The 143,154-nt window shown below is 37.8% G+C and overlaps 9 protein-coding genes, 2 long non-coding RNA genes and 1 pseudogene across 18 annotated transcripts; 3 read left to right on the forward strand and 9 right to left on the reverse strand.

The window, feature by feature from the left end:
• Positions 1-1,568: 1,568 nt before the first annotated feature.
• Positions 1,569-13,175, reverse strand: LOC307159539. The gene is made up of 3 exons (XR_013821401.1): positions 13,102-13,175; positions 11,258-11,347; positions 1,569-1,857 (listed from the first exon to the last, which is right to left on the reverse strand). It is a non-coding gene; the product is annotated as an uncharacterized lncRNA (long non-coding RNA).
• A 93-nt stretch (positions 13,176-13,268) lies between these two features.
• Positions 13,269-18,663, reverse strand: LOC307159533. Its single transcript, XR_013821398.1, has 3 exons — positions 18,595-18,663; positions 15,236-15,325; positions 13,269-13,334 (listed from the first exon to the last, which is right to left on the reverse strand). It is a non-coding gene; the product is annotated as an uncharacterized lncRNA (long non-coding RNA).
• Positions 18,664-18,702: 39 nt separating this feature from the next.
• Positions 18,703-21,086, forward strand: b9d1 (B9 protein domain 1). The gene is made up of 7 exons (XM_079872864.1): positions 18,703-18,899; positions 18,988-19,056; positions 19,331-19,439; positions 20,066-20,162; positions 20,266-20,328; positions 20,619-20,686; positions 20,833-21,086. Exons 1-7 carry the CDS (start codon positions 18,837-18,839, stop codon positions 20,958-20,960), a joined length of 597 nt encoding a protein of 198 aa, XP_079728990.1. The 5' UTR covers positions 18,703-18,836; the 3' UTR covers positions 20,961-21,086.
• Positions 21,087-22,710: 1,624 nt separating this feature from the next.
• On the reverse strand, positions 22,711-51,583 carry epn2 (epsin 2). The gene is made up of 9 exons (XM_079872462.1): positions 51,387-51,583; positions 45,930-46,708; positions 37,652-37,764; positions 34,442-34,543; positions 32,799-32,925; positions 29,637-29,804; positions 29,390-29,479; positions 27,247-27,444; positions 22,711-24,931 (listed from the first exon to the last, which is right to left on the reverse strand). The coding sequence occupies exons 2-9, from the start codon at positions 46,522-46,524 to the stop codon at positions 24,555-24,557; spliced, it is 1,770 nt and encodes a 589-aa protein (XP_079728588.1). The 5' UTR covers positions 46,525-46,708; positions 51,387-51,583; the 3' UTR covers positions 22,711-24,554.
• Positions 51,584-54,861: 3,278 nt separating this feature from the next.
• grapa (GRB2 related adaptor protein a) lies at positions 54,862-64,152 on the forward strand. 2 transcript variants are annotated; one of them, XR_013821379.1, is made up of 6 exons: positions 54,862-55,267; positions 55,363-55,460; positions 56,036-56,155; positions 59,784-59,952; positions 60,577-61,007; positions 61,195-64,152. XR_013821379.1 is itself a non-coding variant. In XM_079872845.1 (5 exons), exons 1-5 carry the CDS (start codon positions 55,190-55,192, stop codon positions 60,754-60,756), a joined length of 645 nt encoding a protein of 214 aa, XP_079728971.1. In that variant the 5' UTR covers positions 54,862-55,189; the 3' UTR covers positions 60,757-64,152. The 2 variants fall into 2 exon arrangements, 1 of the variants encoding a protein (XP_079728971.1); XM_079872845.1 differs by having other exon boundaries at positions 60,577-64,152.
• A 1,610-nt stretch (positions 64,153-65,762) lies between these two features.
• On the forward strand, positions 65,763-73,553 carry fam83ga (family with sequence similarity 83 member Ga). Its single transcript, XM_079872292.1, has 5 exons — positions 65,763-66,412; positions 67,121-67,288; positions 68,847-68,971; positions 69,089-72,044; positions 72,159-73,553. The coding sequence occupies exons 1-5, from the start codon at positions 65,954-65,956 to the stop codon at positions 72,618-72,620; spliced, it is 4,170 nt and encodes a 1,389-aa protein (XP_079728418.1). The 5' UTR covers positions 65,763-65,953; the 3' UTR covers positions 72,621-73,553.
• A 1,803-nt stretch (positions 73,554-75,356) lies between these two features.
• On the reverse strand, positions 75,357-81,843 carry prpsap2 (phosphoribosyl pyrophosphate synthetase-associated protein 2). Of its 4 annotated transcripts, none has more exons than XM_079872673.1 (11): positions 81,750-81,843; positions 81,090-81,250; positions 80,250-80,302; positions 79,811-79,877; positions 78,489-78,661; positions 78,274-78,389; positions 77,843-77,898; positions 76,939-77,087; positions 76,780-76,850; positions 76,552-76,698; positions 75,357-76,468 (listed from the first exon to the last, which is right to left on the reverse strand). In XM_079872673.1, exons 2-11 carry the CDS (start codon positions 81,170-81,172, stop codon positions 76,310-76,312), a joined length of 1,074 nt encoding a protein of 357 aa, XP_079728799.1. In that variant the 5' UTR covers positions 81,173-81,250; positions 81,750-81,843; the 3' UTR covers positions 75,357-76,309. The 4 variants fall into 4 exon arrangements, with proteins under 4 accessions (XP_079728799.1, XP_079728801.1, XP_079728798.1 ...); XM_079872675.1 differs by having other exon boundaries at positions 80,964-81,250; positions 81,750-81,829; XM_079872672.1 differs by having other exon boundaries at positions 81,090-81,298; positions 81,750-81,829.
• Positions 81,844-82,154: 311 nt separating this feature from the next.
• On the reverse strand, positions 82,155-88,705 carry cln3 (CLN3 lysosomal/endosomal transmembrane protein, battenin). The gene is made up of 15 exons (XM_079872539.1): positions 88,397-88,705; positions 88,278-88,314; positions 88,107-88,203; positions 87,203-87,280; positions 86,989-87,068; positions 86,600-86,685; positions 86,448-86,520; positions 85,414-85,557; positions 85,161-85,321; positions 85,004-85,056; positions 84,411-84,479; positions 84,247-84,302; positions 83,232-83,325; positions 82,967-83,107; positions 82,155-82,875 (listed from the first exon to the last, which is right to left on the reverse strand). The coding sequence occupies exons 1-15, from the start codon at positions 88,449-88,451 to the stop codon at positions 82,759-82,761; spliced, it is 1,341 nt and encodes a 446-aa protein (XP_079728665.1). The 5' UTR covers positions 88,452-88,705; the 3' UTR covers positions 82,155-82,758.
• A 3,531-nt stretch (positions 88,706-92,236) lies between these two features.
• Positions 92,237-96,597, reverse strand: aldoaa (aldolase a, fructose-bisphosphate, a). 2 transcript variants are annotated; one of them, XM_079872624.1, is made up of 8 exons: positions 96,384-96,597; positions 95,353-95,415; positions 94,816-94,934; positions 94,460-94,726; positions 94,115-94,275; positions 93,309-93,567; positions 92,956-93,155; positions 92,237-92,768 (listed from the first exon to the last, which is right to left on the reverse strand). In XM_079872624.1, the coding sequence occupies exons 3-8, from the start codon at positions 94,925-94,927 to the stop codon at positions 92,673-92,675; spliced, it is 1,095 nt and encodes a 364-aa protein (XP_079728750.1). In that variant the 5' UTR covers positions 94,928-94,934; positions 95,353-95,415; positions 96,384-96,597; the 3' UTR covers positions 92,237-92,672. The 2 variants fall into 2 exon arrangements, with proteins under 2 accessions (XP_079728750.1, XP_079728749.1); XM_079872623.1 differs by lacking the exon at positions 95,353-95,415 and having other exon boundaries at positions 94,816-94,932; positions 96,384-96,478.
• Positions 96,598-97,057: 460 nt separating this feature from the next.
• LOC307159505 (uncharacterized protein) lies at positions 97,058-105,402 on the reverse strand. Of its 2 annotated transcripts, none has more exons than XM_079872913.1 (4): positions 105,247-105,402; positions 102,648-102,758; positions 102,272-102,409; positions 97,058-98,355 (listed from the first exon to the last, which is right to left on the reverse strand). In XM_079872913.1, exons 1-4 carry the CDS (start codon positions 105,247-105,249, stop codon positions 98,269-98,271), a joined length of 339 nt encoding a protein of 112 aa, XP_079729039.1. In that variant the 5' UTR covers positions 105,250-105,402; the 3' UTR covers positions 97,058-98,268. The 2 variants fall into 2 exon arrangements, with proteins under 2 accessions (XP_079729039.1, XP_079729038.1); XM_079872912.1 differs by having other exon boundaries at positions 105,152-105,402.
• Positions 105,403-120,686: 15,284 nt separating this feature from the next.
• LOC307159427 (tryptase gamma) lies at positions 120,687-121,873 on the reverse strand. The gene is made up of 4 exons (XM_079872810.1): positions 121,744-121,873; positions 121,407-121,642; positions 121,199-121,305; positions 120,687-121,052 (listed from the first exon to the last, which is right to left on the reverse strand). The coding sequence occupies exons 1-4, from the start codon at positions 121,833-121,835 to the stop codon at positions 120,789-120,791; spliced, it is 699 nt and encodes a 232-aa protein (XP_079728936.1). The 5' UTR covers positions 121,836-121,873; the 3' UTR covers positions 120,687-120,788.
• A 4,927-nt stretch (positions 121,874-126,800) lies between these two features.
• LOC307166210 (chymotrypsin-like protease CTRL-1) lies at positions 126,801-131,621 on the reverse strand (annotated as a pseudogene). The gene is made up of 7 exons (XR_013824034.1): positions 131,559-131,621; positions 131,376-131,396; positions 131,118-131,280; positions 130,742-131,012; positions 130,502-130,647; positions 129,181-129,454; positions 126,801-126,940 (listed from the first exon to the last, which is right to left on the reverse strand). The product of XR_013824034.1 is annotated as a chymotrypsin-like protease CTRL-1 (transcript).
• Positions 131,622-143,154: the final 11,533 nt, after the last annotated feature.

Genomic DNA, 143,154 nt, shown 5'->3' on the forward strand with positions numbered 1-143,154 from the left:
CTGGACTACGCTGGTGGCCCGCGTGTTCTGCCCAGGGGGAGGAAGGACCTTCGGAGAGTCAAAATGAAATTCAGTATGTCCTGGACCTGAGAAAAAAACTCCACACATTGGGGCGGCTCTCGAGCGAGAATTTGTTACAGGCTCAGGACAGACAGACCAGGCTATACAACAGGGGGACCAAACTGAGAGAATTTTCACCAGGAGATAATGTCCTTGTATTGCTCCCTAAATCAAGTTCCAAATTACTTGCGAAATGGCAAGGGCCCTTTGAGGTCACACAGCGAGTTGGGGATCTCAGTTATGAGGTAGTTCGAATGGATAGGAATGGGGCACGTCAAATTTACCACCTCAACCTCCTTAAAAAATGGTGTGAGGTGGAGTCAGTGATGCTGGCAACGGTAATTAGTGCGGAAGAAGATCTCGTGCCAGAATTGAATACGAAAAATCAATCTCCCGCTCTGGCTCTGGGAGGAGATCATCTGTCGCCGTCCCAGATCACAGATGTAGCCAGGTTGCAAGCAGAATTTGCTGACGTGTTCTCGCCCCTACCGGTCGAACAAATCTCCTTCAGCACCATATTGAGACAGAGGCGGGCATGGTGGTGCACAGCCGGCTGTATAGGTTACCGGAACCCACCAAAAAAGTGGTTCAGACTGAATTAGAGGCGATGTTTGAGATGGAGGTAATAGAAGAATCCAACAGTGATTGGGCCAGCCCGATAGTTTTAGTACCTAAAACCGACGGCTCGGTTCGCTTCTGTGTGGATTACCACAAAGTTAATGCTGTGTCAAAATTCGACGCGTATCCAATGCCGCTGGTTGACGAACTGCTTGTCGGGCGGTGGGGGAATTTGGCATGGTGGGCGTGGTTCAGCGAGGTCTGTGACGGGAGAGAGAGAAAGGAGACGAGTGGCGCGTAAGTGGGTCAAGTGCAAATGACAAACACCTGAGTCTCGTTTCAGTAATTGGCATGAAGAGACAGGATAAAGCCACCTGGGAGATGTGAAGTGGCAGAGAGGGACTGGCTGAGACTCGTGGACCAAACAAGTGGGAAGAGTTGGACCGTTTGTAAAGCTCGGAAGAGCGCTGGTCGAAAGAGTTAAAGACTGAGTTATGAGAAGCACACGCATCGCGGATTTATAGTATTGTGTGATCTACTGTTTCTGAAATAAAGTCACGAGTCCCAGACAAGCCGACCCCATCTTCTTCTTCTTCTTCAACGTGTTTCTGTATTTGGTTGCTTTGCGAGTATTTGCAACGTGTTTCTGTATTTGGTTGCATTGCGAGTATTAGGAGCGTGTTTCAGTATTTGGTTGTGTTGCGAGTATTTGCAGCGCGTTTTTGTATTTGGTTATGTTGTGAGTTTTTGCAGCATGTGTTGTCAAAAAGATCTTTTCTTAATTTGCTGGTGTTTTTTATTTGCATGTGTTTTCTTCAGTTGCAGTGCATTGAGCTTTGTGCTGTTTGCAGTGCGTTTCTGTATTTGGTTGCATTGTGAGTATTTGTAGCACTTGACTTCTGAGTGACGTGAAAACCTCAGGTGATCTGTAAATCTTTTTGGCTCTGTGCTTAATGTGTGAAAGCATCACACAAGGTGTAAGTTGCACATGAATACTTACTCGAGCGACTGATGCAATACGTTTGCAATGGTGACACACACTTGCTCTGAGATGATTAGATGTTGGATGAATGGATGCTAGCACAGTGAAGCTACCACAGCATGATTGGTAGAACTATGTAGACATTGGGACGTTTACCAGTATTTATTAATGTGGTTATGCTTGTGTGTTATTCATACTCAAAACATACGGGCATCCAGGTTTTGAGTCTGGCCTGGTGGGGTCATGTGATCCCATTCCTAACAAGCACAAAAAGAAAAAGAAAAAATGATGCCAGAATTAAAATCAACCATCTAAAATGTATGCATCCAGCCAAAGTGCTTGTTCTAAAGGCCATTCCAAAGTGCCACATTCACTGCGAGGCAACGACAATGATCATATGTACTAAACGCATCTGTTATGTTGGCAGAGTTAAGCAGGCATCTGGTCTTGCGGTTGGTGTATCAGCTGTTGACTCAGTGGACTGCCCCTGTTTGTGGGATATTTGCCCAAGAGTGTCCAACAATCGTCATTACAGAGAGATCAAGCATGGCCTAGTTGTGCCTCCTTGGAGGATGATCACCAAGGTTACCGCAGAATACAGCAGCCGAGAGATCTCTCGTCTTTCCAACGTGCAATAAAACCTCAGGTTTCCTGTTTGTGCGTGTGCGCCGTGTCCACTCCGGGTGATTTGAGAGAGGGACATACAACGAACTCTGATCTGTTTTGCCTTCCTGAGCTGTCAGGGTTTGGAGATTTCACAGACATTGAGATGTCTGCGCATAGAGGAAAAAAAACACGCATTTCTTTATGTAAACATGCCGTTTGGCTTGAGCGTGTGGAGGAGGGGAGTGTTCAAGCTGTTCTTTGAGTGACAGCTTTTATCTTACTGCATTATCTGCAAGAACAGTTTTGACAAGTTCAACAAATGGATCGCTTAAGATATGTTATTGAAATCTCTGATAAAGCAGAGTGCTGTCAAAACAATATGGTACGCATTTCTGTTTACACACTTTCCCTGATGCATTTTGATGAATCGTTCCATTGCACACACCATGACCCATCTCATATGAGCTATCATTATGCTTAGTGTCAATTTCACAAATTCATATCAAGCTGAAATGCAAGAACCATCTGAGCCATCGATCTAGGTTGAATGTTATCCAGCCCTTAGACCTCTCATAACGCATTATTGGAAAAGAAAGAGGTCAGCCCTCAATAACACACAAGCAGAGTCAACCAGTCTCTTTAAAGGCCAGCACAAAGCACTTTATGACCCTGAATGCAATTAGCAAACATAGTTTATTGGCCTGTCAATAATGTGATCGTCAGTATGCTGTTTCTCATGAGTAGTTACTTGTCACTGCACCACAACTGAAGTGAAATATCCTTCACTTTGCTTTAAATAGTATTCACTGATGTACGTGTCTGCATATCTCCAGCGTGCATCATGGGAAAACTACATCACCATAGAGACTCCTTTCAGCCGATGCTTTCTGTTCAAAAGTGGCCAATATAACTATTTTAACTATCCTGCATTAAAGTACAGACTGGTGCTGGAAGTGTGTCCTCGACAGAGTGGCGTCTGATCTGCTGTGGGCATGAGTGAGCGTGGAGTGGTGTGGAGAACGGCGCTCTAATGTTTAACAGTTACAGGGAGAAAAGGTGCTGTAATACACCAGGCTGCCTGCTGGATTGTGACTGTTCTACATCAAAGCAGGACAGGTAAAAGCAAAGTTGCTAAGCAACCTTTGTCCTTGATATATCTTTCCTTTTTGCTAATGTTATTATGTTTAGGAATATACAAGCGTAGGTATGTTATACTTTCATGAATGGTGTGTTGTGTGTGTTTACTGGGGTCCCATGCAGTAGTGTGTTAGATAAGCATGTTGGATGTAACTGACAAGGGAAATCAATGTTTATTAGGATTGCTGTATCTAGGATACAAACGAACAGATAAAGTGCTACAACATGAGCTTGGATATCTTTTAATTCCACACCATTCATTCATACACTACAACAGGAACATTAGGGGCAACATGAAGGACATTGCTGAAAAAAATTCTTTCTCAAATTTAGTGTTGTAAAGTTGTAAAATATGTTTAAATATATTAAGTATTAATACCAAATAAATTGTAATATATAAATGTTTAAACATACTTAATGTATTATGTTTGTATGTTTGATGTATAAATATATGCAATATTTAATATTTAATATAATATTTAAATTATATATTTAATGATATATATATATATATATATATATATATATATATATATATATATAAAATACATTTATAAATTTACATTTACCATATATATTTAAATATATTTTACAACTTTAAAACACTAAGTTTTAGATATATAGATATATAGATATATAAATATAAATCCCCCAAAAGTATATGTTAGATAAAATTATATGTTAGATTCAATAGTTACATAATTATTTATGTTAAAAACATATTGGGGATTTAATATATTAAACATTAATTTCAACAATACAATTGGTCATATTCAGAAAAAAAAAATGGGGGGGGGATTTATATGTAATATATTAAAGAATATTAAATTTAAATAATTAGTATATTTAAATACTATATATATAAAATATTTTTATGTCATTTATATTCAATATATTTCAATATTAAATAATGTAATATTAAATATACCACACTAAATATTTTAAATATTATATTTAATACGTTAAGTTGGATTTGCATATGTTGTGCAACAATAATGATCATGTGATGCATAACAAAAAATCAGTACAGAATCTCTGTGGACAGGTTACAATTGCAACTGTCATCTTTTCTTTAAGTTTGTACTTGGATAAAACATCACTGTGACATATAGGAAGTACAGAGAAATGTCACAGGCAATACAAAGCCCATCAGTCACCAATCCACCTACACATTTAAACACGTGATATCTTCTGCTAACCTTCCTCTAGCAAACAGCTAATGCGCAAACTGGGAAACGTTAGGATGCAACCAAATGCTGTGTTGTGCAGAAAATGTCATAGGTTAAATATTTAATCAGATTGTGATGACACATTGCACGAGAGGCAGCAATAAGCATGAGTTAGCGCATTTCCACAGGAAAATATTCCTCTCTTCTGAGCACAATGCTGCCCCGGACTTTTTGTTTTGTTTTACACCAATCAGACCCAATATGGGTCAGGCAGCCCCCTCCTCGCTCATTCCCACCCCTGCAGTTCCAGCGGCACGTGAGCGTTTGCCATGTGAAGATTCATCTTTTATTTAAACTCCAACTGAAAATGAATATGTGAATACATTTAGCCTGCTCGCTCATCATTAGTGCAACTATTTACATAAGCGTTGAGAAACTCCTCTGCACGCACCCCATGCTTTAACAGGAATGCTTCGAAATGTACATGAAAAAAGATTGATTCCTGATTTCATGGAGAATACAATGGCTCCGTTTATTCACAGGGTTTTCATGGTTTGTGCTTGCAGCAGGAGAGAGCGATGGAGCAGGATTCTTATCACAGTGAGAGAAGCCATTGCCTGTCAGATATGAGAAGACAGTGCGTGGGTGTGCTGGGGTTAGAGGCTTGTGAAGCACAGGGCCCTGTTAACACCACCTCTCCCTCCCTTATTTATGCCACACTGGAGGATCTCTGCTGCTATAACATCACCGAATGGAGCTCAGAAGAGCAGATGGTGTTCAAAAGACCTTAATTCAATTTCCCCATCACCACAGATGATAAGAGACAGCAGACACATTGTTATCCACCTCCCTATGGAACATTAACGGTAACATGTTTGCAATCTCTTCAGGGATCAAACATCAATATCACTCCATTTCCAGTAACTACTTTTCTAGATAACGTATTGACTAGATGTGTATCAACTATTAACTATGACTTCCTTTCTTTTGTGGAACACAAAAGGAGAATTTTGAAGAATGTAGTTGGTCAGCCGTATATCAATGCTGTTATATAAATGGGGACTAAGGTTTTCTAAGCATCACAAAGGACACAAGCGCACCATAAAAGAATCATAAAAGTATGATTATTCTGCGCTATATTGCAAGTCTCCTAAAGTTGTACAGTAGATTTGTGTAAGGAACAGAGTGTTGTTGTTCAATGAAAAGCCTCATCTCCTCCAATGAGCCGTGAACTGAACTCATGAACGAATTTGTGTTGTTATTGTTAATTAACAGTTGAGTGCCATAAAAACATTAGATGAAAAAACATGGAAAATTGGTGCCTTGGCAATTAAATTGTAAAAAATGTTTAAGCTGAACTGCTGAAGCACTAACATTACTCTAAAACTAAAACGGACATAAATAGAATTTTTGTCAAAACTAAATAGAAATATATAAAACAAATTGATTTCACTTTATTTTGATGGTCCCTTTAACACATTCTGCTGACTATAAGTAAAGTTGCACCTTCATGTATACTAACTCTTACTAGAGTGTTTGTAGAGTATAAGTAGACTGGTAGGGTTAGGGTTAGAAAAAGTTGACATGTATTTACTTATAGTCAGTAGAATGTCTGTTGGTGCATCATCACAATAAGGAGTTAGCAAGTATTTAAAGGGGACATATCATGCTAAATCCACTTTTTTAGCCCTTAAATGCATTTTGTTGTATATTTGGAGTGTTTAGAAGTACAGAAAAGTTTAAATTATTCTCTTCAGGTGCTTCGTTGATATCTTTATATTCTGTTTTGGCCTTATTTTTCAACCTGTTCCGATTTTTCTGTTATCTATGACGTTTTTTTTAACTATTACGTCACAGTATTTGCAGTGGAACTCAACAATTGACTTCCAGCCATTTTTATTTCTCGCTGGAATTTTGTAGTCCAAGCTAAAAGATGCAGAAGTTACGAGAGGGTAAGTTAAAATGTTCGGTTGTTGGATGTAGTAACCCACACGCTTCATTACACCGTCTAATGTAGATGAACTGCCGCGCTTGTGACAGGGCGCATGTTTAACTGAAAGAACGAGCAGAGAGAGAGAGACCCGGTCGCGCGCACGCACTCTCTCTCTCTTCGGAGCCAGGCGAAAATGTAAACAAAACACCGTCTTCAAACTAAACGCTGTCTTGCTCTCTCTCCCTCGCACATATTAATCAAAATAAATCGACACGGTGGTAAAAGGTCGGAAGACCAAAGTTTCATGTGTAAATACAGTAACACACCATTGCGATACATCCATATGAAGACGTTGTTCTGCAGGTTCGTCGTCTTCATTTTCATCTCGCTCCGGCTCCGACTCTGGCTCGAACATGTAAGGCTGGCTGGACAAGTCTTCCGTTGTTGACATTTTGTTAATAACGTGTGAATAAAAAGTTTCTGTGCCGCTAGATAATCGTATCTCTGCTATCAAACTACAAAAATGGCCGAACGGGGTGGAGTTGAATCGAGTGTCACCGCTGCAACCTGGAGAGGGGGCGGGGTATGAAGTGTCTCAGTTGTATTTAAAGAGACCGCACCAAAACGAGTTGCTCTCAGACGCACATCAGAAAAGGGGTAGAAAAGGGGCCTGTGGAGCTATAATAATGAGGAATTCAGACCCAAGCATTGCAGTTCCGCTTTATATAGACTACAAATGTATGATTTATATGTAAAAAGGAACGATTTAAAAGCATGATATGTCTCCTTTAAGCAGATTACTAATATTCTAATGAGCATTAATTGACATGTAGTTGCAAAGTTACTTATAGTCAACAGAATGTTCAAAAGGGACCATCACAATAAAGTGTTTTCCAATTATTATTATTTTTTAGAAAAACTCTAATTAATAATTAATTCTCAAAACAGTTATATCTAAGCAATGGCAATGTACAGTGAGAGATTTACTAAATTATTTACAAGTCATTACTTTTACAATTAATTGGAACAGCATTTCGAAAATATTTTGATGTGGAAATTTGAATATTTTTCTATTCATCTATTAGTCTGTATTTGCATTGGTTAATGCAGTCAAATCTTAATGCATTCAATCTATTTTGACATTGACCATATTTTTATTCCGTCCATTGCTATGGTTAGGATGTCAATCATTGCAAATTCGAGAGCCTAGGTTGATCAAGATTTCCAGTGAATTATGATTTAAATTGCTGTCTGTTTGCCACACATAACTATACAAAGACTTGGTCGTATGGACCACTTTTTTGATACATTTACTTGCTCTTTTTGTTTGTTTCTGAAGCGTGAATGAGTCTTCAAAATCATTCCTTTTGTGTTTCACAGAAAAAAAGAATGGCAAATGCTAAAGATGAGTGACTAATTAAATAATTTTCCTTTTGGGGTGAATTATTCCTTTAAATCCCCTCCACAAGCTCCCCAAATCATCATCATCATCACAGGAAATAACAGTTGACTGACACATCGTAATCCACTTCCCTATATGAAACATTACATCATGTTGTCAATATCTTGAGTGACCAATCAATATAACTTCATTTCCATTACCGAGATGAATAAATTACCGGTATGTGTTGATATCAAAAGGTATGGGAGGGCAGTTAGAGGATTTTCTGCTTTTAACAGTGTTAGTTAAGGTCACGTACAAACCCTGGGTTAGTATCCCATCAACAAACCGTCTTTTATTCATGAGACTGTAAGCACTCAAGGTGAAACTGCCACTCTGAGTATATGTTTAAGTAACTGTTGGTACTGCATGCATAAATCATACGTACAGAAGACCTGTCAGACAGTAGAGCATGCTGGGCACATTTGGATTAGGTCAAAATTTTATTTACTTACAGACGTGTTAAAAAGCCGACCGTAAAATGGAGCCAGTGTCAATGCGCTTACTGTTCTATGCTGTGACCTTACATAATATGACACGCACAGTCAGTGGTGCTTGGAACAAGCCAAAGGCTGGAAGCCAGACGGTGAGGATCCTGGGCACGGCACACCGAAACTAGAGGCGCTGTTGGAGTGGTAGTACACTGCTATCACACATCTCGCTTATTCGGAAATAAATTATGCAAATCAATGGAATCACATGCACAAAATACATTAGACAAAATCACTTCCATGTGGATTAGAGGATCATTTATCTGACAGGGAAGAAGGGAATGACGACACCTGCATATTTACACCCAAGGCTTAAGAATAACTGATAGCGTGAGAGGATCAGATTCACTGGCACTGCTATGTACTTGTCATGCTCAGTTAAAGCTGTGCTGTGGAGGATGTGTGCACTGCTGAGGGAGGGTAGGATTGGGTAGAAAATGTCCATTTTTGCTCTGAGGTGTGACCTTGCACTGAGTACACCATAATTAATTCTATTACCAAAACTAGCACTTAAGCCATTTACAGACCTAATGCTGTACTAATTACTAATTTATCATTCAGCTCAAGCTTTTATTGTTGCACTTCGAAAAGTGAGCGTTACTGTTGAACTAAGGACTGTATATTTTCCACAGCACACACTTTAAACACTATGTATTTCTACAGTTTGCATTTACCTTATTTTTGTAGGTTTATAATAAAATACCATGTATTAAAGCCAAGTCACATTAAAGTTTAAATGTAATTACAATAATAATGTAACAAGTAAGTGTATTTTTTGTTTGGTGTTCTGATGGTCATTCCGCCTTCACATTCATGCCATGCTTAAAGGTGGCATGAAGTGGAAGTTGCAATAGTAATTTCTAACAATAAGCGGCTTCTCGAACATTAATCGACCAGTAAACGTCATCAGAGAAGAGAAGAGATGTCAGTACAAGAGGGAGGGGAAGTTATTTAGATCAAAGATTACGAGGGCACATGAATTTAAAAAAAAGATGAGCTTGTATAAATCATTTATAATAAATCCTGCAATATTCCATAAAAAACAAGACCTGTCAGTTTTGATTTCATGGTGACTAAAGATTTAAGTGTGTTTCCTTGCACTCATTTTAGTCAATCCGAATTGATCCAATCCAATTTCAGATTCAGAAAATTGATTAAATGAGCCTTAAATGTTGCAATCCGATTCACAGATTGGTTTACATGTCCGAACAAATCCTGAGTCCAGTTGCCGCGTTCAGAATGAATATATAAACGTATCTGTCAGAAGATCTTTTAAGCAATTTTTTAATAAACATTCAGTCCCCTCCAATGACCATTTCTTAAGACGTAAATAAACATACACCTTTTAATAAGACGCAAAACATAGGTAAACGTTGGAAATTTCATTTGGATCGATTGAGGTGTTCACTTGAAGGATTTTCAGTCTGAAAACAGAATTTCATAGGATTTTCTTCTTTTTTTTTTTTTTGTTCAGTTAATTATTTTCTCATCCGTATCTTCAAGGATGCACTGCCAAATTCCTGATATGTTGCTCACATTCAGCTATACTGTATATTTTGTCCTTCCATTTATCTTCTGTGCTTTTTTATACGTTTCTATATATGACTTTCCAGTCTGGGAAGAACTGCACTGTGCAGTGAACCAGTGAACCTGAACAATGAAGAACTTGATTTGACAAATTATCCCTAGTCACAAGGACAGTCGCCCTGGAGCAACCTGGGTGTCTTGCTCGATGGCACATGATGATAATTTCATGGATTGTCCCTTGCGGGTTTTAAACCCAGAACTTTAACCACTAAACTACACCATGCCCTTGAAGTAATACACAACTCTAGGAAAGCACTCCGTCTTTACTACACTTCCGAATTGTACTTGGGAGGTTAAAACTAAAAGCAAGCCGTACATTGGATCACACTGCTGTATTTCACTAGGCAGAGAGGAATTTTTATTCATTCCATTCCTGAACATACTGGACTGAGTAACAAACCCGGTTTGCCAAAAGGAGGTGAACGGTACAAATGCCTCGTCTGATTTAAAACAGCAATTAGAGTGGTGCAGAGTTGCAGTACGCTACACAAACACGAGGAGCGTAACCCCTGTAGACCTGAAGCTTAACGCGAACCGTATTTACATACGATGTGCTGGTGTACTGCAGTTGCTTAGAAAATGAAGGTAGAGTGCAGAGGATATTTTTCCAAATTAGGCCATGGAGGGGGAGGAAAGGAGTATGACAGAGCAATGCTGATTATCCCAACATGCAGAATTCATAGCGCTGATGTTCCACTGAGAATCTCAGCAAATGCAAAGTGAATTAATATCTGGAAGGGTTTTTTTTTTATATCGGTTTAGCGCTGGGTCACGGCAAAAAGAGAAGCATTGTTTATTATCAGCTACAATTTGAAATGGGTGATTTCCTCTTTTTTCTGCTCTCTCTGTCTTTCTGTACTGCAGAGGTATCCTGCGCAGACGCTTATTGGCATTTCTTGTGAAATGCTTTGAAGTGGGCTCTGATGGATTCAGTGGGGGAAAAGCCATTGCCAAGGTCAACCAACATTTTTTTTCCCCCCACTGAAATTTGTGTAGCAAATGCCATTGAATTCTTTTCTTTAAAGAAAATCTCTTGGTAAAGATTTTTTTTCAGGTTGTAGTTGAACTAGCATGGGAGGGGGAGGTTGGGGGTAGTCTGATAAGTTAGTTGCTATGCAACAAGACGGTTCTGTATGAAAGCATTAACATCCTCTCTGTAATGGAACCTGGTGCTATGAAAACACTGGCGCTCTAGATCAGCGATCACACACAGGCGTTTTAAATCTCTCTACCCTTAAGATTAGCCTCTATTTATATGAATCTCGAATATTGGAAGTGTTGCTTAAATCCCACCTGAAATACGCATCAGAGAAAGTGGCGAAGACAGCAGGCAAGTATGGTTCGTCACAGTTGTTCGCTCTTCCCATGAGAGGACCTTAAGATCTAACAAAGACATGTACACATCAGGCACGTTTTTCTCCCAAACCACAACATTAACAGATGTGAATATATGGCATTCGCTTCACTTCCTGTTATGATGCAAAAAGACAAGAAAAAGCCTTGGGGGCAAATTCACTGAACTGTTAGGGAAAGTTAAAAAAAAAAAAAGATCTGAAAGGTGACATTACATACTTTATTAGCTTAGCTCATGAATACTAATTAGGTCATGAATCTTAATTAGGTAGTTCTAATAGGATTACAAACTTGTTCGGTGCAACTTCAACATGATCCTAAAGGTTTCTTAAATGCTTTTCTTTGCGCTATAACAAAATTACACTCAAACATAAAACAAAATAATAATTAAATGATGAGCTGGAGGGGGACTTTGATACGTCTAAAAGTAAAGCATTGCATCTTATTCTATAACCACCCACAATTCAGTTTAACGAAAAGCTTGTGTGTAGAAATAGTGCTGCGCAATTAATATTTAAATTAAGTAATTGTCATTTTTTTTCTACACAAACATGCCTCCCTTATATGCCAATTTAGCTCATTATAGTTGAGCTATAGTTTCTTACATCACCTGATTTGCATAATTCCTTCAGTGAGTGGGCTGTTAAGCAGAGATATTAAAGGGATAGTTCACTCACAAAAACAGACATCTGTTCATCTCTTGAGAGATTTCTGTCTCTCTATTGAAAGTATGGAGCAAGGTTTAGTGCACTTTGAGTTTGTATGTCCAAAACAAATTTCCCTAGGGACAAATAAATTAATCTTGAATCTTGAATCTTCCCGAAAAATTTGGAACATGGCACAACGCCCAATACTCATATTCTAAATCTCAATTCAGAGGCTGCATCCTTTGAAGGACGCAGACTTCAAAGGCCACTCTTTCGAAGGCCACAAAGGTCGGAATGAGTTAAATGTTGTTAAATGGGACGGTCTAGCCTCTGGACGGTCTAACAGCTGTCGCTGACGAGCGGCTGTAAAGTTTGCACTGGACTTTTTTAAAAGTTATATTTTTATAACTGTTTGAAAACAAAACAGGGTTCACAACCTGTCTAAATCTGTTCACCTTGGTCCATTTATGTACATAATAAAATAATATAGTATAAACTATAAATAATCAAATCTTAGTAGAGTGAACATTTTCATTTTTACATTTGTATCATTAGATATTTAAGTAAGCTGGAACCCAATACTTATATTTAAAAGTGTAATTTGGCAATGTCTCTCAAAAAAATCCTGTCGTCACTGGAAGAATAAATTCTGGGGTAGACAAGGCCACGAAGGACCAATCTGTCGTATCCTTCATTTCACGGGAAACGAAGGATGCATTTGGAGGAGCCTTCGAATTGGGCACCCTTCATCGCGCCGCGGTGACGCAATCGGCCTTTGAATTCACCCTCACATACAACATAATTTCCCTCAAATGGAAAACCATAATTTAAACAGTGTATTGAAACAGTTAAACAGAAAATTGTTGAAACAATTGAAGTCATTGGGGTCCAATGTTGTATTAACATTGTACAGGCAAAATAAAGAAAGGTTTCAGCTTATATTAGTGTTAAATAGAAGGAAGGAAGTCATTCAGGTTTGCAATGAGGGTGAATTTTCATTTTTGGGTGAACTATCCCTTTAACAGATTACCAAGGTCACCAGGTTTTACTGGAAGAACTGAAGAAAAAAGGCATTTCATGTGAGAGTTATGACATATACAAGGCACAGAGATTGATTTCCTTTGTCAACTGCAATACCTTTTCACACGGCCCAGACACTGCTGCTTGGCAGCCTCCAACTCTCTTCATCACACGCAGCGAATATACAACTGTGAATGAAATCTTTGAAATAAGTCACATGAGTCATACGGCAGTCTTCAATCAAAACTCTCTGGCATTAAAACTCCCACCCCTTCCTCTAGACTCACCTGCTTCCATGTTCTTTTCTGCCGGGATCTGGACGTGTCAAAGCTTTGACCCTGTTATACTCGCTGTATGAAATAGACCTGTTATGTAACCATTTCACTAGCAAATGACATTTTTCAAAAGATTTCCGATCACTTTCATTTCAGGGCCAAAGAGATTGCCCCCCTTTAGAAGCGATTGTTGTATTTGGAACGGCGTGTGTCTTGGATTTAGTTCTGTAAAATTGAGATGCAATCATTTATGTGGATACATGTAGCTTCGTTTCATTGGATTTTCACAAAGATATTTACTCTCAAAGTAAAAGCTCCCCGCGTTGTTTAATTTTCATCTTTATTCAATGCTGTTTTCATGCTGCTTTTAGGCTGATAGCTACACAACCTTTTTCGTGGATCTTCTATATGATTGTTTAACTCGTGCTTCAACAATAAAAGAAATACACATTAAAGCCGCTGTTGTAAACAACACCGCAAAATGAATGAACCGCATCTGAGTCCAGGTACTATAGAGGAGATAAACACTGAGGGAGAGATGGATTTGTTTGCGGTGGCTTTTCAGTAACAGCGTGAGGTGTGGAGGAGAAGAGAGGGGTAGATGCTGACAGTGTTTGTTTTCACCAGGGACTCTGCTGAATGCATTATTGCTGTGAGACACACACAAAAACAATGCACGCTGCCGCCATGGTAAAGTAAATGGTCCGGTTCTTTACCAAACCAGTAAAGAACGCAATTCAGATTAGGGTTGCAGTGATTTGTTTTCTTTTTCAGATCTTGTTTTCTTTTCTCAGAGATCTTATCTAACAGAGGTAAAATGCTGCAGAGAGGTCTGTTTGTGAGTCTCATGCCAGCACTTCACTGTAGAATGCTTAATAGCGGCTAGCGCAGTGTACACAGTGTTCAGAACTGGAATAAGTAGAGACCTGTCTGAGAGCAGAGAAAAATCCAGCCTCAAAGCGGACTTTCCCTCTATGAAACCAGGCTTCAAAGTAGGCAGGCCATGTTCGGTGCAGGCTCTGCAGTTCCTGAAATATAGATTTCATCGCCTATGGGATTCTGCCTACCATTTCTTATTATACACTTCTTCTTTAGAGTTAAAAATCTTCTGCAGTAATGTTTATTCTTCAGCAGGCTTTCAAAATGTACAAATGTTTATCGATACACCTCCAACTACTTTTTATCATAATTGAAATATACAAAACAACAACAAAAACAACAATAATAATAATTATTAAAACACATACTGTATGTTAAATAAATATGATATAATTGTAATATTATTATACTGTGTATATAACAAAATAATGTACACTATATGCATATTATTTATTTAATATTAATACTAATAATGTAATGATTAAGTAATTATAATTATATGTAATTATATATTATACTTAGCTGCCTATATGCATATATAATAATAATATACTTATCTGTCATAATTGCTTCTAATTTCATTTTTATTTTTGTTATAAATATGAATAATAATATTTATTATATAAATATGAATAAATGTTTTTAATGAAATAATATATAATAAAATAATTTTGTAAAGTTATATTGCAGCCCTATAAGGATTACAAGGAGAGCAAGCCTGCCCATTATATTGCAAATAACATATTTTTAACATGGCTTTTGAAGTGAAAATTCCACTTAAAATTAAATTATAATCCTCACACATAACTATGATGTCTGATCAGTGATCAGTGACCTGAGGTTAAGCTCAGATACTAATCAATACTGAGAACATATGTCATCACTTTTTACTGCCCATAAATAATTCAAGTAACTCTAAGGTAATATGCGCTTCTGGGCAGTGGCACAGTAGGCCAAACATAAATTAAATGTCATAAGGGATGGGACATAATTTAAACGGACATAGGTTAAACGAGGTCATGACTACTCAGAAATGTGTAGTTAAATTTGATCTGTAGAGTCAGAGGCCTCACCCTCAGCAAATGAACTTCCCTTACCTTCAAATCGCTCAACATCTTTCTTCATACTGTTAAATGGCAGACAGGTTATATTCATGATCAGTCCGCTTTTCTTGTTGCAGACAGTTCCTACAAAGCAAACAAAATAATTACAGAATTTATCTGCAAGTTTAGCAATGATTGAAAATGTCGTCCTTATCGTCACAAAAATGTCCCTGTTGTCTTGGATCTTCTACTTAGTGGGTGAGAGCTTGAAAAGTCTGAAAGTGTGTAAATTAAACAAAATGGCATAAATCAAGTGATCATATCACATCAATAATACAACTATACACTAGTGTACCGTTTAGGCACATTCACTTAAAACTATAGCAGAAAAAAGCACAAAACATTTTTTTTTTTACTGTTGAAGTGGTCTATAACCTTTCCGAACTACTGAATGAAGCAAACATACACAAAGTCACTTATGCTCACCAAAGCTACATTAACTTGCTAAAAATACAGAAGAAATAGTAATATTGTGATAGATTATTACAGTTTAAAATAACAGTTTTTTATTTTAATATATTTTGAAATGTTATTTTTTTTCCTGATGTTAAAGCTGAATTTTCAGCATCATTACTCCAGTCTTCAGTGTCACATGATCCTTCAGAAATCATTCTGATATGATGATTCGCTGCTCAAGAAACATTTATGATTATTATCAACGTTGAAAACAGGATTCTTTTGATGAATAAAACATATAAATCTTTTGTAACATTATAAATGTCTTAACTGTCACTTCTGATCAACTTAACTAAATTAAATAAAACTACATTTACTTTAAAAAACCTTAATGACCTCAAACTTTTTTTATATAAGTTCTAATCCTTCCTGTGTTATATTTCCTGTCTAATTTCAGATCAATCCGAGAAAATCAGTAAACATCAGTTACGGTAATGCCCGAGACAAAACCATTTATGTGCTCCTAAAATAAAATTCATTCTTTTATTATTTATCAAATGGAAAACCTCTAAAAGCCTGGGTGGGGAAGATTTATTCTGCACGCAAAATTAGGGCGTGGTCACAATGAAAGAGCCCTGATCCCTGCCACAAGAGTGGGCTGCTGTAATTTGACACGAGCATATCCACGGTGACCCCCCCATCTGTCTGACACGGGCCATTATGCTGTCACAGAGCTGCACTCCAGCTAATGGAGAGGCAATATTAATGATCAGACCTCATAATAAATGGCACTCTGCTTTCTGACCATGATTGGAGTTTGGAGGAAAGGACATGAATCGATAACAATTTTACATGACATACACTGAGGTTGTGTCTCAGCTGAGCATTTCAAAGACACTGGTATTTTCAGATGCAGGTCAGGGACTGCACTAATATCTTGAATACCTTGAATCTGAATCATCCTAATTTTCAAAGAAAGTTTTTATTTTGCAAGTAAATAAGTTCTAACAAAGAACAAAAAGAAATGTTTTTTACAACATTACAAAAGTACCATGTCACTGACCCATAAACTGGATGAACCAATGCTATTATAAGCTCTTTCAAGACTAAACAATGGAGATCACTTGTCTTTAAGAAAACACAAGATCATCTTTCGGACCACCAACCAAAGCCGCCCAGGGCTCATGACATTTTAATGACATTTGCTATGGTGTGGACAGTTGGTGCATGTTTGGGTGACACTAGCAAAGGTCAACCAAACAATCAGATGGACACAGCTATTCACATAATGTTGAGATCTGAGGAACAAAAATTTCACAACTAAGCATTTGTGCTATGCTATTAATGGAGGACAAGAACAATACGCTCAACCTAAAAGCCAGATGGGTTGGGATTGAAAAAAAAAAAAACATGCCCCACGGAAATGACTGAATGACTCTTTATTTCAGTCCTAAAAAAGAGAGACACAGGTCCCGTAGAGGACTTCTAAGTAGTACAGAAGTCTATTGCTATAAATTGTGACTGTGTGTCAAAGACCTGGTCCCAGAGAGGGAAAAATTGGCAACAGACGAGGACAGCTCAAACTGGGACACTGTAGGGCCAAAAAGTGACAGGCAGGTCTTCATCTAGGTTAAAAAAAGAGTTTACTGGGGTGTAGAACTAAAACAAAGGACTGAGCACTAAATTCAATCCATGGATTTCTCTGCGTAACATGTCGTCTCACTGTGACTTTTCCATTTTTGCTTTATTCAATGGATGTCTCTCTTTGTTTTTCCAGTGTCAAAGTCTCGGTGTCTGTAATGCGGCCTCACCTCAGCTTCCCTAAAGCTGAGAGCTTTGCACAAGGAAAAATGCATCCAGAACAAACAAAGTGCAGAGTGATTTTCAATCAACAGAGAGGGTGAGAGAGCAATTTAGTAGCCTACTTGCTTAGATCATGTAAGGGCAGAGGGGTTTATTGCTTGAGGTGGTTATCCATTTTGCTCAGGTGAGAAAACAGTGATTTGCCATTGGTTGGTTGGTTTATTATTTTAGCTGCTGTTGGAATTTATACTAGATATATTAGCAGACACAGACAGATCTGGCAACCAAAAAAATGAGGTGGTTAGAAATCTCTTGACCTCATGCTGTAATTATACACTATTTCTTTCTTATTCACTGCAAATTGTTTCCTGTGCAAACCATAGAGTTACATTTAACATCAAATATGCCCAAACATGCCAGATCCAGCAAGTGCTAAAAAAAATTATGAGGTTTGTAAATTATTTCCATAAGAAAAGGGGAACCAGTAGGACAAAAACCACACTTGCACATACATATAAACAATGGTCTACATGGACATGTCTATGAGAAACCAGTTATTTAAATTATTTAAAAGTTTTGTCTTTATCGGCCTATGCATTATTTGTGTGGAAAACAATCAAATTAAGTTGTGTGTGCCCAACATTTTGACTTGTAGTGTATCTATGAATGTGGAATGTTTATTTTTGCTCTGGAATTACAAACCCATGTTTATCATGCAAATAAATTATTCTCTTGAGAGAATATGAAACTGCGTAGTTTCAACGCAGGAAACCGGAAATCTTTATCCATAAAACCGGAAATTGCATTTTGCATTAGAAATTACTCCTAAATAGGCCCTAGCTGCATCCGAAACCACAAACTTGACAAAGGAAGTAGCCTATATGTCCAAATTCATAGTACTCATAAAAGAGTATGCAAAAAGTACCCAGATGACCTACTACTTCTGCCGAGATTCTGAAGTGTGCATATGATGGACATTTGCTATCCATGAGGCCACGGGAGAGGATTTGTGAATGACCGTGAAGCGACGTAACATGGAAATGACAAAATGTCGAATACTTAGGCTACTTCTGGATTAGGCTACATTCATACTATAACTGCTTTTTTTGTTGTTGCTGTCGTGAAGTAATGACTTATTCAAAATAAGTACCTACTTATTTCGGACGCGGCCCCAATTTCATGTCCACGACAACCACCTAGTGGAAAAGCAATTTACAATTGCGTTTTGTCTAGCAATTTTGGACCTTATTGCCTGCCGTACTGAAAGCGTCCATAGCAGCCAGAGATCTGTTGACAACAACGGGAATCCATTAAGTTACAGCTAATCTGATATTTTAATGCAGAGAGGGTCGTTTGGTGTGATTTAAATGTTTTCCAGGGTGTTAATGGTGTAAAAATGACCTCAAACAACCCAGCTGTTTTTCTTCTCATGATCAACGGGCAAATCGAAGAAGCTGATGTAAGTTAACAGTGATTTATAGAGGCCGAGTTTGATGCAGTAAACTGCGTGTTCATTTGATTAATTACATGTCGTGTTTTGTCCAAAGTTCCCAGAATGTGATGATCTGTACTGCAAGTATTGTTTCGTTTATGGACACGACTGGGCGCCCACATCAGTGAGTGACATCATCAACTCAATCACCTTTTGTCTATTACAGTAACGGAAATCAGGGCTATAACATTTATATATTAACATGTAATATATTCAGCATTTAATAACTTGAATGATATTGATATGTCATATATTATTAAGTAATTGTCATCTTAATAAAGTAGTGATTCTTTTACAGTTTTATTCGCAACTACTCTTCTTTAGTGACGTGATATATATATAAACTTTTGTATTATTCTCATAATATGTTCAACAACAGTGAGTTTGTCTTTTCCCAGGGCTTGGAAGAGGGCATTTCTCAAATAACATCAAAAGGTAGAGGATCTCAGAGTTTGGTGTGGAATTTCCCATTGGACATCACATTCAAAAGCACGAACCCATTTGGCTGTAAGTGCACCTTGTTTTGGTTGAGTCAGAATAATATGCTTGCATTGTATAGAGAGGAACATTAGTCTGAAGATCGGCACAAAATCTGCTGTGTCATATATTGTAATGCAGCTTAATTGCGATCATATGCGACCCTGGACCACAAAACCAGTCTTATGGGTCTTTTATTTTATTTTATACATCTGAAAGCTGAATAAGTAAGATTTCCATTGATGTAGGTTTGTTTGGATAGGACAATATTTGGCCAAGATACGACTATTTGACAATCTGGAATCTGAGGGTGCAGAAAAAATCTAAATATTGAGAAAATTGCGTTTAAAGTTGTCCATTTCTGTTGGCGATTGTGCTGCATCCACTCACAAAAATAAATGTTTGATATATTTAAGGTAGGAAATTTACAAAATATCTTCATGGATTGTGATTTTTACTTAATATCCTAATGATTTTTGGCATAAAAGAAAAATCTATAATTTTGACCCATACAATGTTTTGTTGGCTATTGCCACAAATACACCCGTGCGACTTGTGACTGGTTTTGAGGTCCAGGGTCACATATGCATTGAAATATCAGGTTAGCTGTAATATATATATCTCCATTCATCTTTTCACGTTTTCTTTTTCTCCAGGGCCCCAGATTGTAGTTAGTGTGTATGGCCCCGACACCTTTGGAAATGATATTGTGAGAGGTTATGGAGCCGTGCACATCCCGTTTACACCTGGAAAGTGAGTCACTCTGAGATTGTGGTGTCGTAATGTAACAAAAGCAGCCAGCATGCTTGAGATGTGTCTGAAATGTGCAATTACATGTGAATGCTCTCTGTTCCAGACACACCAGGACCATTCCTATGTTTGTTCCGGAGTCTACGTCAAGACTGCAGAAGTTAACAAGGTTATAACTCATTTCTCACATATTCTAAATTATTTACTGCTCAGTGTTTTACATGCAGACGTATGGCAACATTTTAAATTTACCCAATTTATTATGCACCATCTTAGGGTTGTGATCTGAATTTCATTTCTTGTTGCCCTTCCCTTTTGTCCTCAAGAATTGATATGAACTCAAGTTGTTTTAGTTAAACGTGCAACTTGTATGAGAGTTTCAAATGAGCAAGTACATTGTAACTTGAAAACATTTTGCATGATAGGCCCTGTATCTAACATGTTTTATCTTGTACTCAGTTGGCTGATGGGAAGGCGTCCAGAGTTCACAGATCCCAAGGTTGTCGCTCAAGGAGAGGGAAGAGAAGGTAAACTTTCAATTTAACCTTTGACTTAAAATGAAACCTTGCAGTAGATGCTGACCATCTCTTATCATAGTGAGTCTTCAAAGATTGTTCTTCTGCAAACAAGTGTAATTATGAGCCATAACTGATGCAGTTTTATCTATTTGCAGTCACAAGGGTGCGCTCACAAGGTTTTGTCACGCTACAGTTCAACATTGTGACTAAGGACATGAAGAAGCTGGGTTATGACACCACATCAATAGAACATTCACCTGCAAGAACACCGCAACAGCTTTGATAACCTTAAGGATCTTTTTTGTATCTTAGTTGCTTTATTCAGTTAGTTTTGTAGCTGCTTTATAACTACACGTTATATTGTTTAATCAGCTTTGTATGTTTTTAAATAAACTGATCTCGTTTTGTTTGTCTAGAAGAGTCAACCATTTCTGACTGAAATAACTCGGCTTGTCCTTAATTTACACGCCCGATTCATTCCAATCTGCAGATTTCATCTTAGGGATGGCCATTTTTCAAAAATATTGCATTCTAATATTCAGGCTCATAAAAATTGAATATTCGTTTATTTAAATGATGTTTAACAAGAAAGACCTTATTTTTTAAGTTTAGTTGTTGTTTTTGTTACCATTTCTTAAAGGAGAAGTTCACTTTTAAAATGAAAATTCTGTCATCATATACTCACCCTCATGTTGTTTCAAACCTGTATGAATTTCTTTATGCTGAACAGAAAGGAAGATATTTAGAAGAATATCAGTAACCAGACAGTTTTTGGGTCCCATTGACTTCCATAGTAGGAAAAAAATATACTATGGAAGTCATTGGGACCCAAAAACTGTCTGGTTACTGATATTCTTCTAAATATCTTCCTTTCTGTTCAGCATAAAAAAGAAATTCATACAGCTTTGAAACAACATGAGGGTGAGTATATGATGACAGAATTTTCATTTTAAAAGTGAACTTCTCCTTTAAGCTTACGATTAGGCAATGTGCACAACAAGCTTACGGTTTTCTTTTAGTTGAAAATATTAAACAATGTGTAAACACAAAATATAAAGAACAAAAGCATTTAAGCTCAAGAACCCTAACCCTAAGCATGAAAACATTCAAGTACACCCCAAAAACAAAATCAATACTTCAAAAAAGGGTATAATAGGACCCCTTTACCTTTAACATTTTTGTTACTTGGAAAACAAACATTACCTGAGATAAAAAAAAAAAAAAAAAGTAAACTTATTTTATTTCAGTCAGTCCTCATTTTCATTTTGCTAACTTGATGTACTAAAATAAATAAAACTGAAAAACTATTACATTAATAAGAAATATACTAGTTCAAAATACAAAAAAAAAAAATGTTTTTGTAGTATGTCAATACTAAAATAACACTGCGTCCGGCGCCATAACGGGATGTGATATTGGCGTGTTTACTAACAGCATGAAGAGACGGATCAAAAGTCATTGATACAATTTATTTGTTTTACCACTGCAGCTACAGGTCCTTTATCACTTGCTGTGGTTTAGATGGCAATAAAACAATCACTCTTCCTGTGACTTTCCTACAAAACCATTACACAGAAATAAGGTACACAACAATATGTTACAATAGAACAGATGATAAATTATATTATACAGTTATAATGCCAACAAGTTGAGCACATATCCATAAAAAGCAGCCTGCTCCCAGTAATATGAGACAGTTTGGTAAATACACAGACACAACAACATGGAAAAATAAAATGTTATGCATGTTCACAAGGTTAGTCCTCCACAATAAATGCATAATGAGTACATAACAGAAGAACGAATGATACACGGCAACGGCAACAGCAAAACAAAATGGCCGAGACTAAATGAGCAAGATATCGTATGGATTCAAAAGTCAAACTAGTCTGCATAATCGAGTACAGTGATGTTCACTAGCAGGGAGTCTTGTTTAGCAGGATTAGAGCCTGCTTAAACCATCGTGTCCATCAAAAGCGCATTACATACATCTTAAAGCTCTCTTAGCCACAACCATCCCCTAAAATGCCTGAGTATGCCTGCAGATTATTTACCATAACACACCCAGGCTCTGCTACAAGGCTGCACATGGTCAGTACTACCACAATATTTCCAGCAGAGGTCGCTAGCTCACAGATGAGAGAAACCGTAGAGTCCATACTCTAGTAATCAAGAAAACAAAAGCAGTAATATTGATGATAATAATATGGGAACAATTGAAGATAGATAAATGTGTAGTCAGTTCGAAAACGGCCGCAGCTCTGCATTTAAAAAGGACAAGCAATGTCATTTTGGTAACTACTATTAATCTTGTGCTTAACTCGTTGAATTAAAAAGTGTAGACATAGCAAGCCACACGACACACCTAAGTCTAGGCGTTCTTGCTTTAAATCGACCGCTAATTGTGATATCAAACGATTCGTAGTCTAGTTTAAGTCTCATTTAATGACAAAACCGTGGCCAAAATAAACTCATTGGAATACAGAATAATGCAATTGAACCACAGGGGTCTAGCTGCAGAAAGATGCATATGACCCCTAACATACATTTACACCACATATTCAACAACAAAAACAACCCTAGAAAATAGATCATACAATCTATTACGGGACCCCTCCCACACTATGACCTGTCTCAGCATCTCCGCTCATTCATGTAACACAATAAGGAAGTTAAGTTTTCCATACAGAACAGAGGATTTTGTTAACAACAAGCTTTGATATACTTTTCTGCAACGGAAGCAGTGATTAGTGATACAGCTGTTGGTTATAACAGTAAGATGCATTAGGACCTGATGAAGATAAACAAACACAAAATTACCTCCCGTTTCCCTTTTCTCCATCCACGCGCGCGCACATAAATTAAAAAAACGTAACTGAAATGATCACATTTCAGGTTGTTGGATACTCACAGAGAAGCTAAGCGGATGAACTCAAATCATTAGTATCGATTAGCTGTGGAAATATGGAGCTGTGCAAATAGTGAGCTGTACTGAATTGAAAGAACCCATTCGCCCAATAAACAACGTCTTGGGATTGTAAAGCAGTAAAAAACAGGCTTCGGTATAAAAGTTGAGCCGTATTATGATATGCAAACCAACTCCCTGTCATGCATTAAAAAAAGAAAAGGAAGAACGAACAACTCTCCACTTCAGTATGAAGTTCATCTTTCAATGCATCAGGTTTAAAACCATTCACACATGCAGTTCACAGACTCTCTCTCTCTCCTAGTCCTCAGATTTGCTCGTGTCTTAGTGAACGGTTTCCCATCTCGCGCTAAGGACTAACGGTGGGCAAACAGTCAAAGGAAGATAGATCAGAGCATGTGCAAAATCCCTGCTTGGAACATCAAAATCATTTCCATGTAAACTGATAGAGAGTCCTCTAAACTGTCTACTTAAGCGTACTGTAAATACACATAGTGTATATGCACTGCGTAGAACGTACAGGCTGCTTGGATTAAAAGGGTTAGAGCTTTATCTAGCACGCTGCTCGAAAGATTAGAAATTAGAAAAATTAAGACAAACCAGTACTCCTAGTTTTAAGCCTCTGATAAAAAAAGTAAGCCATCAATAAGAAGTTAAAAACAGGACCCCTTTGAACGGGAGAGGAAAATCTCCTAGACTCTGTATCGCTGATGGTTTCTTTCGAGGAAATTTAGAAAAGAATACCAAATTGCTGTATGGTACCAATCTCTGACAGGAGAGGAAGGGAATCGCCTGCCAGTGTAAAACCTGTAAACACCACTGCTACTCCCAAAAGTCTCAAAATAGCACACCGGTTTTGGGGGAACACAACCAACTATGTTGTCTATACCATAGAAACGGGGATGGGAGAGAGATTTGCGTGGGTTTCGGGGAGGCAGCCTATGTTGTTCCTCACAATAAGAAGGGGTTGGTTGTGCCGCCGGCTTGTGTTGCTGCGCCTGTGGGCGGCAGCCCTCCGCTCATGAGCGGCTGGGGCATGGACATGGATGCTGGGATCCCCATGCTTGGCATCATCTGGCCCACAGGCCCAAGAGGAGCCATGCCGGTCATGGGTACCATGGAGACGGAGCCGGCTGGGGGCAATGAGGAGAGAGGCAAGGGCTCGTTGCTCCTCTGGGCAATGCTGTTGAAGGCCTGCCCACTCAGGCCCATCATGGGACTGACTCTCATCTGGTTGAGGGTGGGCGGCTGTGGCTGGTTCACCTGGAAGGGGTTGACTTGAGCTGCAGTTGCAGGTGCCGGAGCCGAAGCTGCTCCTGAGGCTGAAACTAAACCAGTGGGAGATACAGGTGAGCTCGTTGCTAAACAAGGGCTTTTAAAATCCAAATTTAAGGCTCAAGACCTGCACAAGTAAAATGTCTATTTAGGAAAAAAATCGATACGGTCTCAAAATAAATCATGCATATCAAAAACTTTTACTTTGTTAAACAGGCTGCTCAACAAGGACTTTATACTTCTTATTAGCAAAAAAAACAGGTAGTTTAAAAGCTATTTTAAAATATGCAAGTCATGTTTTATCCAATATGTATTGAATTTGGTTTATGTACCAATATATCAATACTTACAGGAATTAGAGGTCGAGCATTATTAGATTTTGCTGATACAATAATAATGTGTTTAAAGATAGACAGATTATTGCAAAACTAGTAAAACCTATATACTGAATGTTTGTTTAAGCAAAATATCTATAATAAACAGAAAAAAAAAATATGCATAAAGCGGAAAAATAAAAAAATTATAAAATAAATTTGTAACTAGAAATAAGACTTAAACTGGGACTCTTATTTTGAAATATATACATACAGTATCACAATTACTGATATAAATGTAAGACCTCAAAACAATAAAGGAACACGCCGACTTTTTGGGACTTTAGCTTATTCACTGTATCCCCCAGAGTTAGATAAGTGCAAACATACCCTTTTCATCTCCGTGCGTGCTGTAACTCTGTGTGACGCACCCACCGCTAGCCTAGCTTAGCACAAATACTGGAGGTAAACGGCTCCAGCTAGCATACTGCTCCCAATTAGGGTTGTTACGGTATACCGGTATGGCGGTTTATTGCGATATTGACATGTACGATTATCATATCGTGCACATTTGCTTATCCGCGGTTTTTAAAAAAAAAAAAAAAAAAAAAATGAAACCAGATTTCACCCGCGCTGCCGCATATAGGCCTATGCAACTTCTTTCAGCTTGACTGCTTACACTCCACCCATACCTGTACAGCGCTGAAAATGTCCGAGACGCTGCGAATCTCTATCCTCCGCCGAAAAAAAAACAATTAAAATCTGCAGTATGGGAATATTTTCCGAAAAACGATCGTGGGGTTGTCCTTTAAGATGGATATCCAGTTTGCAAGAGATGTGGACGAAGAGTGGCGGCAAAAGGAGGAAACACGTCGAACATGTTCTCCCATATTCGGGAACACCATCCCTCCGTGAAGATAAAGGTAATTCCATTTATAAGTTAAGGCCATATTTCTGTCATGCAGAGGGAATCCCGGAATCCAGTATTGTAATTGTAAACAATTACAGTACAATACAGATGCCACGTAAAATGTGCGATTTGATAGATGGATGAATAAATAAAAATATAGCTGTGCAGTAAATCAAATCGCGATGTGCGTGTCTGTGAATATATAGCGCAAAAAGACTGGTGTGCGACCCCCTTAATTCTATATTTAGCGTGTCTCTGTATGAATGAGCAGCGCCGTTTCGTCTAGTAGATCTAGTACACACTCAAGTACGCATGATGCTCATCATGGTTTTTAAAGCGTCTGCTGTCTCACTCACTATGTATGTGAAGACGTGAACACATGAACATATCCAGAGCTACTCTGAGAGAACACTTAATGAGCATTTTATATTTTTTTCTAAAAGAATAATCATCAAATACACTGACTGAAACTCATAGGTGTTCAGTACAACCTGTCAAAAAAAGTTTGGTTTAGTCTGAAGAAATAATGACTGAAATATATTACTATCGTGTATAGTTTTTTGTCCATGTTTTAATTTAGTAAACCTCTCAAACAAAAGTTGTTACATTTTATCTGATTGCATTTTCATAAACCATGTTCAACCAAAAACCATATCTGTTTACATTCATTTAAGGGTCATTGTAGCTGATGATTTTTGATGATTGAGAGTTTAATATCGTATACCGTGAAACCGTGGTATTTTCTGAGACGATTATCATACCGTGAAAATCTCATACCGTTACAACCCTACTCCCAATAAGAGACAAAATAACGGCAACATTTTCCTATTTACATGTTGTGATCTGTATAGTCACAGCGTGTACAAATAACAAGGTCACATGAGACATTGACATCTTCTAACCGTATACATACTGGGAACTGGGAATGCTAGCTGGAGCTGTTTACCTCCAGTCTTTGTGCTAAGCTAGGCTAGCGGTGGGTGTGTCACACAGAGTTACGGCACGCACGGAGATGAAAAGGGGTATGTATGTACTTATCTTACTCTGGGGGATACGGTGAATAAGCTAAAGTCCCAAAAATTCGGCGTGTTCCTTTAAGACTTTTCTTAAACCATTAAGAAAACATGTTATTGGTGAAGGGTACCTCCAGCAAGGAAGGGGTTGGAGACTGGAGCCTGCTGGAGAGGCTTGCTGACCAGAGAGTCTAGGTTGACAAGAGCGGCGTTGGGACCCAGGAAAGACTCTGGAGTTTTTCTGGTTGGGCCGCTCGGTAAGTCAAACAGATCAGAGCCTACAGACAAGCTGGTCTGTGATGGCAAGGCAGAGCTTCCTCGACCATCACCTGCAAAAAACATCACATCCTCATGTCATTCCCAACAAGAGACAACCCTTCTTTTAATCCAAAACTTCAGAAATGCTCTTCTCTAGAGTCATTTTTTCTAGCTATCTAATGAGTTTATGGACATTGAATAGCTTTCTTGAAGTAAATGTAAAATTAAGTGACATTGTAAAGCCTACAAGCTGTTTTATTGACATCTTTCTCTATTGAAATACTGATTGAGCGAATACATGAGACAGGATTCATTTCTGTAAGCTGTAATGTATCTTTCAACATTCCTTCTGGTGTTCACCCATATTTATTTTGTGCTGTAACTAGTAGTAAAGAGGAGATGAGATGATCGGTTCATGTGCACTTGATCAGTGCTGCCGCTTGAACTGAGGCACTACAGTGATCCTTCACGGAGTATTAAACAGTGGCAAAACCACATTTATTGTTTGAATTTCATAATAAAATCGACAGAATTTTAAAGTTGAAACTTTTCTTCATATTAAAAGTAGCAAAGCATTTAGCGATTATTGAATGGCAGGTGCGGTACAAATATTTTGTTAAGTTTTGTTCATGCTGCACATCAACAGAAAAAAAGCTTAAATAAAGTCATCAACAGACTAGGGCTGGACCCGAATATTCGAATATTCGTTCGGTGTTTTTGTATTCGATTTTAAAATTTGACATTCGAATATTCGTTTTTTTTTTTTGCACACCTGGGATCCCCCGCGAAACGGTTCTCATTCGCGCTTGAATCGGCGACACACTGGCTGCGTGGCGTGAGCGTCTCAGCTGCGTGGCTCTCCATTTTTATTTCGGCTCCCATGTTAACAGGTTTGCAGAGTTTGCACACAGCCTGCGTGAGACACGCGTCTCAGGTGCGGCTCGAGCAACGCGGAAAAGCGTGTGTTCTCTGGCTAGAGCACAGAACAGCGGAGTTTGTATGGACCGAAGTGCATGTCTGAGCTTGAGTTTTGGGTTAAGCTGCATTGCTTTGACATTGTGGAAAATAAAATAATAGAAACAAAATGTATTAGCCTTTTTACCCGTTATTATCAATCTAAATTAATCTCGTTTTTAATTTAACTTAATTTCGTTTTTCTTTATTTAAATTTTGTTTTGTCTTTATTTAAATTTCATTTTTCTTTATTTTAAATTTCGTTTTTCTTTATTTAAATTTCGTTTTTTCTTTATTTTAAATTTCGTTTTTCTTTATTTAAATTTCGTTTTTTCTTTATTTAAATTTCGTTTTTTCTTTATTTTAAATTTTGTTTTTTCTTTATTTAAATTTCGTTTTCTTTATTTAAATTTCGTTTTTTCTTTATTTTAAATTTCGTTTTTCTTTATTTAAATTTCGCTTTTTATTTATTTAAATCTACCCTTTACTGTGTCAGTAATTTGTTAGTCAGAAAAATATTAGACTTACCTTAAAAATAGCCTATTGCTTAAGTTAACAGACCTGTGTGTGCGCGTTTTATATCTCTAGTGTCCGTTCTCAGAGCATATAAGCCCTGCCCGCGTGAGGCGAGCCGCTTCCCGCTCGCGCTGTTCTGTATTTTACTAAAAGTTTATTAATTCTGAACGTGTGGCGTATTGCGTGTCCATCTATATTGCACCAAATGCGACAATGCACTCCCTTGTGAAGTCAATTGGATGAACGGTTCTCGAAATAATAAAAAAATGCAAACAGATGGACAGACACATACTGCCTTTATTAGAGTGAAGAATATTTTCAGCACCCTCTCTACGAAGCTTCGAATATTCGATGTTCATTACTACCGAAGCTTCGAAGCTCAAAAAATGGAATTCGGACCAGCCCTACAACAGACTAAAGATTTTAGATTTGAGAAACCATATCATTACCAATTAAAATAATAGCTATTTCAACCAAAAACTTTTGGTAACCGAAATTTCGGTGCATCCCTAGTAAACCGTAGTAGAAGAAGTGGTCAGCATTTACCTGTCAGTGCTGAGGAGCGAAGACTATCAAACTCAGAGAGGTCCTCCCCGGAAGTACCATTTGGTGCGGAAAAAAGATCAAAGCTACCGACTGAGGGAAATGAGAGATGGTTGGGATTAAAAATAAAGAAAGAAAGCCTTTAACTTATAAAATACAAGACATTAAAAAGATCTATGAATTCAAAATAAAGAGAGTGGCCTTACTTCCTAATGTAACAAATATATTTTGAATTTGAGTTTGAGCTCACCTGTGGTAGGAGCTTTGGGGCGGGTGGCAGGAATTGGGCCCCAGGGATCCGCAGCTGCAGGAGCTGGGGTCGACCCCCAGGGGTCACTGCTCTTCAGAGGAGTGGCTGAGGAAGAGGCACCGGGAAGACCCCAGGGATCCACAGGAGCAGCTGGCTTAGGGGTGGCACCTGGAAGATACACACAGATGTGTTAGGTAACTGACAACTTAAGTAAAAACTACGATGAAAAATCACTGCCACTATCCTAGTAGAACACTTTTAACAATAAATGAAGAAAAAAAAAAAAACCCTGTTGAGACTTCCAAGTCGCAATATAACTGAAGTAGCGTCAGATCTTTTCTTCCATATTGTGACGTACATCTGAGTGAAATGGATTATGGAGAAAAATAAAATAAAAGTAGGGCAGTTACTTCTTATCCATCACTTGTTGATTAGTTTGATCTAAATGCTAGCTTATAGTTGATTTTAAGATGGCGACTGGGTTTAAGTGGACTTAATGATTGGAGAAGTTCAGCATAAGTTACCAGAGAGAAGTCTGTCGTTTCACTGGAAGGTCAAGCTGACATTTTGATTAAAAAGAATTACATTTAAAAATTAAAAAAAGTTACAAACAAAAATTTACAATAAGATACATTTAGAAAATAAGGTGAATTTCAATAAGGAGAAATTCTATTTTATAAATGGGTGTGACAGGTGATGCAAGTTAAATGGGAGTGAAGGTGACCCAATTATGAAATATGCAGTCACAGTTTTTGCCGTTTCCTCTTCCAGAAGACACGTACACCTGCCTCAGACCTTCTCTCCATTCGCTTTCATGACTTCAGTCTGGCTTAATTTTCAGAACATTTGCAAGAGATTAAGAGAACTGGGCTGTTCGAAGAGGAACCCCTTTACAGACTCTGTGCTCACTCTACCAGTGCAGATCTGAATACTGAGTCTCTTTTGTTTTGAGCACACTGGAATGCACAACTACCGGCCTAGCTACATTACTGAGCTGCCACGAAGAGCTACAGGCACAAACAACATTATGAAATAGAGCCTGTGGGGGGGAGGGGGCCCCTAAAAGAAAAGGGAACTTTTGGTTAACAGGTGGTCTTCACATCCTGAGCATTGAGGGTTATTTTTTTTATGTGTGACAAAATTAGATGCAAATCTGCCTTAACTTAGTATCATATCTATTATGCAAATGATTCTGGTGAGAAAGTAAAAAAAATACAAATAATTCACAGCAGGAAGCTGATACAAGCTATAGTCAATGTGATATTATTAGCCACAGACAAATGTGATCTTGAACGTGAAGGGTGTTTGAAACTAGCTATTGTTCAAGACTTCAAGATGATAAAACTAAAAATAGTGTTCGTGTTAGGGCTGGGCGATATTTTCCTCATATCTCAATATTCATATATTTGCACCAAATTGGTTTAAAACTTTGATTTCTGATGTTAAGCAGATGTTTGAACTAAAACGTAGATATAAATGGTGACAAAACCAGGAAGGATAGTATAACAAGTCTAATGGCCAACCAAAAGTGCATTATAATATTTACATTGCTATGATATTTACAATCTTATTTATATTGTCCAGCCCTACAGTCATGGTCAAAATTGATGGCACCCCTGGTAAATATGATAAAAAATGGCTGTAAAAAATAAATCTGCATTGTTTATCCTTTTGATCCTTCCTTCAAAAATATGAAATAAATGTTTTTCTCCAAAACACGCTGGCCATAATTGTTGGCACCCCTAGAATTTTTTATGAGAAAAATATCTCTGAAGTATTTTCCCATTAATATTTACATTTTTAAGCACACCAGGGTAAATAGGAACATGAAACTGTCCAGCTATGACTTCTTGTTTCACAGGAGTTTAAATATGAGGAAACACAAAGGCCAAATCCCCTGAATCATCAATCACAATGAGGAAAACCAAAGAATATAGTTCTGATGTGCAGCAAAAGATTGTTGAGCTTCACAAAATAGAAAGTGGCTGTAAGAAAATATCTAAAGAATTGAAAATCCCCATTTTGACCATCAGGGCAATAATTAAGAAGTCATAATCAACTAAAGATGTTACGAATCTGCCAGGAAGAGGACGTGTGTCTATATTGTATTAATGGACGGTGAGGAGGATAGTTTGAGTGGCCAAAGACTCTCCAAGGATCATAGATGGAGAATTGCAGGGATTAGTTGAGTCTTGGGGGTCAGAAAGCCTAAAAAATTTTATCAAACAACCCCTACATCACCACATGTTGTTTGGGAGGGTTTCAAGAAAAATCCTCCTCGCTCCTCCAAAAATAAACTCCAGCATATTCAGTTGTCAGACACGGCTGGATCTTCAAAAGGGACCGGATTCTATGGTCAGATGAAACAAAAAAAGGGCTTTTTGGCAGCAAACCCACCAGATGTGTTTGGTGCAAACAGGGATAAAGAGTACCCCATGCCTACGGTTAAATATACTGCTGAATCTTATATGTTGTAGGCCTATTTTTTTGATTGAGGTCCTGGACATCTTGTTCAGATACATGGTATTATGGATTCTAGCAAATACCAACAGATAAAAAATCAAAACCTGACGGCCTCTGCTAGAAATCTTATAATGGGCCGTGGTTGGATCTTCCTTCAGGACAACGATCCAAAACAAACATCAAAATCAACACAAAAATGGGTAACTGAGCACAAAATGAAGCTTCTGCCATGACCGTCCCAGTCCCCTAAACTGAACCATATAGAAAATGAGTGGGGTGAACTGAAGAGAAGAAGCACCAACATGAACTTGTGAATCTGAAGGATCTGGAGAGATTCTGTATGGAGGAATGGTCTCTGATCTCTTGTCAGGTGTTCTCCAAACTCATCAGGCATTATAGAAGAAAACTCAGATCTGTTATCTTGGCAAAAGGAAGTTACAAAAAGTATTTAATAACAGGGTGCCAACAATTATGGCGAGCGTGTTTTGGAGAAAAGCATTTATTTTATAATGTGATTTCCCCCCCCCACTTTCAATTCTTTTACTTCAATGAAAGGTTAGATTTTTGTGAATTTTTTGAATGAAAGATCAAAAGGATAAACAATGCAGATTTATTTTTTACAGCCATTTTTTATCATATTTATCAGGGGTGCCATCAATTTTGACCACCACTGTAGTTTGTGCACGTTTCTGTAATTACCGTAGGACTGCCAGGGGTCTGAGGCAGGGCCTGCGGCTGCAGCACCTGCTCCCCAAGGGTCCGCAGCTTGATCGGCAGGTCCCTTGAGAACCGGGTCAATCAGATCCATCAGAGAAGACTGTGGAGGCTGAACACACAGTGAAAGAGATAAGTGCCCACAATTACATCCTACTGACCAAAACAATCACACCAGCTACAGTCAATGTGAACTTGGTAGCCAATCGGAAGATAAATACTCACATTGAGTAAACAAGTCCGCAAGGAAAGAAAGGGAAGATTATGTTAATTGAAGAGATTTAAAAAAAAATGTTTTCTGATGGCATTAGCTAAAAGTAGTTTTGTGGTAAACATTAAAGTCAGACCATAGAACTTATAAAAGAAAAACAACAACAAAAAAACGAATGAAGGCAAAAAAGTGATTAAAACAAATTCAGTATTTTTATTCAGCAAGGATGCATTAAATTTATCAAACAAATGTATTTAGTTTCAACAAAAATATTGAGCAGCACAACGGTTTTCAACATTGATAATAATAATAATAATAACAACAATAAGAGTGTCTATTGTATTTACACTAAGTGCAAATATCCCACCTTGTTGGTAGAGGCTATTTACACTAACTCTGCCCACCAATGTCTGGTTTGGCCAGACAAAAGTACAAAAAACACCTGTGACTTACTGGGAGTAAGGCGGGTAGCAGACACTATTGAAGCGATCAACCTGAGTTTGAATCTGGCTTTTGCCAGACGTTCCTCTACGTTTTCCCATCACATTTCAGATTGGAAAGGCATTTACTTTCAATAATCAAAGAAAATATGTAAAAAGTGGAATTAAAGTGCCTAACGGTTATTTAATAATAAAGTGTTTGTCGGGTAGGGTTAAGGGTAGGTGTAGTGTGGGATTTATTGACCCTATAAGGCGGCATTTATTTAATAAATATACAATTTACACTCAATGTGTCATTATTGCATTCTGTTTTATAATTAACTAAAATACTGAGGTGCAAATAGTATCCAACTACTATCTACACTTATTGCAAAGAAAATACTGCTATTTTCACTAAGTGTAAATAGGAACAATGAAGCTGAAAATTCAGCTTTGACATCAGGAATAAATTACATTTCAAAAAATGCTCAAATAGAAAATTATTTTAAATAGTAAAAATATTTTTGATCAAATAAATGTTCATAAGAGACAAAACAATCTTCTGAACTGTAGTGTACATTTATATATTCATAAATTCTAACCTAAAATCAAACCAAATGATGACAAAAAAGAAAAAAAAGGTATTTTCTTCTACTTTACAGAATTTTCTCCCAAACAGGAAGGGAAAATAGCAGAATTCTGCTCAACTCCTCTGTAATATAGCACTATCAAATTAGGCCTTCGGCTTCTGAAAAATGTGAATATGGAGAATAACTTTATTCTTGTTTTACGGTACTTTCTACACAAGTAAGAAAATTATTTAAGTTTGGAACAACATGAGGTTGAGTAAATTATGAGAGAATTTACATTTTTTGGGTGAACTCTCTCTTAATAAATGAACATGCAGGAGGTGAGGGATGTTTAAACTAGAGTTTTGTGTGGCCACAGATTCATTTCAGGCCTACTGATGAGTTAAAGCGCTCAGAGCCTGCACCTACCTCTTTCTTCTTCTTGGCCACTTTCCCTCCGCTGGAGTCTTTACGGCTTTCTTCCAGAGCCATCTGGAGCCGTAGGTCATCCCCACGACGCATCCTCTCCTCCTGAACAACCACACACAGACACACAAAAGAATACATTATAGCACACGTATTATGGAGCGCGTGCCTTCTGCTGAATCTCAGCATGAACCTGCTGCCCTGTTGTTGTGATTCATGGTGATTCAGCATCAAAAATCAGTTACTTAAGCTTGTAAAAATTTTAAGATTATACAATTACACACTGAACTCAATTGTGTTAGAAAACCAAGAGACACACCCGGTACTTTGTTTCCTCATCGGGTTGCTTTCAAAGGGCAGAGGAGACAGGAAGGAAGTGAGAAATGTAAAGTATGTTAGTGGGAAGCAACTGAAAGATAGGCTGTGATCTAGTCCCTTAGCTAATTTGGTGGCAGTAAATAACTTAGCATTTGGTTAGTCAAATTCAAGATGAATTAAACCTTCCAAGCAGAAGGGGACCAAGAACAGAGATCTGCTGTAGGGTTCGACTGATATAAAAATCAACACCAATATAATCACTTTTTTTGTCTGATAACCGATATTATACGATTATAAAACTTAAAAATAACAGCAGCTGCAGTGAGACTTCAAATAAATGGCAATAGGCTCTTATGTAGAAGATGGGAATTATTTTACTAAAGTAGTCATATTGTGTCTGGTAATATACAGTCTTTGGAATTTCACTTTCATTTGCAATTAAAATAAATAAATAATAATAAATCAAAATCACTCAAAACTATCAGATATTCATAAGGTGATCAAATCAAGTGCTACCAAAGGTTGGGTTAACTGAAAATATCAAATGTTTATTGGTGAACGTTTCTAATATTTTTGCGTATTTTAGTGTAGAGTTGTAATATGGAGCATGTCGGTACAGAATGATTAATGCAGAAGGCAAATACAACAGAGAAAGGACATTGTTTACACAGCAGAAAAGCTAGAGATGAGTGATGCTCTTTCAACATTTCACTAGAAGCCTCATTTTATCTACAGTTAAAACACTACGGTTCCCTTCACCTCATAATGATCACAAATCTGGGACATTTGACTGTCTCATACAATTATGACCATTTATGAAATGACCCCTAATTGTAGTTTGCCTGACAGGGAAGAAGCTCACAGAGTGAATTACCCTTTACCCTTTAACAGGTACAGTGACAGTGAGATTCAAGCGTGCCAGTAGTGCTACACAGAAATGAGACGAGCCCCTCCTCACCAGTTCCAACATGCCCGTTTTTCATTTGGAAATTTATCCCAGATGTCCAAACACACACAGAATTCCTTCACATTATTCCTTGAGCAGCTGATACGAGTCCCAAGCATAATCAGAGCTTCCAGGAAAATTATATTTCCTAAAGTATCAGCTGCCCCACTTCATCACTTTTATAAGACGTGCAAGATGTGGTTTTAAATACCAGTGAGACAATTGTGTGGTTGTATGGCTTCCAAACTAATTTGTACGTTTCCTAAACAATATCTTCTGGCTAGACTGGCCCGACTTTGCAAAAAAAAAGGACAAGTGGGCGGATTTGTGTAACTTGCAATAGGGAAGAAAGACAGCCAGTATAAGCTCATATTTCCCATTTCTTGACGCTGCACACTTAGATTTGAAATGCAAGTGTAGTGAAAGCGGCTTTCATGTGATGCAAAAATCCCAGAAATAGAGTTATCCCATTGCCTAATAATACAGTGACCTGGTTAGTGTGTGTAAATGGTACAGATGCCTGGGAGGCACAGTAAGGTTAATATGTATCTGATAAGACCACATACAAAATATTATGGTGACAAATACTGGCCTAAACATTATAAAAAATGACACTGCCAATTTAAACTCCAGTGTCACAAATACTTTTCCACATTTAAAGCAGTAAATGACTATTTGATTATGTTCACAGTGTGGCGAGACCTTTGCTAATAGTGGACCATTAGAGCAAGTCATTCTCTGAAATTGCGTGCTGCTTGTCTGGGTGGTGAAAATACGGTTTTAACTGTGGAGTGTTGTTCATAAATATTGGAGCAAATTAAAATAACCAGAATCAAAAACTGAAATAAGTTATTTCGAGCTCAAAATGTGGAGGAGTTCATAGGGATGCATTGTTTTATTTTAAAATCTATTTTCTAAATCTTTAAACGTAAAAAATGTATTCCGTGAATAAGCCTCACACCATGTCCAAAGCAGGTGCAGCTCAATAGAGTGCTTCAGGCATGATGTATTTTTGGAGGCCAAAACTCAGAAACAAGTTAGCATTTTGACACTCCTGGTTCCATCTTCTTGAGGTCAATGGGTTTTTTGAATAGGTTTTTGGTTAAATGTCTGAAATTGGGTTTGTGGTTAACAAGCTCAAGATATAAAACACATTAGTAATACCCCAATTGTGATTTTACTAAAGTTTTTACCTTGAAAAAGGCAGTTGTGAAAAAGTGGCTGAACAGAACTACAGAGGTTGTCAGGGACATTAAATGCCACACAACAGGTAAAGTCATCTACTTGCTAGACTGCTTTTGTTTATAATTGTGCTCTTGTAAAAATACATAAGAACTAATTGATGGAACCCAGGGTGATGCTAACTTTCAGGTTGGCCAACAAAAATATGAAATCACTGCAGCATATAAAAGCAATAAAAGCTCTCTTTAAATGTACCTCTGTGCTTCTAGGTAGACCCACCGAACAAGTTATAGAGGGCTTTTCAATCCACAAATCACCAACATTCACCATGCATTTAATGTAGCAACATTAACTGTAACCATGTAATTGTGGCAGAAAAAGCTTAATGTTTTTTTTTTTTTCATTTCAGGGTTCGTACAACCTTTTGAGTGTGAAATTCAAGCCCTTTTCCAGCACTTCAAAGCTCTAATGGTACATTTAATAAGAGTAGAATATTTTAGAAGGTTTTTGCATGTTACTGTTGTTAATAAAAAAAAAGCTTTACTGTCAAATGTCCAATAAACAAACATGTAAAATTAGTAACTACACTTATTAATGCAAAATAATGTGAAATAATATAAATAATAGTGATTTTATGATTAAATTAACTTTATGATTAAAAATCCCCCTAGCACTACCAAATCAGGTGCTGGTGCCACCATCTGTAGAACTTAGTGGCTACTGCTCTGAAATGTCAGTCTAGAGCCCTGTAACGTGATGTACTGCACCTGCTCGGCAGCCTCTCGACTCATGGCAAGAGCCAATTGCAACTGTAGCTCCTCTTCTCCACTCGTCTGAGGCCTGGCTTGCTCCAACTCTGAAGATGCATTTGGAGATGTGGCTGAAACAAACAAAATACACATACAATGCCATTATCATTCAAGCAATGCACTGCTACCACACCCGGTTGGGTCCATGAGAAAGTTGTCAGGCCAGAATAAAGAAGCCAAATTTCCATCTGCATGCTGGGCAAGTCACAACAGCCTGCATATTATTTCAGATTATTTTATTTAGCGCCATGTCAGCATTCAAAGCTATTTTCATGGCAAAAATTCAATTACAAAAATACAAATATCATAAATACAATAAAAACCAAACAAAAACAGCAAGTCCTATTATACAAGATTTTTTAAATTAACATATGATAAAAAAATCCCAAACCTTTTCAGGCATAATCTTACTAAAGTCAAGTTCGTAAAGTTGATTTAAAGTATTAAGTCCAGGAAAATCTAATAAAATATGTTTAACAGATACAAAACATACATAAATTTGGGTCTTCACCTTTAAGCAAAAAAGCATGGGTCAAACTTGTATGACCCATACAACATCTGGTATAGACCACTTGATCAAGTCTAGTTTTAAGAGTGATAAAAAGTCTGGGTAACACTTTATTTTACAGTGTCCTTGTTACATATGTTACATGTACTTACCGTAGTAATAACAGTAAATTATGCATAATTACATGCAACTAACCCTTAACCAAACCCTAATCCTACCCTAACCCTATAGTAAGTACATGTAGTTGCTTAATATTACTCAGTACTTAAATATATAATTACACTGTAACAATGACACCTTAAAATAAAGTGTAACCAAAGTCTGTTTGTAATTTCCGGATGAGTTTCATATAGCTTATTATTGCACATATTCCACTCTTCTTGCCACTTAATATGAATTGATTAATAATCAGTCTGATATCTGAGAGAGGAATTTGACATTCATCAACTTCCTGATTAAGAGCTTCCTTAGCAGCTGCATCAGCTCGTTCATTTCCTGAAAGTCCAACATGGGCTGGAACCCAGCAAAAGATAATACTGAAGAACTGATTTAGTAGATAATCCACTTTGGTTAAGATGCAGTCCACTAAAGGATGATCAATTTTTAAAGTGTCCATTGCTTGAAGGCAAGATTTCGAGTCGGTAAAAATGATAGAATCCTTTTGTTGTGTATTTTCAATATGTTCCTAAGCTAAAAGTAAAGCACGTGCTTTAGCAGAGAAAATTGAGCACTTTTTTGTAATACAGATTCCATAGTGTTGATGTCCAGTCACCATTGCTGCCGTTACACCATTTTCCACCTTCGAACCATCTGTGAATATAGGTACGTGAAAAGGGAATTGGTTTCTTATGTCCAAATATTGCTGTCTCTCACTCCTTTCTTCTGATGAGCCAAATCCAAATTGATATTAGGCTTCTTTAATTTCCAGGGCGATATAGAATTGAATTGTATTTGATTTAAAATGCTCAAATTTGTATTTAAGTTCTCCAAATGTGGTTTAATACGAATACAGAAGGATCTGATGCTTTTAGGTTTGCTCTCATGCAAGCGAGTAAATTTTTAGGTTGAAGACTGTAGAATAGGCTGGATTGGTTTTAAAATTTGCCTTTATTTTGACAGCATATTGGAGTGAGAGCTTCAATCGTCTGTTTTGAAGTGAAGGTTCATTGGCTTCAATGTACAAACTTTGCACTGGCGAAGTTCTAAATGCTCCCAAGGCAAACCTGCATATTATCAGCTTGTTGCTAAAGCAGTGGACGAGAGTACTGCCTCCTATACTGATTGGATTAGGGCAAGCCATGTGCTTATGAAACAAGCGTCTCAGAAGCACATGAAGCAGTCACAGGCCATTGAAAAGCCACACACCTTACAAAGTACAGGTCAGAAGGCTAGAATTAACCCTATGTTCAAAGCAACCACAACTGCTCAAACTATAAAGCGCATGGCGCATCTGACAAAAAGAGCTTTGCATTTGTGTTAAGGCTCTGATGCTTTAATTCTGCATCGGTCTTGTTGTAAGCAGTATCAATCAATAGACTGCTCGTCTGTGATCCATAAGATCTTTGACAGCCATTAGGCCTAGTCTTGATGTATCGCTTCAGTAACGATTAGAAAAACTAGACCTGGAGATCTCAGTGCCTCTAGAAACACAAGCTTCCCGTTTCTAACCCTCAAGGGAATGGAAATTACGACCAAAGGGCTTGAGATTCTGTGGGAAATGCAGTGAAGGCGAATAGGGGAAATGAGCGTGGTGTTTTGGTGAGATCACAGATGACATCACAAGTGCTTCCAGTCCTCACCACACCAACCTTATTGGGCTAAAGTGGAAACATGAATCATATGCAAACTGTGTGGTTCAACGTCAATTTCTTAGAATCATAACTTAAGCAGCAAGAATTATTTTTCATCAATAGACTGACTGAGAAAGATGTTTGGTTACTGGCATGGAGCATCTACTATTTTATTTTATTTTTTTTAGCTTATTCTGACCAATAACCACACATTTAAACAGTAAGAGGCTGACTGACTGACATGTAAAGCACCCAATCAGATTAGAGCTTGCCGTTTTTGTGAAACCAGACAGTCAGTTAACAGACTGTCAGTTTATGAGTAAACAGGATTGGCTCACCATTTCACTCATAACTATGGTTCTGTTCATCAAATCTGACATCTGACATTAAAACTATGTACAACCAAATTGCAGTTGTTCTTATTTGAAACAGCTGGATCTTTGACTGATAGGTACTATATGTAATCTCATTTATATTCTAAAAAACATATTTCAAAATGTGGCCAAGATTCTGATAAAAGGCAATAAATGTCACATTGTATGACAGATTCATTTAATAATTTTACTTTTTAATTTAAAGCAAAAAACAAAATAAAATAGACACCAATGTTTTTGGAGTTTGAAGACATGAGCAAAGTTTGGCTGCATTATGTTATTGTTGGCTGACGTAAATTATCCAGAATCTATTTAAAACAAGATCAAAACCTTTGCTAAAGGACACAGCAAATTAAACCATCCACTTCTCCGCAGCCAATCTTGAAATTAAAGAAAAATAGTAATGAGTTTTGCAGCTCTAAATACTTTCCCTTAGTTATTTGCACCTGTGAATATCTCACACACAGTTTACCAATAGAGGTGTGACGATACATCGTTATATTTAGATATCGCAACATAAAAACGTGACGATATGTATTGATGTAAACGATGTGATCGTGATATAGAGTTGTTTTATCCAAGGCTATAGAATTCACCCAATTTTATAGCCTTGGAAAAAACTATGTAAAACTAAAGTCTATTCCTCTAAAACTTAAAAGATCCAAAAAAATGTCAAAGGCATCGTAAAATAATCAATCGAGTGGTCTAATCCAAATCCAAGTCTTCTGAAGAGACATGATAGCCTTATATGATGAACATATTTACAGCGACGAGCATACTGTAGTAAACACGGATGTTCAAATGCTTGCTTGACGCACGGAAACAACATGAAAGTGAGTAAATGCAGAATCAATTTTTTTTGGGGATCAACTAATCATTTACAGTTTGGAAATAGGTAGTCATTTTGACACGCTTTCTTGCGATTAAAACTGATTGATTGCAAACTGGTACTACCAACAAAATATTAGTGTATTCCTGGAACTGGGCGTTGTTACACTACATCCTTATGCATCGCTTTCTGCCAGGACTTTTACATGCTTTTCCTAAATCACTGAAGTGACCTCGACGTCCGGGTAAGCGGTAGCATAAGCCATCAGGCAAGTGTTATTTAAATTAACTCCTGATGTACTTACAAACTTTCCAATGCCTCGTTTTATGAGTACAGAACCTATTTGTACTACTATAGAAGTTTGGTACCATTCTGGGCATTATTAGTGGGGTAATTTACGAGATACATCATAGGATCCATTAGCGCCTGCACTAAGTCATTCGGCTGATATCTCAAAATAAGCTCTAAATTTAATAATGTTCGACCAAGGGAAAAAAAGCTTCGGGGGGGGGGGGGGGGGGGGGGGGGGATGGGGGTTAGCTCGAGATCATGGTGCAAAGGACCCTAGGTTGATTTTACTCCGAACCATCCGTTTCATAATGGGAGAGTTGGGACATAGCCTAGCGAGCACCAGGAGAGTCTGTGTAAGAGATTCAGTGAATGCCTGCATTGAGGGTGAGTACTGCGTGTGGAAAATCAGATTCAAAGCTCGCACATCTACAGCAAAGAAATATGTTGCTCAAATTGGGTGCTCAACAAGGAAATTGATAAAAAGGGAAAAAGGAAAGAGGAACAAATGAACGTTTACGGAGTATCAGTGACATTACTACATTAATCTACCATAATGTTAAATATAATGAAAAAATGCAACGGAGGATTATGTTATAATAAAATAATAATATTATTTTAATAATAAAGTAATAATAATAACAAAAAACTTAAAGCTCAAACTATTGCAATTTGTATTGAATCGTGACATGAGTGTATCGTTACACCCCTATTTACCAACACAAAGAGCTTTTTATATGCATGAAACTGACAATGGAGATGTTTTCAATACCATGTTCATACCCTGGACACCTTAAAATTACATCACAGAAATTACACAGCGTGCAGAAAGGGGGGAGGGGGGGATGCTTGTTTTGACATATGAAAATGACTTCATATGAATATGTTTCTAATTTAGAAACTAGAAAGGATTTTCTAAAGGTTTTCCGTCAGCGGTTTTATACGCAGTAGTCACATTACAATTCACTTGACTAAACAGTAATACACTTGCATGCAGGTTATCACTAAATGAAATGGACAAACTTTTTTCCACAAAGATTTTATAATAGCTTTTATATATAAATCACCATAACTATAATTTCAGATTATTTAACAGATCACCTTCATATCCAAACAACATTTAGCCTTTATGTTTATTTAAATGGTCCTGTGGTATGACAAATTAATAAACAAACATTAAAGTAGTCTTTCGGTTAATATGAAAACTGTATGGACAATGCCATTTAAAGTAATTTTAGATGAAGTTTTTCATATCACACTGCAGGACTATCACAAGAAGATTGTAAAACTGCAAAGGATTTTGTGAGTACCACCAAAAGACACAATAATTGTATTTTCATTTTATATTAACATTTTTAGGGTAATATGTAAATGCATGACCAGTAATTTTGGAAAGTACACTCCAATTAAGTACAACCAACATATTTGGATAGTAGGCTATTTCTATCCACATTAGGTTATTAATTTTTGCTAGGCTATTTTGTTTAGGATCGCATGCCAATGTTGATATTGTGCTTCTGGTTGAAATTGCTAAAAACAATATCCAAATTTTATTGTAAAAATATTCTTTGCAGTCCAGCCAAATCATAAAAATACATGCTAAAGATATTAAGTCTTTATCTTTGTCATTGTATGCATTTAATTTCACGCATCAAGCAAATCACATTTGAGCTTCTTGGTCTCCATTTGTGTGCACTGATCAATGTTTATATACGAGCATATATTAAATCTGTTGATGATATAAAGTGACGTGTCTCTTTTGAAAATTTGGCTTAACCGTTCTATTCATATTGATTACTTTTACAATGTATTTTTCTACTTTCTAAACGCTAGAAAATCATATCAAAAAGCTTCTGTCGCACAACACTGAATTAATGTAACATTTTCCCAAAAGCACCCATGTTCTAATTTCCTTCAGTCCGTTGAAGTGTGAATTAGATTTGACCGAGAGCCCATTTACAGTTTATAGAGAAACAATACAAGGAAACTAGCACTGGAATGCAAAACACCCCTGCCAACATATCAGCTTTTCTTCTAATTTTCCCTTTTTTAATGACTCAGCTGTTTACAGACTCTTTTGTGCTATGAAGCTCCCCACACACTCTTTATTTTCAACTACATTCTGCTTAATCAAACACACTTAAATGCAACTGAAGACAAAGGACACACAACTTAACCGTATGTTTAGATTTCTAACTTTACACCATGTGGGTCATTAAAATACACTGGCTGACTAGTCTCAAGAAGATTATCAAATCCTGTATAAAAAAAGGAGTTGGGGGTAGTAAGGAAAAGGGGAGAGAGACCGCTTCCTCCCTGAAGCACAGGGCAGAGCAAAAGACCTCTGGGAATTGAGGAATTCTGTCTTCCTGTAATGAGCTCAGGGAAAGGGGTGGGACATGAACGGCACGCAGCTGTCCGGGGGCAGACGTACAGCCACTCAGTGCTGCAGGGAGGCACAACAGAGGATGTATCTCCTGCAGGGTAACAGCAGACTAGCAGTTTCCTGGTCTGCAGTGTAAAGAATTTGCCCCATGTGGTCAAAGCTCCAGGTGTGCAGAGTTTCTCAAAATGAATTCAACAAAGTTGACTCCTTTACAACAGCACCAGCCCAGATTTAGTTGTTGCCATTAACAGCAACATTTCAGACATAAAGGGAAAAGATCAGCAGGATGCCAACCTATTACTGTCAGTAAAGGGCTTAATATGGTCCTAAAGAATAATGCATCTTGTAGCATTTAAAAAAGCTTTAGTTCCACAGTTACAGCGATTTTAAAAACCTGCTGCACAAAAAAAACCACTCTTGTCTTGATCCTGAAACTGGTCTGAATATGGTAAACTTTGACACTAAAACCATTTTGTGGTGCATCTGTTTAAATATGCAACAGAAACATACAAGGTTCTTTTAAAATAGCTATGACTAAGTCCACATGAAATCTGAACATGCAGATTAGAGCAGAAAAATACATTTCCAAAAAATTTAAATGCCCATTGTTTAAGTCCTATTCACGTTATGTTGCAACAAAGTAAGCTTTTTTTACTGGGCACTTCTGATTCATTAGCCACTATAGTAAATAACTGGAAGAATAACAAAAGAATAACTAGTTTGTGCTACAAACTAGTGTGTTTGTGATTACGATAATAAATTAGAATATGATGACAAAAAAACAGTCAAGCAGCAATGCAATATCAAGCAGCATAATGGACTTTTTTTTTTTTTTTTTACAGCTAAAATAACTGGAAGCGGATGAGACCGGAAGCCTCAAACACTATCAAGTTACAATGGTCGAGCCCACTCTTACATTAAGAACAATGTAAGACACGTGTCGTTGCCAGTGTCAAGAATTATTCCTGTCGAGTGAATCGAGTCTCTAGGACTCCAGAAGGTTGCTGCTTGTAATGCTTGATCAAAAGCTGCAATGTTTGCTAATATTTTGTGCAGGTTGAGTACCCATCAAATGTTCTATCAGCCAATAGCATAGTGTTAGGGTTCTAGAGGAACCTCAACACAGAATGTACGTCACAATTTGCGTATGTATGGACAAATTCTCATAATCTCTATTTGTAGTATATATAGTGAGAGAGCTGCAAGATTAATTGTTAAAAGATCCCAATCTCGATCAAATGATTTTTTTCTAGGATTTCCATTCTAGTTTATGCGCATGTCTTATCGAACGGAAATAAAAGTATCCGCCTCAAATAACTGCATTCATTTTTTATGCACATTTTTAGAAATCTATGCGCATTTTGCTGTTTCCATCCTGCATCTTTTTATGTGACATCCCAAAATTTGCATAAAATTATGTGGATGGAAACATGGCTAATGACATTCAAAAGATTAGTTCAAAAACAGTGATTCATCCAGTAATTAAACAAGTGAGGTATTTATGGATGACTCATAAATCATTCATTCAAACGGAATAAAGAAAAATCAAAATTGAATAATTATTTTATACAGACTGCAGCATTAACATTTTGTCAGAAACTGTATTAAATGACACTATCGTTTAGTTGTCTACTCAGAATCATGGGAGAATCTAATCATGATTCTCAATTTATCCAGAATCATCCAGCTCTGTAGTGTGAGCAGTGTTCTCACTGATAGTGCACTTCAAATACTCAGATGTACTCAGATCCCCACCCAAAAAAGCAAGTGTGGAATATTGGACACTTCATGCTTTCAACTGTCACAGCCTTCCTTACGTAGCTCTGTGAGCCAATCAGACTCTGATGTTGGTCCCCAAAAAGTACATAGTGCAGTGCATGATTTGGAAAATAACATGGAATATTTATAACAGATTTTTAAATGTTTCGTAAAATATCTGGCTTGATCAGATCAAACGGTTTACAGACTTTTTAGCATATTTAAAACCATTTTACCCCACAGCTAGCACCAAAAAATGTTTGGATTCCATGCCTGGTAAGTTAACAAACCAAAGAAACTTACATCCATGATATGATGCAGGTGAACCCTCAGACTTGCCGTACTCTTCCGAGTAGCTGGTGGAGAGGTTGGGCTGGCTGGAGCCACGGCCGAAGCTGATCTGATTGTTGCTGCCCACACTGGTGGCGACCTGTGCCATGCGCTCCTTAGTCTTCAGGGCCTGAGAGCGCTCACCCTTCAGACGGTCATCATCCTTTAGTAGCACCACCAGCTGCTTGGACTTTTCTCTGACGTTGATGCCCTGGTCTTTGCCGTCCCGATCGATATACTGGAAATCTTTCAGCGTCTGTATGGCAAAGATGTTCTCTTTGCACTGCAGGGCCACTCGCTCAGAGCCCGTTTTGATTAGGTAGTCAAGCAGAGTCAGGGCCTTGTACACATGCCGCCAGTTCTTTCCATGGTCGTTCAGCCTCTTCCAAATCATGCTCATAATCTCTGAAAAGGCCACCACATTGTAAGTGAGGTCGGCGATCTCTGACATCAGAGAACTGGAGGGGCCCCACGGGTCATTGGAAGTCGCTTCCCTGACCTTCTTCTCTGGCTCTGAATAGTTATTAACCACATTTTTCATTTGTCTCCGAATAGTTGAGCTTGGCATTGTGGCGTGTAGTGTTAAAAATAATTGAAAATAAAAAATAAGTTTTGCTTAAAAACAAATAAGAAGTCCTTTGTGCAATCGTTTGAACACGTTATCCGTTTGAACAGTTTGCTCTGTTACTCTGTGCCTGTTAAAACCATTTCCACACAGAGAAGGAAGCCAGCTCGATGAATTCCTCCATTACCTGAAACACAAAACCAAAATGTCAGACAGAAATAGAAAAGGTTCAAACGAGAAGCTAGTCATAATAGTGGACTACTACATAAAATCTAGTGTGCATAAAAACAGTTAAGGCAATTATCAAAGAAAAGAAAGTGATCATGTTGATAAGCGTTACATGAACATACAGAAGTTTAATGGTCCACTCCTGAACTGTAGTTTGCAGCTCTTCCTGTTGATACCACAGTTCAGATAAAGAGAAATTGATCACAGCTGTTCCATTTTCAATCTAAGCACAAGTAGACGTCTACCACCCAGGTACGTGTGGAGTAAAACATAACTGTGTGCACACACAGAAGGGCGGCTTAGTGTGTGAAGTTCTTCCTATTACTCATCTTTACGGTAACACAACACTCACTTCTGTGGGAAGACATCTTATTTCCCAAAAGTAATTGCACCATACTTTGCTCTCCATTACAGTACGGCATGTAAAAACAATCCATGTTCTGAGCTCAAACGCATCAGTCGTCTCTGCTAGCACAAATGAAGCATCAAAGTCATTCTAAATATAAGTTTCCTGTCCTGAGCACACCGGGATGCTTCACTGCCAACAAAACATCTCAACCTATCCCATAAATTCATTAAAAGCCACTGAAATGTGACTCCTGCTCTCCCACGGAGGAGCCAATAGAGCGCTGCCTTGCGAGCAACCCCCACTGCCTCTCCCCCCAGCCCGCATACACATGAATACAGCCACGGCCTAATGAAACATCTGCTGCTTTAATGACCAATTCAGACCCAGCACATCAGAGGAAGAGAGGGGCAACTGTATCACTACCGGAACAAAGCTCCAGTGGCTCTCACTGTGACGGGGGCCCAGGAAGCCAGTACACAGGCCCGGGTCTGTGTGCGGATCCAAGGCAAGTGGTGGCCTCCTCCATACTAAAAGAACAGGTCTGGCAATGTCCCGCCAATATCAAGGAGTCTCAGTGATCAGTGTTGAAGCAGAGCCAGAGACCCAGCATAGCAAGTCCTGCGAGCAGCACCGAGCGCGTTTACATGCACACCAATCCGCTGATAACTACCAAAAATCAGTTTATTGAAATATGCAAAACAATAACCTGGCAATGCAAATAAACCACATTTACAAGAAAAAAACCCTAGGTTACTCCCCGGTGGTGGTCTAAACGTAAGCATCCATGTATTTCACTCAAAATATTCCATTTATTATGCGAGTTGATGTTAAAGGGTTAGTTCACCCAAAAATTTAAACCCTCATGTCTTGACAAACCCAAAAGACCTTCGTTCATCTTCAGAACAAGAATTAAGATATTTTTGATGAAATCCAAAGTTTCTACAACTATACCACTTGTCCTTCGGCTGCACAAGATGAGAACACATTTTTATTTGTCTTAGGACAGTTTGGCTGGATGCGCTGAAATCTTCCTTATAAGAATGGTTTCCTGTCACATATCATACGTGCACACTTCAATAAGCTGCCAGAATGCAGGTTTAGGTGTTTCCAATGCCAGGCGAAATCAGGGTAATGGGCAAAAATCTAGCTGGTTCATTTGGTTTATGCTTAAGCAGTTTATGGCCTTGCGCTGATAAAGGAAAACGGTTTAAAGCAGTTACATGAACGCACGCAATGTCGGCTTAAGCATAATCGGTTAAAGAACGTGCATGTAAACGTACTCACCATCTATTTTCTACTAATGAATCAATACTTTAGGATACTTTGAAATACATAAATGCTTCTTTAAAACATTTGAGACAAGAGTGCCAAAGAACGTGATCTGCATCTACAATATTCAGTTTTGACAACACTCCTCTCACACTACATGGAAATGCTGCTATGAACTTATTTTGAGGAATCACAGCGGTGTTTGGTCAACACCAGATCGCAACAGAGCTTCCTTATTCTGCGAACTGTTGAATACCTCCTTGAAATGGCCTTCAACATTTGGTTGAACTAACAATAACATTTTCTTCTTAACAAATGTGAAGAGCTGTTTTTGCATAAAAGCCAAACATGCAATCAACATTCTCCTCCAATTCTCAATAAATTTGGGCTGAAAACAAAGCTAATCATTTCAGTTCACTTAGAATACACAAGGTCGTCCGATGTGTTTTTAAAAAAGTTTAACTCAGTTGATCTGCTCTGCAATTTTGTGCGAGATGCTGCAAAAGACATGATGTGAGCATGACAGTCAAAGACATCCGTCTAGCCTCAAACCCGTTTACATAGGAAAACACTGGAAAAGTTGTAGAAACAAGGTCTATGTGAATGGCCTCTTCCGACTACAAAAATCTAGTACCATCAAAAAGAAAGTCCTTATTCTGAGAACTTAAATATCTCCTTGAAAAATATATTTTTAAATATATTTTCCCCTTAACAGCAAAGTGAATGTAATTTTTCTAACACGGTTAAAAAGCATTACCATATAAAAATCAAAGACCACATTAAATGGCTTGACAAGCACAGTTTTCATTTCTGTGTTGATGCACTGCCTGTTGAAACAGGAGGTTTGGGTGCGACATGCTTTGCTTTTAAACAGCCAATAAGCTTTAATTGTCATCAATGCATCATGAATCACTACTTGCCATCTCATTCCAGAGTACATCTGATTGGACAACAATCTGTGTAGCGCAGAATGAGTCTTCTATATTTTTGGTCCATTTTCCAAGAAAAGCAACCCTTAATACCTAATGCAAAATTACATAAACATACAGGTGCCAAAAACCAACACACATTACATAGGCAACATCATTTTAGCAGCGAAAAGCAACAAGAAGCAAAAATCACCAAAATCATGGTGACCTTGCTGCACACAGCAGTTGATGTGACCTATTCCTCCATCATTTGACATGCGCAGGCCATGCCGATCCATGACTGGCTGCATGACACCCATGCAGCGAATACAAATCCTGCATAAGAAACACCAAGAGCAAGTTCTGCACAGCTGTGAAGGACAGCACAACCAGGTATGACTCAATTCAAACAAAAGATAGTGTGCATGGCAAGCACCAGCATGTCTCGCCTCTTTAGGACACATTGTGGAAGCGCTAAGGAAGGGTCTATGGTGGCAAAGTGAATCCAGCAGCAAGAAAAAGCAGGTGTAAAGATGTTGTACACAAAACACTACATACATTAGGGGGGGAAATTGAAATACACACATATCAAGAATTCCTCCATAGTAGGCCTGCAAGGCAAACTGAAAGAGGTAAGGTGAATTTCACATAAGCCAGAGCTTGTGAGAGTGGGCGCATGAGCACTGCATTCTGCTCTCGGGTAATCCAGCCGGTTCTGCCACTTCATGTAAAACTGTGTCCTATAGCCTAAAACTATAGAATGTCCTTGAAATTACACATGTAATATATTAAATGTTATAGTCTGTTGACTATGTTCAAGCTCTAAATCTTTTTTTTTTTTTTAAAGACATGATAATTGGTAAATTCCACTTCAGTTGCTAAATAAGGTAGAAGATTCACTATTCCTCAATTGTCCTCTAGAGACTCTGTCTAATTACAGGAAGCAAAACACTAAAAGATGAAGATACAGAAATTGATTATAGAAACAACAGAAAATGATTCTCCTCGATCACGGGTGTGTCCACTGGGAGATCAGAGGGGGAAACTGTGTGAAACGTCCATGTTGTGGGGATAAAACGGTTCTGTCGGGTCACACTATCTACAATCTTTGTAGTGTCGACTAAACAAACTGGTCAATCTACAAATCCGTCTTTACACAAACTTAAGCAAATGATTTGTGACTACACAGTAATCTCACAGATACACTTACAACAATACTGAATTAAAAACACCTTAAATCTGATCAGAGCAGAAAGCTATTAGTTAACATCTCAAGAAAGGACTGTATAAACCAAAGTTAGGTCGTGGTAAAATATAAGATACCATTGCTAGAGGAATTATACTTACAGCTATATACTGAATGGACCAAGATTAGAGATGAATAGAAAATATGTGTTTACAACTCTATTTGAATGTATAACTATTATAAAAACACAAAATCTCACGGATACTTGTTGCCAACAGTTTAACCAAACAAGGCCGGTTACAAATGTATTTAAGTTTCAAGCTAACTTTAGCACGTTAGCAAAACCAAACCCATAAAACGTCCAATTGTTGACAAAAATAAAAAATAAACCTTCGCTTAAATGTCCGTGTGTGTTTTAAAAGATGTAAAACAGCAACGTTGACGACTTTAGACCGTTTCCATAATTAACGTTTAATTGCTAACTAACGTTAGCAAGCTACAGAAACCACGACGAAAGTTTAATCAACTGTGAGAACTTTTTAAAAACTAAACTATTTTATGCTGCTAATATAATGTTGTTAAAAATGTCGTAAGACGTAGCACACCTGAATTGTAGTGTTTTGATGTTTTATTTTTAGAGAAAACGACTTTTTAAAAGCTATAAAGTGATTTGAAGTATTAGCCGCTTAGGCTAGCTAACTGTGGCTATGCTTTGACTAACTTGCTAGTTTAATCAAATGTCGCTCTAATTCCACTCACACCCCAAAGAAAACCTAGCTTTATCATAGTCCTTCACTCTCCAGAAGTGTGTTTGTTTAAAAAAGAACCTCCTGAATTAGTTAAACCTCAAGCCGAAATGTGTGGTACTCGGTGGAGATATCGCCGCACTGAGAGAAGCGACTAGAAAACAAAAACAATAACTTACCAAACCTCCTGTGCTGATGATGACCGGGGGTAACACCCGGCATAAGTACAGACTACTCGTATGAGAGATATAGAAACTTTATTTTCTAAGAAACGGCCGAGGTGAGCGTTAGTATTGGTGTGTTGGGCTTGTGTGTGTGTATGTGTGTGTGACACCCACACCGTTCAACATGGCGCTCTGAGTCTGACTGCACATTCATCCTCCTCAGGAGGGGCGAGACAAGCCAAAGGGTGTGACCAAACTCACTGGGTTTCATTCTTAAAACTGTTTATTTCCCAAATTTCACCGCCGCGGCCTCTTCACGGCCATGAAAGTCCACCAAGACACACATTATACGATGTTCAGCTGAAATTAGTGCATAGGTTTCGTCATCGTGAGACTTATTCCCGAAACTGATCAAATCGGTGGAATGTGGCCCCCAAGTGGGGTGAAATTAGAGAAATCTGACTGTGACCCTGATGGACTTTTTCTAGGAAATAAACTTAATATTCTCATCATGTTTAAAGTAACTGTGTCTCAGAAGAAAATTTACAAAGTAAGTGAATAATAACATTATTTGTATAGCCTAATATTAATATAATACAATAGCATTCCCCCTTTTTTGTACAAAATGTAGGCTACAATATTTTCCACCTGAACACCACAGTAATGGTTAATAATATAAAGCCAAAACAAATACATTTTTGGATTTCCAACAATCTTTCTTTTGTATTTTATTTTATATTTTATTTTCTGACAGTAATGTCTACCAAGTTACTAGTTGTACTACTACTGAAGTTATTATTCTAGTCACTGTAGTATATCAGTAATGGTGAAAGCAATATCAGTAGTATTTTTAATAATAATAATAATAATAATAATAATAATAAAGAGTTTTTAGAGGTGTCTGCTTTGAATAGATAGACATAGACTTGCTGGTTTCCCTTTCAAGCCTGAGGATTATCTGAGATACTAGGTTTTTACACTTGGACTGCATAATTTGATGCTTTAGTAACAAATACATATCTTCTATGGCAATTGTCGGAATTAAATTCTTGAATGCATGTCGATAAGCAAAAGAAAAATGTTTCGTTACATGGCATACATACAGCCTAGCCTTTTGGGCGGCTACATTAGAAAAGATTTGATAGTATTGACATGAGTTGACCAGTAAGTGGCAGCATGGTAAAGATTTTCCTCCTCATGGTACAGAATTAGACCTGTGTTTAATACAAAAAAAAAGTAAGACAAGTCTATACATTGCCACAGTTTTACCTCCAGATATTAAATCTCAGTATTATAATTTCATTAATTATAGAATATGGTAAATGTATAGTGAATCTAAAAGTAAACAGACCATATCAGAGCCGTGTGGTTGAGCCGTGTGGCTCTTTTCATGCCTGCATTTATTTCTGCGCACAGACACTGCATGTGACATCCTACCGAGAAACAAAACGGTAGTTTCCATTTAGCAATTTCAAAAAATGTCCCATTCTGCATAGTTTTCTTCACATGGCAATGAAGTTTTTGGTTACAATTGACTACTACTGCATGGACAGACACACAAAAATCTTAATTTGTGTTCCAAAGAAAAAAACAAGTCATTCAGGCTTGTAACAGCATGAGGGTGAATAAATGATGGCATAATTTTCATTTTGGAGTGAACTATTCCTTAAAGGTTTTATATTTTCTTTTGTTTAGAAGAATGTTTCGCTCCAGTCTATTGGTGACAAAGAATACAGTGCGTGACTTCTTTTAAATGAGGATTCTTTAAATTTTGCTGTTATTAATCATACACCACTGAGTCAAATGAGCAATCAAGTGTAAAGTGGTGCAACTATATCTTTCACCCTGTTACAGAGTGACTCCTTTGTTTGTGGTTTCCTTGTTTCATGCTCAGGAAGCCCTGTTTTCTGTCCCTCATATGATTGTTGATATTGATGAGTAAGTTTCTCAGGAACTTTTTTTATATAATTACATTTTAAATACTAATAGGGCTTTCATATATATATATATTGTTCAACCCACATTGACCCAAACATGGGTTGAAACAACCTAGCATTTTTAGAGTGTATAGATATAGAGGTTTCCGGCAATAAACTCTCTCACACATAAGCATCTTAACTGACTATGCACACCTTCACACCAAGCTGTTTCTCACAAGCACTCTTACATCTGAGAGCTGCTGTGACATTCACAGAATGTCTTTTGTGGTGCAAAATGTTTCCAAGATGAAGTAACAGTTAAGTCACGGAAAATGTTGTTGAGTTGATTTCCTAACTTGTAGTTTATGTGGTGATATCTGTACACATACAAGAGATATATCATGTTTAAGTGATAACTTATGAAGCGACCTTCTTTCTTTAAGTCTAAACTCTCGCCCAGCAGGGTAGTGTTCATAACATCAGCTCAAACAGCAATATTGACTGTCTGTGCATGTAATGAGTGCCATTATGGTCCTCTTGTATAGCCAATGACTCGTTGAATTTGGTAGTGATATCTAGTGTGTGCCATCTTAATTAGTGGATAAGTCAATGAAAAATAAATTTGAATGACACTTTAGATGTGTGTGAGAATAAATTTTAGTGAACTACACCTCACTGGTAACACTTTACAATAAGGTCCCATTAGTTAATGTTACTTAATGATTTAACTAACATTAACTGCAATGAGCGATACATTTGTTACAGTATATGGTTACACTTTATTTGAAGGTGTCCTTGTTACTGTGTAATTATGTATTTAAGTATCCTACTGAGTAATATTAATTAACATGTACTTAGTATAGGGTTAGGAATAGGGTTTATTTTAAGTTAGTTGCATGTAATTTATTGTTATTCATATAATAAGTACAGCTATTATGTAACATGCATAAAAAGGACAATGTAGTTACCCTGTATTAATTTTTGTTAATGTTAGAACATTGTTCATTGTGCATCTTATAAATGACAGCTTGCGATCATTCTTTCTAAATATAAATATGGATATCAATGTGATATTAAAGTATATGTCTACATGCTGATAACATAGCTGAAGCTATAAGTATTAATTCAAATACTTAAGGGTTCAAGGGCACCATAACTGAGGAGATCAAAAGAAAAGACCACTTTATGTGAGAAATATAGCCAAAATGGGACGTCCATGTGCATTTCAGGATTAAACAGCACCACCAATAGAGGAACATGAGAGGTGTACTGTGAGTCATGCAGCTCTATGGGGACGTTTGCTCATCTAGAAACTCACATGTTCTTTGAATCATATACTCTTTTCAGATGAGCTCCTCAGCTGATATAATTCATCTCCAGCTATTTCCAGACATGGGAGTAGTAATATGCAAGCCTAACACAGATTAACCAGATACATTTACAAACTACAGATCTGCTCATAAAACAGCAGTCTGGTAAACACATATGTGTTTTTCTTTACTTGTAATACGCAGGTCCGGCTCTCTGATGAGGGGAAGTTTTCGAGAGGCCATTCTTTTCGTCGTCCTCCCATCATTTTTTTTAACTTTCCTGTTTCTCACATAGCTGTATTTCCTTCTATTAGAGCACGCTGAGACAGGAACTGCCACCCCTGCCTCCCTCCCACATGTTTTTTTCTGTCTTTCTCTCTTTTAGACCCACACACGTTCTCTCTCTGCTAGTTCTCTCGGTTCATTTATCAGGGTGCAGTGTTTGACAGTGAGCGTGTCTCTGGACAGTCTGTTTCAGTGTGGATGCTCTCTGGCTCAATCCTTTCCTCCGTTCAGTATTTTGTGGCTGTGGTGGGACGTCTACCCATATTGATCTTTTGGGGTTCACCTCTAGCTCAGTGAACTCAGGATGGAAGCAATAGCAATTTACAACTTTTGTGCTACGGAAAGTGACGAGCTTAGCTTTCAGAAGGGAGATGTACTCAAGGTATAAGCTCTTTTGAGTTGGATTATACATACAGAGCTTTTGTTTGCTACAAATGATTTGTTCTGGTCAAAGCTTACTGGCTGTTCTTCCTCTAGATCATTAATAAGGAAGATGATCCTAACTGGTACACAGCAGAGTTGGTTAACAGGAAGGGCTACGTACCTAAAAACTATATCAGCGTTCGGCCACACACGTAAGTACAATTTTAGGTCTGTGAATCTTGGAAAATATTGTGTGGACTTGTGTTGGTATTGGTATTCACTAGTCTTTATTCACTAAGGCAGAATGGTCCTGGGAATAAAAAGAATATGTGTGATGTCTCAGTTGCTTCACCTAGACAACAATGAGATTAAACTGTGAAAATGGAGACATTTACTGAAGCCTCCTGCTCCACAGATGGAGAAAAATGTAAATCCCCATGTAAATCTCAAATTGGTACCAAAAGTGTACTATAATATGTGAGAACATTTCTCATCAAATTCTTAATTTACAGCTCTACAGTATGTCAGTTTATACCGTATACACTACCGTATACACACATATCCTAAATCTCCTATTAGGATATGTGTTTCCCACAAACACATATCAAGCCACGAAAACTTTTCAACGCTGATAATAATAACCATTACTAATAACTGAGCACCAAAGCAGCATATTAGAATGATTTCTGAAGGATCATGTGACAGTAAACAGCCAGACACATGTGACCTGTCTAGATGTTAACTGCATCACTAATAGTGCTGTTGTTCCCCTCTATCTCGCCCACAGATGGTTTGCGGGCCGTATCTCCAGAAATGTAGCGGAGAATCGGCTGCGCCAGCAGGAATGTGGAAGCTTCTTAGTAAGAGAAAGTGAGAGTGCACCTGGAGAATTCTCTATGTCAGTGAGGTAAGACGCATCCCAACCTGCATAGCCAAGCCTGCTCTATACACTGTTCGTGGGGGTCGATGTAATTTGTTGTTTTCTGCAAACCTCATAAAAGTATAACTAAAATTTGAATAAGAAGAAAGATTGTAGGGTCCATCAAAACCCATCTGACCTACTTCGCAAAGGACACCAATATCCCCTTCTGCTTAAGAAAATGTACCATGAAGTTGTCTGAAAATGAGAGCATCAGAAAGCTATTACGTCGGAGCACAGATTTCATTTAAAATTCATCAAACGCACGGGGATCACATTATTATTCTGTCCGGCTCTTTACCATCCACTTCTTGATGGCTGAGTTGGGTTCGGATGGCAGAGCCTGTCCAGGATCCCGGGAATGAGCTGGCTGGGATAATCAGCACTGCAGTCTGGAGCAGGGCTGGCCTCAGGTGTGGAAGCACCGGCTAGGGTTATTGTGAGATTAAACACACCGTGAGAAGGGGAATTGGCAGCTGGTCTGCAGGTCCAGGGCTAATTTGTGACGCACAAACTCTCTATCCATGCATTCCCTGAGAGAGCCCTGTCTGCCAATTCAGATTACTAATCAGACTGTCTATGTGATTGCTGTTAAGGGAATAGTAGATATAAATTCTGTCACAATTTACTCACCCTCAAGTTGTTTCAAACCTGTATGAATTTCATTTTTCTGCTGAACACAAAGGAAGATATTTTGAAGAATGTCGGTAACCAGACGGAAACTATTTCCTATTTTTTAGTAGGAAAAAAATACAATGGAAGTCAATGAGGTCCATCAACTGTTTGGTTACCGACATTCTTCAAAATATCTTCTTGTGTTCAGCAGAAGAACGAAATTCATACAGGTTTGAAACAACTTGAGGGTGAGTAAATTATGACAGAATTTTCATTTTGAAGTGAACTATTCCTTTAATTGACAAATCAAGGTCATAGTGCAAAATGAGCAATGTGAATGCCTGGAATGCCTTTGATTTTAAAAATGTAAATCTTTGATGACTTTGGGCATTATTGTCCAATGTCATCTAGGTTTGAAGCAGGTTCATTTGACGAGACTACAAGAAACCTCAGACGATGGCATTATTTTATTTTTCACAGCACTCACCTTCCCGCATATTTCATTTTTCTCTGAGACCATATATGCCAGCATTTTAAAGAAGATATCCAGGGATTTTAAAAATAATAAAATGTTTCTTGAGCAGCAAATCATCATATTAGAATAATTTCTGAAGGATCATGTTACATTGAAGACTGGAGTAATGATGCCATTTCTTTTCTTAGACAAGATGGCATCCTCTGCTGTTTGCAGGGCATCAGTCAGGTCTGTTAACACCGGGGCCTGATACTAAGAAGGCGCTGTGTATCTATTCTGGCCCTGCGCCACAGGCCTAGTCACTCCACTTGGCCAAATGAAGATGAAATGATGATAACTCAGCTGTGAAATGTCTAGTAGTGAGTGAACCATCTGTCTTTAAATGGGACACCAAGGGACTCAACCACAAAACTAAGCTTGGATGGATCATTGCAATCAGTATATATTTGTTCACATTGCTAAAGCAAACATCCCTATTATAATGAAAAACCAACCCAAGTATTAAACTCTTCATCCTAAATGCAACTTTTACCTCACTGTTTGTAATAAAGGCATAAATGATACCCCAAAACATGGGTCTTGTTGAGATGTGTGCTATTTTCTTGCCTGGCAGACAATAAGAAACTAGCAATGCAATAAAAATGCAACCTACCACTTATCAGCATGCTAAAATTACCTAGAACACATCAGCAGTCACAAGACTTGCATGCAGTAACACCCTATAGCAACACCTTAGTAATTATGCAAAACATCCTAGCAACCACTTTTTTTTCTGACAGAGTGGTTTCATTATGTTGCTTAAGGGTCAAAACAGAGAGTAGTTCAGCCTGTCAATCATCTTCAGTGAAAGGAGAGAATGCCAGCATTCCAGCAAGCAGGTAATCCTGCATTGGGGAGCTAAAACTGCAACTGGGATGTTCCCTAGATAAAATCATTAAATCTTCAATCAAAGAGATTCAAATAAAACAGCTTTGTTACAACAGTAAACTGAAGACCATGCAACATACCACAGCCATTTGCTGTAACCTCAACAACACATGCGAGATGTACCTAACTTGCTACAAACCACAACAGCGCTGAAGATTTAAGCGCTGAATGTAGGTCATTGTTAATGACACTGATGGCTGAGAGATATGACAGGATCTGCTGATGAACCACCAACTCATGTCCATCTATATTTAAATACTGTTTCTGTCCTCAACCTCACATCCAGCATATGCATAGAAACCTTCAGGCCATTAGTGGCATGACTCACAAGAAAACTAAATTACAGCTTCTTATATGCTTTTATTTGTATGTATAAAGCATTAAATAATCTGCATTTGTTATTAGACTTTATTTCTGTTAAAACAACCTAATTTAGCTGGACTTGTGATTCAAGAGTCTAGTTTAATCAGCCCTTCAATAGCACTGCATGATGAACCATCCACCCTCTGACGTTCAGGAAGCTTTTGAGGAAGTACAGTATTTCACATTGACAGTCACAAGCTTTTTAGGATTATTAAAAGACAAGCTCTCCAACATTATGGTTTTCACTTTTTTTTTTTTTTGCTTTTTTTTTTTTTGATTTGCAGGTAAAGTAAGTGACAAATGAATTTGATCGCTCCAGAAAGCAGAGAGATGTGTATCATTGTGAGCACACAAAAATGAGATGAGATGACTCATGCTTCTACCTTTGATCTACTTTACTTTGAAATTTCAAGATATCTTATTAATATTCATAAAGCTCAATTAGTCTTTACACATGCCTTTGTCATACAGTTGAAAGAACAAAGTTTGCTGTGTTTCAAATGCTGAATTATTTATGTTCTCACAGCTTTGAAAAGAATATTTGCAGAGTCTCTTAAAGACATCAAAGAGCTTTCTAACCTAATGCAGCCGAAGACACATCTAAACTTTTTTAAGACATGCTGACTAATTGTTGTGAAATGTTTGGCCTGCACCGAGTACAGCTGTTTACAGATCCTAAAATTTAAAAATAAGAGAGGATGTTTAACACCGTGTCTACACCGGACGTGAGCGGTGCAATGCGACGCGACAAAAAAGACAACAAAGCCCATTGTACGGTCCAGAGAGAATCCTTGAACCTGTATCATGACCCTTTAAAAAAGTCCTTCCTGTGTAATGTTTTGGTTTAAAAGTTTGTGTTTTGGTTTAAGCATTGCCAAATGGTTATAGTCTATATTTTGTTTGATACGTTCGAAAAATTTATGAATTTTATTGTAGCGGTAATTTCAGCATTGCTCAAAATGGAATTACTAAAAGCTAATAATAAAATAACAGCTGAATCAAAATAGTATTAAATACTATGATGTAAACAAACTAAAATAACAATGGTTTGGAAAACCTGTTTGGAAACAGTCATTATTGCAATTCCATTTGTGGCCACTAGTGGCACAGAAGTGGCACACTGCACTTTTAAAAGAGTGACTTAAACGTTTTCTCCTTTTTGGTGTCACTGCATGATATGAGGGCTTATTCTGTAGTGCTGTGTGTTTATTTCGAATCTTGGTCTCTTCTTACCAGCTATGGGGATCATGTACAGCATTTCAAGGTGTTAAAGGATAGAGATGGCTATTACTTTGTTTGGGAGGAGATCTTCCCTTCCTTAAATCAGCTTGTGGACTACTACAAGACCAACAGCATTGCAAGGGAAAGGACTGTGTTTCTGAGGGATACAGAACATGCATTAAAGGTAAGACAGCACTTATATTATTCTTATGAAAATATTTTGAACTGGGTACCAACATTTTGCCAACAGCAATTCAAATGTCATACTTAAATGCTTCTAAAATGAAAGCCGGATTGTAAACAGCATTCGTTTTTTCACCAAAGAGCAAGAAAATATTGGTTTAATGGGAAAAGTGTAAAAGACAGCAAATGTGTAAAAACACTGGTATTCACATTCATGAGCACAGAGGTGTCAAAAGTAATTCATTGATTCATACAGTCATTCCTTGTTTGTTCATATAGGTAATAATGTATTAGTAAATGTTGAAATTAACATTAACAAAGATTATTAACAAATGCTGTATAAGTGCAGTTCAGTTTTAGGTAATGATAATTAATATAGGTAACTAATGTTAACTAATGAACCTTATTGTAAAGTGTTACCATTACATTTATATCCGATTGCCATTTATCCAAATGACATGTAATCCACACCAGGAAAAACACACTAATCAGTAATGAAACTATGAAAAATATCTCAGGTGTCATCTAGTGAGGCACATAAAGTATGACAGTAAAAGGGACCTAAATGTGGAAAATGTGAAGGTAGGCACAACAATAATGACCTTTGTCTGTTATTGTTTCCCAGCAGTGGCCCCATCACGCACATGCCCTGTTTGACTTCAATCCAGAGCTCAACTCCCAGCTGCACTTCCTGCGGGGTGATGTCATAGACCTGCTGGACTGCTCAGATTCTCAACGCTGGAAAGGTCGTTGTCGTGGACGTGTGGGCTTTTTCCCCCCTGAGTACGTCCAGCTGACTCACTGACTCTGAAGGAGAATAACAACACTGTGTGTACATAGCAGTAGTCGATTGTTAGCATCTTTAATTGGTTTTAATACGACAGGAATCATCAAGCTAAGTGTGTTTGAAAATGACTTTGGAACACGCAAACATACCGAAATGGACAGTTACTAAAACGTAATCATGCTGTTGACACTAAAATGACACATTTCAGCTTTATAGGATAAAAGCTATCCAGCATCACTGTACAAAAAATAATCTCCATTTATACTGTAGTGCAGTGTTCTTCAACCCTGCTCCTGGAGGACCCCCAACACTGCACGTTTACTCTGTCTCCCTAATCAAACACACCTGATTCAACTCATCAGCTCATTAACCCATGTGATAATGAGCTGATGAATTGAATCAGGTGAGTTTGATTAGGGAGACAAAGAAAACATGCAGTGTTGGGGGGTCCTTCAGGAGCAGGGTTGAAGAACACTGCTGTAGTGTATTAAAATGCATATATAGATTTTGAATTGTATTAATACAATCTCTTCACTGCACTTTGCTTACAAAGTAATACAATACAAAAGCTATATTTATTAAAAAGAAATTCTGTGTATATATTGTTTATAACTATTGTTGTCTATTTCTTTTGATGGTGTAAATGTTAGCATTATAATGACTGAATATAAACGAGTTAATATGCACATGTCAATAATCTTCAGTTTGGGCACAAAATGGCTATTGGATCAAGAAAGGAAATTACTAAACTTGATATGAAATTACTAAGCTCGTTCAAGAAGTTTTCATCTTCCATTATTTCAAAATCTGATGTGCTGCAACGTCAGAGTCCCAGAGGAGACATTTTGGTTGTTTAAGTTGACAGGCGATCTCTCCGTTTTGAGTTCAATTACTTACATTAGAGATTTTCTTCCCTTGAGACTTGATGCAGGATTAAAAAATTGGAAACTTTTCAACCTTCACCAATTATTTAGTAATAACAACTTCAAATCATCCGATCAACTGAGAACAGATTTTAAATGAGCAAGAACAGATTTTTTCAGGTACCTACAATCAGAGCCGGACAGTAACGGAGTATTTACTTGAGTACAGTAGGCTACTTAAGTACAATTTTGAGGGATCTGTACTTTACTCGAGTATCATTTTGGGGGAGTACTCATGACTTTACTCAAGTACATTTGAGAGGCAAATATTGTACTCTTTACTCCGCTACATTTCTGTCCATAACCGTGAGTACCCATTACTTCTAAAAAAAAATAAAAAATGTATCGGTGAGTAAAGTAGATGAACTGCCGCGCTTGTGACAGGGCGCATGTTTAAATGAAAAAACGAGCAGAGAGAGAGAGAGCCGGTCGCGCGCGCAGACACACTCGGGGCCCTATCTTGCACCCAGCGCAATTGACTTTGTACACCGACGCATATGTTTCATTCCCATTTTGCACCCGCGCAAAGCGCGCTTTTCCCTCCACAGAAGCACGTCGCTAAACTAGGGAATGAACTTGCGCTCCCTGGGCGGTTCAGCGCAAAAAAGGAGGCGTGTTCCGGCGCAAACAATCCCTGGTGCTATTTTACTGTTCCATAAAACAATTGCGCCACTGGCCAGAAAAAACCTAGTCTAAAGTCAGTGGCGCGTTGCGCGTTGTTCATTATGCTATTTTAAGGGCGCATGCTTGACCATAAAGTATAGCGTGCACAACGCGCATACACTTTGATTCTCTAATCTACATAGAAGCAGCAGTTTTCATTTTTGCAAATCATATTATTACAAACGATAGATAGACAGATAGATAGATAGATAGATAGATAGATAGATAGATAGATAGATAGATAGATAGACAATTTATTATAAAAGCATACATCTAGCTTACACATTTACCCACATTATTATATGCCTGTTTAACCGAAGCTAATTTGGGTGTGTTTCTCCATCCCCAATGTCACTTCTCTCTCTTTTACGGCCGTGACGAGAGCGTTGCTCTCCTCGGCTGTGAACCGCTCCTGGCGCGCGCCTGGCAAATCCGCCGTTATAATAGCAATATGCCAAGGAAAAAGCGCGTCTGCTCTTAAAGGGAATGTGAGATGATGCTCTGATTGGTTTATTTCACGTTACGCCCAAACCCCACCTATGAATAATGAAGCTACTTCAGACCAACCCCTTTTGGATTTGCGCCGGGCGCAAGAGTCATTTATCCCGCCGGGAAAATAGCAACAGCGCCGAGACCCGCCCACAAAGTTACTTGCGCTTTGCGCTTTGACACTTGCGTTTCAGATCGTTAAAATAGGGCCCTCGTCTCTCTCGCGCACTTTCGGTCTCTCTCGCGCACTGTCGCTCGCTCGCGCAGTTCGTTTCGCTTTTGTCCAGTCCGCGCCTCACATGTCACATGCGCCCTGTCACAAGCGCAGCAGTTCATCTACTTTACTCACCGATCAAATAAGACTTTGGCGGGACAAAAATTCACTTTGGCGGGCGCTAAAACAAGTTCAATGCAGGAAAATTCATGCATGAATTTAACTGAGTAGTAGGCTAGGTTGTCTACAAACCGGAAGGTTGGTGGTTCAATCCCCGGTTCCACCTGACCAAGTGTCGAGGTGTCCATGAGCAAGACACCTAACCCCAGCTGCTCCCGACGAGCTGGATGGCGCATTGCATGGCTGACACTGCCATCGGTGTATGAATGAGTGAGTGAATGGGTGAATGTGAGGCTATGTAAAGCGCTTTGGTGGCCATAGGTCTGTGAAAGCGCTATATAAATGCAGTCCATTTACATGACCATGCACTCGCACAAATGCAACCACATAAAATTTTAACTCACACATTCTCAAAAAATGGTCGCAGTCTGGAACCCTGTGATTTGATTGATGAAAAAAACAGAGAAACTCACATGTACACACAATTGTTAGCTGAATTTTCTTTCCTGATATTACACATTAATGTAAGCTGAGCATTTGCTTTGATGTTCTTGAGTATGCGGTGTGTTTAACACAGTCAGGTTCAAATGTGGGTGCAAAAAATCCATTAAAACTCTAGCAGAGGTTTGTCAGAGCGTTGCCATTGTGCTATTGCCTTGTGGGCAAGTGAGAAATGTTAAATAAAGCAACATGGTAAAAAGATGTAAATGACTTGATTTTACTTTCAATTCATTTTACAGTCTCCAAGGTATTAACATTAACATTTTTCATAAATCCATGTAGGACGTTTCTGTACATAAATGTAAGCACTGTGGCAGTAGTAATGCAATATTTAGAAAATGTACTCTTGTACTCTTGATACTCAAGTACTTTTAAAAACAAGTACTTCAGTACTTTTACTTAAGTAGACATCTGACTGTAGTACTTTTACTTGTACTTGAGTAAAATTTAGCAAGGGGTATCTGTACTTTTACTCAAGTAATGAAGCTGTGTACTCTGTCCGCCTCTGCCTACAATTAAGGAGCTTCATACTCAAACACCCAAACTGGAACAGATTAATAGAGCCCTCCCTTTTCAGAACAGTATTTATTAAAAATTCAGGGTGGAGAACATATGTGGAAACCAATAACCAATGTTTATAGAATCATTGCTTCAATGACAAAAGATCATTCATTTTATGTGAAAGACAAGTGGATTAGAGCTACGGCTCGAAATAAGTGAAGAAGTTTGGCTGAAGATATGTACTCGGGCTCACAAAGTCACGAACGCCAATTTGTGGAAGGAATTTCAGTGGAAGATAAATAACATATTTTTCAGAACACCACAAGTTGTGGCTAAAATGAATCCGAATCAATCAAGTCAATGTAAGAGGGGGTGTGGAGAGACAATGGCTACTCACTCACATATTCTTTGGCAATGCCCATTGTTAGATAACTTTTGGAAATCCATTTTTACATTAGTTACATTATTATTAATAAAGTATTGAATATTGAACTGATAAGAGACCCTCTGATAGCAATTCTAGGGATGAAGCCAGTTGTGATACAGTAGGAAAAAGATGTATTTATTACAGATATTACTGGTATAGCAGCAAAGAAAACAATAAAATGGCTTTAAAAGGAGTTGCCAAACCAAGCTGAATGGCTAACAATTTTAAGAAATATTTACACTATGGAAAAAATGACATATTCATTGAGATTACAGAGGGAACTTTTTATTGAAAGATGGGCACCATTAATGACGGTGATGAAGGACCGTTAGAACTAACTCTGATTATATCTGCCAGGGGAACTTTAAGTTGATCTTCTGTTCACATTGTTAATTTTAAATGTTGTTAATTATTTTTTATTTTTACTCTTCCTTGTACTTCTGTACATATTCTCCTGTGGACTTGACCATACGTAAGAGCGTGTGAATGCTATGAACCCTTGTACAGGATATTGTTTCTGACTGGAAGTAATTATAAGGAGATTTGAAGGATATTCAAAATAAAAAAATAAGTAACAAAAAAAAAACCAAAGGTGGTCAATTTTACTTTATTACAACATAAATTACACACAATCATACATCAGATGTGATTTTTTAAACCAATGTGTGCTTTTAAAAATTTAAGTTGATATGATATGGGCTACAACAATTTCTAATTCGCAAAGCATGTTAAACTATCATCCTTACTGTAGTCCTTATTAAACAACGCATGTTTTTATTGACATAATTAGCATTAGAAACAAATATAAATATGAATTATTTATACAATGGCCCATGTTTTAAATAACTGGGCCTATATGAAGCAGTTTCATGTTTTCACAGCAATCTCTGAAATGCATCGTATGACTGAACCACAGGCTTTCTGTGTCATTTTAAATCATTTACATTTTTGGATTTTTATAAAATTAGATACTAAGACTTAAATTAAAAATAATAAACTTATATTTACAAGTCTAGCACGACATAGCTGTTCATTTTACCTTCAAACTGGCGTAGAAAACTTCCCAACTACTAAAGGACGATTAGTAACACCATAAAGCTTGTTGGGCTTCTTTTACAATTGGTTAATAGTCAGTCACGTGACTGAGGTGTTTGCGCTTACCTGTACTTGCATCTGTGCCTGACGTACTGAACACACATTCATACTCTTGACAGGATCAACTAGATGAGCAGAAGCGAGAGAGCGCGTGTCTTAGTTTTTGTGTATAATATTTATTTAACATTGTTGGTTAAAATATTTGAACTAAACTTTTTCAATTACAAAATTATAGCCTACGCAAAAGCTTTTAAATGCAGTTAAAAATAACGTAAATAAGTAATGGCACTGTCACAGGTTCAGTGCCTTGATGACAATCACATCAACTTGCGCACTAACGAGTCCAAGCCGGAGTTCTTTTACAGCGAGGAACAGAGGGTCGCGCTGGAGACACTCATACATGACGGACAGGACGCCTTTGAGGACTACATCAAAACAAAGAACATCCGCTGCTTTCTATCGGACCTTGAACTTGAGAGGATCCTCAACACTGTGGAGGTGTATAACCCGGGTTCCCACGATAATAACGCTGAACTATACGGGGAAAGTGATGGGGAAGATATTTCCCTGCAGTACTGGCCCGACCGCTCGGACTGCTCGATCCCACAGCTGGACATCGGGTGGCTGGACCGGGTGTCCTACCGCGGAGTGACGCGTGTCCAAGTGTACACTCAACCCCCTTATGAGGGTCAGCCACATATTAAAGAGGTCGTTAGAAAAATGATCGGCCAAGCACAGAAGGTAGGGGATAAAATATGATTTTGTGATTTTTGTTGTGACTCACACCTCTGGTGAATAAGACACTGATCAAAGTCCAGTGAACATGTAGAGATCTACACGTGTGCTCAATCTCATAAAACAGGCTTATGTCATTATTACCCCTCTGAGTCGTAAGGCTGGGTGGGTACCTACTGAAACTTTGACTCTTAGAATAATAAAGTGAGATTTTAAAACACTTCATTTAACGATAGATATACATATTAAGTAAATAATATGGGCTATAATAACAATTAAATAAACAAAACTAAAATTTATATGTACACATTTCACATTGAAAATTTGACATTCTAAATCTAATTTAAATAAACTACGTTTTGTCAGATCTTGCCTCTTTTTTATTTTTTATTTTCTTTATCACAAATTAGTATGCTGTTAATATAAATTGTAATAAAGAAAATACATGATTGGACCCTATAGCTTCTATTTGGGATAGTCCTCACAGTGTCGCATGCATGCAATTTTCCAAATCTGCTGTTGTGATTAGGCTACTTTGAATACATTTTTCAAGAATGTCCAGTTTTTAATCTGTGTGCACAGTTTTATTTGCATGAATTAATATTTGGATTACAGTATGTTTTTGACAGATATATTACAATGTGCTGTCTTTTTTTTTTTTTTTTTTTTTACCTCAAAGTTCTTGTGTTTTCATCAATGCTTGTCCCTTTGCAGGTTATTGCAATTGTCATGGACTTGTTCACAGATATTGACATCTTCAAAGATCTTCTGGATGCAAGCTACAAGCGGAAGGTTGCTGTGTACATTATGCTGGAGGCCACTGGAGTAAAGCATTTTCTGAGAATGTGTGAGAAAGCAGGCATGCACACTGGACACCTCAAGGCATGTCACAATTAATATAAGAAAATCATTTGACCGTCAATTTAAGATTAAATATTTATTAGCGGAAAAGGAAAATATTATTAAACGCCTGCAGTTTAATGAGTAGAAACAACCGAGAGATAGGCTAACTTAAGTTCTCCAAATCAGAAAGTCTAATTTTCCAAACCGTCTGAGGCAACTGTGAGCGCTAATGACTCTTGATGCTCTTGTTTTGAGACTGAAGCAGATTTCTGCTGATGATAAATAATTTTGCAACACATTTTTGAAATAACATAAAATCTTATAATGTATCAGTGATAGTAATGGATTTATTAGAATGATGTGTAGTGTTTATACCAGTAATTTTTACAAATATATTTACATCTGTTCTATTACAGAATTTTATATGTGAATCGGTTGACCTGAATATTTGAGATATTAGCTTTGTCTGTGTAAAGACACCTAAGACACCTAAAGGCACCACAAACCCAACAGCAAACAGGAAATTTAAATACTGAAATGTGAATAGTGATAAAGGCATGATCACAAAAGGCTTGTTTCAGCATTAGCATCAATGTGCGTAAGTGTGAAAACATTACAGAGATGTGATATAAAGGAAAATTTGTCCTTCTTGTGTGTTTACTTGCTAATGTGATCATATACTAATAGTCTGTCATTGATGAAACCAAGTCAAACATGTAGTGTGTCAGAAACTATGGCCACATTCACACAGCAGCAGAATACGGTTGTCAGTCCTTAATACGGTTACATTCATACACGGTTATTTACGGAGAGTGACAACCGCTTTCTATAACTGAACTCACATCTGAACAATTTCAGGACTCACAAATGCATTCTCGGAAAACCTCCGCTGTGTGAACAGATCCGGACTGGACAACTAGTTACCTATGACGTCATACAGTGTGAGAGAGCTGCTCTGCGATGCACAAACGTGTCTACCGTGTGTTGCGGGTTTTCATGTGTGGTTTCCCTTCCGGTAACTTATACTGACGGAGATATGAGCTGTGTGTCATCTGAAGGTTTCAGATTAAGTCACTGTTGTCATTTTTGTGTTCTACGCGTGTCTCAAATGCTTCGCTCTCCACCCCGATATTAAAGCTGCTGTCAGTTAATGAAGGTTTGATGGATGAACTCGCCGCTGAATTGGACTCTTGTCTTGTCATAAGTGATAAGACTTTTCAGTTTTATGGATGTCACCATCTTTTATATTACTGTGTGACTCCTGTCACACGTTCATTAAGACAGTGTTCGAGATGCTATTGTAAGTTTCTGTTTTAATGTGACATTTCGAGACTCACTCCTGTAAATAAATGCGGTTGTCAAATCCAAAAAATGACAGTGTGAACGTAGCCTATGTCTAAAAAATACCTTCAAATATCCCTCATGGTACACATAAAACTCTGTTTGTAGATCATTTCTGTTATACCCTAATACAATATTTGTCTGACTTTTGTATTCATTTTGTATTAAGTTGCCATTGTGAGAGAATTTCTTTTAGTTGTGGATATTTTTTCATCCACGCATTAACCAAACATGCTGAACTCTCTTCTTCCATCAGAACTTGAGAGTGCGCAACATCAGTGGGGCACAATTTTTCAGTCGATCCTCTAAGAGAGTGTGTGGAAGCCAAAGCCAGAAGTTCATGTTTATTGACGGAGACAAAGCAGTCTCAGGGTCATATAGGTAAGTCCGGTCAACCCAGTTTAACAAGGTTAGACCTAACCTAATTTATTATTCTGTTAGCTAAATACATCCATAATATACATAATTATTCAAATAAAAGGTTTTCTTTATTTTCAGTTTCACATGGTCTGCCTCTAGATTGGACAGAAACATCATCACTGTTCTCTCTGGCCAAGCAGTCGACACATTTGACGCATTGTTTCAGGACATGTATGTGATGTCTAATGGAGTGTGCTTGAGCAAGATTAATCTGAGCAGTGAGCCTGAACCTGAGTTCCTCCCTCAGGCGGTACCAACTCTACTTCCCTCAGCAACCAAGGCACTCAAGCTCATTAACCCAAAATACTCTCTGGTCTTTAACTGTGCTTTCACTACCAATGGACCTATATCTGACCAGACAAGTGCCAAGAACAACATTTCAAAGAATCAGACGGAAGTCATCAAACAAATCAAAGACACCCCAGTGGTGCCATCTATTCACCCGGGACTTCTAAACTTGGAAAAGGCGAACATGATCAATTATGTGCCGACCTGGCCTGATCCTGACCCACCGAGTGATGTCATTGGTTTCATTAACATAAGAGACTCCAACAAACCAATGCTAGCTCACCTAATGCGCTCAGAGCTCTTCGAAGTGTCTCAAGCCATCCGATTCAAGGATCCTTTTCATGAGCCAAAGGAGTCTATATATCTGAGGGCTTGTCCTGGACCCATATCCCAAACTCCCTCTTATCCTGAAGCTCCAGCACAGAATCAAACATCAGGAGAAGCTCGGAAGAATTTTGATCAAAATCAACATCAAACAAGCAGCCGGAATGAGGATCTTATCTTGCCTTTGGAAAAGCCAGAAACTCTGCATGTGCTTGCCTGTAATAAAGTTGATAAAGAGGAACTATGTGTAATGGAAAAAGACATATTTGACATCTCTACATCTTTGCAGAGTAAAAACATTCACTCTGAAAAAGACTTTCCCAATGCAATTCCGAATGCGTCTTTTACTCAAGACGATAGAGTCTCAGCTACAAAGCAAACCCTGGTTACTACACAACCTCTGAAATGTCCTGCTCAAACCTCTGACGATCTTGACATTAAATCATCATCAGGAGTGTACAACAAAACTAATTGTGACTTATCTTCAGTCCCAGACATCCCTTTTGTTAAGCAAAGCCTTGATGACCAAGTCTTAATTGATGTTGCCACTCAAGAACACAGAGATACAAAACCAGAGACAAACCAATATGGCTGGAATGGTACACAAATGTCTAACTGTGACTCCAGCATCTCTTCATTGTCTGATGTATACTATGATTGTTTTAGCCCTGTTGCTGACTTAAGGTCTTTAGGAGATTTTTTTGTGGCTGAAAAAACACAAGAATCTTTGCATAATCCAATCAAAAATGGTCATCAAGAGCAGGAATTTCCTTGTTCAAATTCATCCTCAACTCAAGATCGTACAGATTTGGATACTAAACAGACCTTGTTTACTCCAAAAGTTTTGAAAACCTCTTGCAGTATTGTCTTCAACTTCTTATCTACAGAGTTCAAAACAACAACTGCAACTTCCGAAACCACCTTTGCCCAAGAAAGTGACAGAGTTATCACAATAAATGATAGTAGGCTACCAGTCAATGATAGTGAAATCTGCTATTTCTCACAGACTCCTAATGGTTGCTTCAACTTCTCTTCAGAGGAATACTTTGAATGCAGTGACACAGTGGGTTTGAATCCAGATATTCATGGTATGGTTCATGAGAAACCAAACTCAGTTGAAAACTTAAGCCTGAATGAACCTCTGGAAATACTGAAGCCCGTACTGGAAGCTGAGAAACTATTCGAGGTAAGCTGTCAGAGCATGAAAGAAAAAGATGAACCTAAAATGGATTCTGGACAGGAGCAGCCTGAATTTCAACACATACTAGAAATAACAACTGACAGTCACCTAGTGGCAGATGAAATTAAGGCAGTTTTAGGGTCTGAGGATATTACTCAAACTCAACTGAATAGGAAAAATCACAGACACCAAAAACAATTGTCTGAAGTTACCTCAGAGCCAGTAGTAAAGAGCAAATCGATGAGTAACTGTTTACAAGAACATAAGATAAGTGCATCTCAGGAGAAATTAGAGATACAGAACAAGGCAGAATCTGCAGAGTTATCTGAGAAAGTTAAAAAAGAGCCAGTGCAAGCCTTAAAACTTGATGCAAGTCTAGATTTAGTGAGTGAGGAATCACTACGAGACTTACAATCTGAAATAAGTCTGGATTTAATATGTCAGGGAAAGTTTGTACAGTTAGCTGAGAAAACTGCAAAACTGCAACTGCAGGATTTACAACCGGAGGTAAGTCTAGATTTAATATGTGAGGGACAATCTGCACAATTACCCGAGTCAACTACTATACTGCCACAACAGGACCCACAGTCTGAGGAAAGTCCAGATTTAATACTCAAACCTTCAGAATTGAATGCTATCAGCAAACCGCATTTGGCAACAGGCAGTGAATCTAGCTCAATGCTGCAAGTTAAAGCAGATATAACTTCTGTAATTCCAGAGGAGACCAGGGTAACAAAGTCTGAAGAGTTGCCTAAGAGTGAGGAACTGCAAAATCCAGTGACTTATTTAGATTCTGGATCAAATCATCCATCCAACCTCAAATCTGAAGAGCATTTAAGGCTGCAGAATGATGAGGTCAGTCCAGCAGTGTTAAAGGTAAACTCTGAGGAGCACAATCCTCAAGAGAAACTGCCTGAACAGTTTGAATCCATTGAGCTGTTGATATTAGAGGATTCGGACCCCCAAGAGACAGAGCTGAACAATTCTGATCCCATAAGGCCAAGAGCTGCACTGAGCAAAGAAACGTTCAGCAAAACTGAGCCTATAGAACCAAAAACTGCAAAAGATAGAAAACGTAAAGAAAATAAGATTGGTCATGATGTTTACAGTAGGAATGAGAAGAAAACATGCCACCCAACAGCTCTGGTTGAGGAGAAACAAGAAGGGGAACATATTTGTACAAATCAAATAAACAAGATCCTGCCAGAGGCTAAATCCAAGCTGGACTGTCTGGTTAGGAAGGTAAGCATTTCTTACTGTACTACTACCAAGAAGCAAGCACTAGTTCAATTAGAAATCAATTCGGAGAACTGCATTAAGGATAATATCATTAAAATATTCTGTTCTTCATCCTAGCAACCACATCAAAAATCATCCAGAATTCCTATTCAAGCAAAAGGAGGGTTAACTAAGTTAACCATCAGCAAAGCAGACACTCGCCCATTCAGGCTGCAAGCTCCTAAAGCTGGCTTGCATAGCAAGCTGCCATCACTTGGAAAACCACTGGGGCAGAATAAGCCTAGCCTTACATTATTTCCATCTTCTGAAGAATTGTCCACAGGAGGAATCGCTCCAGTTAGGTCAACACTAATTCCCCAGAGACCCCCTCGGACAGTCCCCTCACCAAACAGTCCCATCTCTCCCCAAAAACAGCCTCAGGTCCAGCTGATTGCACCTAGGATCAGGCAGTCAGACCAGCCAAACGTTTCCAGGAAACGTTCTGCATCCATTACAAAATATAGCTGCTCTTCATCTGGAATTTTATGTCCAGGACAAGTAAAGAAGCAGGCGTTTAAAGGGTCTCCACCAAGCAAGTAGAATAAGGGAACAAATTGCAGTTCGAATTCATGGTTGCATATACTGACTTCATAAATGTAATGATGTTCAATAGAAATCAAAAAGCCACTATGTTATTTTAGGATTTGTTTTATTCATTCCATTTAGCAAACAGAATTTCACCCTCCTACAATGCACTCAAGCTAACAGGGTTTTCCCTATACAAACAAGTTTTTTCTAAAGTGAACGTTTTATGTAAATTGCAGACACAGACTTTTAGATAAAGCTTTATGATTGTCCCTAAAGCTATTAATATGTAAATGCTTTATTTTTTTTTAATTCAACTTATTGTAAATGATCAATTATGGGCCTCATTAAATCATCACATATAGTTCACCATTTGCATTACATGTTATTTCCTGATTCTTTTATGGGCTGATTTTAGTTAATTGGTATACTAAAGGAAATGGATATGAGTGTTACTCATTTAGATTGAGGTCAAAAACTCCAGACTTTTGAAGATTAGAAACCCCCAGACTGTACACACGCATCTATTGAATTATTGAAACAGACCTTCCAGGACAGAATCCACTTGATTATGACTGGACTTTATTCCTTTATTTATATGAAGACTTTTTACCATCATTGCTACTTATTGAAGCAGCTTCAAACATGATTTAACCTTATTACACACCATAACCTCATTCAGTTTGGCTACTTTTTAAGTTATTCTTAGGTGGCCTGTGACTGTCAGTGTTCTTGTGGTGTCAGCTACTATCTTTATTGTAATGTCATTTTCCGGAAACTCCAGATTTAATCACATATCATGTACAGTTCAAGTGAAAAACAGTTGTGTGCAGAACTAAGAGCCCACGTGCAAAGATGGACCAGACAAGCAACTACCACTGAGATGATAAGGATGCTAATGCTAACAGATACCTTACTCCATGTAATAAAGACCTTCTTGTTGTTAACAAACTAGCCATCTAGAAGAATGAATAATATTTTCGGTATTATAACGGGTTTTAAAATATCAGGAAGTATCAGAACTTTTCTCTGTAATTTGCTTTTGCTGACAGCTCTTCTCTTTTGTGGCAGACTGTAGTGTTACAAAATGTTGAGGCCATAACTCTAGGGACCTTTGCTGGGTAATTTACATGGAAGTTAGATTAGTCATCCAAATATATTTCCAATAAAGTCTACATCAGTTGTATGCTTCCAGAGCAGGCAAATAAGGGCCATATAAGCAGTTAATTTGACAAAGGCCTACTTGAGACGCCATTTCATAAAGAAGAGCATCACCATACCTCACACCTAACCTAAGAATGCTTATAATTGTTCATTATCATAATGGGTTCCTGCCAGTTTAGTAATGATGCAGTTGCAGTTTGTTTTGCTAACCACAATGTTTGATTTTCTTAAAGGGATAGTTCAATTCAGTCATCCGAATGTATGTAATTCAATAGGGTCCAAATCAACATTGGACTTTCATTGTATGGACAAAAAATCACTGGGATATTTTTTTACTTTTATGTTTTACAGAAGAAGGAAAGTTTGTAAAACATGAGGGTGAGTGAATAACAGAATTTTTATTTTTGGCTGAACTATCCCTTTAAAGCTAGGTTTGAGCATGCATTTGTAGGCAACTCAAAACTGGTCACTCACTAAATACAGACATAAAGAACAACCGTTTGCTGCCCTGCTTAGTTAAAAATATCTCTATAAGAAGTATTTGCAGGAAAAGAGGAAATATCAGGATTTTTTACTTCCCTTTGAAACTAGCCGCAAGATTACTTGGTTCATACATCTTAAGCTTTGTAGAGCGGTACTTCCCATTACAGACATTTTTGCTGAAACAGAGTCTTTGCCATATCCATAACAGAAGTATCTTCTGTCCTCAGGGTGCTAGTCATTATGCAAACAGGAACAGTCTTTATCGTCTAACTCACTGCTGCTTATCTGTGTCATTTAATGAAATTAATAGAACTGTAGGGAATCTTCTTCATCCCTTTAAACCCCCATCTTTTATTTTCCTTTAACAAATCCAAGTTACTACTAGATAAGGGTTCTGCCAGTGCCTACTGAACAGCGAATCAAATTCACCAGCATAATTTATGCATGTGGGAGAGGATTTTCTCCAAATCTGCATAAAATGCATTCAAGCTACACAGTTTGTGCATAAAATCAAACCTATGACCTTGGTGTTGCTAGCATACTGTAAAATCATTTGTTTAGGGAGTTCTGTGAGGTGTTGACTGCCCTCTGTTGGCTAATTATATTGGTGAACTTTGAAGTAAACTTAGTTTAACCAACTTAAGTCAGATCTCAAAAGCCAGTGAATAGCATAGAGTAGCATGGTACAATAAACTTGAAACTCTAGTTCTGCTAACCTATTTGTCAATCTTATATCAGCCAGCATGAGAAAAGGGTGGATCATTAACTAAACACTGCACACAATGACACCAGATATTCTTTGTTTATTTATTGTCATCAAGTGCTGTAAATAAATACAAAAGCCTTAAATATTGGTTACATAACAAAAACCCTGCATTTCATTTGAAAATGAGAAGTCAAGTTCTCATTGAGGCAATGTATTTAGAAATTCTTGCCACTATGATCAAACATTTATGAGGCAAAGATGCTTAAAAACAAATAGGCTCTCAAGTTAAAGTTTTAGTAGAATAATCTAGTGGGGGAGGGGGGGGCACATTCAATCAAGTACATTAGTTTCCTTGCCTTGTACAAAGTAATTCTTGAATTTAACATCAGCACTACTTAGCATTACCAGACAGAAACACAAAAACTACTAGTGGCCCAATATTTACACAAGTCATGAGGCACTGACACTGATATGTCACAGCATAGATTTTATAAATGGTAACATTTTGTAATTGTTGGCCACAAAGTGGAGTCGTCCATTCTCCAATTATATAAAAAAAAGAAAGAATCCAAGACAGAAGATTTACGGCTAAAAAGAACCGAAGAGGTAATTTGAACATCCAGTGGTCCTTCTTTTAAAAGCACACTATGCAAGATTTGTACCTTAATATAACAGCTTCGAAATCATTTCGATGGTAAACGAACTCGTATTAGGGCGAATCATCCCTATAGCAAAGCAGGGGGTGGGACGCCGCTGGCAAAACCAACAATGCAGGTTTGAGAGGAGGCGTCCCGCCAAATCTTGCGAGAATCACGACTTGCTTTACGTCACATACATCAACAACATATGAAGCAGCCTCTATGGAAGACACTAGCCTGCATTTCAGACGTGAATCATGGCAGAGTCGACGAAGAAAACGAAGAAAGCGCGGTTGGAAGAGTGGAGAGACGGCTCTGCGTGTGTGGTATTTACGACAGTAACGTAAAATACAAGTACTCCACAGCGACTCTAGGGGTCGCTGTTTGAGAAAAACGAAAACTGCATAGTGTGCCTTTAAATCCAGTACTTCAAAATCATATAAAAGTGCCAAAATTTCAGTTCAAGAGGTTGAGTATTCCTGCACTTCAAACCTCTATACGCTTTGACATCAGCATTTTAGGACACTGAAATCATGTAGCAGAACATCCCGGTTCTTTGAACGTACAATTATTATTTCAAAATATTACACATACAACGAAGTGACGCAGTTATAATGGGCGACAGAAGGAAAAATGGTTAATGATGCAGGCAATAGGGAGAGAAAAAGTCTTGACCTCTGTGCACGTGTTAAGACTGACTGTACATGACCCTGCTAATCATCCATGCCTATATTACGAAAAAGGTAAGACATGGATTCTCCATTGTGGATGCGGCGAATGGCTTCTGACAGGATCATGCTGATATCCACCGTCTTTATTTTGGGACACTGGAGTTTTTGGATCTCGTGCGGAATGGTGTTGGTGACAACTACCTGTGCAGAAAGACATCAGAAAGTCAGTTCATGACAACACAATTGTCACTCTGAACCTCAAATTTAAATGATGTTATGATGACCTCATCTATGGCGGACTCCTCTATTAGCTGGGGGGCATCTGAGGAGAGGATTCCATGAGTAGCCATGACAAAGATCTTGTAGGCGCCTCTTTCTTTCAGAGTTTCGGCTGCTGCTAGAAAACTGTCGACATCGTCAATGATGTCATCCTAAAACAAAACAAAACAGGTTAAGAAGAGGGATAAACTTAAAATAGCACCCTGAAGACATTCAAATCATCTTGAACTCACCACTATGATGGCAATTCGTCCACCTACATCTCCCACAACAGTTATTGGGGGTTTTTCTTTGGGAATCAGCACTATGCAAGAACAAAAAAAGACAATAGGGAATAGTCAGGGAAAAAAAGTCAAACAGACTGAGAGAGTTTGCTGAGATGAGATTCTCACATGGGATCTCTAGGCTTGGATGGATGGCGCCACTGTTTTTGACAGTGGGTGGGGAATGACGTCCATCCACCAGGTCCGATTCTGCATCCTGGGCTTCACCGTGGATCACGGCGATCCCCAGCCGCAATCTTTCAGCAAATGACTGGGCCCTGTAAAAGGACAGACACAGAATTTGTTTTCAATGTTTTTCCCATGTGGCTCTACTAAACCGTTTTGACACAAACCAAGGAACAGACACGAAAGAAGAAATAGAGCCACAAATGCTACTCCAAATCCTGTTAATCGGGTAGGGATGAGCATTTATAACCAAATTTACATAATTTCAAGACCCCCAGGGAATTTTGCTGAGGCCCCCTATAGTGGGCCCGGTCCCCTGGTTGAGAACCAGTGTCTTACACTGTCCTCTTTTTTAAAATACAAACTTTGCACCTCACCCTTACTTAAGTTATTTATGAATCATCTATATTTTTTGCCACTGTTGTGTCTATTTTATATAGATGTTTTGATGTTGTTTGTGAGACAAATTTATATCACCATGTGACAGACAATGTTTTATTAATTGAATTTCTCATTTACAACCAATTTTTTTTATCCCGTGGGATGCATGACTGTACCAGTTTACCAGTAGGAATTGAAATACTGACACACTTGGATGCATTTGAAAGCACACATCATCATCTTTCATTACCTCAACATCATGTTTGCACAGTGCCACCCAATGCATACAGTTGCATCAGTGAGATTTAAGTGAGGGATTTGGTGGGAAGGTAATATTATTTAATATTATAATCTTACTAGCTGGTCTAGAACAAATACTTGACTAGTCAATTACTCCTGCAAGTCTCTATTTCAAAGGCCTGTGGATCTTTCATATGACATGACACCGCAAAAGATATAACTTTACCTTTTGGCTGCTGCTGGAGATTTGGCCACAATTACAGCATTTCTGTAGTCAGGAATCTGAATGCAGAGGCAAAGTAAGTAAAAAAACGATTAAAAAATCTAAAAGGAAAGGCAGACATACACACATATATTATGCATTCTCATACAGTCAACGTTCATTATTAACTATTGGCAGATGACCTTCCATCTGAGCAAGAGAGAAAATTTATCATGAATAAATGAATGCATAAGCTTGAGTGGAGAAATTTATTCTGAGAAAATTCAGCGTCTGATAGATCCGGTTTCTGTCCTGCTTTCTATTTATTAGCAACATAACATGGACTGACCTATTATTCAAACTGAAGGCTCTGACAGGACAAACGGGAAGAACAACTACAGTATCTACAGGAATCTCATGGATGGCATCCAGACAAGCGTTAAGCAAGGACCTACTTCTTCCTGTATGTACTGTAGCAGGAACGGTGAGGCCCGGAGATTGTCCACTGGAATGTTGAAGAAACCCTGAATTTCCTTTTGGTGCAAATCCATAGTAATGAGATGAGTCAGACCTGCCCACAGCCACATTGGACAGAGTTAGACTATAATTGCCCAGTTTCCTTATAAACCACAAATGAAGGGACAGTTTAGTCTCAGATGGACTCATTTACCTGCTTTACACATCATTGAGGCAAGTAGTTTAGAAACGATTGAGCCTCTCTTCCTCATTTTGCACTGTTTGCTATAGGGGAAATAGGGAATGACGCCGATGATGTTCCGAGCACAGGACGTCCTGCAGGCGTACACCATAATGAGCAGCTCCATGATGGTGGTGTTAACATCTCTGCAGATGGGGAAGGAAGGAAGGTTTCAAAGACTGGGATTTAGGAAAACTAATTTGCATACATGGAGATTTGTATATGTAACATCAGTATCAATGTCAAAGTGAGGGATAATTTGCATGAATCTGCATAATGCTACACACTGGCTGCAGAAGGTTTGAGTTGTCAAAACAGGGCTCTAGATTAAAAAAAAAACTAGTTCGGAGATTAAAAATAAATAAATGAAGTTGATTATGGTTCTAATCTCACTGAAAAAATTCCCCATTTAGTCAACTTTTCTTTTGACTTATGTTAAACCATTAAAGCTACACCAAAGTACTTTTCCTCTTCGGTCCCCCTACAGGTTGGAAACGGAATTGTTCATTACCGCTGTCGTAAATAATTTGCCCACCGTCGCTATTTGTTTATCCAGCACCGGCTTTGGAAATAACGATGTCCACAGACAAGGTAGAGAAATGATTATTACTTACAAGTCCAGTAGCAACAAAGCCAAGTGACCATCAGTCTTACATCTTGTAGCCTCATTCAGCTCTCGCCAAAGAGTGTAAGCCGGTCCAATGTTCACTCTAGTTCGAGCTCTTTCTCTATCATGCTCCCGTTTTCTTTTCTTGGCCTCCTCCGACATCATACCCTTCCTTTTATTTGCAGACTCCGTCATGATGACAATTCAAAAGCTACCTGGCTGCTAGGTATCTTCCATTTATATGTACCAGCCAGAACCTTGCTCCACCTATCGGCTATTGTAACGCTTGCCGTAAAGCAAGTCATATTTGTAGTTTCTTATGTCTCATTCGAACTACAGATCCGCTACCCGATCTGGCAAACTTGCATAGTGCGGTTAGAGCCGATATTGGGCCGCAAAGCGAATGCAAGTGCCGTTCACCCTGTTACGAGTAGATGAACCACTGAAACGATTTTGGAAACATTATTTTAAGGTACAAAAGAATCTTTGGTGTTGCTTTAACATTTTAAATACTAATAGCAATACTTTCTTGTAAAAAATTTTTTTAATTAATAATTTAATTAAAAATTATTTCAATAAATATATATATATATATATATATATATATATATATATATATATAAAATTAGAGGGTCTTTACATGATGAAAAAATGATTGCCTCCTACTGTTGTGTTTAAGGTTTCTTACTTGGACACAGTCTGAATGATGAAAACATCTTTGCTGCGCACAGACTCTTCGATTTGGACCCGTGTTTCTGTGGGAAAAGAAATGTTACTTTTTTTTTTTTTCTTAGGTCCACGATAAATTTTTTAACTTCACACAAACAGACTAGCTATTTAAAAGTTTGCACAAAGATTTGACTGTGCAGGGAATGCTGGGAGAATGTCACCACAGTGTCTGCATGTGGGAGTATAAGCGTATCTCCATTTCACAATACAAAAGCATGAACCAAAACAAAGACTGTCAGTTGAATTAGCCAATAGTAGCTCAGATCCCTGCTCTGTTTTGTCTACTCTCTCCAGTATGGCACGCAAAGAATGAACAACCACTACAGCTACAGCCACCGCTAGTGTAGATTAAAAAAGCAGATATTTAATAGAAAGTTGAGCAGAAAACAGGCCTTCACCTCTGTTAGCCTCCTGATAGACCTGCACCTTCCCAAGTTCCACACCCAACCGCCTGTGCAAGAACAAATGTTTAGGGGAATATGAAGCAAAATAACAACTTAAACGGAAACACACAGCAGAAATCATCCGTATTTGATATTTAAGTTACAAGATGTAAATCTCAGTTAGACTAGAAAGACCCATAGTTAAAATATAACATAACTTTGATGTTTATTCATTGCATGGAGGTATATATATAAATACAAATATATACTGTTTTTATTTATTAAATGTGAGCCTTTGTGAGATTCATCCAGACATACACTACTATTCAAAAGTTTGGGGTCTGTATTTTTGTAATGTAAAAAAAAAAAAAAAAGCCTCTTATGCTCACCAAAGCTGCATTTTTTTTAATCAAAAATCTGATATGCTAATTTAATTTGGTGCTCAAGAAACATAATTATAAATGCTGAGAACGTTTATAAAAGTGAACACAGTTGTCTTTGATGAATAGAACAGCATTTATTTAGAACATAAATCTTTTGTAACATCACTAATGACTTTACTGTCACTTTCTGTGATTGATTTAATGCATCCTTGCTAAATAGATGTATTAAAAAAAGAAAGAAAAAATACTGACCCTCAAACCTTTAAAAGATAGTGTATTTTAAAATAGAAAAATACACCTCTTAGTAAAAAAAAAAAAAAATATGGTACTAAAATTTGGTACTAACCATTGGTACTCAAAAGAATACAGTTGTTCCAGCTCAGATCTGCTGTTGGAGAATGAATGTCTTACCACTTTTCCTAACTACCCAATATAACTGGCATGTTATAATGGACCTCCAGTGGCAACTTACTCGGCTATCCTCCTGGCCAGCTCTCTGCTGGAGGGGTTGGAGTTGGCCGTGAAGATGACCAGACCTCCTTTGGCGGCACTCATGTCCTGTGGTTGTCTGGTGTCTACCTCTAGGGACTCAGGCAGTGGCTCCCTGGGCACCCAGGCACTGCTGAGCCCTTCCTATCAACAGGACCACAGGCACACTGTTAGTTTAACACCAGACACTTCCTGCAAGAACAAAGGGAAGATGGCATGTTTACACACACGAATCAACCCAGACTCGATGAGAAATGTGCACACAGTCACATGGATGACTAACTACTGACACATAATTACAGCAGACAGCAGACTTCTGACTGAGTCTGCGCGATGGTGGTGAATCACGGTTCGTGACAGAAGCACCAACAGACCCTCATCGAGTCGGGCATGTCATGGCAATACAGTATGAATTAATAACGCGACATCCACACTGCAATGAGTCCAAACTTATACAAAAACAAAATTATTATGCTAAAGTGTTTGCTAAGTTCACTCATTCATTATGCTGCTAAGCTAGCTAGACCTTTATGTCTTTTTAGGATAATAAAGATACCTATTTAATTACAGAAATTAATATTAGCGTAACATAATTTGTTGTGGGTTTGATTTAGCAAACCAAAAAAATATTGACAAATCTCACCAGTTTTGATCTTTAAATCGATCCCTCCGCCTGGTTTACTGTATCATTTGCAACGTGAACATTGCTACCTTCGAGAAATACCCAAGATGGCAGCTGTTACGCACGAATTTTCAAAATAAAAGTCATTTGTTTACTTTTTTGTATATTTTTTTTATATATGTGTATAACTGGTCACCATTTTTATTAACATTTTTGCTTTCTTTTCCCTCCAGTTTTATCATGTTGTGTACAAAAGTCCATGTATTGTGAGGTTGTAAAGCTGCATTCATATCATAATAGTTGTTCAAAATAATTTTTTCTGGAATAAACATTTCAGTCTGAGTGGTTGTTAAATTTCACTCCTTGTAAAAAATAAATTAACTTTCCCATACATTTAAAAAGAATACTTATTACAGAAATAATATACTTAAAATAGTGATTTTTTTTTAATAAACTTAGGTACATCTTTATGCGTAATTTCCAAATGACTTCTATTGTCAACACTAGTGTACTGTCAACTCAGAGCACACAGACTTCCCTTTACGGCTGTAACTCTGTACTACCATCTAGTGCCTGGTTATAATACTTTTCCATTGAAGTTAAATTGAAACATCACATGCAACTGGCAGGGAATGGGAAATGAAAGCAATGATTCTTAAGAAAGCAACACACTGACGCCACGTCTACAGACGTTTGCTTCATAAGTTCAATTACAAAACCAAGAGTGAGGACCTGCAACCGTCACCGTTAGCCACAAAAAGAGAAATGAAAATGCTTTATAAATGGAGGCAGTAACATTTCAGGGACTAGTGGGTGATTAGAGCAACACACAAGTACCTCAAGCAAAATATTTTAATACTTTTAGGAAACATTACACATTTGATTCCAGGATTTTTAGTTACAAAGAAGATATTCATTTAAATAATAACATATTAGTCCAAAGTTTAATGGAATGTACTGTTTTTTTGATCAAGATGTTGAGAGGATTTTTCAATGTCTTTATATTTCACATACACACATTTTCATTGACTCATAAAGAGCAGAAATACTGGTGAACGGGGAAGGAGACAGCTGTAGAGAGAGCGATTCCCAGACTGTCCCCCACGCTTGCTGCAGCCATGGCAAACTCTCTCTCACGCTCAGCGGTCTGTCCAGAAACACAGCGTAAGAGAATGCTTTAGAGACCATTGACTGATACATGCTGATCTAATCAAATGGTTCGAATGAAGTTCACATACCTCCTCATGGATGAAATGGAAGGTATTCACATAGGCTGCTCCTCCCAACAGACCCTCATAGAGGACAATAATAAAGACCACCCATGGGTAATGCAAGAACTGGTAATATACAGCAAAACCCAACACAACAGCATTCACACACTGAAAGAGAAAGAGTAATCGGTGTCATGAGGAGTTTTAAATATGTTTTCTATTGTCTTGCATTTACTGTTGCATATGTATGTCTAAGTTGATGTACTGTTGTGTCTTGTGCACCAGATCTCACCTGTAGGAGAGACATAAGGAAAATTTTCCTGATCTTAAAACAGAAGAGAGATGTGCGGGAGAAAAACACACCAATCTGGTAAATTGTCTGATACCTGCAGAGGAGAGATAATGATGTGCATTGAGCATTTGCTGGCATTCAAACGAAAATGAAACAACATCAAAACAAAAACACAACTGATAATGTTTGAGGCGGAAGAACCAAAGTCTCCAAATTAAGTGGATTTGGGATGTTCTCTTAAAGGGATACTTCACCCCAAAATGAGAATTTCTTTCATCATATATTCACCCCTTATGTCGAAATGTTTATGCTAATTATGATGTCTACATTATTAGGGCACAATGGAAGAATTGTACCTTATTTTATTTTAATATAATTTCATTAAGTTTATTATTTAATCAAACAATCTGTGTATCTGTATTTTATTCTTTTCTTTCTTGTCTATTTGTAATTTTTTAAAATCTTTTCAATGCAAAGCTTGGTTGAATATTTTTTTAAATAAATCAATGAATGCTTTTATTATTTAATGCTTTTAAATGCTTTTATTCAGCAAGGATTCCGTTAAATTGACCAAAAGTCTCCGTAAAGACATTTATAATGTTGCAAAAGATTTCAATTTCAAATAAATACTGTTTCTTTTAACTTTCTATTAATCAAAGAATCCTGAAAACAATGTATCATGGTTTACACGGAGAAAAAAAAAAGTCAACATTGATAATTATATGAAATGTTTTTTGAGCATCAAATCATCATACTAAATAGATTTTTTGAAGGATCATGTGACACTGAAGACTGGAGTAAAGATGCTGAAAATTCAGCTCAGGAATAAATTACAGTTCAAAATACATTGTAAAATATATTAAAACAGAAAACATTTAAATTATAGTAACATTTCTCAACATTATTGTTTTCACTGTTTTAAAAAAAATCAAATTAAAGCAGTTCCGACCCCAATTTTTGAACGGTAGTGTAATTCAAAAGTCATGAAATTAAAGAGATTTGTCATGTGTCCTACCAGCGATATTGTTCTGCGTGTGAGAGAGGAGAGTCAGGAAAGTAGAGCAGCTCCAACTAATGAGAGAGATTAATAAATATATAGTGATATTTAGAGATCACAGGTAGTTTTACTGGTGTCTTACTCTTTTTGACTTGTCTGTGACTGTTACAGAAAACACTCACCAGTCCCTGGTTAATGAAATACTCAGCGAAGTAAACCACACTAAGAGGAATAATAAACTTCAGCAGGCCCTGAAAGAGATCGTATGGGTAAGAACAAACACTAAAATAAAAGATTCAAAGAGGAAGTGCATTTCCTGACTGCAGCACAACAAGGTGCAAACTAAACAAAAATAAAAACACACGCACAAACTGCTATCCTACATGACACACACAAGCTATGCTCACACTTTAAATGTAATGTTTTTTTTAAAAATGTAACCCCAAAAGAAATAAACAGCATTTCTGATGTTCAGTGGCCTTGAACAAAAATGCAAATAAAGACAGAGATCCATGACTAACTGAAAATTACTCATTTTATCTCAGTAATTCTAAACTATTATAGGAATTAGATTTTTTTTGGGGGGGGGGGGGGATAATCATGAGACGTAAACAAATTTGCCGATATGCTAAAAAAAAACTATACGATATGCACTGCATCCATCCTTATGAGTGTCAGTATAAAATTGTGAATAAATAAATAATATAAAAAATAATCAGGCAAAAATGACAAACACCAAATTGAGGCTCATATAGATGCATACAGCAGGTCTAACCTTAATAACGTATATTTGGTCAGTGAAGTTTAGGGGTCCGATGTGAAGGTCCTCTGTCAGAAGGAAGAGCACGGTTATCTGAATGGACCCTCATATACATAACCATGAGAATGAAAAGTTGCAACAATACAAGCAACCAGTTCCTAAATGTACACACCTTGTTCTTCCTGAGATGGCTCAGAGTCCTCATCAGTATCAGTCTCTTCCTCAATTAAAGGGCGTCTCTCCCTGGAGTTCACCGTTCTGAAATAACTGTGACCAACATTGTGCCGTCTCCACTGTGGGAACGAGGGTGGGAACACCAGGAGGAAGAAATAGCTGGGGGAAAAAATCATGAGAGAAAAAGATATGTTTATGCAATCGATTTGGTCAACAGGTTCAACCAATAGAGTTGAGAAAATTATTCTGACCTAACAGCCAAAATAACAGGGACAACCAGCATGATCCATAGCGTAACTTGGGGGGTCAGACCAGCCTGTGTAAATGCTGAGTAGAGGAAAGCTCCAGCTACTCCTGCTGCCCCCGTGCCGGACCCCCAGCCACTTAACACATCCCTTAAAGAGACAGAAACATAAACAGCTAGTAAAACTGAGATCAGTGACTAGGGCTATGCTCGGAATAGAATACTAACATATTATTCATACTTTTTCTGTAATATGCAGTCATTACACTACCATTCAAAAGTTTGGGGTCGGTAAGATTTTTCAATGTTTTTTAAAGTCTCTTATGTTCACCAAGGCTGCATTTATTTGACCAAAAAAACTGAAATAATAGTACAATTTAACATAACTTCTCTATTTGACTATATTTTAAAATGTAATTCAGCATCATTACTCCAGTCTTCAGTGTCACATAAACATTTCTGATTATTATCAATGTTGAAAACTGTTGTGCTGCTTAATATTTTTGTGGAAACCTTGATCATTTTTTCAGGATTCTTTAATGAATAGAGCGTTCAAAAGAACAGCAGTTGTTTGAAGTAGAAATGTGTAACATTATTAATGTATTTACGGCCACTTTTGATCAATTTAATGCACCCTTGCAGAATAAAAGTGTTCATTTGTTTACAAATGTTTTACAGAAGCCAAACTTTTTTGGTTTGAGAATCCTGTGCATAGTATGCTAATTTCTGCATGCATAGAATACCCAGATATTATAACCAACTAAATTTCACAAACTGGAGCACACTAGATGCAATATCTCACAATGCAATGTACTCAGCATTGTTGGCTCTTATTGGATCAAAACTGCATAATAACTGCTGTTACTACCACAGATAATACCTGAACATTCACAAAATGAAATGACCAAAAGACTAACATAATACGGTTATATTAATATAAATAATGGTTACTTTAACATCAAAAATAGTGCATACTGAACAGGTACAAAAATATGCCAGCACGGAACAGCTTGTATGAATGAATGGGTGTCTAGACGCTACCTGCTGAAAAACACCGAGAGGGAGAGGAAGGAAAGCTCCCCCAATCCTGAACTAATACTGGCAAAGACGACACCTGAGGAAGGATTCAGAGGTTCATCATCACAGCACTTATCAGATCTCATTAATCCAATACAAGAGGACATGCTCATTACCAGTTATGCTCATCGATACAGTTGAAGAAAATGACACCATCAGGAAGCTGACTACTGCCGTAAAGAAACACACCAAAACACGGAAACTGTTCATAATAAAAGTGAAAGAAAATAACATATTAATTAACAATTAAAGGGATAATTCCTTTTTGTCTTTCACAGAACTATCCCTTTAACAGAAAAAAACACTGTGCAGGGCTACAATCAAATCAAATTCATCCTTTTAACTTTGTTAGCAGGTTTGACATTGATTTCTCACACTATTGCACACTATCCATATCTCTTATCACTGTCTTACATGACAGAATTTCAACATCTACGCAGCTAAACCTGTCTGAAGATGCTGACGGTTGTTAGACATAAAATAAATAAGTGCTTGTCAACTTTACCCATAAGGCACTTTGTGTATATAGAAAGGTGCTGTGAATTTGATTATGAGGGTGGGTAAGATGTCAGCCAACAGCACAGCCTAGAAACAGAAATAAAACAGTGTCACTCCCTGAACAAATATTTAAAAAATACACTTAACTCCCTAGACAACACGAGGGACACGTTTGAACGGTTGAAACAAGGAATGACGGAGAGAAAGAAAGACAGACGTACCGCAGTAGACACAGGATTGCAGTCAAAGCGGTTGCTGCTGTTCCCGATCTCTATGTTAGTACCATTTGGAGCTGGAGTCTAGTGCGAGAACAAAATAAAAAACGAGAAAACATGAGTAATCAAACCTTGTGGAAAAAGTACACTTTAGCATACTTTTAAAAAGAGTAAGTGACATAATATACTTTAAAAGAATATGTTAAGTCTGAACTGAACGTAATGTTTTCGGAAATTCTATTATAGTTTAAATTCATAATAAATACAATTAGTTAATGTTTTTTTTCTAAGGCACATTTATAAAAGCTACTTAAATGTCCTAATTGAACTATGGCCTAATCCTGGCTTAATCTAAGCCTTGTCTGTGAAACCAGGCCTATGCAATTTCATAATTACTTCTATTGTCTTTGAAATATGACTGAAGTGTACTGCTGAATGTACAGATAAGCATTAATGGTAAACTAAAACATAATGTCATGTATTTAAATATACATGTAATTACACATTTGTAATGATTAAGCTGCAATTTAGTACATGTAAAATATATCTACTTTAAATATTTAGCATATTAGTCAATACTTTAAAATAATAAGTGTACTTCTTAAAAGCATGACTAAAGAATATTGAAATGTGATTTAAAAGTTGACTATTACAAAGTGCACTTTTTAAATGTATACTTACGTTTGTTAATAAACATTTATATATTTGTATATATATATATATATATATATATATATATATATATATATATATATTATTATTATTATTTTTTTTTTTTTTTTTTTTTTTCAAAGTACTCATGCACATTCAATACAATTAAGCACACTTCTTTTTCACAAGGGAAGGATGGAGTTGTGGCAACTGTTTTTTTTAGCAATATAACCATAGCCAAATCTCAGAAATATCTTACAGGTGTTGTTGTGTTTTGAGATTCCTGTTTTTGTAAGATGTCATGTGCTGCACTCAGCATCACCACATATGCAAAGTTATTGCAAAGTCCCAGTAACCTAGATAGAGATAATGAAGATTAGTTTACATATTGCGTATCACTTTAAGCAAAGTTGGCAGAAGATTCACTTACCAAAACCCAATACAAATTCTCCAGCGTTGAAAACGACCTATACAGAAAAAACACACACGTCAGGATAAAAAATAATATAAATCATAAAATACTGTTAAAGTGTCATTAGAGCATCCTACCTTCAGTGTGAGCTGTAATGACAGTGACAGGGTCAGAGTTTAATGATCGATCCATTGCGACTTTTCGCACTGAAAAACTGTCACATACAGAAAACTACTTCTCTAGCTGAGAGTTCAACTGCAGACATCCATAAACATTACATATTCATAACAACGATGTATCTGAATGATCATAGCTCATTTGCAGCGGCGTAATGTTAGATAAACAGACAGACACGAATCCACCGTCTTCCACTTTCATTACCTCAAATTATGACAAGCGACAGCAATAATCACTACAGCACAAGGGTGCTACACAGAAATAGATCCGACCGAGCGCAATGCTGCGAGGAGTAAACAGTTCCCACCGACTGCAGTGACTGTTTTCAATGCACAATATATCTATTCTGAGTTTTCATTTCATTGTTTTTATTCATTTTGAGGAATACTGAATCTGTTGTTGTAATTAGATGATCAAATACTCACATTTAGTCTAGAACTAGGCTAAAATAAGCTTCAAGTTTACACACAACACCTCTGTATGTTCCTTACAATTTCTCAACATACAACTGACAGAGGTGTCAGTAAATAAATGGGAAAACAAAACAAAGTAACTTGTGTTGCTTATTTGAAAAACTAACTAAGATATTTTGTTGTAAATGTAAAAGTACTGCATTTTAATGTAATGTATTGCATAAAAAGTAATGCATTTTCATTTTAATTTAAGTAATACTTCCTCCTAATCTCTCCCAGGGCACCGCAGTGAATGGCTGTCCACTGCTCCATGTGTGTGTGTGTGTGTGTGTGTGTGTGTACACTAACTTTGATGGGTTAAATGCAGAGGACAAAATCAGAGTATGGTTAACATACTTTGCCTTCACTTCACTATGTTTCATTGCCTTTTTGCATTAACTGACCAAAATCTAGAAAACAATGCTGTGAGGGTGTTACTAATACAACAACTGAGAGAATAACTGAAAAATCGTTGTTTCTTCTGACAGTCGTAATCAGTTTCTGTATATGTTTTCCCCTCTTTTGGAAAGTTTTGGATTATTTTTTACTATCATGGATTATTTTTCTTTTGGAACTATTCACAGTACAAGAATATGTGTACCATTTGAACAAGTATTTAACATTTTAGTTACCAAACCTATGTACCAAACCATGTACCAAACCCATGAGTCAACACTTCTGCCATTTTCCATTATCAGGACATCATTGGCATATCACTCTCTCCCTCTACTGGTCAGTATTCATAAATGCATCAAAAACTAAACTGCAGGACTGTTCATTTATAAAAATAAATAAACAAAGTAAAATACAGAAAATGTGTAAGAACATTTATAATCTATAATAATTTTGTATTCTAAATTAAGAACATTTGTAAAAAATAAATAAATAAATAAATAAATAAAAAAAATTCATTAGAAATGTTCTTACAAAAAAAGTAGGAAATTTGTCCCAGAAACAGTTTTTGATATGCTGGTTGAAAGCCTGTGGAAGGCATAGGACCATAAAATGTTCGTCCAGTCATTGCATTCGGACCGAAATGCAAATGCAGGGGCCTGGAGGTACGATGTCCTACCTGCCTGTCAACGTATGTATTTTCATACCTCCGTGCACCTGCTTGCGCAGACATCACATGTCATAAGCATGTTTCATGGCCCAAACAAACAGCAGCCGCATTTGACAGTTTCTCCTGAATCAAAGCAACAAGCTCAAGCTGCGTTCATGCCATAATGTTATGTGCTTTGAGACATGAGGTAATTTAACGCTGTCTCTCTCGCCTCGTGACGCTTTGCAGACTCTGCTCTGGCTTTGTGCGTTTATTTGTTTTGAAGGAGGCATGGCTTTGGAGACACTCTGAAGGGAGGGTGGGATCTAATCCTTTCAAAGCTAACTTGCTATTGCTAGCCGTTCTGAAAATTTCCTACCCTACCTTTAATTTATACGAAAATTTGTAGGAAAATTCATCAGAAAACTTACAAAAAAAACGTTTGTAAGATAATGTATAAACACTTTTTGGAGAAATGTATAAACTGTTATAAATAGTAAATATAAATATATATAAATAGTAATACAATTCATAATAAAATTATATTTATATTAAATGTATATTCACATTGCAAGTTGTTTGTGGATTTTTATAGTAGGCCTACATTCATTCCCCTGGCATAGCCTAGGCTCCTGCAGGTCTGACACTTCTGAAACTGCTATGGCCATGAACTACTGCCATTTGCCAACACATTTACCAAGATCTTTTAAAATTATTAGATACTGTTAATGCGTTTACATTGAGATCAATACACCTTAGGTGAAACGGGGGAATTTCGAAAGGTTTCAAAACAGTGTGAGTGCAAATGAGGGCAAGCTCACACTTTTGGCCAGATGTTGCTGGATTACGGCCAAATCAGTCTTCGTTACGGTTGGTGATGCTTGTTAAGTATAAGAATAAGAAACTTTATTGTCATTGCACATCAGGTTTACACAGGTTTAAATATGAAGAAATGTTAAAAAAAAAAACTAAAATACATAAATAAATATAAAAAGAAATGTAAAAAACAAAACAAACATTAATGAGTATTTATACTTTTATTTCCTTATGAATAATTAAAATGTTCCCCACATTTATTTAATTCTACTTTATTTTCACATTTATCTATTTATACATTTCTTTGTCTGTATGTTAATGACAGGTTTTACTTCAGACATAGCAATCGAGCTCAGAGTGGCAGTGCTGAAGCTTTGAGGCCACAGTGACACCTTGTGGTGTGACCAATCAAAACGCAAGCCATTGCAAAGTCACAGAGCCAATGACTGACTTCATTTAATAATCAAAGTCATTTAATATCACCCTTTAGCCAGTTTAATTTAAACCTCAAAAAAGGTTCAAAAGTTTCATAAAGCAGCGTTTACAAAGCACAAATCATAATAATTTAAAAAAGTACTACAAATAATAATACTTATTTACTGCAATTATATCTATCAAAGGTGTTCTTAAAGGAGAACGCCGGTCAATTTTAACATTGAACTCATTTTTTTGTAAATTTGGAGTGCTGTCAGTACAGAGAACAACGACAAAAATCGGTGTTGCCTACACCGTGTTATCCTCTTTTAAAAATTTGCACCCTGTTGACTTCAATGGGGCAAGTTTTAAACCTGCTTTTAGCCTCTTAACATCCTTGATGTGTCATTACAAGTGCACAGCCAATGTGAGTGACTCCTTCAGAGTGAACACGGTGAATCTGACTGCAGTAGATGTGAAAGATATGAATAAAACGAAGTTTATTCGGCCAGCGCTTATACCTGTATGTATTTCCTGTTTTCGGTCGAAGTCCACAGTAGTCAATTGTCGAGTTCTCCACTGTTGCTTAGCTACCTATGATCACGCGCGTGAACTCGACAATCGACTACTGTGGACTTCGACCGAAAACAGGAAATACATACAGGTATGTGCGCTGGTCGAATTAACATCATTTTTATTCATATCTTTCACATCTACTGCAGTCAGATTCACCGTGTTCACTCTGAAGGAATCACTCACATGGCTGGTGCACTTGTAATGACACATCAAGGATGTTAAGAGGCTAAAAGCAGGTTTAAAACTTGCCCCATTGAAGTCAACAGGGTGCAAATTTTAAAGAGGATAACACGGTGTAGGCAGCACCGATGTTGTTCTCTGTACTGACAGCACTCCAAATTTACAAAAAAATGAGCTCAATGTTAAAATTGCCCGGAGTTCTCCTTTAAGCGGTGCTGCTTCTTATAATGATAATCATCCTATATAAATAAGAAAAGTTCCAACAGTGCCGACAACTCTCAAAAACGTATTGTTTGAATAACACCACAAAAAGAAGCAAATGAGGTTAGCTGTGAAAGATACTTTATTGTTTTCTTAACAGTGAGTATCATATTAAACAATAACAATAATAATATACCCCTGAAAGGCAGATGTTCTTTGTGCAAGTCAAATACAGTTAATATAAGTACTACAAGTACAAGAGCAACGTTTCTCAGCAGAGTTCGACATTAGAACACATGGGAGTGCTATTAAAAGTGGGAAGAGGGAGGAGATTAGGGCAAAATACATCTGGACATCAAGTTATTCAATTACAATTATTACTCTTTTAGGTTTCATCTCTTAGTTTCATAGTTTTGTTTCAAATGTGGAAGTAACAAACACTAGAAAGAAAAAGGGAATGGGTCAAATGATGGGAGTTCAGAGCACAGATGTGTTTGGGTTCAGCGATTCTTTAGGAATAAGATGTGGATTGAAATGTAAAAGGCTTCTTGGTGATTAGTAGGCATGGTTGGCCACAAAGAGAGATTCTCCAGCAGCAGCACCCTTATCTCCTGAGGACACATACTTCCCAACACAGGCCAGGCTGTTATTCTGGAGATAGAAGCACAAGACAATAAGAGTAAAGTTGATCTAAAACAACTTGTATGGTTAATAAAGTGAGATTAAATACATAAAGTATACACGGTATTTATCATATTTTATTATTACAGGTTTGCATAATATTTCACTGTTTTTATTCATTTTGAGGAACAGATTATCTCAAGTTACTGAAACTTACAAGAGCTCTCTTTACGAACTCCTCCTGGCAGGCTTTGCCATTCTCCTTCTTGCCAGCCCAGGCTTTGAGGGCAGAGGCCTGCAGGGCACGACCGTAGGAGAATGTCAGGGCCCAGGGTCTATGCAGGGGACACTTGTTCATGGCATTCAGATTGAGTGTGGCCTCCTCCTCACTCTGGCCTCCAGACAGGAAGGTGATGCCTATATCAAGAAGAGGTGTGGCAAAATGGGTCAGAAATGGGTCAGAAATGAGGAAATGATGATAACTACACAGTCGAGAACTTCTCCAGCAGGCCTGTGGTAAGATAAAGACTCTGTCATGAGCAAGTGAGTAATTGCGGTTGTTTTACTAACCAGGCACAGCAGGAGGAACAGTGCGGCGAAGAGCAGTGACAGTCGCCATGGCGATCTCCTGGGGGGTGTTTTTCTGGGAACAGGCATGGCCGGCAGTCACCATGTTGGGTTTGAGCAGAGTGCCCTCCAAATAAACATGGTGGTCTGACAGGGCCTTGTACACAGCAGCCAGAACCTTCTCAGTCACATACTGGGTCCTCTTCAGGTCATGTTCACCATCAGGCAGAATTTCAGGCTCCACGATGGGCACAATGCCGTGCTAACGAAAAAGGAGATATCATGTCAGTAATAAAAGTATACAATTATTTTAATATACTCTAGCGTTCAAAAGATTTGAAGATATAGTCACTTATGCTCACCAAGACTGCATTGATTTGATTAAAAATACAGTAAAACAGTAAGATTGTGAAATATTATTAAAAAAAGGTTTTCTATTTTAATACATGTTAAAATGTCATTTATTCCAGAGATGGCATCAGCATCATTACTCTACACCAGTCTTCAGTGTCACATGATCCTTCAGAAATCATTCTGATATGATGATTTGCTGCTCAAGAAACATTTATTATTATTACCAATGTTGAAAACAGTTCCGCTGCTTAATATTTTTGTGGAAACACCGATGCATTTTCAGGATTCTTTGATAAATAGAAAGTTCAAAATAACAGTATTTATTTGAAATGTAAATCTTTTGTAACATTGTGTCTTTACTCTTTACTGTCGCTTTTGATCTATTTAACGTGTCCATGCTGAATGAAAGCATACAAAAAGCATTGTGTGTGGATACATAGCTGTGCGCGTCTCACCATCTGGCAGATGCTAGCGTAACGAGCGAGCACATTGGCGTTCTCAATGATGGCCAGTCTAGAGGGAGTCGTGGCAGTGATCTTCAGCACAGACCTCCATTTAGCAAAGTCTGCCCCATCCTTCTTATACTGAGCACAACGCTCGTACAGCCCATCCAGACCTGCGAACGCAGAGAGAAATTAAGGTTTAAAGAGTCCCAAGCAAACTAAGTGACCGTGACCATTCAATTCCGGTCAAAGTCCATCAAATTCCAGCAATTAAGTGGATACAAAAGGTTAAAAAAATACCATGAGTAATTTTTACTACCTGATAATCTATTTCATAGATAATCATGGGATGTTCACCTTGTGTGGTGGTCTCTCCATTAGTGCCAGCCAGGGGAACCACACCCTTGTCCACTTTGATGCCAACTACCATGCCCCTCTCCTTAAGGTACTGGGAGAAAAGTTTGCCATCATCTGTCTTCTGGTAGAGTGTCTCATGGAAGAGGATGACGCCACCGATGCAGGGCTTTACGCGGTCGTCTGCGGTAAACAGCAGCTGGCGGTACAGTCTCCTGTTCTCCTCGGTGTTCTCAGCATTGATGCTCTGGAATCGCTTCGCCACGCTTCCTGCGCAGGACCAACGATACGAGATGTTATAAATCACAAGACAAGCAAATAAACTGGTTACTAATGAACGTGAACTCAACAGCCTGTACCTGTAGACTCGTCCGCAGCAAGAATGCCTTTGCCAGGGGCCACAATCCTCAGAGCAATATCGCTCAGCTCCTTCTTCTGCTCTGGTGTGAGGAATGGGTACGCGTGAGGCATCTTGACTCTAAGGAGATAGGTTTGGGAAACAGATTTATATAATCATTCAGATTATCAGATTCATAATCATTAGAAACACACAAATCAAATCACATAACAAAAACAGTGACCTATGATCAAGTAATGAATCAGGTCACTAATTAAATCAACATCAAGGAGCCTGAGCAAGGGTTCAGATTTGGGTGTGTACTCGCAAACCTTACCGACATTTTTTTTTTTCTTCAACAAACTACATCTTGTTAGTTCATGATGCAACACGCCCTTCAGATACAAGCATGAATGACCTTGTGCGGCTCACGTAACGTTGCCTGTGTTAACTTTGCATTAAAACGGAAAAGCGACTAGTGAAAGACTAGCTTCCGACAGCGGTCAAACATATTTGCTTTTACTTGGATGTCGGTGCTTTATATTAAGTAAAAACTCACCAGTAAAGAGGGGTTGAGGAAGCGATGGTTTCCGAATCACACTCTCAACGTAGTCACGTTATTCTACGGATGCAATGAATTGCAATAAAAGGAAGGAAATTACAAGCAATTTTACAAGGCTTGACCAATCAGGGCGGGAGTCATGTATTGATGGACAGGGCGTAGGGACGATGATTGGCAGCTGGGCTTTGAAAGGCGGGTTTAAGAGTTACGCATCAAAAGGGGAGTGGTTTCATTACAATTTAGAGGCGGGTTCGCGTTCCTGTGATACGTGACAGTTCACATGCAGGAGAAACAGACCTGGAAATTACATTTTGATATCCTCTTTGGATGCAAGCGAACAAATGACCTTGCGTGTGCAGTGCATTTTAGGAGTATGTTTAGCGCTAACAGGCTATGAATTATAAGACACTAATACGCTTAAAAAAAAAAAAAAAAAAAAAAAAAGTCTGGTATATATCAAATTACATCTCTTGTCTACTGGACATTGAACAGCCCCACAAAAGGCTCTTAACATTCCAGCAACAAACCTCTTAACACCCTCCGCTCAAGTTGCATTCAACCAAAGGCCAACTTAAATATAGACAATCATTTAATGGCTGAAATCCAGCACTATAGAAGAGGATTTGACTTGTGATTGTGAAAGAGGGTCTGAAACGACTCTTTGTGATGTTGAATTCCAAGCAGAGTCAATCAAGCTGGTAAATATGATTAATTCATGCCAAAAAATAACACAGATTATCAGTGTTTTGTGTATTATGCATTTAAGCAAGAATAAAGAATTATGAATTATTTTAACAGTAAATTTGATTACGGTAATAAACGTACAACAATTAAATCATTATTATTTAAAACATTTTAATATTAAAAACTATTATTATCATAATTATCAGTATTACTTTGATTTAAAAAAAAGCATTTGACAGAAGCAAATACATTGAAATAAAAAAGCCTAAAGAATATAGGCTAGTCTTATTTTTGTAGTAATTTACACTTTACAGAAAAAAAGAAAGTAGAATGCACGTTTTTACCGTGGAGCTGGATGAAGTGAGCGAGAGATACTCCCCAAATGGATGCAGAGGAGGTCTGGATAGTCTGTGGCACTCTTCTGGTGCCAGATGACCTGTATTTATTCAGACGGCGTGACCTTTGACATTCTGTGGGTTTGGCTAATCTTAGCAGCAGGCAAACCCACGATGCAACTGGAGAAGGGCGATGTGACATTCATGTACATTGGCATTCAGCAAAGAAAGGTTAAAGAGAAAGGCAGTGAGTGGCATGGACAAGGCACATGATTATTAATGTTGCTGCAACATGCATGAAGTATCATACAATCCCAATTAATTCATGATGAAAAGGGAGACTTGTGGTCTATAGATGACTGCAAAAACCCAATTGAATCTTCTGCATGGTGCTCTTTAATATTACTCCATGCAGTCCTTACAAACCTCCTGAGCCCACGAGATAACTGTCATCAGAAAAGGGATCTACTGTCCTGAGATCTTCTGTCATGACCTTTCATCTTTTAAATGTCTTCTCTACATAATCCCTATAATCAGCAAGAGCTTCATGTCTGACCAATTCATAAAGGTATAGAAAAAATAGATAACCTATGTAGAAAAATGTAGAAACTTGGAACAAATACATTTTTGCTAATGCATGAAAACAAATGAAGCCACCAGAAAATCTAAGACAATGCAACAATGAATGTAAAAGTCAATTCTTTAATATTTTACCACCAATGCTCGATAGATAATAATACTACTGTAAACAAAGCCTTTTGCATGAAAGAAAAACTTTAATTTCATTTTAAAACCACATAGTTACAAAAATAGCACATATTTATATATATAAAAAATTGATACAAAAAACTAATTTCAACTTAAGTTTTGCCTGACAACAGAGAAAAGTGACAGAAGTGACAGTCACAGCAGGTTTACTTTGTAAGCCAAAGTATGCTGGCTGTAAGCATTCAAAAATATGGCCACATACATAACTGTATGTCACACAATACAATATGCACAAATATTTCACAGGAGGATGTCCTGTAAACAATTACATTAGTAAACATTAGAACTAGCTTTTATTACCTTTGTACAGAATTACAGTATGTCTCACAAAAATGATTATTACAATCTAAAATTGGTAAGTCAACGCTATATGAACATGTATCTTATATACAGTCCACACAGTTCAAAGACATCAGTGTCAGAATGAGATATATTTAACAGCATGTGTGGTTTATAGATTCCTCTCTTCTCTTTGTATGGCTCATAACTGAAGAACAAATGTCCATCATACCAAGTACAATGATACCACAGAGAAACACATTCGCTACAAAGCATAATTAATTATTGCCAACTAGGAAACTAGAAAAGACAAAAGTTTGTAAATATGATTTTTTGTGCTGAAATGTAAAAATTCATTAAACGTCATGCTTTAAAAATCCATGGCACTGCTTAAAACCTTAGCTTCAGTCTTCTATTGTTCTATAGTGATTGTGCATTTCAGGAATTACAGAAGTTTGGACAACTGGCATCACACTATGACTTAAATATGTCCAATAACCATTATACTACAATAGTATGTACTGTGTTTACAGTGTATATTATGTTTTATTAAGCATTTATTAATCTTGCTCACTTCATCCATACATGACTCAACTAAACAATGTATATTCCCAATAAATGCACATCTAAATCTTTTAGAACCGATGTAAATTTTGGTTAAATCAATGACCGTGAATAGGAAGGCTGCTGTAATGTCTCCCAAATGATGCAAACATTACAGAACAACCAAAGACTGAATCACAGTTTCTCTGGCTATCTTAAAACATACTTAAGTGTCACTTGGAGTAGGAATTTAAGGCATCTTTTAAAGTGAGGTGGGTCTTCCTCTTTTCCTCCACCTTTCCTTCTACTTAAACTTGATCTCAAAGCAGAAGCAGTTGATGGAGTCGCACTCTGGTGGTTGACAGGTACAAGCACAATCCCACATCGCACACTGCAATAAGAAGAAATGATGATGAACAAGAAAAACCTGCTGACAGTGTGAGGAGGTTTATACCACTTTTTAAATGTAGGCAAGGCAGATTCTGGGTCTCAGCACTAGTTTATGATCAACATTTTGTAAGCTTTACAGTATATCCTAATCGCTGAACACATCAGACACACATTTGACAGAATTCAGAATTGTCCTTGCGTTATTCAGCCTGAGGGTGGCGCTCTAATGATGATTGACAGACAAACGACAAACGCATAGAATGCCATCTAGAATTGCCTTAATGTATTATTTATTGCCTCCGAATGTGGGTTTGTGTATTATATGTTGCGAGAAAGCTGAGATCAAAATCAAAAACACTGTTTTCCTTAGGGGCAAAAAAATTATTTCAGATGTATTTTCATTCAGGAAAAATTGCTCAAGTTCGTTTAGGCAATCTAAAAGTGGCTGAAGAGAATATGTGTTGTTGCGCTGTAAGGGAAGATAGATTTGGGTATCATCGGCATATAGAAGAAAAGAGACACCATATTTAAAAAAAAAAAACATTACAATTATTGTGCAAAATTAATATAAAATTACTTATAACATAGTATGTTGCAACAATCCTTCCCCTTATAAAAATACATTGTTAGGCATGGTTATGCTTGTTTTATGCAATACATAGGCATGTATTATTTGTTATGCAATACATAGGCATTAATTTTAGATTTCAAGCATGTTGTTTGTGCACTTAATGCAATAAACATCATACAATTGTTAAATAGGTTATAATTAGTCAAGATTTTGCGATAACTTTTGATCAGGCATTACCGCCTGTGTTCTAAAGGAGACCCAATTCCTGGGGGGGGGACTCGATTACTCATGACACTGGCTGCCCCGCTTAATCCATGAATCCATGCGCTTCATTTTAACATATTCTGCTCACTTTACGACTTAAAATAGTCTAGAAAATCCGAAAAAAATATTTGTTGCAAAATGCTGAACACATTTATAATTTATTATTAATTGAATGTATATAGAGGTCTATGTTTGGATGAATATTTTGGTGGGGACCTGCCCATACCGCGGATATTTATAGGGCTGTTTGGAATTTGTGTACTGTTTATTATTCAGTTAAGTTATTTGATAATACCACCATAATATGAAAGTTAAGATTATTACAAAGGCAATGTTAACATTTTTATAATAAGATTTCATTTGTTAACATATATAGCCATGTACACACTGTAAAGTTTCAGGGGTGACAACAGCATTAAAATACTGGATTTCACCCATTGAATCCATGTGTGTACAGAACACGACTCACAACCAAAATTTCGACGATTGACAGTGTGATAACCATAACAAAATTCTGGTGTCTTGCTTGTTTGGTATCCACTATTTTTGACTAAATTAATATTACAGTGACCAAAGACTCATTATGTTAGATTTAGGTCCAGTTAAAGGAGTTTAAAAAACATTGCATAGAATTTTTGTAAATACGATTGCAACTACCTGCATTTTTCAGCAGTTAATGCGGTTGTAGAAAGTAGTTGTCACTCCCAAAAATGACTGAACTGTGTTCAGTCTAGTTTACTACATTAGTTAACATGAACTAAGAATAAACAATACTTCTACAACATTTATTAATCTTAGTTAATGTTAATTTATACATTTACTAGCGCATTGTTAAAATCAGCAGTTGTATATGTTAACATAAGTTCTGTCCTGACAAATTTCGTAGTGTTTGGCATGGTAATGGATATGACAATGTTGATATATATGTTGATACAGATCTGCTACGCTGTTGCTGCGGTAGAGTAAGAACGGGACTTGCTACTGCCAATACACGCCACCCTGCTGTGAGCAAGTAAGACATGCTGCTGCTGTACAATATAGTGTACATGAATTACCCGTAGCAGATCTATACAGGTGGAGCTGGGGAAGGTGGAGGGTTTCTGAAAGTGCACTGCACTGCTAAGACAAATGCTAACCAAGTATTTGAAGGTTGAGCATGTGAGATCATTGGCTACTGATTAGGGATGGGTACTGAAACCCGGTATTAAACGGGCCCCGGTGCTGAATTATGAAAGACCGCTGGATTGATAAGCTCGGACGTTATCGGTTCTGCTGTCGGTACTGGAGAAATTAAGAAAGTACACATGCTTGCTATTTATTATTGCTATTAAGAAATTATTATCTTGCAAATTTAATCTCGCCAGCCACTTCTATATATAATAATATTCAACCATTTGTTTGTGCATTTTTGCTAAAGAGAGAGAGAGAGAGTATGTGTGTGTGTGTGTGTGTGTGTGTGTGTGTGTGTGTGTGTGAGAGAGAGAGAGAGAGAGAGAGAGAGCGCGATCTGACGATGAGGACAGAACATTCAAACGGTTACTCTTTAGATCTTTGATATTAAACTAATTTTATTCTAGATTTAGATTTTGGCTTCCAATGATTATAAAAAGGAAGATATTTGAGGTATAACCATTAAAAACTAAAGCCGCATTCTGTCAAGTGCAACTTCCTTCCCTCACAGCGGTGCACTGTCATTTCTCCCTAAAACCCAAACGTAACTTCAGAATCTGCACGATCGGTGATTGTTGTAAAATGTAGTCTATACTGTTGCTAAACTGCGGGACGCGTTTGATATTAAAAGTACCAAAATTGACGCAATAGACGCTGTTCCAAATGCGGCACGCGCTCCGAAACACACCGCAACGAGACAAGCAACGTATATTTTGGGCTTCGTGTGCGCATCTAAACGATCAAATATACACAAAAATATATCAAAATGGCCGTCTTGGAGATTCACTTAAACAGTTTATTCACTTAAATACAGTTTATGTCTTAAATGGACGTAAATAGTTTGGAGAAAATATGATGCGTAATAATGATTTGATCTGCATTTGGTCTTAAAGAGGCAGCAGTCTAATAAACCTGCTGACGATTGCTCCATTAATGTGAATCAAACAACAAAAGGCAAAGAGAAAATCAGTCGCAGCTCTTGGATGAGTAAGTTTGGCTTTTCTAAGCTTTAATCTATCTATGATAAACTATGCAATGTTATTTTACATCTGACTTTATTATTTGTCTTTTTAGCCCATATTACTCCTGAACAGTAACGTCAGTAGACATTACTGAAATGAAAGCACTGGGTATATAATTTGTATTTGTTTTATTGTATACCTTTTTTTGTTTGACCATGTGTTTGTACTTTGTTTTTGGTGTCCTATGTCTTCTGAATATAAAACACAAAAGCCTGCACCCTTCTGCATAACATACATGTTTTATTTGTTTTGTTAAAGCATTGCTTTTTCTTTTGCTGAAGATATTTATTTTACATTTCAAAATATAAAGCAATATTAATTCTATTCTAAAAAATGTTTTCCCCCTTTTTTTTAATATAACAAAAAGAACCGATAAGAATACCGTTAAAGTACCGGATCGATAAGAAGTATCGGTAAGAGTAGTAATACCGTTAAAACCTTAACGATACCCATCCCTACTACTGATATAGCAGGGACTAATCAGCGGTGCTATATAGAGAATTATGTGATTGTAAGCAGATCGAGTTAAAGACTTATTAGCTGCACCATCTAGAGTTTCAAGACAGAACTTTACAGTATTTAATGCACTAAAATAAACAACGTATTTTTATTAACTAACATTAAAAAAGGTTAGTAAATGCTTTAAAATTATATTGCTCATAGTTACTTAATGTTAACAAATCAAACCTTATTATAAAGTGTTACCAAGGCATTTAATTGGCCTTCGGAGAGCATATAACCCTAAACAATCAAAAACTTCGGGCGTTTCCCAACAATTAAATAATTATTTTACGATTCCTGAAATCTGTCTAAGGTTGCAAAATTGTGGCAAAAACAATGCATTGTGCATCCAGCTCAAAGCAAAAAGAAATTGGCGACATATCACTTACATTAGGGGAGGGACAGGAGTAGTCCAGGCAGGATCGCAGGGAGGGTGGACGACAGTCACATGACTGGGCACACACTAAACAGTACTCACAAGGAGAGAAACCTGCACAGCAATCTGAACACCGTGGATCACACTTGGCCTGTGAAGAGAGAGAGAGAGCCAAGTGTGATCCACACTGCCAAAATTACTCAAAAGATAGAACTAAAAACAGCAGGAAGTGAGATTCAGAGCAAGGCAACTGTGAAAAGTGTATACTTGCTGGACTTGTGTATAGCAACAGCCATTAATATTTACTCAAGTAGATTGTTCAGCAATTTGGCTAACAGTAACGTTTCATGAAGTTTCTTCAGAAAGAGGAACTGATGATGTTGAAGTACCTTGAGACAGTGGTGACACCACAGCATAGCCGCCAGGACCATCATATAGAGTCCCACAGCGATCATGATGATGGCAGGCAGCGGGAGAGAGAGAGCCCACACAGGAACAGCCTGACAGAGTCGAAGAAACAGCACTTGATTTCACTAGACATCACTACAGCTTATAGAAAAATCTAAATTTTTTTTGTAATAAGAATTAGTACTTTTTGAGAATTAGTCATTTATTTCGTTTTTAAAATAAATAAATAACATCTTTCAAAGCCAAGGCTATTATTTTGTTGTACAAGAAAGATTGATTTTTTATAGGTTTTTATTTTTAAAATATGAAATATGAAAAATGTGAAACATTAACTTTTTTTTAAATAATAATATGGTTAATTTATATATCGTCTTTCCCGGGCTCAGTCATTTCACATGAACAATTATATGGACAATGGACATTTGCCCAGTCCAGAACAAGAGATAATGCAGTTGCAAACATTTAGCAAACATTTAAATCCATGACAAAGAACTGTAACATTCATACAAAACCATGAAGCAAGTACACAACATGACTGATAATAATGGAAGAACACATTATGACTGATAATCTGGGATTTGGGCTGTGATTTGAAGCAGATACAAATTATGACTGATAATATTAGGCAAACAAATAGGTTTTGAGCTGTGATTTTAATTCATGGATACAGATAATTGTCATAAGTGTCAGGGGAGTTAAATATGATGGGAGTAATACGAGCAGATCGTGTAGCGTAAGTTAATATTCTCGCAGAAGAATTTTGAATATATTGCAAGTTGGAGATACAGTGTGCAGATAGTCAATGCGAGATGTAATAAATGCATGTACTAGTAATGATTCAGCATCTCCTGGGCTGAAGTAGGGACTAACTTGGGCGAATAGGGCAAAGTTGGAAGGACGCTTTTAAAGAGTTTGCTAATATAGGCATCTAGGGTCAGTGAAGAATCTAGAGTTTCCCTAAGTTTCTGACCGTGGCAGATGGAAAAACTGATGTAGCATCAGGGTCAAAGCTAGGATCACTAGTTATATTTTTTGATAGAGTTGGGGGAACAGTAAATAGGATCTCAGTTTTGCTTAAGTTCAAACTGAGAAAGCTCAATTCATTGACACGTGAGGATAACGAGTCAGTCTGGTGAACAGAATCTGTCCGGCAAGCTTTATATATCTGAATATCAGTCATCAGTAACATAGGCTATACCATGACAATGAATAATTTGTCCAAGAGGCAAAATGTAGATAATGAATAATAATGGGCCAACACCGGATCCCTGGGGAACACCCTGTTTGAGTTAAGCAGTGGTGGATTTGTAATTGTGCATAGAAATGTAGTATTGCCTATCCATGAGATAAGGGGAGAATCAGGATAATGCAGTACTTGAGATGCTAATCTCTGAAATGCAAGAGAGTAATAATACATATTGCCCCAAAACACACATTAGGCTAATTTATAAAATTAGACAAAATGTACAGTAACACCAATTTTAGCTCATGCTTACAACAAATTGTGTAGTAAATCAGAAAATAAATACTAAATGAACAAATTACTCTTTGATAGTTCATATTTAGTAATATTACTGATTTGACTGCACTGACACTATTAGATGAGACCTGAACTGAACTGAGTCGGACGATGGCATCACTGTTTTCTACAGCTGAATTGAACTCAGTTCATTATTGATGAACTTTCCTCAGTTATTGAACCGAAATTATTCAACACAAAATGAACTGACTTCAACTGAATGACTGTTTACGTTTGTCTTTTTAGAGCTGCTTTACAGCAGAACTGAATTCTGTTTGTCTCATGCGATCATTGTTCTCACTGCGACTAGAACACCGCAGACACACAGACAGTGTGTGATCACCATGGGAAAATATCAGAGTAAAACTGGGAGTTGTGAAAATATGATACACCGGTGTTTTGCCAGATGAGAAGTTTATCTATGTATCATATTTTTACTCTTTTATAACTGTATCTCTTTTAATTTCTTTTATAACTGTTTTTAATTTTCCTTGCTTTTATTTTGTCATGATTTTAATTCCTTTTTTTGAGTTGCCATAGTGTATGAAATGTGCTAAGTTATATAAATAAACTTGCCTTGCCTTGTTCTCCTGTTTATCACTGTAAAGCTGCTTTGAAACCGTCTGTATTCTGTTATATAAGAGCAATATAAACAAAGGGGACTTGAGTTGATAGTAACAGCGGAGGAACTAGGCTATGTGCAAGTTTGCTTGTGTCTGAAAGCTGGAATTTCTGTCAAAATAACTTTACCGAAATAAAACACACTCTGAATCACATTCTGACGGAACACCTATTAAATAACGTTACAGGAGAAGTTAATTCGTGTGTGCATTTAAATAAACAGGGTATTTTCTTCGTCTTATTATTATTATTATTATTATGATGAAAACAGTATTGCGCAGTATGGTTAAAGAAAAAACATAAGAGACTAAAACTTAATTTGTAAGGGGAAAAAACGTAACTTACATGCAAAAAATGCATTTACACCGTTTGATGTCCAACAAACAAATCTTCATTTGAAGGACGTAAGTTAGCACAAAACACAAGACTATCTTACATACCATTATAACGTCCCTGCATTCCCAGTGTAATTGAACAGGGTTTTCAGTTATCGGGAGATTTCTTTAATTTAATTTAATTAAACCAGTTGTTTACTCGTATAGCACATTGTTCTGATCAATGTTGTCCTAGCAACCGCGATACGACTTCCTATGAGTGTACGGCGACATGGAAGGACCAAACTTAATCCATATTGAAAACATCATAAAAAGTCCGACAGTAGAATGGAGTAGTGCGGATTTTGTGCTATACATTATTGAATATGAACCCTTTTTAGCGTTTATATAAAGTAATCGAAATGAATTAAATTTAAATGAGTTAAAAAAAAAATCAAGCTAGAAGCCATTTAAAGTCTTCTTAGTGTATTTGTGTAATTTATATGTGCATATATTACTACTGTTTGTTCTGACAGATTTGTAATACCATAAGTAGCCTAACCCTCCAGTGTTATTTTTTTGGATTGGTATGCCTGGGAAAATGACAGACAAAAAGCCTGACAAAGATTTCTCTTTTCTTGTATTTTTTTTTTTCTTGTATTTTGTTGTTGTTAGGAATTACAGTTTTAAATTCCCCTTTAAAACTGTTTCCAGGCGTTTATTGTGTTATTAACTTTATTGAATCAAATCTTTAATAAACTAAACTGAATAAATATTTAATTTATTAATTCATTCACTCAATAGGCTAACTAAAAATGTTTCCTGCTCAGACTAGCCGAATGTCGCTGGTGAAAAGAGAAAGAGTGTCCTCAAGATAGCTTTGGATTACTTTTAGCTCACTGTCCAGGGAATAAAATCTTCTGAAATAAATTGAGAATTACATTTTAACAGTAACCTACAGGCAGAAAATGAAGAGAGCTAAGCTGACAGAATAGTGCTGCTGACATCTGTCCCAACACCCTGACTTCAGACCAAACTATCAAGTGTAAATATTTAAGATGAGATGAAACAGTGAGAGGATGCTGTAGGTAAAATTGAAATTCATTTAGCTTTGTCATTGGGATTTTATTTAAAAACATACATGGTAGAGTCAGCTACAGTTCACATTCTGGTCCTCAACAGGATAAGTGGCGCTACGTGATGAAACCAGTCCTTTTCTCTCCGATGTGCCCAATAAATTTGGAAAATGGGAATTTCTAATCTATAAAGGCCAGTTCCATGGCCGTCCTTAAGGTGGCGCAACCTCGCAGCGAATAAACCTTCTTCTTCTTCATAACCTCTGCAATTCGCTCTGGCATGCTGGATATCAGCTTCTGGACCAAATCCTGAGTGATGGGGATCCATTCTTGCCTTTTTAGTGATTGGAGATGATCACAATTTATGAGATTATGCTTGTGCACTCGTCTTTTGAGAACTGACCTCTATGGGATTAATATCTGGGGAACTGTACAGATCCAAAATCTCAGAGCCACTTCATTATCACTCTTGCCCTGTGACATGGTGCTTCATCATACTGAAAAAATGCATGGATCATCACCAAATTGTTCCAGGATTGTTGTGAGAATTTGCTCTTGCGGGACATTTTAATACCATTCTTTAGTGTTTTTGGGCAGAATTGTGAGAGAGCCCATTCTCTTGGATGAAAAGCAGCGCCACACATGGATGGTCTCAGGATGCTTCACTGTTGGCACGACACAGGAGTCAGGACTCAAGGTAGCGTTCACTTTCTCTTCTCCGGACAGTCGGTTTTTACAGATGTCCCAAACAGTCTTCTGTAAAAGTCTTCTGCTGTCCAATCCTTGTAATGAAAGGTGTTTTTTTGTGATAAAGTTCTTTTTTTTCTCTCCACAAAAAGGTCAATGAAGCTTTTAAAATGGATTTGATCACTCTGCACAATAATCTAGAAACAATGTGAATCAACAACACAACAACTGAAGCAGAATGCTTATGGTTTTTACCTGATAATGGATCAGTTTTTATACATTTGCAGACATTTTAATTACACATTTGTATAATGAAAAGGAAGAGTATAGCCTGATTAATCAAGCCCTTCATAAAACAAAACAAGCAAGCAATTTAATAAAACAACACATATTATACAGAGATTTCATATTTAGTGGTAAAAGAAAAATTGTTACATTTAATTTAATAGACTATTAGTCCATGAGCCAGGGCCCCAAATTTGGTCCATCGGTATCAACGGGGGGGCAAATGCTATCATTGTTTTTTGGCAAGGTATACACCCCTAGTATTAGAAAAATCACGATAGCAGTGCAGCGGTGGTAGCGAAATCACTTTTTTGAGCTCATGAATTTACTAACCCCCTAAGATAAATTCTGTTTTTGAAATCTGGTGTATATCTGGTTTAGGCTCATGCTAGGGATATTGTCAATATTCTATAATATGGTGCTTGGTATCGTTGGAAAGGGGACCTTTTAGGCTTTCATTTATGCCCAGTACTGAATCTGCCTGACAAACACAGAGGTCACATGACTTCTTTAAACCAGAAATAACACACATTTTTTCACAATTTCCGCCTAAACTGTATGCTTTCTTTTATCCCTGTGGCATGAAAGAACACCATGGACACAAAACTCAACAACTTCAATACTCAAGGCACTCTGATGACTCAGAAAATGTATAATATACCCATACTATTTATTTGTGAGAGCCTTAAATTAGACTTGTGCAGCCAGCACAAGTCTTCAAAATAGAATAGAGCCAATAGAATGGACAAATAGAATACCCTATTAGTCCAGGGCCAAATGGCCTATTTATTCATGTACAGTTGTAATAAAAAGTAATTGTTTCAATAGTGTAGTCAATGGTGTTGTCAACATAACACTTGTAAGTGGTTTAACAAAATGTTTCTATCGTGTATTTTGATATTCACCCACTTTCAGTTAGAATGTCAGAAAGTAGCTCATGCACTGAATGTTGATGGATTTTGAAAGTTTGACAAGGTTTTGTCGGTTTTGTGAAAAGATTGTTGGTTCAGTTGACTGGTTATAACAACACTACCAACTATGCCATCTTCAATCAACTTCCATTGAGTTCCAGGGGTATTAAATGTAAGTACAAAATACTTTTTCTCTTGTGCTTGTGAATTGGTGGGGAATAGTAGCAGTAGCTAATGTAAGCTTGGTGTTTTTCACACTTAGTATACTTCTTTTAAACTTAAAATAAGAAAGTATACTTTCAGTCTACATTTTATGTACTTCTCAGAAATATACTTAAAATTACACTTCAGTGTAGGCCTACTTGATTTATACTGAGAGAAAAGTCCAGGGCCCGTATTCATAAAGATTCTAAGAATCCTCTCAGAAAACTCTTAAAGGACAAGTTCGGTATTTTACACTTAAAGCCCTGTTTTCAGATCGTTTCTGATGATATAAAACGGTTAAGATTGAAATTTGGACACATGTTGCTGTCCCGAGAATTTTCGGTTTCTGTGGTAGCACCCCCCCCCCCACCTCCACCTCCACAATGGCTGCATAGGTGCACTGGAACAATCCTTCCTAAAACGCATTAAAGGGATGTGCTACCACAGAAACCGAAAATACTCGGGACAGCAACATGTGTCCAAATTTCAATCTTAACCATTCTATTTCATCAGAAACAATCTGAAAACAGGGCTTTCAGTGTAAAATACCGAACTTGTCCTTTAATTTAGCTTAAAAACTTTTACATAGCAGTCTTAGCTTAAGAGCGATTCGGGGCCAATCTGAGAGCAACTCTGAGCAAGGAAAAGACAAAAACTTTCATCTTAGTGAGGAGGCGGGGCTGACCCCGTTGCTATTTATGACACAATCTTTTGAAGACTGTGATTGGCTGGTTGTCCAAGAAGGAAAAAAGAGTGATTTTAAGTATAGGGTATATTCTAAGCCTTCACTTTGAAATTACATGCGACTACATTACACACTGCTGCAATGTTGCATTTTCCCAGTTGCCAAATATCGTAATGTAGTGATTACTTACTTTCATTTCTGGCGCTATGGCATTTCTGCGCTGTGTCGGAGATGTTAGCGCGTCTCTAAGATCAGTCACAAACATGATCCCTGCACGATCTAATCTATAGCATCTTATTAACTCACTGTCATCCATTGTCTGCAACACATTTTTTTCTCCCTCTTCGTCTTTCTGCCATGTTCTCCTCTGCTAAAGAATCTCTTCAGCCTCTGAAAAGTCCTCGTCCGTACTCCTTACAATTTTGACCTTAAGACCTCTTTTAAGGGTTAAGATGCTTTCTGAATTACTTTTTTCTTTACTGGGATTTTTTCTTTAATTTTAAGAGTAAACGCCCACATTTCTAAGAATTTTCTTAGAATTTTGTCACTAGGAGCTATTCATTGCATTAAGATTCTTTATGAATACCCAGGTATATTTGGCCTGTACTTGAACTCAATCTTTTGATCCAGATATACTTAAAAGAATAATTAAGAATTCAAAGTATACTTGTCTTGTAGTTGTGTTAACTCTTTTGATTGAGTAGTCAATTAAATATACTTTTTTTTTTACATAGTTTTTCATATACAGTCTTATGAAACTTACATTGTTTGAAAATATTGATTAGAATATTAATATAAAACAGATATGTTTCTAATTCTGCATATCTGAATTTTTGTGTAGGCTAGTCCACTGGTAGTGTATAGCAATTTACTCTAATTCTACTTTTTTGTTTAAAATGTTGCCTTTCTTTATGAAACTTACTGACACTCAAGTGTTGATTAAAAAAGGATGCATGAAGCTAATAAAATGTTTTTAAAATTAAAGTACAGTTAAAGGTATTTTTCAAGTGCAAATAATATATAAGTAGTAAACTATAAGTATAATGTTATGTTCACTTAAAGAAAACTTACAAGTATACTTGCAGTATAAACTACGAAACTAGTAGTTTACTGAGAGTACACATCAGTTTGTACTTTCATAAACTAAAAAATGTACTACTTGTATTAAAATAGTAAACTACTAGTATACTTATAAGTTCACTTGTAGGACAGATGCATTACAAATGAGAAACCTAGTTTACTACTCTTACAAATACTAAAAATACTATAAGTGGGCCAATTTAGTCCCAAGCAGTATTGAAATAGTACACAAGTTTACGACAAGTACACATTGATATTAGTATACTTACTACATAAAGTATACTTAAAAAATATACTTGAAAATTACTTAAGTATACTTCATAAAATGAACATGAAGACATGCACTTTTATGATGAAGAGATGCACTTTTATGATGGACAGATGCTCTTTTATGATGGAGAGATGCACTTTTATGATGGACAGATGCACTTTTATGATGGACAGATGCTCTTTTATGATGGAGAGATGCACTTTTATGATGAAGAGATGCACTTTTATAATGGATAGATGCACTTTTATGATGGATAGATGCACTTTTATGATGAAGAGATGCACTTTTATGATGGACAGATGCTGTTTTATGATGGATAGATGCACTTTTATGATGGACAGATGCTCTTTTATAATGGATAGATGCACTTTTATGATGGAGAGATGCACTTTTATGATGGAGAGATGCTCTTTTATGATGGAGAGATGCACTTTTATGATGAAGAGATGCACTTTTATAATGGATAGATGCACTTTTATGATGGACAGATGCTCTTTTATGATGGAGAGATGCACTTTTATGATGAAGAGATGCACTTTTATAATGGATAGATGCACTTTTATGATGGATAGATGCACTTTTATGATGAAGAGATGCATTTTTATGATGGACAGATGCTCTTTTATGATGGATAGATGCACTTTTATGATGGACAGATGCTCTTTTATAATGGATAGATGCACTTTTATGATGGAGAGATGCACTTTTATGATGAAGAGATGCACTTTTATAATGGACAGATGCACTTTTATAATGGATAGATGTACTTTTTGATGGATAGATGCTCTTTTATAATGGATAGATGCACTTTTATAATGGATAGATGGACTTTTATGATGGATAGATGGACTTTTATGATGGAGAGATGGACTTTTATGATGGATAGATGCACTTTTATGATGGACAGATGCTCTTTTATAATGGATAGATGCACTTTTATGATGGACAGATGCTCTTTTATGATGGAGAGATGCACTTTTATGATGAAGAGATGCACTTTTATAATTGACAGATGCACTTTTATAATGGATAGATGTACTTTTTGATGGATAGATGCTCTTTTATAATGGATAGATGCACTTTTATAATGGATAGATGGACTTTTATGATGGATAGATGGACTTTTATGATGGAAAGATGGACTTTTATGATGGATAGATGCACTTTTATGATGGACAGATGCTCTTTTATAATGGATAGATGCACTTTTATGATGGACAGATGCTCTTTTATAATGGATAGATGCACTTTTATGATGGACAGATGCACTTTTATGATGGATATATGCACTTTTATGATGGATAGATGCACTTTTATAATGGATAGATGCACTTTTATGATGGATAGATGGACTTTTATGATGGAGAGATGGACTTTTATGATGGAGAGATGGACTTTTATGATGGAGAGATGCACTTTTATGATGGATAGATGCACTTTTATAATGGATAGATGCTCTTTTATAATGGATAGATGCACTTTTATGATGGATAGATGCACTTTTATGATGGATAGATGCACTTTTATGATGGATAGATGCACTTTTATGATGGATAGATGCACTTTTATGATGGATAGATGCACTTTTATAATGGATAGATGCACTTTTATGATGGACAGATGCTCTTTTATAATGGATATGCACTTTTATGATGGATAGATGCACTTTTATGATGGATAGATGCACTTTTATAATGGATAGATGCACTTTTATGATGGACAGATGCTCTTTTATAATGGATAGATGCACTTTTATGATGGACAGATGCACTTTTATGATGGATAGATGCACTTTTATGATGGTATATGCACTTTTATGATGGATAGATGCACTTTTATGATGGATAGATGCACTTTTATGATGGATAGATGCACTTTTATAATGGATAGATGCACTTTTATGATGGACAGATGCTCTTTTATAATGGATAGATGCACTTTTATAATGGATAGACATTCCAATAATAGATTTTTACAGTGATTGATTCCTGCCGGTTCCATAATGAGACTGGCTGCACAAGTCTAATTTAAGGCTCTCATAAATAAATAGTATGGGTATATTATACATTTTCTGAGTCATCAGAGTGCCTTGAGTATTGAAGTTGTTGAGTTTTGTGTCCGTGGTGTTCTTTCATGCCACAGGGATAAAAGAAAGCATACAGTTTAGGCTGAAATTGTGAAAAAATGTGTGTTATTTCTGGTTTAAAGAAGTCATGTGACCTCTGTGTTTGTCAGGCAGATTCAGTACTGGGCATAAATGAAAGCCTAAAAGGTCCCCTTTCCAACGATACCAAGCACCATATTATAGAATATTGACAATATCCCTAGCATGAGCCTAAACCAGATATACACCAGATTTCAAAAACGGAATTAATTTTAGGGGGTTAGTAAATTCATGAGCTCAAAAAAGTGATTTCGCTACCACCGCTGCACTGCTATCGTGATTTTTCTAATACTAGGGGTGTATACCTTGCCAAAAAACAATGATAGCATTTGCCCCCCCCCCCCCCCCCCCCCGTTGATACCGATGGACCCCCCTGGCTCATGGACTATATAAAATTGCCTAATAAAAAAAATTGCTGTTGGTTTGTAAAAGGTATTTTTATGCTTGGACTTTGTTGAGTTTTCAACACTGTTCTGACCGGCAGGCATCACCAGCGTGTGACTTTCCAGGCTCCAGCACTTCAATCAATCCAGTCAATGGATTGAAGCAATTGGTTCAATTGATTTAAATCACAGGTGTCAAACTCAGTTCCTGGAGGGCCACAGCCCTACACGAGCTGTGTCCCAAAGTGAAGGCTGCATCCTTCGAAGGCCGTATTTGAAGGCCGATTGCGTCACCGCGGCGCGGCGAAGGACGTCCCAATTCAAAGGCTGCATCCTTGGAAGGTCGCATTTGAAGCATACCTGTCAAGTTTTGGATTTGAAAATAAGGGAAATTTTCCGGCGCCCACCGCGAGCAGTCCACCACCCCCCACCCCCACCACACATGCTGTGAACATTCATTATAGCCTAAATGAAAACACAAAAGGGTGTGTATGAAGAACATTTATTTAAAGGCTTATTTGCATATTTTCTGTTTATTTATCATTGCTTGTCTTTACATTTTATTTTCATTCCACACATTCTTTTCATTTCATATTGCTTTTCTTTTACAGTTTTTCATTTCACATAACTTTTCTTTAGCCTACTCTTTTAGTGAGTTATTGTACAAATTTGTTGAAGACTTTGCATTCGCGGTATTTACATGAGGGTTTTGGTTTTTAGGCAGGAGTGCCTTCCGTCTTTTTTAAAAAAAAATTTAAAAAAGGCATTGCACCAACCCCCCTGTCCTCATCGCCTCAATCCCTGAGGACACACCAGGGCCGAGTTCAGTAGTGGGTGCCCACGGTGAGGAGGAGCACCAGCACGAAGGCGGCGAGACAGGACGAGTTTTTGGACTTGATCAGAGAAGAAATGCAACTACAGAGGGAGGCAGAGGCGAGGAGTGCACAGGAAAGAAGGGAGAGGATGGACAGGCTGTTTTCTCTTCTTGAGAGAATGTTTGAAAAATATATATATTTTCTACATATTCTTGTTTAACTTTTTTCACTTTTATTTTTTAAAAGAAAAATTATGTACATTTATTTTTATGCAACTTTAATTGTGTAAATAAAAGAGAATGAATTGTTCTGGACATTGTTTATTTTTGTAATGACAGTCATAATTTCTGCATGAAACAAATTCTATACCTTTTTATTTTTTCAAATAAAATTGGTAAATGAAAATCATTTGTTCTTTAGGCTACATTAAAGTACTTTTTCCTACTATTTATAAAATATGTTAAACATATCAAAATCAACATAAACATTTAATTTTACAATACATAAAATAAGAAAAAAAAAGATTTAGACTCTATTGAGCTGAGCTGCTGGACCGGGATGGGCTGCCCCTGGTAAGGCCTCCTGCTGGTGGGACATCATCTGGGATGATCTCCAGAGTGTTAGAGTGCATATTTCCACTATCCATAAGTTTTTTTAAGTTTTTTATATTCAATTGGGTTTTGTATTCAAACAAGGCTAAACCGAAAATACATGATCCGGCAGCGCCGGGGCTAAAAAATCCTCACCATGTCCTCCAGTAAAATATAAAACATAAAAATGACAATAGCCAATTCTGGCTCCATAGTTGTTTACTCAGTTATCAAAATGAATGATCAGGATAGCAGCTGTCCTCTCGCACCGTTGCTTGGCGCCAGGAGCGGTGATCGGGAACACCTGGTTGCACAATTAGGAAATCCTATGCTACATGGTGCGTCCTTCAGAGGATGCATAGGCTGCATCCTTGAAGTCTGCGTCCTTCGAAGGATGCAGCCTTCAACATTGGGACACAGCTAACGTTTTGTTCCAACTCTGCTTCAACACACACACACTGCAGTTTTCAAATAAGCCTGAAGGACTTGATTAGCTGATCAGGTGTGTTTAATTAGGGTTGAAGCTAAACTCTGCAGGGCTGTGGCCCTCCAGGAACTGAGTTTGACACCCCTGATTTAAAGTATCCCATCACTATACACTGGAAAAAAAAATGTTTCAGTTCAACTTAATGTATTTCATGTGGTAACATCTACAACAGTGGTCTCAAACTCAATTCCTGGAGGGCCACAGCTCTGCACAGTTTAGCTCCAACTCACACCTGCAAGGAAGTTTCTAGTAATCCTGAAGACCTTGATTAGCTGGATCAGGTGTGTTTGATTAGGGTTGGAGCAAAACTGTGACCTGGCCCTCCAGGAATTAAGTTTGAGATCACTGATCTACAATAACTGGTTTTGTTAAAATGAAATAAATGATTTAAGATTACTGATTATAACTGAATTCAACCAACCTGAAAAACAAGGTTTTACTGAAGCATTACTGTCAGTAGATATAACCTGATTTCTCCAGATAGGTAAAATTACTTAATAAGTTTGATATAATCTTTTTGGTTTTATATGATGAAAGTCCTTTTCCACCTTGATGTAAATACACTCAAAAAATAATTAATTACCCTTGTTTAGTTTAATTAAAGACATTTTTACATACAACTTAATTTAGTTTATTCAAAAGAAATCAGTTTAGTTGGATTAACAGTGTTGTTCATCATTATGCACAAAGTATATAATGAACTACTAAGTAAAGACAGGTGTCAGTATATATAGCGTAGAAACATTGAGTGCCCAGTGCCCACAGCCTAAGCACAAGCGCTACTCTTCACCACAATGGTAAAGAGGGGAAAATCGAGGATAAATCGGCCTGACTCCTGTAGCCAGGCATTACACTTAATAAGCTCAGACAAGCTCAGTTCCGACTCGTTTTCCGTCAGTTCTTTTTCGTGAATTGGAATGTGCAAAGGATGTGACAATGTGTAAATGTGACACATAAATGTGTCTCCCCAAATTTAATATCTAATCTTCAATTAGCTTTTTTTATTTATCATCAGCTAATTTTAAGAAAAAAGACAGCAATAGGAGAGAGAGCTGCTTTCACTGGTGATAGAATTTAGTCTCACTACTTTGAATGAAGATGACTGTATGTTGATGACATTTGCAGCAGTCAGCTTGTTGAAGAGATTGTCTCATCTGAGGGTCTATCGATGCGTGTTGCAGTAGCACTATCATAGGCCTATCTGGCTACTGGGAGCTGGTAAAATGCTCTCAAACTTTATTTATTTATTTACGGTTTTGGAACGAGTAAAATTTACATACGTATGTGGCTTCAACAACCAGATGCATACACTTTCCACTCCAGATTGGCATATGTCTCCTCCAGAAGTGGTTTGAGTAAATAAATTTAAATCCATCTAGAAAGCATTTCAGATGGCATTTACATCTGATCTTTTCATGATCAGATAGTGTGGTATCTATCAGGAGTTAGAGACACACGAGACAGGAGCAGCGATCTTCATCCATCTTGTTTACTCTTTCACTTCTGTTCTCACATACTTAACATTACGTCATTACACAGCACTTCGAAATAGTCACAATTAGGGCTGTCAAACGATTAAAAAACGACCAAAATAAAAGTTTGTGTTTACATAATATATGTGTGTGTATGGAGTATAATTATTTTCTATATATAAATACACACACATGCATATATATTTAAGAAAAATGTGTTATTTATATATAAAATATTTATATATAATATAAATTATATATAATATAAATATATATACACAGTACACTCTAAAAAATGCTGGGTTGTTTCTGTAAACAAATTGTTGGGTTGATTGTGCTGGGTCAAAAAGTTGGGTTGTTTGGGGTACTGTAAACCCAGATAGCAGGCAGACGTCGATTCAACGTTGATTCTTAGTTGTAAAGGTTAGTATCAATCATCAATCAAATTTCAACGTTGGATCAATCTTTACTATTTATTACGTTGAAAATAAAACATTGATTCAATGTTGAAATGCGGTTGAATGGCGTGTCTGACGTTGATTCAACGTTAATTCGATGAGCAAAGTGATGTTGTTTCAATGTCAGGAGAGACGTCGTTTCCATGTTGGTTCAATGTCAGTTTGCTATCTGGGAACACATTATTGGGTTGCTCATGCTGGGTCAAATGAGTTGTAAGGGGGTCATTCACAAATAAACGCTGGTTGGGTTATTTTGACCCAGCAACTGGTTACTTTTTTCATTCTTTGCGGAACTTTCTGGATTCTTCACTTCTGACTTGAGGAGCACGCCACTCGGAGCAGGCAGTGTTTTATGGTAAGTTAATATGAATGTTTACCTATATTTTTAATAAGTTGTGGTGGTAGCAGCAAGCTAATTTCACTGTTCAACATACAGTCCTTGATATGGAAGTGTGAGGGGTAACGTATTTATTTCGTGAAACATTAATTAGCCACAGCTAGCCGGTTAGAATTTTTGACAAAATGCCGCATGTTAAATCCTTAGTTGAAATTAAACCATATCAGCAGCCTTTTTGAAAATTTTAATTCTAAATTCATCATGTAATTATCGTAGGCCTATTCATTGTGGACGTTGCGTATTTAAAAGTGAGAAAAGCTTTTGTATGAAATCCATACGCGCAGTTTCCCTCACAGGGCTCGCACGTAAAATCAGCGGGAAATGAGTCTCTAATGTACGTTAGGCTAGCTAGTGAGTTGTGAGTGAAAATCTGCTGGTGTCGTTTTAGAAATACTCGTCTGAAGAAGTGACTGAGGTAAGTTCCAGCACAGTCTGCGTGTGTCTTCTGTACTGTCTCGAACCATCGTTTCTGCCAAAAAAAAAAAAAAAAAAGGCTTTCAAGAGCCTTGATATAGCCTTTGTTAGTAAATGTATGACTTGCAATCTTTATAAACATCGACTGAGGAAAGGAGAAATAGCGCCAGTTTTGAGAAGAAAAGTATACCCGTTTAGTTGAACGAATGATCGTCAATATTTAAAACTTAAAAAATGTAAACTTACATGATAGCCTACCCTGTCATCTTTCATTTTATTGTGTGTAAGTTAACATCTAAACGGGCGATCATCAGCGCTGCCAGTCAGGAGATTAACGAGCAGCTTTGAGGGTTTGTGATTTTTAATGTTAAAGACACTATATCAGGGGTGGGGAACGTCGGTCCTGGAGAGCCACTGTCCTGCAGAGTTTAGCTCCAACCCTGATAAAAACTCATCTGATTGTAGCCTTAATGATCCTAAAGACATTGATTAGCTGGTTCAGGTGTGTTTGATTAGGGTTGGAACTAAACTCTGCAGGACAGTGGCTCTCCAGGACCGACGTTCCCCACCCCTGCACTATATCAACATTACAGTAATATTTTATTTTTAATAAAATAATGTTTTATTTTAATGCCTTAATGTTGATAATATTTGTCAAAATTACACTTTTATTACTATTACTATAATTCAGTTTGCAATACTGAATGCACATTTTGTTTGTTTTTCACATTTGGTCATTTGGTAATGTTTGCAATAATTTTAATTGCATATTCAGTAATAAATTGATACTTCCACAAAAAAAGCTTAACTTGCATGTCAGTTTTATTGCAACACTCTAAGTGATTGTCTGGGAAGCAGACACACTCTGTCAGTTTAAATTTAAACTTAAACGCATCTCTTTTACCTGGAATTCATATAGAACATTATACATTTCTATTATTCAAATCAGTTAAATGATTATTAGGCTGCATAGGTCAGCCGGAACCGGGGACACTTTCCTATAACACCTGATGTAGGCTACTCATTATTTAATAAGAAGAATGGCATCTATGCTAATGTATGTCTTTCTGTTCAATCTTAAGTTTACTGAAGTCAGCCGGATCCAGGCCGTATGCAGATCAGATGGTGGACCTGCACCTGGACCCATCCATGACGCTTTCCTGAAGTGCCAGCCTCATCAGCCCTGTGAAGGCCTCATCGACACGACTGATCCTCAACAAACTCGTCTCCATACCGGTGTGATGACTCCGACTTCCAACCAGATGGAACTGGATAAATATTCTGAATGTTCTTATTCAATCTGACCTCTGACCTGTAATGCTGCCTGGATCATAATCATACACTGTTCGCTCGATGGCCAGAGGAGAACTGAATGCCTGAGCCTTCTCTCAAGGTTTTTTTCTCCATTCTGTCACTGATGAGTTTTGGTTCCTTGCCACTGTTGCCTTGGCTTTTGGCTTGCTTAGTTGGGGACATTTAATATTCAACAATATTATTGATTTGCCTTAAGGTGGATGATGACGCAATTTTCTTCTAGAAACAAACTTTGTTGTATTATATTCATGTTACAGTATCACTGAAGCTGCTTTGATACAATCTGTATTGTAAAAAGCGCTATATAAATAAAGATGACTTGACTTGATCAACAGGTGAGGACCAACATGGTTGAATATTTACAAAATGAGATGACTGGGGAATTGCTGCACATTCTGTGCCTCAGGGATGAAATGAGGGGGACATGTCAGACCTTTGACATTGATTAACATTTGTATTTGATAAAGTAAAGTATTAAAGAAATGTATAAAATAAAATAAAAAATGAGATTGAAATCATACAGTGGCCTCTCTGGTTTATTGTATTACAGAGATAATAATTATTTTACATTCATAATATAACAAATATTTGTTTCTAATTTTATTAAGGCAATGAGACAAGAAATAACCCAGCACATGAGTAAGACTTAACCCAGCAAGAGGGTTAATTTCACCCACTGGTTGGGTCAAATGAATGACCCAGAAATATGGGTCAAATGGCAAAAACCCAGCACTTGGGTCAAACCAACCCAGCGCGTGTTCTGTCCAATAGTGACCCAGCAGTGTGGTTAAGGTTGGGTTATTTTTTAACCCAGCAGTTTTTAGAGTGTATATACATGCAAATATGTCTTAAATATATACATGCATGTGTGTGTATTTATATATAGAAAATAATTATACACCGTACACACACATATATTATGTAAAAACAAACTTTTATTTTGGATGCGATTAATCGCGATAAATCGTTTGACAGCCCTAGTCACAATATAATTCACGCATGAACACAAAAGATAGCTATCCAATCAGAGAAAACACATGAACTGATGAAGTAAACAGGCCCCAAGGCTTCAGGATTGCTTGAAAAATGCAGGCAGGTGTGTTTGATTAGGGACGGGACGGGACGGGAACTCTTCAGGACAGTGGCCCCTCCAGGACCGCAGCTGCCCATCGCTGGACCAACATCGTGCCTTGGAAATATTTGATAAATGCATTTTTTTAATACTGGACACACCTTAGCACATTTCAATTATGAAATAACAGGTTTGGCTTCATGTCTCAAGTTCAGCACTTATCTCCACTTCACGTCTGAATGTCTCCCCGACATATGAATCACATTATGTTGTGGTTGAATGTGCTTCTTTCTGCTGCTAGACAGACCAGTTTGATGCATGCAATGAAGTTCTCCATGGGTGAAGAGAGATGCACCATTCATTTATTTAAAATCTTTTTTATCAGTTAGTGCCCACCCCTTTTACCTTACCCTCTGGCTTGCGGTTTAGATTTTCCTGGCCACAGACCTTATTGTAATCATAAATCAGAAAACATTTTTCTAAAACCCAAGGGAACCCATGGCTAAAAAAAAAAAAAGAAGAAGATAATTCTCTTCAGGTTTCAGTACTTAAACAGCTTTATTGTGGCAGGTAAATTGTCTTCTTATTGTAATTTATATGTGTGTGTGTTTGTGTAAACACGTGTATAAATATTTATACCACTCATCCTTAAAGTATATGTAAAAAGTAAATGCATGTGTTCATACAGACAGATTTTCATAGCTTAAATTTATTTAAATGTTAATACACTCTTAGTTTGTTTTATTTGGAACATACACTGTTAAAAATTCCACCTTACTTTATCTAAATTCAGGATTTTTTAAAACGCATTAGCTATATTACTAATGCAAAAGTAAATAACCTATAATGCCCCCCCATAATGTACTGTTAGTTTATTCTGTGATAAAGTGACAGATGACAGCTTTAATAAATGGCCTGGAGGACTGCTGGGAAAGAGAGCAGCAGGATGCAGGTGAGAGAGAGGGGTGAGAATGACTCCACCCCATCCAGAATAGATGGGTATTCTCTGATAGTGTTAGTCAGGAAGCTGGTGAAGGGAGAGGTCCTGATGAAGACTGTGCTGTTGGAGGATTGTGGGTTGATGCCACGGCCAGGGGGAATGGACAAAAGACCAGTCTGAATCCACATGTCATTCATTCTACACAGCAGGGGGATGCCGTTATCTTTCTGAATGAGAGAAAGAAAGACCGTTACAAACTTCATACTAAACACTCAGTGGAACATTGTTAGGACACATTACAATTGGGCATAGTGGTAAGTAGTATCTCAAATGTGTTTCAGTCTGGAAAATCAAAAGACAAGCCCGCAGATACCTGATCAAAGCTCAAAGGCAGTGGCTCTGTGCAGATGTTGATCGGTGAGGTGTCTGAAGGATCACAGTTTACAATGGTGGCCTGGGCATCCTGGAAAGATTGGTTCGCTTACGAGGAAAGAAAAACGAATGGGAAATAAATATCCTTCTTGAGATGTCATTGAATTGTACGAGATAAAAAGTCTGCATAAGTGGTTATATAAACTCACCTCCTGAATTCCAACCAACTATTGAACATTGAGAACCAGGGCCAAAGCTTAAATCATACATGTCAACCGGAACATTGGAAACGTAATAAAACGGAAAAGACAGTTCCACAAGTGCTACACCATTGCCGAAAATATCGTCGGAAAAGACATTTGCCACGTCAGCCGACATGATGTTGCTGGAACAGTCCCACTGGACAACATTGAGGTTCACTGTCCATCCATCCATACCCATGAATCTGAAGAATGAGATATTGATGTCAGTGCGCAAGTCTATGTCAACCTAAAAGTGTTTAGGTCACTGATTTCATATGAAATTAAGTTTTCCTGTTTTGACTACCTGGAAAAGCAGCTAGCAGAGGTCATGACGAATCGGTCAGAGACCAAAGTACCTACACACATAGGACGACCGTTAAGAGCTAGACTAGCCATCCATGGCCATGAACCTGCAGAACCTCCGCACAATGTCGCTGGAGAGAAAAGAGAGAGAGAAAAGGTAAATGGGAGCTAATGGGAAAGTGTCAGTAAGCTCTAATTTCAATAATCGCATACAATGACAATGTATGGCAACTGAACGTTGACAGTTCATTCAAACACCCATAATTTATTACATATTTTCTCTATGTCAATTTGACTGAATTAAGAACATTTAAGCATTTATTGTATTAAAATTAAAAATGCACTTTGTCTCCATGACAGTAGGTTTATTTCACTGTTTTCTTTCATGCATGTTAAAGCGCGGTTCAGCTCTGTGTCTCTGTGAAACATAACCTATCACAAAAATCTTGATTTGTTGTTGTTCTGGTGTCACAAGGAGTTATCTCATGTCACAGTTCTGGGGAAAAAAACTTTAGTCAGGTTAAACAAGTTCTATATTTTCCACTGAAAGGAATTTGTTAAAAGTCACGCAAATCTCAACACATAAAAATAAGGTTATCACGCGCGTGAACTCGACAATCGACTACTGTGGACTTCGACCGAAAACAGGAAGTAAATACAGGTATGTGCGCTGGCTGAATTAACATCATTTTTATTCATATCTTTCACATCTACTGCAGTCAGATTCACCGTGTTCACTCTGAAGGAATCACTCACAATGGCTGGGCACTTGTAATGACACATCAAGGATGTTAAGAGGCTAAAAGCAGTTTTAAAACTTGCCCCATTGAAGTCAACAGGGTGCACATTTTAAAAAGAGGATAACACGGTGTAGGCAACACCGATTTTTGTCGTTGTTCTCTGTACTGACAGCACTCCAAATGTACAAAAAAATGAGCTCAATGTTAAAATTGACCAGAGTTCTCCTTTAAGTAGTGTTATACCCTGAAAGTACCACAGCACCTAAGCAAATATCACAATATCATTTACCACGAGGTAAGACCACAATAGACTTATTCGAGGAAAGACAAACAAGAGAATGTGTGAAAACGATTTTCAGCTGAACAGTTGATATGCTTGACAGAGTTCAGAGATACAAGTTAACGTGGGTAAAGATGACATTTAAATTTGTTTTTGTGTTCACTTTATAAAAGTGTAAAATCTCATAAATCACTTACAATGAATTTGTCAATGTTTGCTTATAGAGATTTTTATAAACTACAAAATTTCTTACCACAATAATTATTCAATTTCCCTCCATTTTGAATTTAAGAAAACTACACTCTAAAAACTGCTGGGTTGTGTTAACCCAATTTTGGGTCAAATATGGTCTCACCCAACGTTGGGTTAAAAATTCAATTTAAAAATGGACAAACCCAGCCGTTGGTTTACATTTTTAATGTAACCAATGCAATTTGTCCATTTTTAAATTGCATTTTTGTCCATTTTTGATTTTGTCCAAAATGCAATTTGTCCATTTTTAAATTGCATTTTTTAACCCAACGTTGGGTGAGACCATATTTGACCCAAAATTGGGTTAACACAACCCAGCAGTTTTTAGAGTGTACACTTTACTATTTAAACCCAGAGTGTTTATTCAGTTGCATGGGATTTATTTGCATCATCTAAATACCCTTGTGACAAAAAACTAAACACAGATATTCTCATGTCTAGTTTTGAGTTTTATTTCATGTTCATGTTTCATGTTACTAGTGTTGGTTGTTGGTTCATGTTTCATGCCAGTCATTTCCTGTCTTGTCATGTGATTCCCTTGCCCTCATGTTATCCTGCCATGTGCTTCCCTAGTATTTTGTGTCATGTTGGCTGAATCCGAAATCGCCCCCTAAACCCTCAATCACTATTACCTATGTTAGTCCACTAATAGCCTACTGTTCACTTGAAGGAATGAATGAAAAAGAGCGAGCAAATTCGGACAGCCGTTGAACGTACATCAGTTGTACACTCGTTATTGTGGTGCAATGTGGGATAGAATGAGTGCACTCAATAACATACACATCATTACATATTATATTGTTATATTCAGGGTTTGAAATTAAAACCCGAAAACCAGTCAGTACTGGTACAGCCGTGCATTATCATGCTGCAACATGAGGTGATGGTCGTGGATGAATGGCACGGTGGAAGACAAACCCCTGACCCGACGCACAACGTAATGACGAACGCGGAAGGATAGAGCAATACAAAACACCAGTACGAATTAGAAGTCTAAAACAATCATTTTTAAAGGGAAATGTCAGAGGAACTTGAGTTTGTTTGAGCCCTGTTTGTTTGAACCGCGAGAGGCATCAAAACTTACGATAGTCCTACATCCTACATCATAGATGCGTCACTGGTTACTCTTGTGGCGTAAGTTGACTTGCGTAGTATGTGTACGGCCGTCTGCCGGAAGCTAGTTATTTTTCTTACACGAACACATCGCTTCACTTCAGAAGGCCTTTATTAACCCCGGCTTCTTTTATCATGGATGGATGCTTTTTTATGGACTTCAAAACATGGTGCAAAGGACCCTATAGGTTGAAATTACTCCGAATCATCCCTTTAAGTCTAACCTCAGTATATTGCCAATCTTCATCAAACATGATATTCCTAATGTTTTTTTGTGACCGAAAATATTTGGCCCTAGTATACAGCAGTACAATTTCAGTTAAGAAATTTAAGAAACTTTTCAACTGGTGCTACTGTGATTAAAGAGGTTGTTATGGAAAATATATATATATGACTTAGGCTAGGTTATGTAAAATTTTTATGTTATGTTTATACGCTAGTCGGTTCTTTTACTTTAATGCACTTGAGATCACATATTATAGTATCATATAGGCCCATATAAAAATCTAAATGGCCAAATACTCTCATTGCAAATAAAAACAAGAGTATTTCAGTCGGGAGCACTCAATGAGGGAAACTTCACTTAAAAATGAAACTAATGTCAACATTTCTTTGTTCTAAACTTTAGTTCTAAATAGTTTCCAAACTGTCACTATCTTTCTTCTGCAAAACACAAAAGAATATTTTCCAAAGAATGTTGGTAACCAACTTTTCTTTAGAGATAGGCCTACAGGTTTGGCACAACAGCAAATTATGACAAAATTCCAATTTGTGGGGACCTAACTTTTTGGGGAATTAACATTGACAGACCAATGACATTCCTCTTCCTCTCCTTTTTGTTGATATTGAAGCCACTATAGATCTGCTTACATTAGGTTGAATTACATTAGGTTGAATTAACAAAGAGCTTCATTACATATCAAACAGGTTGTGCTGGTTGTCATCATGGCCCCTGTTGGTAGATGTTGTAGGCTAACTACACCATCTGGTTCATGGGAGTGGTTGGGGGTTGCTGGAGGAGCGTGGTTTGCGTAATTTCAACTCCCCCTTTCTCGGCAAGCAAGGAGTCCAGGTGGCCAGAAAAGCCCTCTCCGAGATGCCCAATACACACACAAACATTCTTTGTATCTAACTCAGAATATAAGTAATTCTGAAATGTATATGATATATTCCTGTATGCATGTATGTTTCCCCCCTTATATTAGCCTAATTATGACTTTCTAGTTGTGTTAATTGAACTCTAAGTGCTTATTTTAAAGAATAAGAATGTATCTCTATGTTTGTACACTCTCAGAAAAAAAGGTACAAAAGCTGTCACTGTGGCGGTACCTTTTCGAAAGGTACACCTTTGTACCTAAAGAGTGCATTTAAGTCCCTCAAAGGTACATATTGGTACCAAACGTGTACATATTGGTACCAAACATGTACATATTAGTACCTAAATGGTACATATTAGAACCCTTTTGAAGGGTACTGTCCCAGTGACAGCTTTTGTACCTTTTTTTCTGAGAGTGTATCTTCCGGACATATCAATCTTGGTACCGAATTAAACCTCTCGGTTTGCCTAAGCTAAATATATGTAGTAGGTTACCATAAAATGTATTATACTATGTTTACCATCTTTTGGAGTAGAAATGACAAATCCTAACACCATCATAAAATATGCAAATTAGGCTGTCAAGAGTAGACAAAGGAACTCTCTCCCGCTCAAAAGTTTCCTAAGTCTATTGGTCAGTTCACCCCGTAAAGGGGCGGACTAAGATTCTCTTATAGGGAGATGACAGTGCTCATCTCGCTCCCTTCTTGTTTTCGTCGCTCTTCGTTTCGCTTCTTCAAGCTTTTGTTTTCTTCAAGTTTGTTTTGTCTATCTAAATTTGTCCTCTCTCTGCATTTTGTTTTATGTCTTGCCTCGTTTTAGTTTCATGCTCATTCATTTCTACCTACGAGTGAAACGGACTTAAACTTAGTTTCTGGCAACTCCGCTTACAAGTAAACTGTTTGAACTTCCTGCGGACGACGCGCTCTTGAGAACCGAAAGAACGCTTCCAACGGACACACCAAAGACGGACACTCACACACACGCATTCTCGCTCAAGCAACAAAGTCCCATGCAAGTATTATTTCTATCGAGATTTAAATGCGTTTAAGGTTGTCTTTAAGGTGATTTGATTCTTTGCTGGCTCTCTCAGGTTAACTGTTTGTGATATTTTGCCATTCTGTGATCTGCTCTTTCTTTCTTTATTTACTTCCGTTACTGTTTATATATATATATTCTTTGTTAAATGTATTTGTATGTTTATAGTTTCATTTATTAAAAACCCATTATACGCTTGATTGTCTCTGTCTGCTGCTCAAAAGCCTCTTAAATGTGTGATCTTAAGCTACAAGCTTTACATTGTTGATTAACCTACAGGTTAGTAATCTTATAGAACAAAAAGGTTATGCTTCATGGCCAGAAGAATGGCTTTTCTTGAGAGTTTATAAGAATAAAAATACTCCCTGAGAGTTGATAAGAAGATCGTATGGTCAGTTCGGTGGACGAACGGATTATTCGATGTGGAATTAATTTTGTAGGTTATTCTTAAATTTGATATATAGGCTATCTGTATATTTATAATTAATTATAGACATTCTGGACTCACGACGATGGGGTGCCAGATTAGAGTAGCCTACCTAGTCCACTGGGAGGACTTCGGACCAGAAGAACAATCCTGGGTTGCTCGTGACGATATCCTCGATCCGGCAATCCTTACCCAAATCGTCCAGCTCCCAGGGGTCGTGGTAGACCTCGATGCAGAGACCTCCCTTGAGCCCTACAGGCAATGAGTTAAAAATTCTGTTTTTAAAGAAACAGTTCTCCTGCTTGTTTGGTCTCTATCTAGAGGGTAGGGACTTGCCCGCATTTTTGGTCAACAAATCGTGCCTGGAGTTTGGGCCGGCTAACTCTCATGACACCTGTGACCCTGGCCTGGATATGTGCCCAAGGTTCCTACCTCTCCTAAGGGACCAGGTGGTGAGGCTGCAAGCGCTGCCCCGGAGGAGGCAGACCCAGTCCTGGCTTTTCTCTGTCCATTCCAGTGCGGTTTTACATGATCAGAATGCAAAGCCTGGACCTTAGACCAGCTCTGTCTTGTTACGGAAACCAGCAAAAGGGAAGGCTGTTTCCAAGCAGAGGTTGGCCAACTACATGTGGTTGCCTTCATCTTGGTGAGAAAGTTTCCCAAGTTGCACGTGCCCACCTGGGCGGTGAGCTCCTCCTAAGCAAGGGAATTGCTCCCTCCTAGGCATTGACACAGAGTGCCTCGCTGAACAGATGTTAAATAGAGTTGGGGGCTGGGAGACACCTATACACATTCGCTAGAGAACTAGCCAATGTGTCGAACCGTTGCTTCCCGTGGGCTCCCTTCACATGAAGCTAGTTTCACTGTAAGCACGGTTCGAAGTGTCGGCTTGCTGCGCTATTCCCCTCCTATGGACTGGATACATGCTCAATTCTTGCTCCAGTGAGTTCCCCTTATTAGCTGAACCCTGTCGAGTTCCTCCATACCCTTCGGCAACGGTAATGGCGGAACGTCCGAAGCCAGGCCTATCACTCGTATGCACTGGTGGAACCTTTGTTAGGCTGGGTCCATATGTTGTGATCCCTACGGTGATCCCCTTGCCCTTCACCGCCTCATAATTGCGGGGGGTCAGGAGCCTTTCATCCAGGCACTGGAAGGTGGCAGCTCTAGTGGCGCTTTCCATAGTTGATCCCATTCAGTCGACGTCGACTACGTCTCTGTTCCCTCCTTCAGGGAACGAGGGTTGCATACGCAACCAAGATGTTCATCTATAGTCAAATATAGTTCATGTATATATTTATTTATCGCATTCACTAAAATCCCTGGCAGAGGCGGACAATAGTGAAGTATTTTTACTCTGCTTAATTACATTTTTCAAGTGTACTTTATCAGAGTGTTTTTCTTTGGAAAACTTTTACTTCACAAAATTCCAAAGCATAATGTCGTTCTTTTACTGCACTACATTTCATATTGAATTTCATTTAATACTTAACTACATTGGAAATCTAGTACTTTTTTTACTTTTATTTAAATAAAAGCAATTCAATGTTTTACTTGAGTGCAAGCAAGTAAGTACAAAATTTCTAATGTATTTAGAAATTGATTGTTAATATCAAAGGTAAAATAATAATAATAATAATATGAAAAAACGTTTATTTACGAAATGTAGTGCAGCAAATGTACACCACACAACATGATTTGGAATGTTGTGAAGTAAAAGTTTTCCAAAGAAAAACATTCTGATAAAGTACAGATACTTGAAAAAAATTAAAAATATTGTCCCCAGACACCAGTATTTTAATGACACAGAGAAGATGAATCGCTGTCTGGACAACTGATATTTCAGTATGGAGGTAAAGGTTAGGATCATGAATTTTCAGTAGTATTTCAGCACACAGTGAGTGTATATTATACATAATAGTATATAGGTTATTAACATTAGCTGTTAGTTAATGCACTGTGAACTAACATGAACACTTTTGTCCAAAGCGACTTACAATTTAGGACTAAATTAAGCTAGTCATCGTGAAGAGGCAAAAACAACACAAGAAGTGCTCAAAATAAAAAGTTCAGGCATTTCTCAGAGTAGCATAAGCCCGATAAGGGAGGATTAAAGGAAAAAGAAAGACTTTTTTTTTTTTATGAGGTTAAGTGCTCACGGAAGAGATGAGTTTTCAGTTGTCTTTTGAATGTTATCAGGGATTCTGCATTCCGGATGAGGGTGGGGAGAGCATTCCACCAGCATGGAACCGGGAATGAGAATGTTCTGGAAAGTGATTTTGTGGCTCCCTGTGATGGAAACATGAGCCGTCGCTCATTGACCGATCGACTACATGAATTTTATTCACTAGTAATATAAGTGTTTAGCTGAATTTAAGTAAAAAACTTTGAAATCAAGCACACTTTTAATCAAGCAAAAGTCCTTGGACAAATTACCAAGTGAACAATGCATGCATGTTTTTTCAGGATCTTATAAATTGAAGGAACCTTACGTGGGACAGGTGTAGTTGTAGGGGCAGTAGTTGTCTGGATGGCAGGCACATCAGCACAGCTGATGCTCAGGTCACCGTCAGTACCATTGGAGGTGAACGTAATGAAGCCTGGCTGGTTGGTGGTGATTTGCGCATTGACCCAGTTCTGGTACTCAGACACTCTGGCATACACACCAGGTAAATTGGGCAAAGCACAACCTTTGCCAAAACTCACAATTCCAGACTGGATCCAGACCGAACCCTGCTTGCTGACCATAGGACCACCAGAGTCACCCTGTAGGATGAAGAACAGGTTAGTGACATGCCAAGTAACCTGTTCTACACATCTACACCAGTTGTAGTTCACAGTTGTAATTTATAATATGAAGGAATAATGGGAAGATGACTTCCTTGTGATTGCATTAAAAGCATCAAGTTAGTCTTATGTTAGGAAATGTCCTGAAGATTTTAGTGCTTTTCTTTTTATGGACGATCAACACTCATCATTAAAAATTATACTGTTATGGTTGGAAGACTTGTCACATGAAAACTACAACATGACCACACACATGTATGTCTATACCAGGGGTTTAAAAAAATAAAAAAATAATAAAATAAAGAAGATTCTAGGGGGTCCACAAAAACATATGAGGGGAAAAAAAGATTTTACAAAATGGAAGTAAAAAGTTAATATTTTCCAGATAATATTTTAACTATATACAGTATATTTTAATTATAAACTATATATAGCTGTATTGATATTTTAGGAATGGGGAATCATCATTATCTGTTCATCTGTAACCTTCTTTATTGTTCAGTTGCCAGAATTGTGAAAAGCTCAATTTTCAGTAATGAGTTAATTTCACCTAGCAGTATAAAATACAATTATTTAATTTAGAAAACAACATGTTGCCTTTATACCACACTGTTTCTCACAGCTCACATGGGTCTTTTATGAAAAAAATTAAAATGTATAGCTGCCTTCGGAAGGGGATCATAATATTTGGGGGCCCTTGGCATTAAAAAGTTTCAAAACCCCTGGTCTATAAAACAATCTTACGTCTTATTCATTACAGTGCAAACATTAGCAATTATATTTATTTATTCTGAATAAAGCTAAACTGAATAACTGGTTTGTGTATAAATATTACATTTCTGCTTGATTCACTAGGTTGAATACCCTTACATTAGTCAAAGTTCAAACCTTACATTATCAGTTTATTTGAAAGTTTTAGTTTAGAGACCCCTCATTCTACTTATTCTTAATTATACACTTTGTAGAATATTAGCAGCCCATTAAAACTATATGAAGTAACACAAACAGAAGAGTGGGAGTTGTTACCTGACAGGAGTCTTTGCCCCCTTCCAATAGTCCAGCACATATCATGTTGTCTGTGATTTCTGAGACACCATAAAGACAATTACACTGCCTGTTTCCAACAATAGGCACTTGCACTTCCTGTAGAGTTTGCGGTGAAGGCAGGGAAACTGAGAAACACATAAAATGATAAAATATACATCAACTATTGCAATAGTACAGTATGCTGTGACTGTAATCGAGGTTATTAAATTAAATACTTACCGCCTGTATTAATGTCTCCCCATCCGGTGACCCAGCTGGAGGTTTTGTTGAAGAACGTATACTGTTTGAGGAAGCCAGACAGACCGGACTGATAAAGTTAGTAAAATTCACCGGCGAAGCCAGTTGCAGAAGAGTGATGTCGTTATTTTTAGAGGAGCTATCATAGCTTGGGTGTTTTATGATTCTAGAGACAGTTCTGGTCACTTCATTTGCATTTGTTCCTTGCTGTGTCTGTCGGCCCAGGTACACAGTTAGGCCAGCAGTTGTTGTACTGGAATATGGTAGAAGAAGTGCTAAGCATTCGCCACATCAATTGAATTAAATGAAAATTATTTTTTTTTATTATTAATTACAAGGGTTGGTTTATTATAATTACTCATCAAAGCAGTGCGCTGCAGTCAGAACCCATCGATTGTTGATGAGTGATCCACCACAAAAATGTCCCCCGCTCCTATGAAGGCTGACCTGCCATGGCCAAGCGCCAGCCGCTGCATCCTGTCCCCCCACTATCTTTGTGTTGCGAGTTGCTTTGCCACACACTGACAATAGGCAAGGTAAATAAAACAAATTTTAGATAAACAATTGGTCATTTTTAATGGAATTTGGCAATTTAAATTGCTGAAAAACTGGTTACCATCCAGTTGTGCGTCACACTCTAAAAAACAAGAAACAAAGTTCAGTTACAGATAACTTCAGTGGAGAAAAAAAGTGTAAATGCAATGTAAAACGTAGTTGCATAAACGTAAGTAATAGTTATGTTAGTCAAAATGAATTATTAGGTATCTTAAAGCATTAATTATCCAATAAAAGGTCTTACCTATCATTAGAAGAGAGACGATAAATGCTACACTGAGTATGTGGATCATCTTCATCTTCATCTTCATCTCTGACAGTACGGACACCTGCAGTCCTGCTCTTAAATACCCCTGCTAACCTGTTTTCAACACGCTCACAAACTCTCTCAGCACATTTTAACGCCTTCACCTCTCCGTCTGTACACTCCTTCATTGTTCATTCAAGTTTTTATTGAGCAACCGGTATGTCTGAAAGTGTATTAAGGGACATGTTGGTGTCTCTCAGTCATGTGTAATTGTCACCTGTGCAAACTCTGAAATCTAAACTTGTAAAAAAAAAAAAAAAAAAAAAAAAAAAACAAGTGTTAAAATAAGACATCCTCCTTACTCACCTTGATCAGCAGGTGGGCATTAGGGAGGCCGCATTATTTTGGTTCCGTTCCTATCTCAATGATAGGACTTTCTCAGTATCTATTGGCAAGTTCTCCTCATCTTCTGCTTCTGTTTCATATGGGGTCCCTCAGGGGTCCATCTTGGGTCCTATGCTTTTTAGCCTGTATATGCTCCCACTGGGTGTAAATTTTAAGATTTATTCAATAATTGTACTTTGCCAGATGTCACACAATCAAAAACAGCAAGAGCTGTCGCCGTCATCTTCTCTGATTAAGAGATCCAAGGCACCGAACCACGAGTGTTACGGTTGACTAAATGGCTAACATTGTTGCACGCTTTGAGGACATTTTAAAAACCGAGTTGACGGCGATGCGGAGTGAATTTGCCTCTCACATGTCAGTTGTCCAGTCGCTATGCTCAAAACTCGATCTTCTCACAGGTGAGATGCGCGAACAAAAGAAAGTAGTCGCAGATCATGATGTGTGATTAGCCGCGCTTGAACAACAGGTGGTGGATTTACAAGACCGCAACAGGCGCAGCAATCTGCGTCTGGTTGGATTGCCTGAAGGATCCGGACAGGGAGCTCATTCTGCGGGCTTCTAGACTGCATGCCCCGGTGAAAACAAGCGACGGAGCAGCGCTATCCTTCTTTCCTGACTTTTCTCCTATGACTGCAAAAAGAAGAAGTGCGTTACCAATTCGGAGGGAAATGAGGGAAGCTGGCATCCAGAATTTCCTGATACGCTGAAGGTCATTCTCAATCAAGGCGAACCAAAGATGCTGTATTCCCCAGAGGAAGCAAGACACTTTCTCGGTTGCCAGTTAGCCACTAACCCCCGCTGAACTTCGGCTGATCATTTGCTGAGATGCACTAAGTTCTAACTTGTTAGGTGACTGTTATTTTATAGAGTTCACCTCACTTTTATTTTGTACGGCATAATTTTTGAAAGGCTGAGCTCTCAATATAGGCCTATTGTATTTCTTATCGGGTTGTGTGCCAAGTTTTTTTTTTTTATCTAGTTATTTATTATTTTATTTATTTATTTTTTACGTGTAGCTAAATGTGTATTATTATTATTATTTTATTTTAATTTTTTTTATTTTATGATTTTTTTTACTTTTATGTACTTGCTAGCCATTATGTTAGCACTGGGCCAATATTGGTGCTTCAGTAATGTGCAGGTTTCTGTTGACGCCACGGATCATATTAAGTGGGATCAAGGTTTGGTCTTGGTTTGATCTGCCATAGTTTATGGGAATATGGTTATGTTTCTCCAAATGGTGATGGGAAGGGTGGGGGGTGGTTTGATGGTAGACTCAAATGGTTTCATTTTCTAAGTTGTACTTTGTTTTATCAAGCAGCATTTCAATTGGATACTTATGACTGAGCTTAATATTCTGAGTTGCAATATAAATGGCCTAAACGGCCCTCACAAACGCACAAGTTTTTTGGATTTTTTGCGAAGATGAAGGATTGATATAGCCTTAGTTCAGGAATCCCATTTGAAAGAGGAGGATGTACGCAGGTGCAATAAGTTTTATGAAGTGTTATCTCATTCATCTAAGGATACTAAAACTAAAGGTGTCCTAATTTTGGTGCGGAGGACAAATATCACTATTTTGGATGAAGGCTGTGACTTGGATGGTAGAGTAACACACATAAAAACAGCTGTGGAGAATAGGAATATTGTATTTCTTTCAGTTTACGCTCCATGTACTCCTGACCCTGCTTTCTTCTCTTTACTCTCAGTTTATCTCTTGAAATTCTCTGACTTTGAAATTGTAATGGGTGCAGATATGAATTCTGTAATGTCCCATACTTTAGATAGATCTGGGTCAAAGGAATCACACTCTCAAGCTCTTTGTTCTGATAAATTACGGCAATGTGCAACCTCATCCTCACTGGTGGATATTTGGCCAACTAAACCCTTCTACTTGTCACAGTTCATGAATTCACTGTCTCTCTCTCGTGAGTGTTTGTGTGTGGGTGTGGCCCGTCTTCCTGGATTCCTGCATTGCTTCACTGAGATCACCAATCAACATTCACCACCACTGGGTTGACTGTCGAAGTCCCTGTGTCACCTGTCTTCATCTGTGTTTGTGTTCGCCTGACCTGTTGTTGTCTACATCAGCTAATAAAGCCTTTTACTTGCATCTTGCATCCAGTCCTCATTGTTCGTCACAGAACGATCTGTCCACATCATGGATGCAGCGAGTTCAGTGAGTTGGGACGAGTTCATTTCTCGCAGTATCACACGGATGGACCAACAAGAGGAGAGCACCTACAACACAGGTCGGGCGGTCCAAGCTCTGGTGACGCAGGTGTCCGAGCTCACCCAACAGCTCCAAAATCTGAGGAGTCCCAGTGCGCCACCCACACCGCCCGTTCAGCCCACCCCGCCAGCGCCGCATTTCCAGCATGAGCCACGCCTACCCACACCAGAGGGATATTCAGGTGAGCCTGATTATTGCAGAGCTTTCCTTACCAGATGCTCAATGCATTTTTCGTTACAGCCACAAACATTCAGCCAGGAAAAGACGAAGATAGCATTTGTGCTCACGTTATTGTCGGGCAAGGCGGCTCTTTGGGGAACGGTGGTGTGGGAGAACAAGGATCCATGCTGCACCTCGTTCCAGGCACTCTCGGAGGAGATGAGGAGAGTTTTCGATTGTGCGGTGGCGGGTAGGGAGGCGGCCAGACTACTCGCCGATCTCCGCCAGGGAGATCGCTCCGTGTCGTAATATTTCATCCAGTTCCGCACCCTGGCCGCAGAGTGCCAATGGAACGAGGAGGTGCAGTGGGACAGGTTCCTGCATGGGCTGGCTGACCGTGTCCAGAAAGAAATATATATGATGGATCTTCCTCCCAGGTTGAACGGACTGGTAAAGCTGGCACTGAGAGTTGATGCTCGGTTGAGCAGAATGGGTCATTTTCGTCAGAGTCGTCATTATGACGGAGCGGAGGACTCACGGGTCAGCAGCGGGGACACGGTCAGCCCCGTCTTCGATCACGAGCCCGAGCCCATGCAGGTGGGCAGAGCTCGGCTTTCCCGGGAGGAGAGAGAAAGGCAGAAATCCCAAGGACTTTGCGTGTACTGTGGTAAAGTGGGCCACTTCATACACTCCTGCCCGGTAAAAGATCAAGCCCGGTAGTAACTATGAGGCTACTATCGGGTGGGATCTCCGCCGAGAAGACCTCATCATCTACACTCTTCCCGGTAAGACTGAGATGGGCAACCCACACACATGACACCAAGGCTTTACTGGACTCTGGGGCTGAAGGTAATTTCATTGACTCAAGACTAGCTCACCAACTTCAGATCCCTGTCACATCACTCACGCACAAGATATCCGTCAACGCTCTCAACGGCCAAGAACTTCCCAACATTTCACACACCACTGAATCCATCACACTCATCACATCTGGTAACCACACTGAGACTATAACCATTCTTCTCATGGACTCACCACTTACACCAGTGGTGCTCAGTCACCCCTGGCTCATCCAACACAACCCCAGAATCGACTGGGGTCACAATTCAGTATCTGCCTGGAGCAATATGTGTCATGAGTCATGTCTAGTGTCTGCTTGTTCATCTGTGTCTGCTTCTGTGTTCCAGGAGGAGGCAGTGAATTTGTCTAACGTGCCCGAGGAGTACCTGAACCTGAAGGAAGTGTTCAGTAAGTCCCGTACTGCTTCTCTCCCTCCGCATCGTCCCTATGACTGTGCCATAGACTTATTGCCAGGTGAGTCTCCGCCTAAGGGCAAGTTATATTCGCTTTCTGTTCCAGAAAGGGAGGATATGGAGAAGTATATTTCTGATTCTCTAGCATTCGGGTTCATTCGTCATTCCTTATCTCCAGCGGGGGCGGGGTTCTTTTTTGTGGGGAAGAAGGATGGGTCTCTGCGACCGTGTATTGATTACCGGGGGTTGAACAACATCACGGTAAAGAATACTTATCCTTTGCCGTTGATGTCTTCAGCCTTCGAGCGGTTACAGGGAGCATCCGTCTTCACAAAGTTGGATTTACGTAACGCTTATCATTTGGTCCGCATAAGGAAGGGTGATGAATGGTTCAATACCCCCAGGGGGCACTTTGAATACTTGGTCATGCCTTTCGGGTTGTCCAACTCCCCAGCGGTCTTCCAGGCACTCGTCAATGACATGCTGAGAGATATGGTAGATCAGTTCATATGTCTACCTGGATGACATATTGATTTTTTCGTCTTCTCTCCAGGAACACGTTCAGCACGTCAGATGAGTGCTTCAGAGGTTGCTAGAGAATGGGCTTTTTGTCAAGGCGGAGAAATGCGTTTTTCATGCACAGTCTGTTCCTTTCTTAGGTTACATCGTCTCGTCTGAGGGAGTGCGTATGGATCCTGACAAGGTTAAGGCTGTGATAGATTGGCCAAGTCCAGAATCCCGTAAGGCCCTACAGAGGTTTCTGGGGTTCGCCAATTTCTATCGGCGATTTATTCGCAACTTCAGCCAACTAGCCGCACCTCTGACTGCCTTGACCTCCCCCAGTACGACGTTCAGGTGGTCTGATACAGCCAAGGCTGTATTCACCAAACTAAAGAGCCGCTTTGTTTCGGCCCCCATCCTCGTAGCCCCTGATCCATCACGTCAGTTCGTGGTGGAGGTCGACGCGTCAGAGGTGGGGGTAGGAGCAGTTCTTTCCCAACATTCTTCCACAGACGACAGGATGCATCCTTGCGCGTTTTTGTCCCATCGTTTATCACCTGCCGAGCGTAACTATGACATTGGTAACAGAGAGTTGTTGGCAGTCAAGTTAGCGCTGGAGGAGTGGCGTCACTGGTTATAAGGGTCAGGGGTACCTTTTATTGTATGGACCGATCACAAGAATCTAGAGTATATTAGAACCGCCAAAAGACTCAACTCTAGGCAGGCTCGATAGGCAGGTTTTTTCTGATGTTTTGACTTTCCTGTTTTGTACCGCCCGGGTTCCAAAAACATCAAACCCGACTCTTTATCTCGAATTTTTGACCAATCCGAACGCCCGTCTACTCCCGAGTGTATTTTACCCGAGATCCTATTTGTCTCCACATTCAGATGGGACATCGAATTGAAGGTCATGACGGCCTTAGAAGGGGTAATGCCTCCGCCCGATTGCCCACCGAATCGTTTGTTCATGCCAGAGGAGTATCGGTCCGACGTTATTCAGTGGGGGCGTTGTTCCAGCATGGCGTGTCATCCAGGAGTTAACCGCACCAGTTTTTTGGTAAAGCAACGATTCTGGTGGCCATTAATGGCTCGTGACATTCGCAGTTTTGTCTTGGCTTGCTCGGTTTGTGCCACTGGTAAGACCTCCAATCGACCCCCAGATGGGTTACTCCAACCGCTGTCTGTCCCTTCGAGACCCTGGTCCCACATTGCGCTAGATTTTATTACCGCCCTCCCGCCCTCCCTGGGCAAGATGGTCGTTTTGACCATCGTGGACCGGTTCTCGAAGGCGGCTCATTTTATTCCCTTGCCCAAATTACCCTCCGGCAAGGACACGGCGGTAACTGTTGTAGATCACGTCTTTCACTTACATGGCCTCCCGATGGACGTGGTTTCCGACAGGGGGTCCCAATTTGTGTCAAAATTTTGGCAAGAGTTTTGAAAGTTATCCAATCCAATCCAATCCACTTTATTTATATAGCACAATTTAAACAAACACAAGGTTTCCAAAGTGCTGTACACCACAACAATAAAAGACACAGTAGAATAAAAGTAATAAAATAAGATAAACACAATAAGATAAAAGTAATAAAATAAGATAAAACAACATAAAATTAAATAAGTAAAGTCAAATCAAATCAAATAAATAAATAAAGTGCACTGCCCACACAACACATTTAAATCACATCAATCACGATTACCTGGTGTTAAAAGTCAGAGTAAAAAGATGGGATTTAAGCAGAGATTTCAAATGAAACAGTGAGGTGGCTTGTCTGATGTGTAGTGGCAATACATTCCATAGTTTTGGAGCTGCAACAGCAAAAGAGTTTTAGCCTAGTTCTAGGCACTGTCAGGAGCAGCTGGTCAGCTGACCTGAGAGAGCGGCTGGGAATGTAGGGGTGCAGCAACTCAGCGAGGGACAGTGGGGCAAGGCCATTCAAGGCTTTAAAAGCAAATAAAAGGAGTTTAAAATGAATCCTAAAATGAACAGGCAGCCAGTGGAGTGAAGCTAAAATAGGTGAAATGTGCTCATACTTTCTTGTGCCAGTTAAAATACGAGCAGCAGCATTTTGAACCAGTTGCAGACAGGCAATGGAGGACCCACTAACCCCCAAATAAAGTGCATTGCAGTAATCCATCCGAAGTTACTGGGGGCGAGTGTCAGTCTATCATCGGGGTTTCATCCCCAAAGCAATGGTCAAACCGAGAGAGCCAACCAACATTTGGAGAGAGTGTTGCGATGTTTGGTTTCCAAGAATCCTTCCTCCTGGAGTCAACAACTCTCAATGGCGGAGTACGCCCACAACTCGTTACCAGTGTCATCCACAGGCCTTACTCCATTTGAATGTAGCTTAGGTTACCAGCCACCAATTTTTTCCAGTACGGAATCCGAAGTCGTGGTTCCTCGGTGGAAGTCGCTCACGCTTTCGTCCAGAGGTACCACCACACTTGAAGCAGAGCCCATAAGACTCTTCTCCAAGTGGGGGTGCGGCACCAAGGCTAAGGCCGATCGCCACCGGTCGAAGCCTCCCGTATACGTTGTTGGTCAAAAAGTGTGGCTTTCAACCAAGAACATTCCTCTCCGATCCGTATCTAACAAGCTTGCTCCCAAATTTATCGGCCTGTTCACTGTCACCAAGATCAATAGTCCAGTGGCAGTCCGACTCAAACTTCCTCCTGCGTACAGGAGAATTCACCCCCGACTTCCATGCATCTAAAATGTATCTACTGTCACGGTTCATGAATTCACTGTCTCTCTCTCGTCTCGTGAGTGTTTGTGTGTGGGCGTGGCAGCTGATCACCACTGATTAGCAGCGCCAGCTGTTACCACTTGTTTGTCCCTTGTCAGTAACTGGTCTCATGTTGTCAGATCATTGTGGCTTCACCGGTGTGTGTTCCCTGTTCCGTGCTCGTCTCCTGGCTTCCTTGTTGTGGATTCTTCTTGTTCCTCATTGTCTTCCTGGATTCCTGCATTGCTTCACTGAGATCACCGATCACCATTCACCACCACTGGGTTGACTGTCGAAGTCCCTGCGTCACCTGTCTTCATCTGTGTTTGTGTTCGCCTGACCTGTTGTTGTCTACATCAGCTAATAAAGTCTTTTACTTGCATCTTGCATCCAGTCCTCATTGTTCGTCACACTACTAGGTCATTCACTTTCTTCTCCGGCCCTCATAAAACCTATTCACGAATCGACTATATTTTTATTTCTACTTCTTTATCTTCAGCTGCTCAAAATGCGGATATTTGCTTCCTATCTCTGTCTGATCATGATGGTAATTTGTGCAGTTTACCTTTGGTCCCTCGGCCATCTCGGGCCCCTAGATGGCGATTTAACTCTAAGCTGTTGCAGGACGGAAACTTTTGCAGTCAGTTCAGAAAAAGGTTTGCTAAGTTTATTGAAATTAATCGAAGCTAGGTGGACGATCCTCGAACACTTTGGAATGCAGTTAAAGGCTTTATAAGAAATAACTCAATTTCATATGCTTTCCTCCAGAAAAAACGACACAAAAAGATAGTTGAACTGGAATTGCAGCTTCAGAACTTGACAAGAGATAATCAATGATTTTTTTTGGACAATACACTCAGCAAAATCATGGCGGTTAGGACTGAACTCAACTCATTACTGAGATCCAGGGCAGAATTTTTGATTCAAAGATCCAGGCAGAATTACTATTTTCAAGGGAGTAGACCAAGTCACCTTTTAGCTTTGAGATTACGCAACAGTGAAAAGTTTGCTAATATTCCTGTGGTGAAATCCCAATCTGGGGACATTATGACAGATCCTAAAGATTAATAACACTTTTCGCTCTTTTTATTCTAACCTTTATACCTCTTCTAGTGGTGACCTTGACTCTTCTGTATCATTTCTATCCAATCTTGATTTACCTCGGCTGTCGGATTCAGATTCTGAATATCTGGCTGAACCGATTACTCTTCAGGAGCTGGAGTTACCCAGCTAACAGGGAACGTTCTCAGAACATTGGCTAACGTTCTCTGAAAGTTCTCTAAAAGTTATCAAAAACGTTCTTGTTGTAACGTTATTATAACGTTGTGCCAACGTTATATGTCATTGATAAACGTTCTAAAAACGTTAGCGTTAAAACGTTATTCTTACATTGTTAGTGGAACGTTTTAAAAACATTATTGTTAAAATATATATTAAGATAAAAGTTCTCTTAAAGTTACCAAAGTAACGTTGTGCCAACATGTCATTGATAAACGTTTTAAAAAACATTATTATGTTAAAAAATATTAGTCATTACAAATGAGTTATACAGCTTTTTATTCTGCAAATCACCTTCAGAAACATATAATTTGTAAATCCAGTGACACAACTAATGACACAATGCACTGACACTATTTAACTATTTCATTAAAATATTTTTTATGGTCAGAATAAAAAATCCCAGAATATAAAATAATTATGTTCAGGAAAATAGCAGTATTCATTTAAGTTGAGTGCATTTTGCTTGTTGTATGAATTAGACACTTTTATCATGATGCTGATTAACTTAGATAAAAGTTCTCTCAAAGTTACCAAAGTAACGTTGTGCCAACATGTCATTGATAAACGTTCTAAAAACGTTAGTATCAAAACGTTATTCTTACTTGTTAGTGGAACGTTTTAAAAACGTTACTAAATTAAAACTAATAAACAACTTCAGAAACATAATTTGTATATGTGACACAATGCACTGAAATTTTTTTGGGGGGTTAAAATATTTATTCAAATATTATTATTAGTTTACAAAAAAATCCCAGATATAAAATAATTATTTATTCAACAGGAAATAATTCAAAAAGTACAGTCAATTATAAATTAGATTTTACCTCAAGCTTTATATAGATCAGTGGAGACAACAAATTATATTCACAGCAATTTTTGCTAAATATTAACGCATAATATGCATTGATTACTACGAGGACCACATTAACTGGGGCATTTTATTCTGGGGAGTGATGGAGAGACAACATTAATGTTTTTCTTGAGTTTAACCCTCGTGTTTTCCTATATGATAATTGGGTCACACTCAAGTGACCAAACACCTTAAGTGTACCTTTTCATCAATTCAATAAATGTACTATTTTTTAGTTCAATAATTATTTAATATTTTAATATTTTTGTTGCTTAATGATATTTGTGCAATAATTATGATCCATTAATGACCTTTTAAAATATTTTTGATTTAAGCAAAGTTATCATTAGATTGCAGTTTTGGGATGTGGCACGGTTCATTAATGCAATTTAAACTTTAAGAGTGCATTAAAATAGAAACAATGCAAAGTCCTTGAGCATGAAAAGCAATATAAATTTAGTAGCATCTGGCTCTGGGCTTAGGGACAAGAGCAGAGAGCTAGTCTCGTATCTTCATGTGTTCTCCCAATATTCCAAAGCAGATTAAACTTTTTGTAAATTGTCAGAAAATGTAATTAGATATTGTGCGTGAGCAAGTACAGCATCCCAGTGCTTTTATACTAATCTCACCACACTTTAATACAACACTGTTTTATTTTCTCCCTGCAGTATCTCCGGAGATCCTCTCAGGGTCCAGTCCAGTCCGATGCGCTGGAAGTGGAAGCTGATGTGATTGTGAATAATGTCATTTAAAATGTTTTTGTTTTATTTAGCTTTCTGATAGGTTAGAGTTAGAGGTTGTTTTAGTTTTGTTTCATGTTTCATTATTTTGAAGTTTAATCAGTTTGTTCTATGTTAGTCCAGGTTTATTTTCATGTTAATTTCATATTTCAATTTAACCCAAGTTGGTTTCAATTGTATCTGTATCTTGAAATAAACTACACTTTAGTTCACTTCAGCTCGTCTCAATGGACTACATTACACATATTATAGACATGATTCATGGGTCTTTTTGATTTTAATTATCTTTCTAGATCTTTTGTCTTAATTTTTAAATTTGAAAGTTCTTAATAAGGTGCTTTTATAAAATGATTGTCATATATACATTATTTGCAAAAACATTGAGAATGTTTAAATGTTTAAACAAGTGAATGGAATGTTTTAAGAACGTTTTTCATAATCTTAGAAAAACCTTAAGAGAACGTTTATATAACAGGAGAATTGAACGTTCTAATAACGTTTGAATAACGTTCTTATAACCAAGGAAGAACGTTAATACAACGTTTATGCAACAAGATAATTGAACGTTCTAATAAGGTTTTGAATAATGTTCTCATAACCAAACAATAACATTAATACAATGCTTTATAACAAGATAATTAAACGTTCTAATAACATTTTTAATAACGTTCTTACAACTAATAAATAACATTAATACAACGTCTAAAAAACTGGACGTTTTGAACGTTCCTAGAAACACTTAGAAATAACGTTTTTATAATTTAATGGGAATGTTATGGAAACGTTCTTATAACCTAAGAATTGAATGTTCCAATAACGTTTGAACAACGTTCTCATAACCAAGCAAGAACGTTAATACAACATTTATATAACAGGAGAATAGAACGTTCTAATAACGTTTTGAATAACGTTAAGAAATAACGTTAATACAACGTCCAAAAAACTGGACGCTTTGAACGTTCCTAGAACATTCAGAAATAACGTTTTTATAACTTAATGTGAACGTTATGGAAACGTTCTTATAACTGTCACAGTGTCTGGTTTATGTTCCTTGGGTCACCACTAGATGTCCTCCTTCCCCACGGTGTCCATCACACTCTTGAACTACATCCCCCATGATCCTTGTCTTTTCATTGCACTCAGCTGCCCCTTATCACTGATCATTGCACTCAACCTGTTCCCCATTAGCATTGTTATTTCCCTGTGTATATATACCCTGTCTGTTTTAGTATGTGTCACGGAGTCCTTGTTTGTATCACACCACTTCCAAGTTCTGTTCTTGCCGTTGTCTTGTACCTGTTTTTGTTGGATTGCTCTATTGGATATTGACCTCTGCCTGGACTGGATATGATTTTGGATTTGCTCAATAAAATATACTACTGCATATTGGATCTCTCTGTTTCCCTGTGTGGATCGTGACAATAACCTAAGAATTGAAT

Source organism: Squalius cephalus (assembly GCF_949319135.1).
Source record: "Squalius cephalus genome assembly, chromosome: 1".
Taxonomy (NCBI): Eukaryota; Metazoa; Chordata; class Actinopteri; order Cypriniformes; family Leuciscidae; genus Squalius; species Squalius cephalus.

What these genes read in the sequence shown, in the direction of transcription:
- b9d1 (XM_079872864.1), top strand. Translation starts at nt 18,837, where the DNA reads ATGACCTCAAACAACCCAGCTGTTTTTCTTCTCATGATCAACGGGCAA. An exon ending in GGCAAATCGAAGAAGCTGAT is followed by an intron (nt 18,900 to 18,987) that starts GTAAGTTAACAG and finishes TTTTGTCCAAAG; the next exon opens with TTCCCAGAATGTGATGATCT. An exon ending in TCAAGGAGAGGGAAGAGAAG is followed by an intron (nt 20,687 to 20,832) that starts GTAAACTTTCAA and finishes ATCTATTTGCAG; the next exon opens with TCACAAGGGTGCGCTCACAA.
- epn2 (XM_079872462.1), bottom strand. Translation starts at nt 46,524, where the DNA reads ATGCCAAGCTCAACTATTCGGAGACAAATGAAAAATGTGGTTAATAAC. An exon ending in TGGCCAAGAAGAAGAAAGAG is followed by an intron (nt 32,926 to 34,441) that starts GTAGGTGCAGGC and finishes CTGTGTGTTCAG; the next exon opens with CCTCCACAGTCTTCTCTGAT. An exon ending in TCGCTCCTCAGCACTGACAG is followed by an intron (nt 27,445 to 29,389) that starts GTAAATGCTGAC and finishes TGTTTTTTGCAG; the next exon opens with GTGATGGTCGAGGAAGCTCT.
- grapa (XM_079872845.1), top strand. Translation starts at nt 55,190, where the DNA reads ATGGAAGCAATAGCAATTTACAACTTTTGTGCTACGGAAAGTGACGAG. An exon ending in AGAAGGGAGATGTACTCAAG is followed by an intron (nt 55,268 to 55,362) that starts GTATAAGCTCTT and finishes TTCTTCCTCTAG; the next exon opens with ATCATTAATAAGGAAGATGA. An exon ending in ATCAGCGTTCGGCCACACAC is followed by an intron (nt 55,461 to 56,035) that starts GTAAGTACAATT and finishes TCTCGCCCACAG; the next exon opens with ATGGTTTGCGGGCCGTATCT.
- fam83ga (XM_079872292.1), top strand. Translation starts at nt 65,954, where the DNA reads ATGGCACTGTCACAGGTTCAGTGCCTTGATGACAATCACATCAACTTG. An exon ending in TGCACACTGGACACCTCAAG is followed by an intron (nt 67,289 to 68,846) that starts GCATGTCACAAT and finishes TTCTTCCATCAG; the next exon opens with AACTTGAGAGTGCGCAACAT. An exon ending in TGGACTGTCTGGTTAGGAAG is followed by an intron (nt 72,045 to 72,158) that starts GTAAGCATTTCT and finishes TCTTCATCCTAG; the next exon opens with CAACCACATCAAAAATCATC.
- prpsap2 (XM_079872673.1), bottom strand. Translation starts at nt 81,172, where the DNA reads ATGAGTGCCGCCAAAGGAGGTCTGGTCATCTTCACGGCCAACTCCAAC. An exon ending in CTCAATGATGTGTAAAGCAG is followed by an intron (nt 78,390 to 78,488) that starts GTAAATGAGTCC and finishes GGCTGTGGGCAG; the next exon opens with GTCTGACTCATCTCATTACT. An exon ending in TACAGTACATACAGGAAGAA is followed by an intron (nt 77,899 to 78,273) that starts GTAGGTCCTTGC and finishes CTCTGCATTCAG; the next exon opens with ATTCCTGACTACAGAAATGC.
- cln3 (XM_079872539.1), bottom strand. Translation starts at nt 88,451, where the DNA reads ATGGATCGATCATTAAACTCTGACCCTGTCACTGTCATTACAGCTCAC. An exon ending in CATTACAGCTCACACTGAAG is followed by an intron (nt 88,315 to 88,396) that starts GTAGGATGCTCT and finishes TTTTCTGTATAG; the next exon opens with GTCGTTTTCAACGCTGGAGA. An exon ending in TCCTTATGTCTCTCCTACAG is followed by an intron (nt 83,108 to 83,231) that starts GTGAGATCTGGT and finishes TTTCTCTTTCAG; the next exon opens with TGTGTGAATGCTGTTGTGTT.
- aldoaa (XM_079872624.1), bottom strand. Translation starts at nt 94,927, where the DNA reads ATGCCTCACGCGTACCCATTCCTCACACCAGAGCAGAAGAAGGAGCTG. An exon ending in TGGAGAGACCACCACACAAG is followed by an intron (nt 94,276 to 94,459) that starts GTGAACATCCCA and finishes CTGCGTTCGCAG; the next exon opens with GTCTGGATGGGCTGTACGAG. An exon ending in TGTTCCTCCTGCTGTGCCTG is followed by an intron (nt 93,156 to 93,308) that starts GTTAGTAAAACA and finishes TTCTTGATATAG; the next exon opens with GCATCACCTTCCTGTCTGGA.
- LOC307159505 (XM_079872912.1), bottom strand. An exon ending in GGTGTCACCACTGTCTCAAG is followed by an intron (nt 102,410 to 102,647) that starts GTACTTCAACAT and finishes CTCTCTTCACAG; the next exon opens with GCCAAGTGTGATCCACGGTG. An exon ending in ACTCCTGTCCCTCCCCTAAT is followed by an intron (nt 98,356 to 102,271) that starts GTAAGTGATATG and finishes TTCTTATTGCAG; the next exon opens with TGTGCGATGTGGGATTGTGC.
- LOC307159427 (XM_079872810.1), bottom strand. Translation starts at nt 121,835, where the DNA reads ATGGCTAGTCTAGCTCTTAACGGTCGTCCTATGTGTGTAGGTACTTTG. An exon ending in AGTTGGTTGGAATTCAGGAG is followed by an intron (nt 121,306 to 121,406) that starts GTGAGTTTATAT and finishes TTTCCTCGTAAG; the next exon opens with CGAACCAATCTTTCCAGGAT. An exon ending in TGCCTTTGAGCTTTGATCAG is followed by an intron (nt 121,053 to 121,198) that starts GTATCTGCGGGC and finishes TCTCTCATTCAG; the next exon opens with AAAGATAACGGCATCCCCCT.